At 38.3% G+C, this 121,931-nt stretch overlaps 3 protein-coding genes across 4 annotated transcripts in view; 1 reads left to right on the top strand and 2 right to left on the bottom strand.

The window, feature by feature from the left end:
- The first annotated feature begins 1,780 nt into the window (after nucleotides 1-1,780).
- Nucleotides 1,781-39,499, top strand: rcn3 (reticulocalbin 3, EF-hand calcium binding domain). 2 transcript variants are annotated; one of them, XM_061973801.1, is made up of 8 exons: nucleotides 1,781-1,864; nucleotides 7,144-7,377; nucleotides 19,615-19,808; nucleotides 19,881-20,053; nucleotides 20,124-20,184; nucleotides 20,258-20,349; nucleotides 23,138-23,245; nucleotides 39,236-39,499. In XM_061973801.1, exons 2-8 carry the CDS (start codon nucleotides 7,163-7,165, stop codon nucleotides 39,341-39,343), a joined length of 951 nt encoding a protein of 316 aa, XP_061829785.1. In that variant the 5' UTR covers nucleotides 1,781-1,864; nucleotides 7,144-7,162; the 3' UTR covers nucleotides 39,344-39,499. The 2 variants fall into 2 exon arrangements, with proteins under 2 accessions (XP_061829785.1, XP_061829784.1); XM_061973800.1 differs by lacking the exon at nucleotides 39,236-39,499 and adding an exon at nucleotides 27,611-28,362.
- Nucleotides 39,500-42,787: 3,288 nt separating this feature from the next.
- nosip (nitric oxide synthase interacting protein) lies at nucleotides 42,788-72,862 on the bottom strand. The gene is made up of 9 exons (XM_061973799.2): nucleotides 72,474-72,862; nucleotides 66,880-66,985; nucleotides 65,313-65,394; nucleotides 65,046-65,181; nucleotides 63,204-63,358; nucleotides 52,814-52,930; nucleotides 46,782-46,852; nucleotides 46,597-46,705; nucleotides 42,788-43,646 (listed from the first exon to the last, which is right to left on the bottom strand). Exons 1-9 carry the CDS (start codon nucleotides 72,541-72,543, stop codon nucleotides 43,575-43,577), a joined length of 918 nt encoding a protein of 305 aa, XP_061829783.1. The 5' UTR covers nucleotides 72,544-72,862; the 3' UTR covers nucleotides 42,788-43,574.
- A 26,140-nt stretch (nucleotides 72,863-99,002) lies between these two features.
- The window catches only part of trpm4a (transient receptor potential cation channel, subfamily M, member 4a), a 119,309-nt gene continuing 96,380 nt past the window's right edge, over nucleotides 99,003-121,931 (bottom strand). Inside the window, exons 23-29 of the mRNA XM_061973798.2 lie at nucleotides 118,031-118,205; nucleotides 111,834-111,999; nucleotides 111,555-111,736; nucleotides 108,438-108,570; nucleotides 104,014-104,086; nucleotides 99,479-99,572; nucleotides 99,003-99,389 (exon numbers count right to left, since the gene is read on the bottom strand). Coding sequence (XP_061829782.1) covers nucleotides 99,373-99,389; nucleotides 99,479-99,572; nucleotides 104,014-104,086; nucleotides 108,438-108,570; nucleotides 111,555-111,736; nucleotides 111,834-111,999; nucleotides 118,031-118,205 — 840 coding nt within the window. The 3' untranslated portion in view covers nucleotides 99,003-99,372. The remainder of the gene's footprint in view (nucleotides 99,390-99,478; nucleotides 99,573-104,013; nucleotides 104,087-108,437; nucleotides 108,571-111,554; nucleotides 111,737-111,833; nucleotides 112,000-118,030; nucleotides 118,206-121,931) is intronic.

Genomic DNA, 121,931 nt, shown 5'->3' with positions numbered 1-121,931 from the left:
AACTGTTAAAGGTTAGTACTATTAGTGGACCAATCATGTGTGCTTACGGACTGTATCCCTTGCAGACTGTATTGATATATATTGATATATAATGTAGGAACCAGAATATTAATAACAGAAAGAAACAACCCTTTTGCGTGAATGCGTGTAAATGGGGGAGGTTTTTTTTTTGGGTTGGTGCACTAATTGTAAGTGTTTTTTATATTGATTTAATAAAAAAAATAAAAATAAAAAAAACGATACTGATAATAAAAAAAACGATACAGATAATTTCCTATATTACATTTTAACGCATTTATCGGCCGATATCAGGCCCGGCCCTAACCAATCTGGCGCCCTAGGCAAGATTTTAGGTGGCGCCCCCCCCACATCGGCAGTGAAGTGTATATACTCACAAGAAACCGAATAGCTTTGTCTTTGACCTTTTTTTTTACTTAAAGAAAGCAAATTAACAATCAGAATAGTTAACAAGATAAAAAAAATATGAATAAATAAATGAATGCAAAAAATAAAAAATGAATATATGAAATACAATATTTTTTACATACATATTGCTTAATTTACATTAATGATGTGCACTTTAACAACTAGGCTTACAACTATACCTAATATATAAAGGGGTGGAAAAGTGACTATTACCTGCAGGGCAAACATTAGCTAACCAGAAGGCAATAACAATGTAAACAAAAAACACCTGCTTAAAAGATCTAATACAAATGTCCCTGAGGAATGTAAGGTGGGAGTACTGTAATTACCTAACGTTACATTATTATTTTCCATAACAATTTAGCCCCCTCCACAATATTAACCCGACGTTAAAACAGAACTAGCTATTTATTGATTAGCAATTGCCGAATCATGTAACATTAGCTTAATGCTAAAAAGCCAGGTTACTATCACATTCTGTAACAGACAAATAATTTCATGTAGGCTAACGTTACCTACCTGCTACCTCTTGTCTTTTTCTCGTTTCTCCTCCTCTTCTTTTCTCTTATTTCTTCCCTGGGCACCTGACAGTTTTGGCCGTTTTGACATCTTGTGTTGATTTTTTGATGTGGTGACGTCCAAAAAGAGTCATGATACGGGAAGGGAGGGGGCGGGGGAGGGGGGGGGGGGGCGTAATGTTGTAACAAATAATATTTCTATTATATAGGCTTTACTTTGCATTTTAATTAACGTGGGATTATTTTTTGTATTTAGAAATAATAGTACCAACTTTTTTTTTTTTTTTCTCCAACATTTGTGGCACTGGCGTGGCGCCCCCTGATGGACGGTGCCCTTAGCATTTGCCTATACGGCCTATGCCACGGGCCGGCCCTGGCCGATATTATAATAATAACATCTCTAATCCCGGGGGGCCATAGATGATTAATTAGCGGGCTGGATCTGGCCCTCGGGCCGAGACTTTAACACCCCTGCTTTATACACTCTGATTGCTTTTAAAAAAAAGCATTGAAATACTGAATAAAAGCACCACAAACCACATAAAAAAATCATTACAGAATTATGAAATTATACTCATTAAAGAAAAGGTTATTTTTGTACATGTTGGGACGCTTCCACCGCCTTTTCCGTTTATTTCATATTTTTTCTCCAGTGTTTCGTCATTTTTCTACCACTTTTTCAATTGCGAGGCAGTTTGCCTTTTGCGTGACAACGTGGCGCCTCACAGCCAATGAGAATAATCGGAAGGAGGGCGCGAATGTGATTGGATGCAAGCATTCTGGAGGCGAACCTGATTGGTCAGTCAAACAAACCCCTCCTCCTCTTTAACAGCGGCGTTAGGGACCGAGTGCCAACGCGGACTTTTCTTCAGGAACCAGACCACTAACGGAGGAGGCGTGAAGAAAGTTACAAGAAAGTGGTGAGTTTTTAATTATTACCGACTACTTTTTTGCTTGATAAAACCGCGGAAAGGGGATTTTTATGTGACTGAAGACTCGTGTACTTCGCTTTTTTTTTAGCGCATTGCGAAGTAACGTGAAGCTGGTTTGTGACGACTAAAGTAGAGTCCAGAGATGATGGGAATGACAAACAATGTCTTTTATATTATTTAAATCTATATAAACTCTCTTAAGGTGCAATGCAAAAAAATTAACAATGTATGAATAATGCTGACCAAGGATTAGTTCCATATATAGTTAAACAGTTATTTTATATTTACGTCATCATTATTATTATTATTGTATGTGTGTACAAAGTTGACTTTGCACTGCAAAATGTGAGCAGATCCTTTAAACATGTCCTGCTTATTTTCAAATAGATGAACAAAGGGTGTGTCCTTCTTCCCAAACGTTTCATTCTTGTAACAAACTCAGCAGCAAATGTTCAATTTTTAAGCCATTTTTTAATATTTGATATCTCTCACTATTTTGAAATATGGCAATACCAAGGGCTGAGTGATCCATCGATATATTGTACTTCAGGGGTTCTTAGCCTGTTTGACCTCGGGGCCCCCAACTTTTCCACTACTGAGGGGCTCGGGGCCCCACTCAAATAACACTGAAATATTGATGAATTAATTTTGATACAATTATATCTAACCTACTTACAGTTTAACAGTCAAATTATATTATAAGCATATATTTATCTAGGTTTAGGTCACACTGCAAAAAGTCAGTGTTCAAAAACAATAAAAAAATTAGGGGTATTTTATTTGAACTAAGCAAAATTATCTGCCGATAGAACAAGAAAATTTGGCTTGTCAAGACTTTCCAAAACAAGAAAAATTAGCTAACCTCAATGAACCCAAAAATACCTTAAAATAAGTATATTCTCACTAACAACAAGTGCACTTTTCTTGGTAGAAAAAAAGTTAAAGTACCAATGATTGTCACACACACACTAGGTGTGGTGAAATTTGTCCTCTGCATTTGACCCATCCCCTTGTTCACCCCCTGGGAGGTGAGGGGAGCAGTGGGCAGCAGCAGTGGCCGTGCCCGGGAATCATTTTTGGTGATTTAACCCCCAATTCCAACCCTTGATGCTGAGTGCCAAGCAGGGAGGTAATGGGTCCCATTTTTATAGTCTTTGGTATGACTCGGCCGGGGTTTGAACTCACAACCTACCCATCTCAGGGCGGACACTCTAATAATAATAATAATAATAATAATAATAATAATAGATTTTATTTCTAAAAAGCACTTTACATTGAGTAAACAACCTCAAAGTGCTACAGTGTATTAAAAAAATAAAATAAAAAGATAATAAAAAATTTAAAAAAAATTAAAACTAGAACAGCCAAATAGCTACAACTAGTATGCATATATCTAAAAAAAAAAAAGAGGCTTTTTTAAAAAGAAGGGTTTTTAAGCCTTTTTTAAAAGCATCCACAGTCTGTTGTGCCCTCAGGTGGTCAGGGAGAGCGTTCCACAGACTGGGAGCGGCGGAGCAAAAAGCCCGGTCTCTAACCAATAGGCCACTGAAAAAGAGACCTTTTTGCTCAATATGTTGAAAAATATTCTTAAATTAAGTAAATTCTAGTGCCATTATCTTGACATAATGATATGCGCTCGGCATCATGATTTTTTTTTTTTTCATGCTTGAAGTAAGAAATGATTACTTTAAAAAAGTAGTTTTATACTTGTGAGTGTTGATGACACAGCTTTGCAACACTTGATATTCTAGTTTCAAGCATGTTTTACTCAATATAGGTCATCTAATCTCAGCAGCAAGCTGTAATATCTTACTGAGATCATTTAGGAGCAACACCCGTAAAACAAGTAAAACACTCTAATATTAAAATCTGCTTAGTGAGAAGAATTATCTTATCAGACAGAAAATAAGCAAATATCACCCTCATTTGAGATATTTAATCTTACTTAGATTTCAGTTTCTGCAGTGCAGGCTCATTACAAAATAAATATACTGCACTACCTCGCCATACCTGCTACCTCCGTGCCCAGTGAAAGGGTATTTTCCACAGCTGGAGACATTTTAACTGCAAGCAGGTCTGCTCTTTCTGCAGACAATGTGGATAAACTGAAGAAAAAAACATGAAAATTGAGTGAAAGTCACCAGGGTTAAAGGCTGGGCGGAAAAAAGAAAAGTTAATCTGAGGCTGAGTTGACTTGAAACTGTTTAATGTTGCACTTTTTGTATGTAGAAGAAAAGTTTTGTCATTTTATTTAATCTGAGCAACAACTTGAAGCAGTTTAATGTTGCACTTTATATGTGGAAATGTTGCACTTTATATGTAGAAATGTTTTGTTAAGAAACCAATTCTGAGCCTCATCTTATTTAGTATTTATTTTATATATGTTGACCGCATGAACCCTGGCAATGGACCCTGTGTGTATATCAGGGGTGCTCACACTTTTTCTGCAGGTGAGCTACTTTTCAATTGATCAAGTCGTGGGGATCTACCTCATTCATATATATAATTTACATTTACTTATTTATGAAATATATGTTTTTGTTAACAAGTTACAGGTGTTTAATGATGATGCAAGCATGTTTAATACATATAGTTAATATTGTTAAAAAATTAAAGGTGTTTAATGATAATACAAGTATGTTTAATACATATAGTTAATATTGTTAACAAGTAAAAGGTGTTTAAAGATAATGCAAGCATGTTTAACACATAGTTAATATTGTTAAAAAATTAAAGGTGTTTAATGATAATACAAGTATGTTTAATACATATAGTTAATATTGTTAACAAGTTAAAGGTGTTTAATGATAATACAAGCATGTTTAACACATAGTTAATGTTGTTAAAAAATTAAAGGTGTTTAATGATAATACAAGAATGTTTAATACATATAGTTAATATTGTTAACAACTTAAAGGTGTTTAAAGATAATACAAGCATGTTTAACACATATAGTTAATATTGTTAACAAGTTAAAGGTGTTTGAAGATAATACAAGCATGTTTAACACATATAGTTAATATTGTTAATAAGTTAAAGGTGTTTAAAGATAATACAAGCATGTTTAACACATGTAGATTCATTTCTTTCATGAAGACAAGAATATAAGTTGGTGTATTACCTGATTCTGATGACTTGCATTGATAGGAATCAGACAGTGGTGCTGATAATGTCCGCATTTTCGAATGGAGGAGAAAAAAAGTCCTCCTTTCTGTCCAATACCACATGAAAGTGGTTGGTTTTTGGCATCTTATTTGTCCAGCTTCCGTACTCCTTTGTATACACTTTACAAGAAATACATTGTCGGCAAACTCCGTAGTTTGCTAGCTTGTGCACGCCAGCTTTCTGAGACTCTTATTTTGTTAGCGCAACTGTGCAAATGTGCAGTCGGTCTTTGGAGTTTTGACGACAGTCTGTTGAAATAAAGTGTTTCTCGCCTTCCAGTCGGTAATTTTAATGAGCTGGCAGCAGCCAGCGTCATCTCAGAAGACCCTCGGGTGCCGTGAATGTCAATCAAGTGACGTCATAGTGAAGATTTATGATCTCTCATTTTTAGGACTATTTTTTTAATGCCTGGCTGGTGATCGACTGACACACCCTCCGAGATCGACCGGTAGCTCGCGATCGACGTAATGAGCACCCCTGGTGTATATGTATGTTATTGATTTGCTTAGCATTCATGACTGCCTGCTGTTGCACTGATCAGCCTAGTGGTGGCTCACATCCATCACACACAGCTATTTTAAAGCAATGTTAAAAGGATAAAGCCATTGTTTACAAATGTTGGTAAATAAATAACCAGAAAATGTATATTTTGTTGTTTTCTTACTGTACCGAAAATGAATCGAACCGTGACCTCTAAACCGAGGTACGTACAGAACCGAAATTTGTGTGTACCGTTACACCCTTAGGCTAACGCTTTTATTTTGAAGCTTACTTTGCCCCGAACAGGAAGTTGCAGAAGTTTCACGCTGCATAGAGATAATAATGTCATTACAAATACGACAACACTTGTCAACATAAACCGACCAATCTTTCATACCGTATTTTCCGCACCATAAGGCGCCCTGGGTTAAAAGCCGCGCCTTCAATGAACGGCATATTTCAAAACTTTGTCCACCTATAAGCCGCCCCGTGTTATAAGCCGCATCTAACTGCGCTAAAGGAATGTCAAAAAAATAGTCAGATAGGTCAGTCAAACTTTAATAATATATTAAAAACCAGCGTGATGTGGGCGCGCATGGAGTCGTATATCAACATGGATGGAGCTGCGTGAAAAAAGCCACCCGGCCTCTTCGCGTAAACTTCCCTTAACCACTCGCTCATCTTTTCTTCATCCATCATCCCTTCGAGTTAGCTTTTATGATGACGCCGGCTGGAAAGGTCTCTTTTGGCAAGGTCTTCCTTTTGAATATCACCATGGGTGGAAGTTTCTGGCCATTAGAATGGCAAGCTAGAACCACAGTGAAGGATGACTTCTCATTCCCTGTGGTGCGAATATTCACCGTACGTGCTCCCGTTGTATCCACAGTGCGGTTCACAGGAATATCAAAAGTCAGTGGAACCTCGTCCATGTTGATAATGTTCTCTGGCCGGATCTTTTCTCCAGCTATCTTGTTTTTACAATATGCACGGAAAGTAGCCAGCTTTTCTTGAAAGTCTTTAGGCAGTTGCTGTGAAATAGTAGTCCGTGTGCGGATGGAGAGATTGCGTCTTTTCATGAACCGGATCCCTGTCGCTTAGTAGGAGCCATTTTGTGGTCTTTACAGATGTAAACACACAAAGGAAATGAAACGTACTATCCGCGCGCTTCTTCTTCTTCTACGCGGGCGGGTGGTTGCTTACAGTAGAAGAAGAAGCGCTTCCTGTTCTATGGGGGCGGGTGCTTACCTTGGCGGTTGCTTGCGTAGAAGAAGAAGCACTTCCTCTTCTACGGGGAAAAAAGATGGCGGCTGTTTACCGTAGTTGCGAGACCGAAACTTTATGAAAATGAATCTTAATATTAAATCCATATATAAAGCGCACCGGGTTATAAGCCGCACTGTCAGCTTTTGAGTAAATTTGTGGTTTTTAGGTGCGGCTAATAGTGCGGAAAATACGGTAAATATCACTCCTTTGGGTTTCTAATTCTATTTGGAGTTGAGGTCAACTTAAGCGGACTTGGTAAACTGTCGACATAATCAACAATTGGCAATTTTAGCATCGAAAGAGCTGTCGTTGTCTTTTGGAAAGTCAACATGCTTTCATATTTGTATCTCCTCCTTCAGCTGTTGACAGGCAATCGCAATGCTCCCGAGGTCACTCGCATCGCTTTGCCTCCTGGCCGCTGTCGCCTTCGCCGTCCCGGCTCAGGAGAAACGTGTCCATCACCAAGCCGATCTCAGCGACCACGACCACGACGACAAACACGGCTTCCAGTACGACCACGAAGCCTTCCTGGGGAAGGAGGAGGCAAAGACCTTCGACCAGCTCACTCCAGAGGAGAGCAAAGACAGACTGGCGTAGGTTTTATTCGATGCAAAAAAATATAAATGACTGCCAGTAATCTGCGTAAAGCATGTAGAGCAGTTATATCGTATAAAACCTTGTCTCTGAGTTTAAGTAAGAAACGTGTCACAAATATAGTGTTCTACACCAAACAATCATCTACAGCAGTGTTTTTCAACCACTGTGAGATACAGTCTGGTGTGCCGTGGGAGATTATCTAAATCAGGCCCGACCCTAACCAATCTGGCGCCCTAGGCAAGATTTTAGGTGGCGCCCCCCCACATCGGCAGTGAAGTGTATATACTCACAAGAAACCGAATAGCTTTGTCTTTGACCTTTTTTTTACTTAAAGAAAGCAAATTAACGATCAGAATAGTTAACAAGATTAAAAAAAAATATGAATAAATAAATGAATGCAAAAATAAAAAATGAATATATGAAATACAATATTTTTTACATACATATTGCTTAATTAACATTAATGATGTGCACTTTAACAACTAGGCTTACAACTATACCTAATATATAAAGGGGTGGAAAAGTGACTATTACCTGCAGGGCAAACATTAGCTAACCAGAAGGCAATAACAATGTAAACAAAAAACACCTGCTTAAAAGATCTAATACAAATGTCCCTGAGGAATGTAAGGTGGGAGTACTGTAATTACCTAACGTTACATTATTATTTTCCATAACAATTTAGCCCCCTCCCCAATATTAACCCGACGTTAAAACAGAACTAGCTATTTATTGATTAGCAATTGCCGAATCATGTAACATTAGCTTAATGCTAAAAAGCCAGGTTACTATCACATTCTGTAACATACAAATAATTTCATGTAGGCTAACGTTACCTACCTGCTACCTCTGTCTTTTTCTCGTTTCTCCTCTTCTTTTCTCTTTTTTCTTCCCTGGGCACCTGACAGTTTTGGCCGTTTTGACATCTTGTGTTGATTTTTTGATGTGGTGACGTCCAAAAAGTCATGATACGGGAAGGGAGGGGGCGCACCGTGCGGGGGGGGGGGGCGTAATGTTGTAACAAATAATATTTCTATTATATAGGCTTTACTTTGCATTTTAATTAACGTGGGATTATTTTTTGTATTTAGAAATAATAGTACCAACTTTTTTTTTTTTCTCCAACATTTGTGGCACTGGCGTGGCGCCCCCTGATGGACGGCGCCCTTAGCATTTGCCTATACGGCCTATGCCACGGGCCGGCCCTGATCTAAATTCACCTATTTGGGTTAAAAATATTTTTTGCTAACCAGTAATTATAGTCTGCAAATTATGTGTTGTTGTTGAGTGTCGGTGCTGTCTAGAGCGTGGCAGAGTAACCGTGTAATACTCTTCCATATCAGTAGGTGGCAGCCGGTAGCTAATTGCTTTGTAGATGTCGGAAACAGCGGGAGGCAGTGTGCAGGTAAAAAGGTGTCTAATGCTTAAACCAAAAAATAAACAAAAGGTGAGTGCCCCTCGGAAAAGGCATTGAAGCTTAGGGAAGGCTATGCAGAACGAAACTAAAACTGAACTGGCTACAAAGTAAACAAAAACAGAATGCTGGACGAAAGCAAAGACTTACTGCGGAGCAAAGACGGCGTCCACAATGTACAGTTATGTTCATAATAATAGCAGTGTGTTTAAAAAGGTGAGTAAACCTCAAAATTATTCAAATACAATAAGTGGTAGAAAATGGATGGATGGATGGATGTAATTTAATGAACACAAATGCATTGGGGACACTGCACATTCTATTTCAAAGCCAGAAAATTGTAAAAAAAAAAAAGTAATTTAATTTGACAATATTTTACAGAAAGTCAAGAAATATAATTCTTCATCGAAGACCTCGATGAAGAACACAAACCAAGGACCCAGATTTCCCTCGCCCGGACGCGGGTCACCGGGGCCCCCCCTCTGGAGCCAGGCCCGGAGGCGGGGCACGATGGCGAGCGCCTGGTGGCCGGGCCTGTCCCCATGGGGCCCGGCCGGGCACAGCCCGAAGAGGCAACGTGGGTCCCCCCTCCAATGGGCTCACCACCCATAGCAGGGGCCATAGAGGTCGGGTGCAGTGTGAGCTGGGCGGCAGCCGAGGGCAGGGCACTTGGCGGTCCGATCCTCGGCTACATAAGCTGGCTCTTGGGACGTGGAACGTCACTTCGCGAGCGGCCGAAATGAGTTTCCTCCGCCGAGTGGCGGGGCTCTCCCTTAGAGATAGGGTGAGAAGCTCTGTCATCCGGGGGGAGCTCAAAGTAAAGCCGCTGCTCCTCCACATCGAGAGGAGCCAGATGAGGTGGTTCGGGCATCTGGTCAGGATGCCACCCGAACGCCTCCCTAGGGAGGTGTTTCGGGCACGTCCGACCGGTAGGAGGCCACGGGGAAGACCCAGGACACGTTGGGAAGACTATCTCTCCCGGCTGGCCTGGGAACGCCTCGCGATCCCCCGGGAGGAGCTGGACGAAGTGGCTGGGGAGAGGGAAGTCTGGGCTTCCCTGCTTAAGCTGCTGCCCCCGCGACCCGACCTCGGATAAGCGGAAGAAGATGGATGGATGGAAGAAATATAAAACAAAAAATAGCAGTGTTGACATATTTCTTTAGAAAACTGAAATGTACTGCATAAACGAAGAAAGGCTTGCAGATTCAACTTTCCTTAGAATTATTAACTATAATTTAGTTGCATAACCACGGTTTCTGATAACTGCTTCACATCTGTGGCACAGGGGGTCCACCAACTTCTGGCACCGGTCAACAGGTATTGCAGCCCAGAACAATTGTACTACGTTCCACGATTCCTCTGCATCTTTTGGTTTTGTCTCATGAACAGCATTTTTTATGAGTTTTCAATGGGATTGAGGTCCGCCGATTGTGCTTGTCACTCCATTACTTGAGTTCTGTTTGTCTGGAACCATGATTTTACTCGCTTGCTGGCAGAGGTGGGTAGAGTAGCCAGAAATTGTACTCAAGTAAGAGTACTGTTACTTTAGAGATTTATTACTCAAGTAAAAGTAAGGAGTAGTCACCCAAATATTTACTTGAGTAAAAGTAACAAGTATGTTGTGAAAAAACTACTCAAGTACTGAGTAACTGATGAGTAACATACACACACACACATATATATATGTATATATACATATACATTGATATATACAGTATATAATTTATATGCATTTATTTTGCTGTTTTTGTTTACATGTTAAAGATGTTTTAATGAATATACATGCATGTTTAACATATAGATTCCTTTCTTTCATGAAGACTAGAATATAAGTTGGTGTATTACCTGATTCTGATGACTTGCGTTGATTGTAATCAGACAGTAGTGATGTTAACGTCCACGTTTTCAAATGGAGGAGAAGAAAAGTTCCTCCTTTCTGTCTAATACCACATGAAAGTGGTGGGTTTTTGGCATCTTATTTGTACAGCTTCAATATTCGTTTTTATACACTTTACAAGAAATATATTGGCGTCAAACTCCTTAGCTTGCTAGCTTGTTTGCGCTGGCTTTCGGAGACTCTTATTTTGAAAGCGCAGGCGCGATGGAGCGGCACTTTTATTGTGAAGACAGGAACTGTGCAGTCAGTCTTTAGGCTTTTGACGGGATGTACGGTTGAAATAAAAACGTATCTTTTTTCCTTCACACTTTTGATTGATTGATTGGAACTTGTATTAGTAGATTGCACAGTACAGTACATATTCCGTACAATTGACCACTAAATGGTAACACCCCAATAAGTTTTTCAACTTGTTTAAGTCAGGTCATGTGACCGTCTGGCTCTGTCTGTAAGGCAGGCACTATGAAGGTCTGTCTGACAGACCAAAACAAACAAAGCGTGCATTAACAGATGGATAAAAATTAGTAGCGAGCTGAATGTAGATAAAAGTAGCGGAGTAAAAGTAGCGTTCCTTCTCTATAAATATACTTAAGTAAAAGTAAAAGTATGTTGCATTAAAACTACTCTTAGAAGTACAATTTATCCCAAAAGTTACTCAAGTAGATGTAACGGAGTAAATGTAGCGCGTTACTACCCACCTCTGCTTGCTGGTGTGTTTGGGGTCATTGTCTTGTTGAAACACACATTTCAAGGGCATTTCCTCTTCAGCATAAGGCAACATGACTTCTTTCAGTATTCTGATGTACTCAAACTGATCCACGATCCCTGGTACGCGATGAATAGGACCAACACTATAGTACGAGAAACATCCCCATATCATGATGCTTGCACCACCATGCTTCACCGTCTTCGATGTGTACTGGGGCTTGAATTCAGTGTTTGCAAGATGTCTGACAAACTGTCTGTGGCCCTTAGACCCAAAAAGAACAATCTTACTCTCATCAGTCCCCAAATATTACGCCATTTCTTTTTAGGCCAGTCAATGTGTTCTTTGGCAAATTGTAACCGCTTCAGCACACGTCTTTTTTTTTTAACAATGGGACTTTGCGGGGGCTTCTTGCTGGTACCTTGGCTTCACGTAGACGTGGTCTGATTGTTACAGTACTCACAGGCCATCTTCATACCTGCCAACTACTCCGGTTTTCCCGTAATTAGTACGGTTTTCATCAACCTATTCCGGGTTACGGTTGCAGTGATAAAAAATAAGTTTTTTCATTAATTAAAAAAAATAATTTTTTTTTAAGTTTTATTCACAAAATCGCGTAACAACAATGACAATCGACACTGCTTCCCGTAACTTCCTACCTATCAAGCCATTCCGAATGCCATGCGCGAGGCTATTTATAGCACCGCTGCCAAGCACGAGGCACCAGTTGCCATTGTTTCCAAACGAGCGAACGATCATGGAATCAGCCGGAGAAAAATCGCAAACGAGTCTTAAACCGAAAAGAAAACTGCAGTCATTCCGTGAAGAATATTCAAAAGCCTATCCGGGAATAATTATCCGTTCCAAAAAGGGTGAAAACTACGCGAATTGCACCTTGTGCAGACAAGATTTTTCGATCGGACACGGAGGAATTAGCGATGTAAAAGACCACGTTGGGACAAAAAAACACAAGTCTAATGCCGTTGCTAGCGATACAAGTGGAAAACTTTCAACGTTTTTCGGATTTTAGCCACAAAAAGGTAATGACACCAATGTTATCTATTGGAATTGTTTAGTACTGTTATACTGTTAAAAGTGTTTATACTATTTATGCTTTCAAGTCCAAGTTGAAGAAATCTTGTTAAATGTTGACAGCATAACTACCAAAATACAGAAGTATGTCCTTAATATTTTTGCAGTGCTATTTCTGTTGAAAAGTTAAAATGATTACATTAGAGATGTGATGTGCCACTTTTCAAGTGTCTGATGGCTTACATTAATTTTCATTAATTGTTCATATTTTGAATTCTTTTGAAAGGCTTACAAAAAAACTACATTTGAATTGTAATTCCATGCTATTGACAGGACTATTAATTTTTAATGAAGTTAGCTTACCATGTTTACAGTATGATAATTGTGATAGAAATGTGAATTTTAGGCACAGAATATTTTTTACAATTGAACAAGGCAGTAGATTATACAAGCTTGGACAGAAAGTTAATAATGACACCAATTTTTTTTTTAATGGAATTGTTTAGTACTGTTTTACCATTTGTTTACTGTAAAAAGTGTTTATACTGTTTATACTTTCAATTAACAAATTTAAGTCTTGTGAAAGGTTGACAGGATAACTGGTATTAACTGTCAAAATAATTTCAAACTATTGAAGTTAGCTTACAGAATAAACATGTCAATCAACCCATATGATTTTTGCTGTAATATTTTTGTTTTGAAAAGTCACTGTGACTGATAGAAAAGTGATGGTTTTAGCAACATTTTAACCTGTCTGAATGCTAATAATCATTTTGCGTCAGGGGGCGAACCTGAACCCCCCACCAGGACTTTGTCCTGGACCTACCGGGGCCTGCGGCCCCTGGACCCTGGCTACTAGGTTTTTCTGATTTCAAAAGTTGGCAGGTATGCATCTTAGATCTTCTTTCATCCTCCTGGAGCTGATCATTTGCTGGGCCTTTGCCATTTTGGTTATTCTCCCATCCATTCCAATAGTCGTTTTTCCTTCTTCTTCCTCGCCTTTTTGGTTTTGGCTGCCATTTTAAAGCGTTTGATACAATTTTAGCTGAACAGCCTATCATTTTCTGCACTTCTTTATAGGTTTTACCCTCTTTTATTAAATTCTTAATCAAAGAACGCTCTTCTACTGAACAGTGTCTTCAACGACCCATTTTACTCCAAGGACAAATGCACAGCCAGTTGCCTTGATCCTTAAATAAGAGCCACTTGTTTAACACCTTTTTACCCACATAATCAATGACCTCACTAATTGAACTACGCACTGCTATTTTTTTTGAACACGCCCCTTTCAGTAAATGATTCAGTTTCACAGAATCAGCAGCATGCACGTCATGCCTGTTGGTTTTCTAAACCTTTACTCAACCTTCTAGAAACGAACTTGCAGTGTAAAAGTTGAAATTCTAACTAAAACAGTGATTTATCTTGCTAGTGATGTGGGACTGCTATTATTTTGAACACAACTGTACATCCGAACATGACATGACAATCAACAATGTCCCGACAAAGAAGGATAAAAACAACTGAAATATTCTTGATTGCTAAAACAAAGTAGATGCGGCAAATATCGCTCAAAGGAAGACATGAAACTGCTAAAGGAAAATACAAAAAAAAAGAGAAAATGCCACCAAAATAGGAGCGCAAGACAAGAACTAAAACACTACACACAGGAAACCGGCAATAAACTCCAAATAAGTCAGGGTGTGATGTGACAGGTGGTGACAGTACACCTACTTTGAGACAAGAGCTATAGTGATGCATGCTTGGTTATGGTTTAAAGTCATATCCAACAATTGCGACAACAACTTTTTACTGTCAACTGAGTTTCGTTTATTAGTGATTTCTGCTGGTGGTGTGCCTCCGCATTTTTTCAACGCAAAAAATGTGCCTTCGCTGAAAAAAGGTTGAAAAACACCGCTATACAGCATTTGTTGTTCCACTTCTTATTCCACCAAAGTTTGCCGGCTTCCACAGCCCACAGTTTTCATCCCATCGGAACCGTTCGAGTGTCAAAACATTCGGCTCGACCAAGAATCGTGAGCCCACGAAAAAAAAAACTGTGAAAAATATCCCAGATTACCGGGACATTTTTCCCCTTGAAAATGAATGGGCCATTTTTCAAATGTTCACAATTCCTACTTTTCTCACCCAATAGGACCTGTTCTACTTTCAACACCTTCCACTCACCCTGGACAATCAAACTACCATGTTAAAAGAAATTCCAGGAATTACCAGATTTCCAAAGCCTTATTTTCATCTTTTGTTCTAAAGTTTTTCACAGTCTACATTTTTCAACAGTTCCACCATCAAAACATTCCTCTTAGTTGGGACATAAACACTTTTTTTCCCCGTACAAATTCCCTTTTTCCCCCAAAATATCAGGAATTTGAAAATACCATTTCTCAATTCAAAGCGTTACTACTAGGGATGTCCGATAATGGCTTTTTGCCGATATCCAATATTGTCCAACTCTTTAATTACCGATACCGATATCAACCGATATATACAGTCGTGGAATTAACACATTATTATGCCTAATTTGGACAACCAAGTATGGTGAAGATAAGGTACTTTAAAAAAAAATAAAAATAAAAAAATAAGATAAATAAATTAAAAACATTTTCTTGAATAAAAAAGAAAGTAAAACAATATAAAAACAGTTACATTGAAACTAGTAATTAATGAAAATGAGTAAAATTAACTGTTAAAGGTTAGTACTATTAGTGGACCAGCAGCACGCACAATCATGTGTGCTTACGGACTGTATCCCTTGCAGACTGTATTGATATATATTGATATATAATGTAGGAACCACAATATTAATAACAGAAAGAAACAACCCTTTTGTGTGAATGAGTGTAAATGGGGGAGGGAGGTTTTTTGGGTTGGTGTAGTAATTGTAAGTGTATCTTGTGTTTTTTTATGTTGATTTAATTAAAAAAAACAAAAAAAAACATACAGATAATAACAAAAACCGATACTGATCATTTCCGATATTACATTTTAACGCATTTATCGGCTGATAATATCGGCATGCCGATATTATCGGACATCTCTAGTTACTACGTCAACATTTCTCAACCCATTAAAAAAATTCCCATATCAACCCATTCATATTATCGGGGACAATTGTGCTATTATCTACAGTTTGGTGGTAGCGGGGGTGTATATTGTAGCGTCCCAGAAGAGTTAGTGCTGCAAGGGGTTCTGGGTAGGGATGTCCCGATCCAGGTTTTTGCACTTCCGATCCGATACCGATATTGTTTTTGCACTTCCGATCCGATACAGATACTGACCGATACCGATACTGATCGATACTGGCCTATCCGAGCATGTATTAAAGTTTAAAGTTATTTAGCCTACTTAGTTGTTAGAATCATGTTGAAAAGGGTTTTAATTCTCTTGATAACAACTAGCCAGCTGAATTAGGTGAGTTTGAATAATACACAATGGTTGGTAACAAGAAACTGACCTGTTTATTCAAGGATAAACACAAAATAGACAAAATTATACATGACAAACAGAAATGGCATCATTGAACTAGGGCTGGGCGATATGGCCTTTTTTTAATATTGCGATATTTTAAGGCCATATCGCGATACACAATATATATGTGGATATTTTGCCTTAGCCTTGAATGAACACTTGATGCATATAATCACAGCAGTATGATGATTCTATGTGTCTACATTAAAACATTCTTCTTCATACTGCATTAATATATGCTACTTTTAAACTTTCATGCAGAGAGGGAAATCACAACTAAAAAAAAATCACTATTTTTTTCATACGGTGTTGATCTGGAAATGTTTGCCTCAGCATTTTGATGGTGTGGACGTGTGGCACCGAATGGAGATAAGCGTCTCGACAGACGTTACAATATTTGAACAATGATGACGAAAACTGTTTTCTCTGTCGTGTCCGTGTGTCGAAAATTGTTATGCGCTTATTTTTTTATTTGATTTTGTGCGTGGCATAGATTTGCCGTGCGCTAGCATCACAGCTAACGTTAGCCATGCTGCTACCTCTCTGCTCAAGGAGGACGTATACGTATGTGACGTATGACGTGACAGTATGTGACGTGTGTAAGAAGGTGCCCTTGCTGTCTGTGAGAGGGAGACACAGGAAAGAGTGAGAAGAGCCTGTCGTGTAATGCCAGCAGCTAAAAGCAACTGCGTGAGAATCCACAGACCTGTGGATGTGTTGAAGGTGTGCTGGAAAATGCGGAACGGAAAATAGGGAGCAGCAGAAAAGTGGAATGTATTATTTAAATAGGTGCGTTGGAAAACACGGACCGGAGTTTTTTTTTTAAAACTGGATCTGGATCGGCATTTTCCCATGCCTTGCCGATACGCATTTTTTGGCAAATATCATCCCTAGTTCTGGGTATTTGTTCTGTTGTGTTTATGTTGTGTTACGGTGCGGATGTTCTCCCGAAATGTGTTTGTCATTCTTGTTTGGTGTGGGTTCACAGTGTGGCGCATATTTGTAACAGTGTTAAAGTTGTTTATACGGCCACCCTCAGTGTGACAGGTATGGCTGTTGATCAAGTATGCCTTGCATTCACTTATGTGTGTGAAAAAGCCGCATATACTATGTGACTGGGCGCTGTCATACCTGCCAACTTTTGAAATCAGAAAAACCTAGTAGCCAGGGTCCAGGGGCCGCAGGCCCCGGTAGGTCCAGGACAAAGTCCTGGTGGGGGGTTCAGCTTCGCCCCCCGACGCAAAATGATTATTAGCATTCAGACAGGTTAAAATGTTGCTAAAACCATCACTTTTCTATCAGTCACAGTGACTTTTCAAAACAAAAATATTACAGCAAAAATCATATGGGTTGATTGACATGTTTATTCTGTAAGCTAACTTCAATAGTTCGAAATTATTTTGACAGTTAATGCCAGTTATCCTGTCAACCTTTCACAAGACTTCAATTTGTTAATTGAAAGTATAAACAGTATAAACACTTTTTACAGTAAACAAATGGTAAAACAGTACTAAACAATTCCATTTAAAAAAAAATTGGTGTCATTATTAACTTTCTGTCCAAGCTTGTATAATCTACTGCCTTGTTCAATTGTAAAAAATATTCTGTGCCTAAAATTCACATTTCTATCACAATTATCATACTGTAAACATGGTAAGCTAACTTCATTAAAATTAATAGTCCTGTCAATAGCATGGAATTACAATTCAAATGTAGTTTTTTTGTAAGCCTTTCAAAAAAATTCAAAATATAAAAATTTAATGAAAATTAATGTAAGCCATCAGACACTTGAAAAGTGGCACATCACATCTCTAATGTAATCATTTTAACTTTTCAACAGAAATAGCACTGCAAAAATATTAAGGACATACTTCTGTATTTTGGTAGTTATGCTGTCAACATTTAACAATATTTCTTCAACTTGGACTTGAAAGCATAAATAGTATAAACACTTTTAACAGTATAACAGTACTAAACAATTCCAATAGATAACATTGGTGTCATTACCTTTTTGTGGCTAAAATCCGAAAAACGTTGAAAGTTTTCCACTTGTATCGCTAGCAACGGCATTAGACTTGTGTTTTTTTGTCCCAACGTGGTCTTTTACATCGCTAATTCCTCCGTGTCCGATCGAAAAATCTTGTCTGCACAAGGTGCAATTCGCGTAGTTTTCACCCTTTTTGGAACGGATAATTATTCCCGGATAGGCTTTTGAATATTCTTCACGGAATGACTGCAGTTTTCTTTTCGGTTTAAGACTCGTTTGCGATTTTCCTCCGGCTGATTCCATGATCGTTCGCTCGTTTGGAAACAATGGCAACTGGTGCCTCGTGCTTGGCAGCGGTGCTATAAATAGCCTCGCGCATGGCATTCGGAATGGCTCGATAGGAAGTTACGGGAAGCAGTGTCGATTGTCATTGTTGTTACGCGATTTCGTGAATAAAACTTTCCCAATACTTTTGTCTACTTTTAGTCTGAAGTGTCCCAAGAATTTTGTCTGCATTGTGTGGGCACGTTGGTGCTTCCTGCTTTTAAGCAGCCATCTTAAAAAAACAGCAGCGCAGCAGCATCAGCGCAGCGGGTCTTTGAAGGGTCATAAAATCAAAACCGGAGCAGTTAGAAAAAAAGCGCTTCTGTCATTGTAATCACAAGGGTTCAATCTCTCTCCTGTGTTAGTTTGAAGGCGAAACGACAAACGCGCTCAGAGGAGATCGTTTTTGAAGGAAGGTGACCGGTTTTTACAAAAAATTTGTTTTGAAGGGGGAATAGCAAACTTCCTGTTGATTTTTGCTGGGGATTGTCAATTTATGGAATGTAGGTCTAAGTGAGACCTACATAGAGGTTTTTGTTTCATGTCTCTCAGACCTTCCCAGTGGGAGTTACAGGCAGTTATGTCATTTTTTTTCTTCAGAGGAGCAGTTTTTTCTGCGTTTTATTCAAAAATCGTGGTAGAGCGCAATTTTTAGATTTGGGGTTAGGTTTTTTCATTAGATCACAGTTATAGCCAGTCCTGATGTGTGTGTTCAGTTTGGTGAGTTTTGAAGCATGTTAAGGGGGTCAAATTACAGCTCAAAGAGGCAAAAGTGACTGTTTTTAGTACTTTTTTGTCTTGAAGGGGGAATTGCCAACTTCCTGTTGATTTTTGCCCGAGCATATACAATTATGAAAGGTAGGTGTAAGTCAGACCTACATAGAGGTTTTTGTTTCATGTCTCTCCGACCTTCCTAGTGGGAGTTACAGGCAGTCTAGTTTTTTTTTTTCCTAGGGGGCGCTAGAGCGCAATTTTGAGTTTTTTGGTTCGGTTTTTTTTTAAAAAAAGGCAATTTTCACAGGTCCTGATGTGTGGGTAAAATATGGTGAGTTTTGAAGCATGTTAAGTGGGTCAAATTACAGTTTATTGTGGGTGCGGAAGAATAATAAAGAATATAATAAAACCTTACAAATACAATAGGTCCTTATGACCCATTGCATAAGGACTCCCTTCGGGAGTCCTTTTGCAATGGGCCATGCGGGCCCTAATTATTTTTGCCATAATCGTCCAGCCCCTTTAAGCGATTGTCAATATCCAACCACCTGATTTTAACCTCACAGTCAGACCAGTTCTGTGCCATGGTTTATCTGCACCCCACTCTTGACAAAGTCTTTCTCGTTGGCGAACTGGACTCTCCAACCTGACCCCAGCGTCCACTTCCTCCCCACAGGAAGATCGTGGACCGCATCGATACAAACAAAGATGGCTTCGTCAACCACGCGGAGCTGCATTATTGGATCAAACACCGCCAGAGGAGTTACATCAATGACAACGTCAACAAACACTGGAAGGACTACGACAAGAACCAGGATGACAAGATCGCCTGGGAGGAGTACAAAAACACCACCTATGGCTACTATCTTGGTCTGTCCGCCTCTCACTCCGTCTTCTGTCAATCAACGCTCAAATATTCCCTTTCTTTTTTGTCCCACTCAGGCGAGGAGTTTGACGACGTGGACGACAAAGCCACCTACAAGTCTATGCTCACCCGAGACGAAAGGCGCTTCAGGATGGCCGACAGGGACGGGGACGGGATCGCCACGCGTGAGGAGTTCACCGCCTTCCTGCATCCGGAGGAGTTTGATTACATGAGAGACTTGGTTGTTCAGGTACTTTTCCATCCCCAGCAGAAAGACTCTCTGAAGCTCAATTCCATTCATTCGTTCATTCAATCGTTAGGAAACAATCGAGGACATCGATAAGAACGGCGACGGCAAGATCGATTTATACGAATACATCGGTAGGTGTCTTCTCACGGGTTAACCCCTTCCTGTCCTAGTGTGGGAGCTAAGTGTGTGTGTGTGTGTGTGTAGGGGACATGTACACACCAGAGGATGGAGAGAGTGAACCTGAGTGGGTCCAGACTGAGAAGAAACATTTCACCGAGATGAGAGACGCCAACAAGGTACAGTAGGGATGGGCGACACGGCCTGAAATCTATATCATGATATATTAAAGGGGAACATTATCACCAGACCTATGTAAGCGTCAATATATACCTTGATGTTGCAGAAAAAAGACCATATATTTTTTTAACCGATTTCCGAACTCTAAATGGGTGAATTTTGGCGAATTAAACGTGACGTCACATCGGGAAGCAATCCGCCGAGTCAAATCAGCTCTGTTATTTTCCGTTTTTTCGACTGTTTTCCGTACCTTGGAGACATCATGCCTCGTCGGTGTGTTGTCGGAGGGTGTAACAACACGAACAGGGACGGATTCAAGTTGCACCAGTGGCCCAAAGATGCCAAAGTGGCAAGAAATTGGACGTTTGTTCCGCACACTTTACCGACGAAAGCTATGCTACGACAGAGATGGCAAGAATGTGTGGATATCCTGCGACACTCAAAGCAGATGCATTTCCAACGATAAAGTCAAAGAAATCTGCCGCCAGACCCCCATTGAATCTGCCGGAGTGTGTGAGCTATTCAGGGACAAAGGACCTCGGTAGCACGGCAAGCAATGGCGGCAGTTTGTTCCCGCAGACGAGCGAGCTAAACCCCCTGGATGTCTTGGCTCACACCGTCCCTTATGCCACCGAAGATGATCAAGAGAAGAATATCGACCCTAGCTTCCCTGGCCTGCTGACATCAACTCCAAAACTGGACAGATCAGCTTTCAGGAAAAGAGCGCGGATGAGGGTATGTCTACAGAATATATTAATTGATGAAAATTGGGCTGTCTGCACTCTCAAAGTGCATGTTGTTGCCAAATGTATTTCATATGCTGTAAACCTAGTTCATAGTTGTTAGTTTCCTTTAATGCCAAACAAACACAAACCAATCGTTGGTTAGAAGGCGATCGCCGAATTCGTCCTCGCTTTCTCCCGTGTCGCTGGCTGTCGTGTCGTTTTCGTCGGTTTCGCTTGCATACGGTTCAAACCGATATGGCTCAATAGCTTCAGTTTCTTCTTCAATTTCGTTTTCGCTACCTGCCTCCACACTACAACCATCCGTTTCAATACATGCGTAATCTGTTGAATCGCTTAAGCCGCTGAAATCCGAGTTTGAATCCGAGCTAATGTCGCTATAGCTTGCTGTTCTATGCGCCATGTTTGTTTGTGTTGGCTTCACTATGTGACGTCACAGGAAAATGGACGGGTGTATATAACGATGGTTAAAATCAGGCACTTAGAAGCTTTTTTTTTAGGGATATTGCGTGATGGGTAAAATTTTGAAAAAAACTTAGAAAAATAAAATAAGCCAATGGGAACTGATTTTTAATTGAAATTGTGATAATGTTCCCCTTTAAGGGTGTAACGGTACGTGTATTTGCATTGAACCGTTTCGGTACGGGGGGTTCGGTTCGGAACGGAGGTGCACCGAACGAGTTTCCACACGGACATATTAAGTAGCGCACTACAAAATGCAAAAAGCCAGAGCTGGGAGACCCTCCTGCCTCGTTAAGATCTCCCGTTTGGGAACATTTGGGCTTCCCGGTGCGATACAACAATGGATAACATCGCTTCAACGAAGATAAAGACAAGCGTCGTGCAAACACCGCATTCAAGCAGCCTCTCCTCGGCGAGTCAGGCAGGGCTAAAGCAATAACAAATGTTTTTATAGCAGCAGATTTAAGACCATATTGCATTAAAAACTAGATTTTGACCCACTTCTATGGTTGAAGAACAATGAGCCCATATATCCTCTTACTGCCAAGTTAGCCAGGCACTACCTCGCCATACCTGCTACCTCCGTGCCCAGTGAAAGGGTATTTTCCACAGCTGGAGACATTTCAACTGCAAGCAGGTCTGCTCTTTCTGCAGACAATGTGGATAAACTGATTTTTCTGGCAAAAAGCATGAAAATTGAGTGAAAGTCACCAGGGTTAAAGGCTGGGAAAGAAAAGAAAAGTTAATCTGAGGGTGAGTTGACTTGAAACTGTTTAATGTTGCACTTTTTGTATGTAGAAGAAAAGTTTTGTCATTTTATTTAATCTAAGCAACAACTTGAAGCAGTTTAATGTTGCACTTTATATGTGGAAATGTTGCACTTTATATGTCGAAAGGTTTTGTTAAGAAACCAATTCTGAGCCTCATCTTATTTAGTTTTTATTTTATATATGTTGACCGCATTAACCCTGGCAATGGACCCTGTGTGTATATGTATGTTATTGTTATGCTTAGCATTCATGACTGCCTGCTGTTGCACTGATCAGCCTTGCACTTTCTGTTTGGAAATGACATGAATGTTTGTGCCACTGCTTAATAACTGTTTAATAAATACACTTTTACTAAATTGACTTAGTTGTGATTTCCCTCTGCATGAAAGTTTAAAAGTAGCATATATTAATGCAGTATGAAGAAGAATATTTTAATGTAGACACATAGAATCATCATATTGCTGTGATTATATGCATCAAGTGTTCATTCAAGGCTAAGGCAAAATATCGCGATATATATCGTGAAATGGCCTGAAAATATCGAGATTCTTAATAAAAGGCCATATCGCCTAGCCCTAATGTGTTATCAACATTATTACAGTATTACGATAAAACGAATGTATTCAAAGCGCTGTCGTCCGCCAAATTGATATTGTATACCAAATATATCACTCTAGGTCAAAGTTCACAATTGATCCTTCCTGATTCTTTTTCGCATTACTTCTGTCTTGTTTTATGTTCGTGTAGTGGTTCATTAGTGCAATGGCCTGTTCACAATGGCTTCCCATGTAACATAGCCATGTGTCACACAGGATGGTCACATGGACTCCAGTGAAGTGGCCCACTGGATTTTGCCAGGAGAAGTGGACCACGCTGACAACGAAGCCAAACACCTGATCCACGAGACGGACAACAACCAGGTAACCATGACGCTGCTCGGGCCCCGAATAGTAAACATGTCAACACACATTTTGTTGGCCTTTTATTGTCTTTATTTGGATTTAGAAGAACTGAAACTAGCTCGCTAGCGGGAAAATGACTCAAGTCTCGAAGTACCGTATTTTTCGGACTATAAGTTTTTTTCATAGTTTGGCCGGGGGGTGCGACTTATACTCAGGAGCGACTTATGTGTGAAATTATTAACACATTAGCGTAAAATATCAAATATTATTATTTAGCTCATTCACGTAAGAGACTAGACGTATAAGATTTCATGGGATTTAGCGATTAGGAGTGACAGATTGTTTGGTAAACGTATAGCATGTTCTATATGTTATAGTTATTTGAATGACTCTTACCATAATATGTTACGTTAACATACCAGTTGGTTATTTATGCCTCATATAACGTACACTTATTCAGCCTGTTGTTCACTAATCTTTATTTATTTTAAATTGCCTTTCAAATGTCTATTCTTGGTGTTGGCTTTTTTTAAATAAATTTCCCCCAAAAATGCGACTTATACTCCAGTGCGACTTTTATATGTTTTTTTCCTTCTTTATTATGCATTTTCGGCCGGTGCGACTTATACTCTGAAAAATACGGTAGTTGGTATATTAAAGGGACTGTTTGTTTCCATTAAGCTTTATATCCCGCCGTCTTTCGGCGTTGAACACGTAAACTACACCCCACGTAACACACACACATTACTTTGTATTGTTGTCAGCTAGTAATATAGTTTCAATGTTTATTTATATAGCCCTAAATCACAAGTGTCTCAAAGGGCTGCACAAGCCACAACGACATCCTCGGTACAGAGCCCACATAAGGGCAAGGAAAAACTCAGTCATTTTCAAAGTTTAGCTACGAACGTTAGCTATCATTGAATATATATATATATATTTTTTTTTTTTTTTTTTTTTTTAAAGTATTTATTTCAAACCTGCACAATACAACAACTCACTTTTTATTTTTTTATTTTTGTACATTTATGCAAGGCTTGAAAAGGGGTTGGATGAAGCAATTGCTTATAATATCCCAACCCCTCTCACTCACTCCACATTTAACATAAACAATATAATACAAGAACAATACTATACAAACAAAAACAAGAAAAACTCCTATACACTAACAATACAATAGTACCACTGTTACTATGGAACAAGACAAGACAAAACAAAAAACGCACGCACGCACGCACGCACGCACGCACGCACGCACGCACGCACGCACGCACGCACGCACGCACGCACGCACGCACGCACGCACGCACGCACGCACGCACGCACGCACGCACGCACACGCACACACACACACACACACACACACACACACACACACACACACACACTTTTGAATGATAACTGCAAATTGTTAGTTTAACTTTAACTTGGACTGCTTTTGTGCGATTTTTTATTTCAATAAATGTATTTATCATTCAATATATTTAATGTATTTTCCGGATTATAAGGCGCACCCACTAAATTTTTTAGCCGCACAAGACTTTAAGCCGTAGATATACATTATACCGGTAAATTGTGAAATTGGTTATTTATATAAAAAATGGTGTAAATGTTTATTTACATACATTAATTGTTACCAAACAGTGTCTGTAACACGGCTGATCAAACAAAACAGGAACGTTTTTAACGTCTTTATATATTCTTTATGAGATTAAGAAGATTTTATCCTTTTTTAATAAGGATCAAGATATTTATCAGGATTCTTCTTCCTTGCACTTTGTGAACACTTTGGGTTTGAACAGTTTCTTAAAGTGGATCATTTTAGTACATGGTTTGATTCCTTTGCTTAATCCATTCCATAATTTAGCCATTGGTGAAGAAAAATCCACATATAAACCGCACCTTTGTATAAGCCGCAGGGTTCAAAGTGTAGGAAAAAAGTAGCAGCTTATAGTCCGGAAAGTAGAGTAGTAATTGTGAAAATTATAGACATTTCAAAAATATTAGTTCTCTTTAACCTAACCTAAGATTGTATTTTTTGGTAGAAAAAGGTACCTTTGAGCAATTTGCAAACAGCTCCTTTTAAGACACTAAATGATCACTAAAATGTACTTAGGTATAGGAAGTAAACATTCAAGTACATTTTTTAAGCTATTTTTCTTTATAGATGTCCAAAAAAATACATAATAAACATAAAAAGTGCTCAAAAAGTGCTTTCAGTTAGCGTAAATCAACTTCTCTTAAGTATTTTGCTGTTGTCCTTAAATAATGTGTGATGCTAGAAAAAAACAGCAAGCCAGGCTGTGATTGGTGGAGGTTCCCATTTTAAAGTTAAAGTTAAAGTTAAAGTACCAATGATTGTCACACACACACTAGGTGTGGCGAAATTATTCTCTGCATTTGACCCATCACCCTTGATCACCCCCTGGGAGGTGAGGGGAGCAGTGGGCAGCAGCGGTGGCCGCGCCCGGGAATCATTTTGTGGTGATTTAACCCCCAATTGCAACCCTTGATGCTGAGTGCCAAGCAGGGAGGTAATGGGTCCCATTTTTATAGTCTTTGGTATGACTCGGCCGGGGTTTGAACTCACAACCTACCGATCTCAGGGCGGACACTCTAACCACTAGGCCACTGAGTAGGTTTTGCATGAAGAGGCCCATGTAAAATGAATGACAGGGCGCGTCTGATTAAATTTTACCACAAACTTATTCTTAGACCCTTCCTGCTCCGTCACTAATTAGAATATAACGGCAAATTTCCGCAGGTGTTCACAAAGCCCCCCCACGAGTCACTGTTTGTGCTAGGCAAGTAAGCAGAAAAAGTGGGTTTGATACCGGTCGATCACGTGGCCAGGAATATATATAGGCCAATTTTAATATAAATATTCTAAATTAATGTTTTTAAATTGTGTAAAATGTGTTATTTTGCATGAAAAAAAAATTGAATGAATTGGTTTTAGTACATGCATCAAATTAAATTCGAGTTTGGTTTTAAAAGATTATTAAAACAAACATTTTACATGAATAAAGTGTGAAAATATATGAAAGAAAATTATGTTCAGAGCCCCAACTTAGCCAACCAATTGACGTACATTGACTGCAGAAACCAAACGAAAAGTCACGAGTCGCGATGACGCTTGTTGGAAATGTATGAGAGGGAAATCATCTTTTGAAAATATTGCAAAGTCAAACGCGGCACTAAAAGAAATCGTATTAAGAAAGTCGTAATCGAGCATTTAGAATTTAGTATTACAAGACAAGAAGAGTGCGGCTTTTTAAAAGAAATGCAAGTCTGAACGTACATCAATACTTAAAAATGCACGTTTCACAATAAAATGCATCAGAAGTAGGGATATCCGATATTCCAATATTGTCCAACTGTTTAATTACCGATACCGATATCAACCTATATATGCAGTCGTGGAATTAACACATTATTATGCCTAATTTGGACAACCAGGTATGGTGAAGATAAGGTACTTTTTAAATTTTTTTATAAAATAAGATAAATAAATTAAAAACATTTTCTTGAATAAAAAATAAAGTAAAACAATATAAAAACAGTTACATAGAAACTAGTAATTAATGAAAATGAGTAAAATTAACTGTTAAAGGTTAGTACTATTAGTGGACCAGCAGCACGCACAATCATGTGTGCTTACGGACTGTATCCCTTGCAGACTGTATTGATATATAATGTAGGAACCAGAATATTAATAACAGAAAGAAACAACCCTTTTGTGGAGGGAGGATTGTTGGGTTGGTGCACTAATTGTAAGTGTATCTTGTGTTTTTTATGTTGATTTAATTTAAAAAAAAAAAAAAAAAAATTTTTTTTTTTAAACGATACCGATGATAAAAAACCAATACCGATAATTTCCGATATTACATTTTCACGCATTTATCGGCATCTCTACTCAGAAGACATGACTAAACATTATAATAATAGGATAGGCGTTATATATCCCACAATGGGGAAATTAATTGATTGTAGTGCAGATAGAAAAAGTCCACAAAAAATAAGGTAAAAATACATGAAAATAAAAGGTAAATATCAAAAAACACAAAATACATTAAAATAGCAAAGTTTTCACGGATGCCAATACTACATACAGCTACAAAGTAAAACAATGAAAAACTAAAAAGTCAGCTATAATAATACATATAGTGCACAAATAGTGCAGATCAATACAATAACCAGATAGATGGATCAACAGATGCAGCAAAATGTGAATTATTAAACATGATGGGATTAATTCTCTGTAATTGTGATGTAATTCATCCTTAATTACTCTTCTCTCTCTTACTCTTCTCTTGCCTTTCATGTCTAATTTCCCCGCATCTCCCCCTGTCAATCAAACCAATGCGGCGAATGGATGGTCAGGACGAGAAGATGAGCAAGAAGGAAATCCTGGCCAACTGGAACATGTTTGTGGGCAGCCAGGCCACCAATTACGGAGAGGATTTAACTAAGAGACACGACGAACTCTGATGAGCCGTTGTGTTCCAGGAGGAGCTCATCTGACGTTTGCTCACGGGGGTTGGGGGGAGGGGGGTTTGGGTAGGACAGGTCGCCAATTTGGACTCTGATCCAGAGTACGAACTTGTAATCTTGTTCACACTTGCTCATGCTCAGTTACTGTTCAACACACTGTCACATACCGTGTATGTGGATACAGGTGACGCACTCCCACTTTTCATACTAAAACATTTCAATTTGATATTCTCAGGACTTGGATTGTATCGCAGCCGCAGTGTTCAGGCCTATCTAGTCTTTGAGCATGAAACTGACGTCTTCCAAGGCAACCTGAACAGTCCAGTTGTGACCGATCCAATGCCCTGACAATACAATAACCTGGCTGAATGACAATCTTCACAATTTGATGGTACAGTAGTGTGTTTTGAGTTTGAGCTTTAAAAAGTGGTTACTGAAAACCGTCGTGGTGTAACACTCCAACAACCACTTTCACGTTTGTTTATGACATCGTATGTAAGAAACAAAGGCAAGATAGTAGCAGTTTTTGGATACAAAGAACGTACGACTGCGCCCAGTGAGGAGTGAGGTGTGTCGGAAACGTTGGCTACTAAAATATGTTACCAACAAAATAACTGTTACAAATAAAATATTTTACAACATGTGGTGATTTTATCTTTTCATACTAGTCACAGTCGTACTTGCCAACCCTCCCGATTTTACCGGGAGACTCCTGAATTTCAGTTCCCCTCCCGAAAATCTCCCGGGGCAACCATTCTCCTGAATTTCTCCCGATTTCCACCCGAACAACAATATTGAGGGCGTGCCTTTAAGGCACTGCCTTTAGCGTCCTCTACAACCTGTCGTCACGTCCGCTTTTCCTCCATATAAACAGCGTGCCGGACCAGTTACATAATACAGGTAAAAGCCAGTAAATTAGAATATTTTGAAAAACTTGATTTATTTCAGTAATTGCATTCAAAAGGTGTAACTTGTACATTATATTTATTCATTGCACACAGACTGATGCATTCAAATGTTTATTTCATTTCATTTTGATGATTTGAAGTGGCAACAAATGAAAATCCAAAATTCCATGTGTCACAAAATTAGAATATTACTTAAGGCTAATACAAAAAAGGGATTTTTAGAAATGTTGGCCAACTGAAAAGTATGAAAATGAAAAATATGAGCATGTACAATACTCAATACTTGGTTGGAGCTCCTTTTGCCTCAATTACTGCGTTAATGCGGCGTGGCATGGAGTCGATGAGTTTCTGGCACTGCTCAGGTGTTATGAGAGCCCAGGTTGCTCTGATAGTGGCCTTCAACTCTTCTGCGTTTTTGGGTCTGGCATTCTGCATCTTCCTTATCACAATACCCCACAGATTTTCTATGGGGCTAAGGTCAGGGGAGTTGGCGGGCCAATTTAGAACAGAAATACCATGGTCCGTAAACCAGGCACGGGTAGATTTTGCGCTGTGTGCAGGCGCCAAGTCCTGTTGGAACTTGAAATCTCCATCTCCATAGAGCAGGTCAGCAGCAGGAAGCATGAAGTGCTCTAAAACTTGCTGGTAGACGGCTGCGTTGACCCTGGATCTCAGGAAACAGAGTGGACCGACACCAGCAGATGACATGGCACCCCAAACCATCACTGATGGTGGAAACTTTACACTAGACTTCAGGCAACGTGGATCCTGTGCCTCTCCTGTCTTCCTCCAGACTCTGGGACCTCGATTTCCAAAGGAAATGCAAAATTTGCATGGTTGGGTGATGGTTTGGGGTGCCATGTCATCTGCTGGTGTCGGTCCACTCTGTTTCCTGAGATCCAGGGTCAACGCAGCCGTCTACCAGCAAGTTTTAGAGCACTTCATGCTTCCTGCTGCTGACCTGCTCTATGGAGATGGAGATTTCAAGTTCCAACAGGACTTGGCGCCTGCACACAGCGCAAAATCTACCCGTGCCTGGTTTACGGACCATGGTATTTCTGTTTTAAATTAGCCCGCCAACTCCCCTGACCTTAGCCCCATAGAAAATCTGTGGGGTATTGTGAAAAGGAAGATGCAGAATGCCAGACCCAAAAACGCAGAAGAGTTGAAGGCCACTATCAGAGCAACCTGGGCTCTCATAACACCTGAGCAGTGCCAGAAACTCATCGACTCCATGCCACGCCGCATTAACGCAGTAATTGAGGCAAAAGGAGCTCCAACCAAGTATTGAGTATTGTACATGCTCATATTTTTCATTTTCATACTTTTCAGTTGGCCAACATTTCTAAAAATCCCTTTTTTGTATTAGCCTTACACAATATTCTAATTTTGTGACACACGGAATTTTGGATTTTCATTTGTTGCCACTTCAAATCATCAAAATGAAATGAAATAAACATTTGAATGCATCAGTCTGTGTGCAATGAATAAATATAATGTACAAGTTACACCTTTTGAATGCAATTACTGAAATAAATCAAGTTTTTCAAAATATTCTAATTTACTGGCTTTTACCTGTATATGCGACTGGAAATAAAAGCGGTGTAATATTTTTATTCACAATGATGCCTCTTGTATATTTGTTCTACTATCTTCTGGGTCAGTGTCATTCCAAATCAAGAATTAACTTGCTGGTTGAAAACAACTTACTTTAAATTTGTATGAATGGAATTGACCATTTGTATAATTAGAGATGGCCGATAATATCGGATTGCCGATATAATCGGCCGATAAATGCTTTAAAATGTAATATCGGAAATTATCGGTATCGGTTTCAAAAAGTAAAATGTATGACTTTTTAAAATGCCGCTGTACGGAGTGGTAAACGGATGTAGGGAGAAGTACAGAGCGCCAATAAACCTTAAATTTTGATTTCTATTTACTGTTTTAATTGGTTTTACCCTTTAAAATAGTTTTTAATCATATTTATTTTATATTGGTTTTATATGTATTTATTTTTTGTTTTTATTCAGTCATTGGTGGAGCTAAGGATAATATTTGGAAACATTTTTGTTGTTTAAATGTGCTATATAAATAAAGTGGATTGGATTGGATTGGAAAAAGGCACTGCCTTGGCGTGCCGGCCCAATCATATAATATACAGGTCACACTGAGGGTGGCCGTATAAACAACTTTAACACGGTTACAAATATGCGCCACACTGTGAACCCACACCAAACAAGATAGACAAACACATTTCGGGAGAACATCCGCACCGTAACACAACAGAACAAATACCCAGAACCCCCTGCAGCACTAACTCTTCCGGGACGCTACAATATACACCCCCATCTCCCGAATTCGGAGGTCTCAAGGTTGGCAAGTATGGTCACGGTTACTAACTCGTTACTATTACTAACTCAAGGAAATAGCTTGGTTTTTTTTACTGTACCGTAGTTGGAAAGTAATTGTGTCAGTACACTTGAATAAGTACACTGAGTCCTAAATGAACCCAGTATTTATGACCCTCTTCTGTTTGTTTCTCTTCTTTCCGCTGCTCTTCTGCTATGTAGCCAAGATGGCTACATAACAGCATTATTGAACAATAATAAGGCATAGAAAATAACGTCCTGGATCGAGACGGTGATGTGGCTCATCCTACATGTTCCGAGACCAGGCAAGGTCAACAAAGCGCTACAAGAGATCTCAAGGGCATCCATCCAATGTGCACTACCACTGTACAAAATCACCTGAGCCTAAAACTAGTCCTAATAGTCCATTGGCCCAGGCATATATCGGTACCATCAGAGGAAACCTAACTTTAAGGCTACTAAGTTATTGGTAGGGACTATATGATTATTTAAAGTTAAAAAAGTTTAAGTACCACTGATAGTCACATACACACTTGGTGTGGTGAAATTACTCTCTGCTTTTGACCCATCCCCTTGTTCCACACCCTGGGAGGTGAGGGGAGCAGTGAGCAGCAGCGGTGGCCGCGCTCGGGAATCATTTTGGTGATTTAACCCCCAATTCCAACCCTTGATGCTGAGTGCCAAGCAGGTAGGTAATGGGTCCCATTTTTATAGTCTTTGGTATGACTCGGCCGGGGTTTGAACTCACGACCTACTGATCTCAGGGCGGACACTCTAACCACATTTAGTGAATGAAGTGTACTTTTGTAGTAATTTCCTCACAATTACTCAGATATGGTAAATCTAGGGAGCAGTAGAGAATATGGAGTGATTTTTGGTCCAGAACATGTTTGGCTTTATTAATTTATTTTCATAATGAAATGTTTCTTGCTACCTTATATTTTTTTTTAAGTGAGATTTTCAGTTAACTTTATCTACCTATTATTACACCTAAAACCTAAAATGTATTTTATTCTTTCAAAGTTATTTCTATTTGAGTTTGGACTTTCTCTTTTGCTGTTACCAAATATCATTTTAGTTTTACTGAAACTCAAGGATAGTCTGTTTTTGTCAAACCATTTCTTCTAATAATAATAATAATAATGGATTAGATTTTATATCGCGCTTTTCTATTATTAGATACTCAAAGCGCTCACAGAGAAGTGGGAACCTATCATTCATTCACACCTGGTGGTGGTAAGCTACATTTGTAGCCATAGCTGCCCTGGGGTAGACTGACGGAAGCGAGGCTGCCAGTTTGCGCCTCCGGCCCCTTCGACCACCACCTATCATTCATTCATCATTCATTCACCAGTATGAGCGGTGAAGTGTCCTGCCCAAGGACACAACGGCAGCGATTTGGATGTCAAGAAGCGGGGAGCGAACCTGCAACCCTCAGGTTTCTGGCACGGCCGCTCTACCCACTACGCCATACCGCCCATGTTCTTCTGTTATTTGTATCAACTTCTATGTGTTTTCTCCTGAACAAAACCGAATAAAACTAAGTGTTTTGGAACTTTACAATTATACGTAGAGATTGAACAATTTTGAACCCAGTATTGATCCCTGGGGTATGCCACAAGATATATTTACAGTTCTAAATGTGTGTTCGACTCGCTCCACGTATTGCTTCCTAAAGGCCTACTGAAATGCGATTTTCTTATTTAAACGGGGATAGCAGGTCCATTCTATGTGTCATACTTGATCATTTCGCGATATTGCCATATTTTTGCTGAAAGGATTTAGTAGAGAACATCGACTTTTGGTCGCTGATAAAAAAGCCTTGCCTGTACCGGAAGTAGCAGACGAGTAGCGTGATGTCACAGGTTGTGGAGCTCCTCACATCTGCACATTGTTTACAATCATGGCCACCAGCAGCGAGAGCGATTCGGACCGAGAAAGCGACGATTTCCCCATCAATTTGAGCGAGGATGAAAGATTTGTGGATGAGGAAAGTGAGAGTGAAGGACTAGAGGACAGTGGGAGCGATTCAGATAGGGAAGATGCTGTGAGAGGCGGGTGGGACCTGATATTCAGCTGGGAATGACTAAAACAGTAAATAAACACAAGACATATATATACTCCAATAGCCACAACACAACCAGGCGTATATTTAATATGCCACAAATTAATCCCGCATAACAAACACCTCCCCCCTCCCGTCCATATAACCCGCCAATACAACTGCACAACACACTCAATCCCACAGCCCAAAGTACCGTTCACCTCCCCAAAGTTCATACAGCACATATATTTCCCCAAAGTTCCCAAAGTTACGTACGTGACATGCACATAGCGGCACGCACGTACGGGCAAGCGATCGAATGTTTGGAAGCGTACTCACGGTACCGTGTCTGCGTATCCAACTCAAAGTCCTCCTGGTAAGAGTCTCTGTTGTCCCAGTTCTCCACAGGCCAATGGTAAAGATTGACTGTCATCTATCGGGAATGTAAACAATGAAACACCGGCCGTGTTTGTGTTGCTGAAGTCGGCTGCAATACACCGCTTCCCACCTACAGCTTTCTTCTTTGCTGTCTCCATTGTTCATTGAACAAATTGCAAAATATTCACCAACACAGATGTCCAGAATACTGTGGAATTTTGCGATGGAACAGACGACTTAATAGCTGGCCACCATGCTGTCTCAAAATGTCCTCTACAATCCGCGACGTCACGCGCTGACGTCATCATACCGAGACGTTTTCAGCAGGATATGTCGCGCGAAATTTAAAATTGCACTTTAGTAAATTAACCCGGCCGTATTGGCATGTGTTGCAATGTTAAGATTTCATCATTGATATAGAAACTATCAGACTGCGTGGTCGGTAGAAGTGGGTTTCAGTAGGCCTTTAAGAAGCTTACCCAGTTTAAAACCAGCCCTCTGATGCCATACCGTTCTAACTTGTTTATTAAATCGCTAATTGAGATGTTATGGTTAGTATTCCAGCCAACTTGTTCATCCAGGTTCTGAAAGAGTATTTGCAGAGGTAAGGAGGAGGTACTAGATTCTGAGAGGAAGAGAATATATGAAAACGTCACCACAAGGGGCATGGAATACCAGATGGCCGCACTACCCCCTGCACGTCTCTGTCAAGCCACCCTTCTAGTGTACTGGGGTGACGACTTCAGCCCCAACAACATCAAAGTGGGCCGACAAACAAAGAGTGCATGACAACAAGCTGTGGGCATCTTCACTTACTGGAGAGCATCAACACTGACGTCTTTCTAATGGGACTGCGCCGCTTCATCACTTCCTGTGACTCAGTGGCCTAGTGGTTAGAGTGTCCGCCCTGAGATCGGTAGGTTGTGAGTTCAAACCCCGGCCGAGTCATACCAAAGACTATAAAAAAATGGGACCCATTACCTCCCTGCTTGGCACTCAGCATCAAGGGTTGGAATTGGGGGTTAAATCACCAAAATGATTCCCGGGCGCGGCCACCGCTGCTGCCCACTGCTCCCCTCACCTCCCAGGGGGTGATCAAGGGTGATGGGTCAAATGCAGAGAATAATCTCGCCACACCTAGTGTGTGTGTGACAATCATTGGTACTTTAACTTTTTAACTTTTGACAGGCCAGTCGAGATTCTGGCTGACAGAGGAACTAATTTTCGAGAAGGCGCTGCTGAGCTGCAGGCAAACCTTCTGACCTTGAAGGCTACTCTTCAAGAACAACTGGCAGGACCAAAGATAGAGTTTTGCTTCGACTCTCCGTGGTCCCCACATTTCGGAGGAGCATGGGGTCTAGAAATTAAGCCAATCAAGCCAGCTCTTCCAAGTGGTACTGCAGGATCAGACAGTGTCAGAACCTGTACTGCAGACCGTGCTACTTGGAGTGGAAGGGATACTAAATGCAAAGCCCCTTGGGTACATTTCCTCAGATCCTGCTGATCCAGACCTGGTCACAGACCATCTATGCATCCAGTGATCGACTGAGCAGAGGGTGATGGCAACACAGCCAGGTCCTGACTGACCTTTTTTGCTACAACTTCTTCCGGACCTACAGAAGTGGCTCAGGTGGTATAAGGACACGGACAATCCAAAAAGTGGACAAGTGGTGATGTTGGTTGATCGGCAACTCCCCAGGTCGCAGTGGCCAATCGGCAGACTAGTCAAGAAATGTCTTGGTGGAGTCAGGGCAGCTGAAGTGAAAGTCAAGGGACAGATTTACCCGGTCGTACGGCCTGTGCGGCTGCCGGCATAGGAAGATGAGAAATACACAAACTGAGGATAAACTTTCCTTTAAAATTAAAATTTACAGCAAAATTTGGAGGCGGTCGGGTAGGAAAGTTTTTTTTTTACCTTGTTCTGCAATGGTTTATGTTGTTAGGTTTTCTGTGTCCTTTTTTGGACACAGCGTGTGACGACACATTTTTCTGTTCATCACATTCTCTGCTTAGTATTGAATGGTGATTGTGACTAGCAATGTGTACCTTCCTGAAAAAAATACCACCTATACACAAATATTTTTCCAAACTTCAATAAATAATCTGTGCCTTAAAAGGGAACTGCACTTTTTTGGAATTTAACCTACAATGTTTTTTTCCCCGCTTTCTAACATATAAAAATTGTCTCGTTGTAGGTGGCTAGCAATGCAGCCAACTGGAGCATTCAATTCTACCACTAAATCACTTTAAAAATGCATACCTGCCAACTTTTGAAATCAGAAAAACCTAGTAGCCAGGGTCCAGGGGCCGCAGGCCCCGGTAGGTCCAGGACAAAGTCCTGGTGTGGGGTTCAGGTTCGTCCCCCGACGCAAAATGATTATTAGCATTCAGACAGGTTAAAATGTTGCTAAAACCATCACTTTTCTATCAGTCACAGTGACTTTTCAAAACAAAAATATTACAGCAAAAATCATATGGGTTGATTGACATGTTTATTCTGTAAGCTAACTTCAATAGTTTGAAATTATTTTGACAGTTAATGCCAGTTATCCTGTCAACCTTTCACAAGACTTCAATTCGTTAATTGAAAGTATAAACAGTATAAACACTTTTTACAGTAAACAAATGGTAAAACAGTACTAAACAATTCCATAAAAAAAAAAATTGGTGTCATTAACTTTCTGTCCAAGCTTGTATAATCGACTGCCTTGTTCAATTGTAAAAAATATTCTGTGCCTAAAATTCACATTTCTATCACAATTATCATACTGTAAACATGGTAAGCTAACTTCATTAAAATTAATAGTCCTGTCAATAGCATGGAATTACAATTCAAATGTAGTTTTTTTGTAAGCCTTTCAAAAGAATTCAAAATATGAAAAATTAATGAAAATTAATTTAAGCCATCAGACACTTGAAAAGTGGCACATCACATCTCTAATGTAATCATTTTAACTTTTCAACAGAAATAGCACTGCAAAAATATTAAGGACATACTTCTGTATTTTGGTAGTTATGCTGTCAACATTTAACAGGATTTCTTCAACTTGGACTTGAAAGCATAAATAGTACAAACACTTTTAACAGTATAACAGTACTAAACAATTCCAATAGATAACATTAGTGTCATTACCTTTTTGTGGCTAAAATCCGAAAAACGTTGAAAGTTGTCCACTTGTATCGCTAGCAACGGCATTAGACTTGTGTTTTTTTTGTCCCAACGTGGTCTTTTACATCGCTAATTCCTCCGTGTCCGATCGAAAAATCTTGTCTGCACAAGGTGCAATTCGCGTAGTTTTCACCCTTTTTGGAACGGATAATTATTCCCGGATAGGCTTTTGAATATTCTTCACGAAATGACTGCAGTTTTCTTTTCGGTTTAAGACTCGTTTGCGATTTTTCTCCGGCTGATTCCATGATCGTTCGCTCGTTTGGAAACAATGGCAACAGGTGCCTCGTGCTTGGCAGCGGTGCTATAAATAGCCTCGCGCATGGCATTCGGAATGGCTCGATAGGAAGTTACGGGAAGCAGTGTCGATTGTCATTGTTACGCGATTTCGTGAATAAAACTTTAAAAAAAATATTTTTTTTTAATTAATGAAAAAACGTATTTTTTATCACTGCAACCGTAACCCGGAATAGGTTGATGAAAACCGTACTAATTACGGGAAAACCGGAGTAGTTGGCAGGTATGAAAATGCATAACAAAACGTCAACAATACTTCATTTACGTTTCGTAACCTGTATAATAACCAAGCTGTAGCGACATTGTTATTGTAAGATCAAACACTAAAGAACTCTTCGTCTCGTAACACTTTGGCGTGCTACGGTATTAGCTGTAAAAGCTAACTACAGCAAAAGATAAGCTAGCTTCTACAACAACACGAAACACGTTTGAGTTTGTAATGCACAACACTGCGATAAGACACCAATCTGTACTGACTGAAAAACATGAACAATCATATTACAGTATCTGTAAAGTATTAGCCCACATTTCATGTTTTGTTTGTACACAACTAGCCAGACAGTGTATGTACTGTAGTTGTAATAACACACATGACGTGCTGCGTGTATCATGATCAATATTAAAGTGACTCACTCGATGGACAGTTGTCTGTTTGGTCCAGCTGGCCGGGGAAGTTTCATGTTGATTTTTGGGTAAGCAATCCATTTATGTCGAAAAAGCTTGTCTCCAAGTTCCATATTTATGGCGTCAAATTTGCTTTTTATTCCCCTCTCCCGGCTACCATCTGCTCCAACTCTTTTTTTGTGCTCACTTCTATAAGCAGCAATATATTTAGCTTCAAAAGTATAGGGTTGTAAATCCAAATTTGTCCAAAAATAGTCGTTTTTGTTGTCTGTTACCAAGTCTGCCATGTTTAGAAAACACTCTCGTGTTTGATTCCGGAAGTAGGAACACACATGTTGCCAGAAGTCAGACGTGTGCTGCTATGCAATCAGAAATCAATGTGCAAAATAAATAAGTCCCGGAAATGAATACAGTGCCTCGTTAAAATCCAGCCGCTGTTGCTTAGGAGGTGAAGTGTGTCTCTCTTTACTAGATTCATCGAAGCATGTTGCTTTTGTAGCTGTTTCAGCAGATTTGAATTGCTAGGATAGGATCTTTGATCCAAGACACAACTTACATTTAGCTAAAATGTTCTTTTCTTTGGGGTCGACAATAGAAAAGTAGTGAGAATATCTCCATGTTAAGAAACTCGCCTTCTGGCTCCGCCATGATGTAAACACAGACACGCCCCCTCCCACACATACACATACACACACTTCTCCGTCGCCTTTTCTGCAGCGCTCCAATAAAGTTAAAGTTAAAGTTAAAGTACCAATGATTGTCACACACACACTAGGTGTGGCGAAATGATTCTCTGCATTTGACCCATCACCCTTGATCACCCCCTGGGAGGTGAGGGGAGCAGTGGGCAGCAGCGGTGGCCGCGCCCGGGAATCATTTTTGGTGATTTAACCCCCAATTCCAACCCTTGATGCTGAGTGCCAAGCAGGGAGGTAATGGGTCCCATTTTTATAGGCCTTGGTATGACTCGGCCTGGGTTTGAACTCACAACCTACCGATCTCAGGGCGGACACTCCAACCACTCAGATCTTCTCAGTTTCTAGCCGATATTACATAAAAAATAACGTAAAATAACGCAGTAACGCATCATGTAGTAACGGTAACTGAGTTACTGAATATAAAAAATAACGCGTTAGATTACTATTTACCGCCGGAAGTAACGGCGTTACAGTAACGCGTTACTTTGTAACGCGTTAGTCCCAACACTGCTCCCATTAGCCGCATCTTTTAAGCGTTTTTAATCATGGTCTTTTTGTACATATTGTTTTTCATATCACCTGACATGTATACTGTGTATATGTACATAACTTATCCATTTTTTAAACGTAATTTGTTATATACATGTTACAGGTTATATATCTTTTATTATTGAATGTATCAAATGTGATGAATATTTAATGGACCACAATGGAAACAAGCCTTTTGGCTTTTTGTGCCATCCATTTGCCTTTTTAAAGTATTACATGGATTCAATTCTTTAAGATGTCAATGAACTTCTCAATCAATCAAGCATCTTTAAAATCGTTAAAAAAAAAATGTTTTAAAAGACACTCATAATGATTGTGAATGATCGGCAAGATTCCAAAAACAGCGCAGTTCCCCTTTAAAGTCTCTCTGTGCCCTATTCCCTCTTGTCCTAAGAAATTGTCAGACCATCTGTGCAACCTCCCCGCCCCCCACCCTATCTTTTAGTGTTTCACGTCCCTGTTGTGTGTCCATCAGGATGGACTTCTAACACTGTCCGAGATGCTTGACAAACTCGACGACATCAAGATCAGCACCATCACAGACTACGGCGCCATGAAGGTCGAAGAGCATGATGAACTGTGAATATTTATAGCCTACGAAATTAGGATGTTTCATGTGTTTTGCAAATAATACAATAAATACTAAAAGGGGTCTCATGTATTAAGAGTTTCGTGGATTTCCTACAAAAACAATTGGCGTACGTTCAAATCCAGAAAACCTTGTACCACTGTGTTACATGGCCTTTCTTTTTAAGCTTTGGGAACTGAGGAGACACATTTTTTAAGCTTCTCAGGTGGAATTCTTTCCCATTCTTGCTTGATGTACAGCTTAAGTTGTTCAACAGTCCGGGGGTCTCCGTTGTGGTATTTTAGGCTTCATAATGCGCCACACATTTTCAATGGGAGACAGGTCTGGACTACAGGCAGGCCAGTCTAGTACTCGCACTCTTTTACTATGAAGCCACGTTGATGTAACACGTGGCTTGGCATTGTCTTGCTGAAATAAGCAGGGGCGTCCATGGTAACGTTGCTTGGATGGCAACATATGTTGCTCCAAAACCTGTATGTACCTTTCAGCATTAATGGCGCCTTAACAGATGTGTAAGTTACCCATGTCTTGGGCACTAATACACCCCCATACCATCACAGATGCTGGCTTTTCAATTTTGCGCCTATAACAATCCGGATGGTTCTTTTCCTCTTTGGTCCGGAGGACACGACGTCCACAGTTTCCAAAAACAATTTGAAATGTGGACTCGTCAGACCACAGAACACTTTTCCACTTTGTATCAGTCCATAGATGAGCTCGGGCCCAGCGAAGCCGACGGCGTTTCTGGGTGTTGTTGATAAACGGTTTTCGCCTTGCATAGGAGAGTTTTAACTTGCACTTACAGATGTAGCGACCAACTGTAATTACTGACAGTGGGTTTCTGAAGTGTTCCTGAGCCCATGTGGTGATATCCTTTACACACGGATGTCGCTTGTTGATGCAGTACATCCTGAGGGATCGAAGGTCATGGGCTTAGCTGCTTACGTGCAGTGATTTCTCCAGAATCTCTGAACCCTTTGATGATATTACGGACCGTAGATGGTGAAATCCCTAAATTCCTTGCAATAGCTGGTTGAGAAAGGTTTTTCTTAAACTGTTCAACAATTTGCTCACGCATTTGTTGACAAAGTGGTGACCCTCGCCCCATCCTTGTTTGTGAATGACTGAGCATTTCATGGAATCTCCTTTTATACCCAATCATGGCACCCACCTGTTTCCAATTTGCCTGTTCACCTGTGGGATGTTCCAAATAAGTGTTTGATGAGCATTCCTCAACATTATCAGTATTTATTGCCACCTTTCCCAACTTCTTTGTCACGTGTTGCTGGCATCAAATTCTAAAGTTAATGATTATTTGCAACAAAAAAAAATGTTTATCAGTTTGAACATCAAATATGTTGTCTTTGTAGCATATTCAACTGAATATGGGTTGAAAAGGATTTGCAAATCATTGTATTCCGTTTATATTTACATCCAACACAATTTCCCAACTCATATGGAAACGGGATTTGTACATTGTTGAAATCAAATGATGGCAAACCCCAACGACCACGTGTGTGTCCAAAAATGTGTCCACATCCTGTAGAAATGTGCGTACGTGAAGTATAAAGCATTTCCAAGTCTAGTTCAGTTTTGATACATCTCATCTTTGTCATGAAAAAGTACAATAGCCAGGTTTTTGTGCGTAAACATGTTTAATATGTGAGGCCCCAGGTGTTCAACTGATCAAAGGAGGATTTTTACTTCTGCTTAACCCATAAGAAAATTGTGTGAGATATACCACAGACCATAATGTTTTTTCTAAAGTCCTACTAATTAATGTCAAAGTTGAGTGATGTTACATTGCCCGTTCATTAAACAAATTCCTTATTTCCAAATAATTCTACTTGACACTTGTTTTTATTGTACCACAAAATTGAATTAAATTGCTGACCTCGACTGCGGATGTTGTGGATCGGTGGAGGGAATACTTCGAAGACCTCCTCAATCCCACCAACACGTCTTCCTATGAGGAAGCAGTGCCTGGGGAGGCTGTGGTGGGCTCTCCTATTTCTGGGGCTGAGGTTGCTGAGGTAGTTAAAAAGCTCCTCGGTGCTTTACTGTACCATTGGTACAGTAAATAAATGTGTAGAATGAGATCCACCCGGAGTTCCTTAAGGCTCTGGATGCTGTGGGGCTGTCTTGGTTGCGTGGACATCGGGGGCGGTACCACTGGATTGGCAGACCGGGGTGGTGGTTCCTCTCTTTAAAAAGGGGAACCGGAGGGTGTGTTCTAACTATCGTGGGATCACACTCCTCAGCCTTCCCGGTAAGGTCTATTCAGGTGTACTGGAGAGGAGGCTACGCCGGATAGTCGAACCTCGGATTCAGGGGGAACAGTGTGGTTTTCGTCCTGGTCGTGGAACTGTGGACCAGCTCTATACTCTCGGCAGGGTCCTTGAGGGTGCATGGGAGTTTGCCCAACCAGTCTACATGTGCTTTGTGGACTTGGAGAAGGCATTCGACCGTGTCCCTCGGGAAGTCCTGTGGGGAGTGCTCAGAGAGTACGGGGTATCGGACTGTCTGATTGTGGCAGTCCGCTCCCTGTATGATCAGTGCCAGAGCTTGGTCCGCATTGCCGGTAGTAAGTCGGACACGTTTCCAGTGAGGGTTGGACTCCGCCAAGGCTGCCCTTTGTCACCGATTCTGTTCATAACTTTTATGGACAGAATTTCTAGGCGCAGTCAAGGCGTTGAGGGGATCTGGTTTGGTGGCTGCAGGATTAGGTCTCTGCTTTTTGCAGATAATGTGGTCCTGATGGCTTCATCTGGCCAGGATCTTCAGCTCTCACTGGATCGGTTCGCAGCCGAGTGTGAAGCGACTGGGATGAGAATCAGCACCTCCAAGACCGAGTCCATGGTTCTCGCCCGTAAAAGGGTGGAGTGCCATCTCCGGGTTGGGGAGGAGATCTTGCCCCAAGTGGAGGAGTTCAAGTACCTCGGAGTCTTGTTCACGAGTGAGGGAAGAGTGGATGGTGAGATCGACAGGCGGATCGGTGCGGCGTCTTCAGTAATGCGGACGCTGTATCGATCCGTTGTGGTGAAGAAGGAGCTGAGCCGGAAGGCAAAGCTCTCAATTTACCGGTCGATCTAAGTTCCCATCCTCACCTATGGTCATGAGCTTTGGGTTATGACCGAAAGGACAAGATCACGGGTACAAGCGGCCGAAATGAGTTTCCTCCTCCGGGTGGCGGGGCTCTCCCTTAGAGATAGGGTGAGAAGCTCTGTCATCCGGGGGGAGCTCAAAGTAAAGCCGCTGCTCCTCCACATGGAGAGGAGCCAGATGAGGTGGTTCGGGCATCTGGTCTGGATGCCACTCGAACGCCTCCCTAGGGAGGTGTTTAGGGCACGTCCGACCGGTAGGAGGCCACGGGGAAGACCCAGGACACGTTGGGAAGACTATGTCTCCCGGCTGGCCTGGGAACGCCTCGGGGTCCCACAGGAACAGCTGGACGAAGTGGCTGGGGAGAGGGAAGTCTGGGCTTCCCTGCTTAGGCTGCTGCCCCCGCGACCCGACCTCGGATAAGCGGAAGAAGATGGATGGATGGATGGATGGATTTAAAAATATTGGAAACAGGTACATTTATTGAGTGCCTTACTATTTTTTGCTATCGTCACAGGATTTCCATAGCAATTTTAAAGCTAACAGCAGATAGCCCTAGCTTTGCATTGATTCAAAAGTATAACAAGAATCGGTGAATAGTAATATTTGAGACACTATTAAAGCGTTAGAATTGTTAAATGTGTTTAAAATGACATTTAATGGCAACAATATGCTACAAACACACTACTATTTTATATCCTATCCTGGGATAGTCACATGACATCAACTTCAAATTGTTTCTTATGAACCAATTACGGCTTTAAGTCAAGAACAATTCTACTCGGGGTCATTAAAGGACAATACAAGTGTCGCTGACTAATAATATAAATAAAATACCATTGGTACAGTAAACTATTACTTTTAATAACAATGCTATATTAATAAATGTGTAGAAGGACAAAACTGAGCAAGACCCTTTTTTTTTTTTTATTCCACGATACAAAAAGACAAAAACCCTTCCATTATAACTACTGTAGTGAGTATGTTCAAGGTGTCATGCTGTGCTATGAAAACACATTATTTTCGGTCTGGCCTTAATTCACGAAAAAAGGAGAAATCTTAACACTAATTTACACATCAGAGTTGTTGAGAATATTGGTGGTGTGTGCATAAAAAGTACCCGTCACACTTGCATCACTGGACGAGCCTCTTTGGCCTTGAGATCCACACCAGATGCAGCAAAGCCGGTTCCTCCCTGCGAGGACAAAAGACGGTCATCTTAAAACTAGAAGTTATAAGTAAAACAGATTCCTGGTTTTGCATATTAGTCAAGTAAACAAAGACCGATATTGATAGACATATTTCAAGCTCATTGAGTGAATTTGTTTTTCATTTGTGGATCATGATTTGTCACACAGGATTTTAGGGAAACAAAACATAATATGCATCAACAAACTTACAGTATGTGTGAACAGTTTAACAATACAGTGGCACCTCAGTTTCGTACACCTCCCATTTTAACACGGTTCTTGTCTACTGTCCAGTTATTACTGTACGGAAATGTGAACAAACCAACCCGTTGGCTTGCGTATCATCAATCGAGAGCCAAAGCAGAGACTCCCATGTGTTGGTGACTTAGTCTCTGTTCTTTTTGTTATTGAGTACAACTGCAAAATAAGCAACCATGGGACCAAATAATGTTGCGAGAGCCAGCATTTTGATAAAGACAGAAAAACACTATTGAATTTAAAGACAGAACACTCAGCAAAGACTTCTTCCTTCCCCTCCTACCTCTCCGCTCATCGCCATCTTCACCAAGGAGAGTCTTTAATGAAGGTAAAAGTTAAATGTTCATGTATCCATGTAATACATCATTCATGTGTATTTGGATTTGTTTTTTGCATGTTTAGCATATTTTTGGAGTTCTGAAATTGTATTTAGAACAAAGTAATTACATTTTTATACGACTCGGTTTTCATCTAACATTTTGGAACAAACTACTAATTAAAACCGAACTACAATATTACTATGCAGTAGGGGTGTAACGGTACGTGTATTTGTATTGAACCGTTTCGATACGGGGGGTTCGGTTCGGTTCGGAGGTGTACCGAACGAGTTTCCACACGGACATATTAAGTAGCGTACCGCACGTTGTGTAAACAATGCACACCGAGGCACAACACACGGCATGCTAGCAGCGACCGGGCTAGGACAACATGTAAAAGCCAGAGCTGGAAGACCCTCCTGTCTCGTTAAGATCTCCCGTTTGGGAACACTTTGGCTGCGCGATACAACAATGGAGGACGGAGGTTTGCCGACATTGTTCAGCAGCTGCTTCTGACAACACGTCAAACATGCTAACCCATTTGAAGCGTCACCATCGCATTCAAGCAACCTCTCCTCGGCGAGTCAGGCAGGGCTAAAGCAATAACAAATGTTTTCATAGCAGCAGATTTAAGACCATATTGCATTAGAAACTAGATTTTGACCCACTTCTATGGTGGAAGAACAATAAGCCCATATATCCTCTTACTGCCAATTTAGCCAGGCTGGGGGGGGAAGAAAAGTTAATCTGAGGCTGAGTTGACTTGAAACTGTTTAATGTTGCACTTTTTATATGTAGAAGAAAAGTTTTGTCATTTTATTTAATCTGAGCAACAACTTGAGGCAGTTTAATGTTGATTAACGTGGACCCCGACTTAAACAAGTTGAAAAACTTACTCGGGTGTTACCATTTAGTGGTCAATTGTACGGAATATGTACTGTACTGTGGAATCTACTAATAAAAGTCTCAATCAATCAATCAAAAAAAGCACTTTATATGTAGAAAGGTTTTGTTAAGAAACCATTCTGAGCCTTATCTTATTTAGTTTTTATTTTATATATGTTGACCACCTTAACCCTGGCAATGGACCCTGTGTGTATATGTATGTTATGCCATTGTTTACAAATTTGGTAAATAAATAACCAAAAAATTTATATTTTGTTGTTTTCTTACTGTACCGAAAATGACCTCTAACCGTGACCTCTAAACCAAGGTACGTACCGAACCAAAATTTTTGTGTACCGTTACACCCTTACTATTCAGGTATAAATTTAACAGTCAAGGGTAGGAGTAACATCAAAAACACATTGGAACTAGAGATGTCCGATATTGTCGGCCGATAAATGCGTTAAAATGTAATATCGGAAATTATCGGTATCATTTTTTTAATTATCGGTATCGGGGTTTTTTTGTTTATTTTTTATTAAATCAACATAAAAAACACAAGATACACTTACAATTAGTGCACTAACCCAAAAAACCTCGCTCCCCCATGTACACTCATTCACACAAAAGGGTTGTTTCTTTCTGTTATTAATATTCTGGTTCCTACATTATATATCAATACAGTCTGCAAGGGATACAGTCCGTAAGGACACATTATTGTGCGTGCTGCTGGTCCACTAATAGTACTAACCTTTAACAGTTCATTTTACTAATTTTCATTAATTACTAGTTTCTATGTAACTGTTTTTATATTGTTTTACTTTCTTTTTTATTCAAGAAAATGTTTTTAATTTATTTATCTTATTTTATTTTATTAATTTAAAAAAAAAAAGTACCTTATCTTCACCATACCTGGTTGTCCAAATTAGGCATAATAATGTGTTAATTCCACGACTGTATATATCGGTTGATATCGGTATCGGTTGATATCGGTAATTAAAGAGTTGGACAATATCGGAATATCGGATATCGGCAAAAAGCCATTATCGGACATCCCTAATTGGAACTAAAATATGTCAATCGCAAATAGGCTGGTATTGATTTGATAATGCTTTTGGTATCGATCTCATCCATAATGGGATCGATCCACCTACCCCCTAACCACCTGCATTTACACTTTCAACATTGAATTACTAGAAAAATTTAAAAAAGTAATTGCCACATTGATTCATAAAAGGAAAATAAGGATGTTTCCTGATGAGTTGTCCTGCATTTTCAAAAATATTTTATTGCTCCATGCAATGCAATTTGACTCCCACACTTAACATGAGTATGGCTCCCTATCTGACAATTTTTGCTGTCAGGTGTAAAAATAAGTTGAGCAACGATAAGTCTTAACTTTAATGATGAATAAGGTGATATGTGAAAGATAACTGATATTTCACAATTAATAGGGAAGTCAGTTTGTCAAGTCCACCATGACGTGTGCACGTACCCTCTGCAAAGGTATGATGTCTTTGTCAGAGAGCTTGTCTCCACTCACAGGATCCATCATGTCCATCCTGATGAGTTTCTCCACACACTCCTGCGTCACCACACAACCCCTAATCACAGGATGGAATCAGTCTTTTCGGGTTCAATTGTAAGTGAAAGCATAGACGAGATGGCGTGGTGACTCACGAAGGTCGCAGGACAGCGCAGGGAATGCTGTTGCCCAGCACGTCTTTGGTTACTGCACAGACGTACCTGTCCTGAGAGGAGGAGGAAGCAACAATTGAGATATTTTAAAACAACAGTTGTGTCGACGGCCCTCCCTCTGGCAGGCTGTTGATGTAATCAAGACCAAAAACAACCACTGCTTACATTTTTTGTGATTTTGCCAGCCGTGATAAAGAAACTGCAGAATTTCGCTAACATCTTTTTCCATCATTTTGTTCATATTTTTTTTAATTTTATACTATAAAAATAAAGACAGTGTTTCCCATACATCAATTTATTTGTTTGTATCACGACAAATAAGATTTGGTGCTACAAGAACCCACAGAGAAAAACTGCCTTTGCTCAAACGGCTTTGCCTACGAAAGCAACAAAAGACAACAATAAGCTTCCCACAGACCTGAAAAATCTAACAAATTACAACTATTTAGGTTTTTTTTGCAAAAGATTGGTTATTGAGCAACCAGTGCTGCCAACATTGACTGATTAGTAGTTTTAACATGACAACCCGTATGGAGCGTTTAGGGCAGGGGTGCTCATTACGTCGATCGCGAGCTACCGGTCGATCTCGGAGGGTGTGTCAGTCGATCACCAGCCAGCCATTAAAAAAATAGTCCTAAAAATGAGCGATCATAAATCTTCACTATGACGTCACTTTCGTCACTTGATTGACATTCACGGCACCCGAGGGTCTTCTGAGATGACGCTGGCTGCTGCCAGCTCATTAAAATGACCGACTGGAAGGCGAGAAACACTTTATTTCAACAGACTCTGGCGCCGTACCTGTCGTCAAAACTCCAAAGACCGACTGCACAGTTGCACAATAAAAGCGCTACTTCATCCTGCATGCGCTACCAAAATAAGAGTCTCAGAAAGCTGGCGTGCACAAGCTAGCAAGCTACGGAGTTTGCCGACAATGTATTTCTTGTAAAGTGTATACAAAGGAGTACGGAAGCTGGATAAATAAAACGCCAAAAACCAACCACTTTCATGTGGTATTGGACAGAAAGGAGGACTTTTTTTCTCCTCCATTCGAAAATGCGGACCTTATCAGCACTACTGTCTGATTCCAATCAATGCAAGTCATCACAATCAGGTAATACACCAACTTATATTCTTGTCTTCATGAAAGAAAGGAATCTACCGGTATATGTGTTAAACATGCTTGTATTATCTCTAAAAACTTTTAACTTATTAACAATATTAACTATATGTGTTAAACATGCTTGTATTATCTTTAAACACCTTTAACTTATTAACAATATTAACTATATGTGTTAAACATGCTTGTATTATCTTTAAACACCTTTAACTTATTACCAATATTAACTAAGTGTTAAACATGCTTGTATTATCTTTAAACACCTTTAACTTGTTAAAAATATTAACTATGTGTTAAACATTCTTGTATTATCATTAAACACCTTTAATTTATTAACAATATTAACTATATGTGTTAAACATGCTTGCATTATCACTAAACATCTTTAACTTGTTAACAATATTAACTATATGTGTTAAACATGTTTGCATTATCTTTAAACACCTTTAACTTAACAATATTAACTATATGTGTTAAACATGCTTGTATTATCATTAATCACCTTTAACTTGTTAACAATATTAACTATATGTATTAAACAAACTTGTATTTTCATTAAACACCTTTAATTTATTAACAATATTAACTATATGTGTTAAACATGCTTGTATTATCATTAAACACCTTTAACTTGTTAACAAAAACATATGTTTCATAAATAAGTAAATATAAATTATATATATGAATGAGGTAGATCCCCACGACTTGATCAATTGAAAAGTAGCTCGCCTGCAGAAAAAGTGTGAGCACCCCTGGTTTAGGGTGTAACGGTACGTGTATTTGTATTGAACCGTTTCGGTACGGGGGTTCCGGTTCGGTTCGGAGGTGTACCGAACGAGTTTCCACACGGACATATTAAGTAGCGTAACGCACGTTGTGTAAACAATGCACACCGAGCCACAGCACACGGCATGCTAGCAGCTAACGGGTTACAATACACTGACCATACGTCCTCTTTTCACCGGACATGTCCAAATTTTGCGGAGATGTCAGGGCTGAGATTCTTAAATGCCTCAAATGTCTGGCATTTTGAGTTAGGGTTGCATGTATTTTCAATGTACGTTCAGGGTTAAGAAGGGGTTGAAAACAAAACAAATTGTGCACGCAGCAGCATTGGTGAGGGAGGGGCAGAGACAGAGAGAGCGAGAGAGTTATGATAAACGCGCATGCGTCGCCAGGCTCTGCTTTTTATCCATAGATTTATCAGATTTAATTTTTTATTATCTATAGCAGGGGTGTCAAAAGTGTGCCCCGGAGGCCATTTGCGGCCCACAGCTAATGTTTTAAAGGCTCACGGCACATTCTAAAAATACTATTAAAATAAACAAAAACATAACTAAAGTGAAATAAAAAAGCTTAAAAGTTAAATGTAATTTAGAAAAAGTTGCAATGTTGACTAATAAAACAAAGCTCTTTTTTTTCTTTCAAACTGTCATTGCTCAAAACATACCGTATTTTTCGGAGTATAAGTCGCACCGGAGTATAAGTCGCACCTGCCGAAAATGCATAATAAAAAAGGAAAAAAACATATAAGTCGCACTGGAGCCCGGCCAAACTATGAAAAAAACTGCGACTTATAGTCGGAAAAATACGGTAATATTGAATCAAAATCAATGTTATTATGAATTATTGCCCTAACCAAGGTTCCGATTACTTCACATCAAATATTCCACTAAGAAAAATATTTTTGGTGGAAGATTTTGCAAATTTGGTTAATAAATAACCCCAAAATTTATATTTTGTTGTTTTCTTACTGTACCGAAAATTAACCGAACCGTAACCTCTAAATCGAGGTACGTACCGAACCAAAATGTTTGTGTACCGTTACACCACTAGTAGCGTGGCTTGCTTGGCGATGGAACACTGTAGTAATTTGCCCGTGTAATATTGTAGCGTTTTTAGCATAGCTTTCAAATGTATGCATTCATTTACTCACTGTATACATTACAGGTTTTGAGCATGTGTTTTATGTATTTTATATTGTTGCAAGTTTTAAAGTATGAGGTTTTTTTTATCTATGCGTTGTGTCCTTGGGCATTTTATGAATTGTAGGCCTCTTTAAACAGGTACTTTATGAATTATAATTTCCAGGGTATGCATTTTATTAAAGAACAGTTCTATAATTCTCCTTTTGAATGCCGGGGGTTTATAAGAGTACCGGTAGGTGCCTAGATACGTTAGAATATGTTGCTGTTGCGTCTTTTCTATAAGTTGTCCTTGTGTTTTGGTGGTTGTGTTATTTGTTTTTGTATGTTAGATGGTCTACAGATGACAATTAAATCTGGTGAAACCATTGAATCCTTGTGAATAATGTATCGTGCACACTGTTCATAAAATAAATACAAAACTAAAACATTTAAAAAAAGATGTTCGCCTTGACTCACAAACACATTATAGTGCGATGGTCTGCGAATGTAGTTTGTCGTTACAACTCCATACAGTAAGTCTGCTTCTTCACCTCACTTCATTTAGTTTACCACATCGAGTACATTAATATTCACATATTGGTGATGAAAAGCATCATTCTGCACTTGTATCCTGCACTGACAGGAGCTCTTGTTGGTTGACACCTAGGGTGGTCTTAAAAAAACAGTTTGCTTTCTTCTCGCCTTCTCCACTCCACTTGGGCAACCCCGCTTTATCTTTATAAAAATAGTTCATAACCGCGCCAACAGGCTTGTTTTGGTCTGCCTTTTGGAATCAAGTCAGCACATGTGCAGTAGCATGGAATAGGAATAAGCTGGTGGAGCTGTCAAAAACGATCATGATTGATTAGGCAATTTAATGTATTTTGAAAATCAAGACAAAAAAATAAAAATAACTTTATTAATGACTTCTTTGCATACTTGCCAACCTTGAGACCTCCGATTTCGGGAGGTGGGGGAGGGGCGTGGTTGGGGGCGTGGCTAAGAGGGGAGGAGTATATTTACAGCTAGAATTCACCAAGTCAAGTATTTCATATATATATATATATAAGAAATACTTGACTTTCAGTGAATTCTAGCTATAAATATATATTTATTTTATTGTATATATATATATATATATATATATATATATATATATATATATATATATATATATATATATATATATATATATATATATATAAAATAAATACTTGAATTTCAGTGTTCATTTATGTACACATATACTTGTTGAGTTAAGGGTTGAATTGTCCATCCTTGTTCTATTCTCTGTCACTATTTTTCTAACCATGCTGAACACCCTCTCTGATGATGCATTGCTGTGTGGCACGCACAAAAGTGCTTTCATCAAATGCACCAGATGGCAGTATTGTCCTGTTTAAGAGTGTCACAACATTGCTGTTTACGGCAGACCAAAACGTGACTGCTGTTGTTGTGTGTTGTTACCGCGCTGGGAGGACGTTAATGAAACTGCCTAACAATAAACCCACATAAGGAACCAAGAACTCGCCCTCGAACATTCTACAGTTATAACGTCATTGGGCAGGCACACCGTTTATATTGTGGGAAATGCGGACCTGAGTCCGCCTGAATTTCGGGAGATTTTCGGGAGATAATTTGTCCCGGGAGGTTTTCGGGAGAGGCGCTGAATTTCGGGAGTCTCCCGGAAAATCCGGGAGGGTTGGCAAGTATGCTTCTTTGTGAGGCGTTTTGAGGGCTGTGTGAATCTTTAAAAATTCAATGTCCAACGACTACGAGGTTGATAGTTGATTCAGACTCTTCTTAATCGAATTGTCAAATAGTAGACTATTCGAAGGCACCCCTAAAATTGTTGTCTGTTTTTTGGGGGGGAGAAATGACATGAATGTATTTTGATTGTGACATAAAAAAAAGTGAAAAAAGAAATTTACCGTATTTTTTGGACTATAAGTCGCAGTTTTTTTTCATAGTTTGGCCGGGGGTGCGACTTATACTCAGGGGCGACTTATGTGTGAAATTATTAACACATTACCGTAAAATATCAAATAATATTATTTATCTCATTCACGTAAGAGACTAGACGTATAAGATTTCATGGGATTTAGCGATTAGGAGTGACAGATTGTTTGGTAAACGTATAGCATGTTCTATATGTTATAGTTATTTGAATGACTCTTACCATAATATGTCAGTTGGTTATTTATGCGTCAAATAACGTTCACTTATTCAGCCTGTTGTTCACTATTCTTTATTTATTTTAAATTGCCTTTCAAATGTCCATTCTTGGTGTTGAGTTTTATCAAATAAATTTCCCAAAATAATGCGACTTATACTCCAGTGCGACTTATATATGTTTTTTTCCTTCGTTATTATGCATTTTCGGCCGGTGCGACTTATACTCCGGAGCGACTTATACTCCGGAAAATACGGTACATTTCGAAACAGTTCTTTGGTTTTTCATGTTTTTTACTCACTTTTTGTCTCATTTTATTCCTGCTTCCACTACAGTGATCAAGGGTGATGCGTCAAATGCAGAGAATAATTTCGCCTCACCTAGTGTGTGTGACAATCATTGGCACTTTAACTTTAACTTTAACTTAATTACATTACATTCACATACATCATGGCAAGTGACATTTATGTTATGTTATATATATTTATGACTTAAATGGGTTTCACTGTATTTTCTGAATCGCTGGGGATTGATTTAAGACTGCATTGAACCAGAACACAAAAGCTACAGGCAGCTGTGATCCCCGAGGCATTGCTTGGTTCAGTTGTGACCTGATTGTCTCTACTCATGTGGGCTTCCATTACTTATTAGAGTGGAGAAACAATAATAGTCACATGACATCTTACAATTGAGGCTCATAAAATGTCCATTTCTTGCTGTGACAAGAGATGGAGTCTTCGAAACACTAACTAGTATAAATGATGAGCTTTTGCCATGTAGCTTTTGGCTGACATTATTGTTGATACAAACTGACCTGGCGGTTGATCAGGGCCACTCTGTTCAGGCTCGGGTCGATTGGGTTAAAGCGCACTGTAATCAGCTCATTCATCTTTATAGGTTGTCCTGACATCGGACACAGCACAGTCTTGCTCTGTCAAACGTAGGGAAAGAAGCAATGAGTGGAAACAGTTTAATAATAATATTAATAATACATTTTATTTGTAGAGCGTTTTTTTTTTTACATTTCAGACGCTGGGTAAAAAAACAAATAAGACAGGAAAAACAAGACAAGAAACACAGCAAATCAAGATTAAATGGGTTGTTTTCAGCCTTTACGCATGGCCCTAACTTTGCATTGTATTTTAAAGTATTATATCCGGCCCTCTTACAGCTTTCAGCACATAATAATGTAGCTATGCCCGTACATAACACGTGCTCGCGCATTAGCTTTGTGTGTTGTTAGCTAATTATATAAATTTAGATGGCTAACCTTATCTATTAATGAATGCATATTCATTCAAATTGTTATTTGCTTCTCTGGGTCTGCTTTTGTTTGCATGCACAAGCTGGGTGTGTGTTTGTGTGGCATGACAGTAGTGAGTGACTAGCATGAAAGCCAAACAAATTCCTTGGACCGAGGAGTAATTTTTAGTCAATTGAATTAGTAAATATAGAAAAACAGACTATTTTTAAAAAGTATAGGTTTTGTTAAACCACTTATGGTAAACCGTAAGCTGTGATGGTGTTCATGTTATTTTCTTTTGTTTTGAAAAATCGAACTGAGCAAGTTGCAAAAAGCCCCTTTAAAAGATTAAAATGTTATTTTATACGAAAAGTGACAGTTTTTCCAGCAGTGTCACATATGTGTGTGAGTAGTGAGTTCCACAGGGAGGGGGCGGCAACAGAAAAGTCTATGTCCTCCACCCCAGGCCCGGTTCTTGGTCAGAAGGACAGTCAGGAGGTGTGCGTCTGAGGAGTGGAGGGTACAGGAAGAAGTCTAGGGTTGGAGCCAGTCTTTAAAGGGGAACTGCACTTTATTTTTTTTATTTTGCCTATCGTTCAATATATATATATATATATATTAGGGCTGCAACTAACAACTAATTTGATAATCGATTAATCTGTCGATTATTACTTCGATTAATAATCGGATAAAAGAGACAAACTACATTTCTATCCTTTCCAGTATTTTATTGAAAAAAACAGCACACTGGCACCATACTTATTTTTGATTATTGTTTCTCAGCTGTTTGTAATTGTTGCAGTTTATATATAAAGGTTTATAAATATATATATATATAAAAATAAATATAAAATAAAAAAAGTAATCTCTGCGCATGCGCATAGCATAGATCCAATGAATCGATGACTAAATTAATCGGCAACTATTTTTATAATCGATTTTAATCGATTTACAAACCCCGTTTCCATATGAGTTGGGAAATTGTGTTAGATGTAAATATAAATGGAATACAAAGATTTGCAAATCATTTTCAACCCATATTCAGTTGAATATGCTACAAAGACAACATATTTGATGTTCAAACTGATAAACTTTTTTTTTTTTTGCAAATAATCATTAACTTTAGAATTTGATGCCAGCAACACGTGACAAAGAAGTTGGGAAAGGTGGCAATAAATACTAATAAAGTTGAGGAATGCTCATCAAACACTTATTTGCAATATCCAACAGGTGAACAGGCAAATTGGGAACAGGTGGGTGCCATGATTGGGTATAAAAGTAGATTCCATGAAATGCTCAGTCATTCACAAACAAGGATGGGGCGAGGGTCACCACTTTGTCAACAAATGCGTGAGCAAATTGTTGAACAGTTTAAGAAAACCTTTCTCAACCAGCTATTGCAAGGAATTTAGAGATTTCACCATCTACGGTTCGTAATGTCATCAAAGGGTTCAGAGAATCTGGAGAAATCACTGCACGTAAGCAGCTAAGCCCGTGACCTTCGATCCCTCAGGCTGTACTGCATTAACAAGCGACATCAGTGTGTAAAGGATATCACCACATGGGCTCAGGAACACTTCAGAAACCCACTGTCAGTAACTACAGTTGGTCGCTACATCTGTAAGTGCAAGTTACAACTCTCCTATGCAAGGCGAAACCCGTTTTATCAACAACACCCAGAAACGCTGTCGGCTTCTCTGGGCCTGAGCTCATCTAAGATGGACTGATGCAAAGTGAAAAAGTGTTCTGTGGTCTGACGAGTCCACATTTCAAATTGTTTTTGGAAACTGTGGACGTCGTGTCCTTCGGACCAAAGAGGAAAAGAACCATCCGGATTGTTATAGACGCAAAGTTGAAAAGCCAGCATCTGTGATGGTATGGGGGTGTATTAGTGCCCAAGGCATGGGTAACTTACACATCTGTGAAGGCACCATTAATGCTGAAAGGTACATACAGGTTTTGGAGCAACATATGTTGCAATCTAAGCAACGTTACCATAGACGCCCCTGCTTATTTCAGCAAGACAATGCCAAGCCACGTGTTACATCAACGTGGCTTCATAGTAAAAGAGTGTGGGTACTAGACTGGCCTGCCTGTAGTCCAGACCTGTCTCCCCATTGAAAATGTGTGGAGCATTATGAAGCCTAAAATACCACAACGGAGACCCCCGGACTGTTGAACAACTTAAGCTGTACATCAAGCAAGAATGGGAAAGAATTCCACTTCAAAAATGCGTCTCCTCAGTTCCCAAACGTTTACTGAGTGTTGTTAAAAGGAAAGGCCATGTAACACAGTGGTGAACATGCCCTTTCCCAACTACTTTGGCACGTGTTGCAGCCATGCAATTCTAAGTTAATTATTATTTGCAAAAAATAAATAAAGTAATGAGTTTGAACATCAAATATCTTGCCTTTGTAGTGCATTCAATTGAATATGGGTTGAAAATGATTTGCAAATAATTGTATTCCGTTTATATTTACATCCAACACAATTTCTCAACTCTTATGGAAACGGGGTTTGTAATCGATTAGTTGTTGCAGGTGAGTAGGAGGATTTTGAGTTGGATGTGGTAGGGGATAGGGAGCCAATGGAGGTTTTGAAAGACAAGTAGAACCGGTGAGGAGGCAGGCAGCAGACCTCTGAATATGTGGGAGTATGTAGAGGAGATTGGTGGTTGTGCCAAAGAGAATGCTTTACGGTAGTCTATGCATAATGTTATGAAGGCATCAGGCGGTAATGTTCAAGGCTGTGGTGAAAAGCTGTTTTAGTGACTAATGTGTAAAGTGAGTAAACTGTCAAAGATGACTCCAAGGGATGACTCCGGAAGTGGGGTGATGGTGAGAGGGTAGAGTTATCAAAGAACTTTGGATGTAGAGGTGAGGGAGTTTGGATCTATGATGGTGATGTTGGATTGATACAGTTAAAGGAAAATTGTTTGTATCCAGAAGCTGATAATAGAAAGAAACTTTGAGAGGGTAGAATGGGTCTGAGGGTTGATGGATTTTGTAGGTATATAAAGTTGGATATCATTGGCTCAACAGTGGAATTGGAGAACATGGCGGTGGATAATCTGGGGGGAGGTTGAGGATGAAGAGGAGAGGGCCAGGCATTGAACCCTGCAGGACGCCTTGAAACAGGGAGGCAGTCGAGGAGGAGCAGTTAAGTATTTTAAAAAAAACTGTTTCCGGTCTGTGAGATAACTTAATGGCGTTGTCTGTGATGTGAAGAAAAGATTTTGGGCGGTTGATAAAAGTTAATAAATGGACATTATTTTAACAGTCGGTGTTTAAAGTGGAGACCCGTGGGTGGTTTTGATCTTTGGACTCAGAGATCAATTTGGCTTCATCAAACATGCATAAACAAACAAAGGTCTTCATGACATTAAATCTGAAGTGGGGCTGGGGTAGTCCGGCAAAAATCTAACCCTCAACGTTCAACTTTTTTAGTCAACATAATCCTTATTGTAGCCAAAGTGTGTCCAAACAACTGACACAGCATTCTTTTAGGTACAAGCTGCTGGGGCTGTATTGTCGGTGTTTAGATTTTGCTCCATGACGGTGCTGTGTAGCAGACTGGATTGCAAAGTGATATATTCTTCTACTTCTACTGGCAGCCTTGACGCTTTGCGACACAGCTTTGGCTGCATGTCATTTAAATACACCAGTCGTGTTACTTAAGGGAATGAGAGAAGAAGAGAGAGAAGGCAATTTTTACGTCAGAAGCTCTAAATGTCGGTTTTGGTATATATATATTTTTTTATTCATCGCTCAGCCCTATTTTTCAAGGCAAACGCATTTACAAAAGTGAAAATGAACAAAAGTTATCACACACAATAAAGAGGGTGAATCGTGTCAGTAAAGTATCAGCAAGAAAAACATTTTGTTTTTGAACAGCAAGGGAATGGGCATGATTAAAAGGAATTTTTATCATGCTGTAAATACATACATTGTGAATAGCCTGACATTTGTTTCAGCAGTGTGGTTACTGCATTTGGAAGTAGTGGTACCATCATGTTTTCCTTACTTGGCAGCAACAGCTGAGGGTGCAAGTAATTCAGGCTAAATTAGTGGGCTGCAGGAGAAATGCAAACAAGATGCAAAAATAAATGTCCTTTAGTGTCCAACAACACTAAGTAATGACAGTGATAGCTATTTGGTGCTAGAAGTCATTTCCATCCATCCATCCATCCATTTTCTACCGCTTGTCCCTTTTGGGGTCGCTGGAATCTATCTCAGCTGCACTCAGGCAGAAAGCGGTGTACACCCTGGACAAGTTGCCGCCTCATCGCAGGGCCAACACAGATAGACAGACAACATTCACACTCACGTTCACACACTAGGGCCAATTTAGTGTTGCCAATCAACCTATCCCCAGCTGCAAGTCTTTGAAATAATTACATTTGTTTAACGTATTTTTGTATTTGGCTTCGGTGTGTTGAAATGGGTGTTAGCTGCTGGACAGTCACTGAAATGCCACACTCAATCAGTCTGGTCAAATGTCATTGTCAACAAATTAAAGTAGTGCTGTGGTACAAAAGCTCTAACAGTAAAGTGTACATTTACTACACTTCTATTGTATACAGAGGAGTTACATTACTTTAAATCAAAGAGTACTCAAAAGACAGGAAGAAAGGGCAGTTATGTCATACTACATACACCACATAGCAGTTATGTCGTTTTTTTAAGTACAGTCAGCAGGGGCGTCACTAGCTTTTAAGGACAGGGGGGGCTTAGCCCCCAGGAGATGCACAGGACGCAAGCGAACGTAGCGCACGAGCACAAAACTTCACAAACGGCTAACAAAGACTTAGAAATGATTCATTGTTATTAGTATTATTTAAAAAACGCACGGGACGAAATGAAATGCTCCCCGGGACGATGGCTTTTAACCATTTTTTTTCTTTTTCTTTTAATGCATTTATTAATTTGACATTTTATATTAAATGTCTTGGTTTTTCCTCCCTCTGAAAATCCTATGAAATGTTTAACAAGCCATTCTATAACAATACAACAGCTATTAATGTAACAATACAATAAAACAAATATATTTAATGTTTTTTTCATTGTTTTAACATTAGACTAATGTATATTACTTTATATAGATTCTACAAGAGTGATGTGGGCATTTTCTATATGAACAAGTCCAAGGACCGCGGGCAAGGTCGCAGAGAAAATGCGGACTGGATTTTGAGTGATGTGGGCATTTTCTATATGAACAAGTGGAATGGATTGGATACCGACACACTAAAGGGGCTCTCTCCCTTAAAGTACCAATGATTGTCACACACATACACTAGGTGTGGTGAAATGTGTCCTCTGCATTTGACCCATCCCCTTGTTCACCCCCTGGGAGGTGAGGGGAGCAGTGGGCAGCAGCTATGATTTACGCTATGAAGTGAGGGGAAACTGAGTGAATAATGACAGGTTATATGATTAATTTATTTAAACTCATATTCGGGCCACTTTATAATAAATAGGTCGGCATGTATTTGTTAAAAAAAAATAAAAAAATTATATACCGTATATATATATATATATATATATATATATATATATATATATATATATATATATATACACACACACACACACACACAGGTAAAAGCCAGTAAATTAGAATATTTTGAAAAACTTGATTTATTTCAGTAATTGCATTCAAAAGGTGTAACTTGTACATTATATTTATTCATTGCACACAGACTGATGCATTCAAATGTTTATTTCATTTAATTTTGATGATTTGAAGTGGCAACAAATGAAAATCCAAAATTCCGTGTGTCACAAAATTAGAATATTGTGTAAGGCTAATACAAAAAAAGGGATGCGTTGACCCTGGATCTCAGGAAACAGAGTGGACCGACACCAGCAGATGACATGGCACCCCAAACCATCACTGATGGTGGAAACTTTACACTAGACTTCAGGCAACGTGGATCCTGTGCCTCTCCTGTCTTCCTCCAGACTCTGGGACCTCGATTTCCAAAGGAAATGCAAAATTTGCTTTCGTCAGAAAACATTACTTTGGACCACTCAGCAGCAGTCCAGCTGGTGTCGGTCCACTCTGTTTCCTGAGATCCAGGGTCAACGCAGCCGTCTACCAGCAAGTTTTAGAGCACTTCATGCTTCCTGCTGCTGACCTGCTCTATGGAGATGGAGATTTCAAGTTCCAACAGGACTTGGCGCCTGCACACAGCGCAAAATCTACCCGTGCCTGGTTTACGGACCATGGTATTTCTGTTCTAAATTGGCCCGCCAACTCCCCTGACCTTGGCCCCATAGAAAATCTGTGGGGTATTGTGAAAAGGAAGATGCAGAATGCCAGACCCAAAAACGCAGAAGAGTTGAAGGCCACTATCAGAGCAACCTGGGCTCTCATAACACCTGAGCAGTGCCAGAAACTCATCGACTCCATGCCACGCCGCATTAACGCAGTAATTGAGGCAAAAGGAGCTCCAACCAAGTATTGAGTATTGTACATGCTCATATTTTTCATTTTCATACTTTTCAGTTGGCCAACATTTCTAAAAATCCCTTTTTTGTATTAGCCTTACACAATATTCTAATTTTGTGACACACGAAATTTTGGATTTTCATTTGTTGCCACTTCAAATCATCAAAATTAAATGAAATAAACATTTGAATGCATCAGTCTGTGTGCAATGAATAAATATAATGTACAAGTTACACCTTTTGAATGCAATTACTGAAATAAATCAAGTTTTTCAAAATATTCTAATTTACTGGCTTTTACCTGTATATATATATATATATATATATGTAACACCAAATTATTTAGGTGGGTTTAAGAACATTTTAGGGGGGCTTGAGCCCCCTTAAAATAGGCCTAACAACGCCAATGACAGTCAGTGAAGGCATTCCACGCTGCTAGCCTGGCATCAAGGCTTTCTTTGTGTCCACTGATGTTTCTTTAAACAAGTCATGAACACTTGTTGGAATAAAAGTGAATTGTAAAAAGAAACCAAAAACATTATGCAGTGATTTGCAACCGTAGTGCCACAACACATTAGGGTGCAATGAGACATATTAAGGTATGCTGCAGGAAATTATGCATACATTTTAATTATTTGGTTCGAAAATATTATTTAATTTCTACAAATAATGTATCTTGATTCATCTATGGATCATTTACCATCTATCAATGCCAGCAACGTATAATAACAAGCTGAACAATTCAACGCTCTTCCACTAGATGGCAGAAGTTACCACTCTACATTCATGTTTGGTGTTGTGCCATGAGATTTCTAAGGTAACATTTTGTCTTGCCTATATAAGGGTTGGGAAACACTGCTTTAAATCATGACAGTTTCCTATTAATTAATTTATTTGTCATGGATAAAATTTGGACCACCAAACATAGATTTGGTTGTACCTCTTAAGAATTTGCCATGTTTATGCAGATTAATACAGACTTATATTTTGAAACATTTTACTTTAAAAGTGTCACTTCCGCTTTTGGAGGATTTAAAGCGTTAAAGGCTTCTCCTAAGTGTGAGATGTGTGATTGATGTTCTTATATCTGATATCAGATGACAGTCAGTTGACTTAATTAAATGAAACACATTATTGTACTAGGGCAGGGGTCGGCAACCTTTACCAGTCAAAGAGCCATTTTGACCAGTTTCACAAATTACAGAAAACAATGGGAGGCGCAAATTTTTTTTGAAATTTTAAATGAAATAACACCGCATACGAAGTTTTTTTTTTGCTTTGTGCTATGTACAACCAGGGGTCTCAGACACGCTGCCCACACTTTTATGTGGAATTTGAAAGCTGGTGCGGCACGCGGGTTTAAATTGAATGGCGCTTGACAGCGTCATGCGTGCCGTGATGGTACAGCATATAGCACCCACTATGGTCAGCGTGCCTGATCAGCCTCACGTTGTATGGGGCTTCCGCTTGCTCACGTAGGTGACAGCAAGGCATGCTTGGTCAACAGCGACACAGGTTACACTGACGGTGGCGGTATAAAAAAAACTTTAACACTCTTACTAATAATGCGCCACACTGTGAACCCACACCAAACAAGAATGACAAACACATTTCGGGAGAACATCTGCACCGTAACACAACATAAACACAACAGGACAAATACCCAGAATCCCATGCAGCCCTAACTCTTCCGGAATACATTATACACCCCCGCTACCAAACCGACGCACAGAGAGGGTTGGGGTGGGGGCGGGGTTTGGTGGTAGCAGGGGTGTATAATGTAGCCCGGAAGAGTCAGGGCTGCATGGGATTCTGGGTGTTTGTTCTGTTGTGTTTATGTTGTGTTAAGGTGCAGATGTTCTCCCAAAATGTGTTTGTCATTCTTGTTTGATTTTGGTTCAAAGTGTGGCGCATTATTAGTAAGAGTGTTAAAGTTCTTTTATATAACCACCGTCAGTGTAACCTGTGTGGCTGTTGACTAAGTATGCCTTGCTGTCAAGTACGTGTGCAAGCAGAAGATGAATATTGTATAACAAGTGTTGGGCTGGCACTCTGTTAATACAGATTGTAGAGGGCGCCAAATGTTGTACCATCATGGCACGCCGTAAGGGTGAAAGTCGGTGAATATTAATCCCGGGAGTTTTCTGCGAGAGGCACTGAAATCCGGAAGTCTCACGGGAAAATTGGGGGGTTCAGCAAGTAAGCTGCTGAGCCGCATCAGAGTGATCAAAGAGCCGCATGCGGCTCCGGAGCCGCGGGTTGCCGACCCCTGTACTAGGGTATTTCCAGATACTAAAGTAATACACTGTGTACACTTCAAAGTCGACAATCTAAGTTGAGTCAATCTGATGGCATTGTGTTCTCTCACCGGAACCCCAGAATGGTCAATAATTCCATACACCAGTCTTAAGAATTTTAGCTGGGTGAATTCCCCACGTTTTGCATTTGCTATACGTCCATGGCAAATTATGCTAATTAGATGGTGATGTCATCTAGCCCAGCGTTTAACCATTGGGCCGGAGCCCATTGTCGCCATCGTGCCCCACCTCCGAGCCTGGCTCCAGAGAGGGGCCCCGGTGACCCGCGTCCGGGCGAGGGAAATCTGGGTCCTTTGTTTGTATTTTTCCTAGAGGTATTCGAGCTGCTCTTTGTCTGATCCCTCACCTAGGACCAGTTTGTCTTGGGAGACCCTACCATGGGGCATAAAGCCCCCGGACAACATACCGGTAGCTCCTAGGATCATTGGGACACGCAAACTCCTCTACCACGATAAGGTGGCAGCTCAAGAATTAATTTTTCTTATCAGCCTGACCTAAACCTTGATTATAATCTTTGTGATTAACACATACATTTGACAAGGTTTATCCTGTTCAACTTTAGGTAGGTTAGATATAATTATTGAATACGATAAAATCAAGAGTAAGGTTACTTATTCAGTTTTAATACTTGAGTGGGCCCTGGGCCCTTCGGTAGTGGAAAAGTTGGGCCCGGATGTCAAAAGGGTTAATAACCTCTGATCTAGCCAACCAACAAAAAATATTATTAAGGCGTAGGTCAGGCTGATTACAAAAAAATACTAATATACTGCAAAAGAAGGGACTCATAAATGACCTATGAAAAATTAATTTATATACGATTCTGCAGTGCTAAAATAGAAAAAAGCAAACTAAAGTAATAGATCAAATATGTTCTAATAAACTTTGATCAAATTAAAGTGCAAATGGAAATACAGTTTCACCATTTTAGTCAAATTTTTTGCGCTTAAATAGTTCATTGACTTTTTCTCCAGACTTCTTCTGTTTGATATTGTCGTTAATGCCAAAAGTGGTGGAAAGGTGTATTACAACAAAGTACCGCTGCGGCCCACACGGACCACAGCTAAGAATCACATATTTTTGTCGGCCCTTTAGTGGGCCCAACAATGGGCCCCTATAGTTAAGAAAAACTGTGAGAGATGAGAGCACCTTCCCTCACAAATGCAAACGCAATTTTCCTCCCTGGCAGTCACTCACTGGTTTCTTGATTAGCGCAGGCTTGGCTTCAGGTGTCAGAGAGGGAATCCAGAAGCTGGGCAGACTTTGGCTAGAGGAGGCCACTGAGGACGACGACGCTGCTGCTGCTCCTGCTGATGAGCTGCTGCTGCCCTTGTCACTTCCTCTGTTCTGTCCTACAGTGGAATGACAGTTTACACTTGTCTAATGCATTTCTCAATTCATAGATCAACAATAACACTAATGACAACATGAAGCGCTGTTCTAATCTACAAACCCCGTTTCCATATGAGTTTGGAAATTGTGTTAGATGTAAATATAAATGGAATACAATGATTTGCAAATCCTTTTTAACCCATATTCAATTGAATGCACTACAAAGACAACATATTTGATGTTCAAACTCAAACTTTATTTTTTTTTTGCAAATAATAATTAACTTAGAATTTCATGGCTGCAACACGTGCCAAAGTAGTTGGGAAAGGGCATGTTCACCACTGTGCTACATGGCCTTTCCTTTTAACAACACTCAGTAAACGTTTGGGAACTGAGGAGACACATTTTTGAAGCTTCCCATTCTTGCTTGATGTACAGCTTAAGTTGTTCAACAGTCCGGGGGTCTCCGTTGTGGTATTTTAGGCTTCATAATGCGCCACACATTTTCAATGGGAGACAGGTCTGGACTACAGGCAGGCCAGTCTAGTACCCGCACTCTTTTACTATGAAGCCACGTTGATGTAACACGTGGCTTGGCATTGTCTTGCTGAAATAAGCAGGGGCGTCCATGGTAATGTTGCTTGGATGGCAACATATGTTGCACCAAAACCTGTATGTACCTTTCAGCATTAATGGCACCTTCACAGATGTGTAAGTTACCCATGTCTTGGGCACTAATACACCCCCATACCATCACAGATGCTGGCTTTTCAACTTTGCGCCTATAACAATCTGGATGGTTCTTTTCCTCTTTGGTCTGGAGGAAACGACGTCCACAGTTTCCAAAAACAATTAGAAATGTGGACTCGTCAGACCACAGAACACTTTTCCACTTTGTATCAGTCCATCTTAGATGAGCTCAGGCCCAGCGAAGCCGACTGCGTTTCTGGGTGTTGTTGATAAATGGTTTTCGCCTTGCATAGGAGAGTTTTAACTTGCATTTACAGATGTAGCGACCAACTGTAGTTACTGACAGTGGGTTTCTGAAGTGTTCCTGAGCCCATGTGGTGATATCCTTTACACACTGATGTCACTTGTTGATGCAGTACAGTCTGAGGGATCGAAGGTCACGGGTTTAGCTGCTTACGTGCAGTGATTTCTCCAGATTCTCTGAACCCTTTGATGATATTACGGACCGTAGATGGTGAAATCCCTAAATTCCTTGCAATAGCTGGTTGAGAAAGGTTTTTCTTAAACTGTTCAGCAATTTGCTCACGCATTTGTTGACAAAGTGGTGACCCTCGCCCCATCCTTGTTTGTGAATGACTGAGCATTTCATGGAATCTACTTTTATACCCAATCATGGCACCCACCTGTCCCCAATTAGCCTGCACACCTGTGGGATGTTCCAAATAAGTGTTTGATGAGCATTCCTCAACTTTATCAGTATTTATTGCCACCTTTCCCAACTTCTTTGTCACGTGTTGCTGGCATCAAATTCTAAAGTTAATGATTATTTGCAAAAAAAAAAATGTTTATCAGTTTGAACATCAAATATGTTGTCTTTGTAGCATATTCAACTGAATATGGGTTGAAAATGATTTGCAAATCATTGTATTCCGTTTATATTTACATCTAACACAATTTCCCAGCTCATATGGAAACGGGGTTTGTACACCAGCATGTGCAGGTGCTCATCACACGTACCAGAAGTGAACGGGTTGATGGGTTTGGAGACGATGCTGTTCTCTCTGGTTTTAAATTTCTCCACTTTCTCCCTTTCTTCTGATTTGGACTCCAGCTTACTGTCATTCTTCATAGCTTGTTTTTGCTTCTCATACAACTAGAAACAATAGATCCAGGAAAATACAGCTTAAATACTAAATAACATCCTAATTAATTCATAATTTGAGAGAACAATGAAGAGGAAAAACCGTATGCAAAAAAAGAACATGCACAACATTAAGGACTTACCTTCATTTTCTTGGCAATTTCTGTCTTCTGATGCAGAATGTATTCAAGAATGGCCTGTTTTTCATACAAATATCCATCTGGACTGAGAAGAACACAAATACATATGGGTCTTGGGGGGGGCAATCCCATGCAACCCTAACTCTTCCGGGCTAGAATATACACCCCCGCTACCACCAAACACAGCCCCTTCCAACTCTGCCCCCCCACACATCAACCACCCCTCCATGCGTCGGTTGAGGTGGGCGGGGTTGGGGGTTTGGTGGTAGCTGGTGTGTATATTCTAGCCCGGAAGAGTTAGGGCTGCATGGGATTCTGGGTATTTGTTCTGTTGTGTTTATGTTGTGTTACGGTGCAGATGTTCTCCCGAAATGTGTTTGTCATTCTTGTTTGGTGTGGGTTCACAGTGTGGCGTATATTTGTAACAGTGATAAAGTTGTCTATACGGCAACCTTCAGTGTGACCTGTATGGCTGTTGACCAAGTATGTCTTGCAGTCACTTCCGTGTGTCTACAGAAGCCTCATACAACATGTGACTTGGCCAGCACGCTGTTTGTATGGTGAAAAAGCGGACGCGACGACAGGTTATAGACGATGTTAAAGGCAGTGCCATCACGGCATGCCCTTAATATTGTTGTCCGGGTTAAAATCGGGACAAATTCGGGAGAATGGTTGCCCCGGGAGCACGGTGGAAGAGGGGTTAGTGCGTCTGCCTCACAATACGAAGGTCCTGAGCAGTCCTGGGTTCAATCCCGGGCTCGGGATCTTTCTGTGTGGAGTTTGCATGTTCTCCCCGTGACTGCGTGGGTTCCCTCCGGGTACTCCGGCTTCCTCCCATCTCCAAAAACATGCACCTGGGGATAGGTTGATTGGCAACACTAAATTGGCCCTAGTGTGTGAATGTGAGTGTGAATGTTGTCTGTCTATCTGTGTTGGCCCTGTGATGAGTTGGCGACTTGTCCAGGATGCACCCCGCCTTCCGCCCGATTGTAGCTGAGATAGGCTCCAGCGCCCCCCGCGACCCCAAAAGGGAATAAGCGGTAGAAAATGGATGGATGGATGGATGGTTGCCCCGGGAGATTGTCGGAGGGGCACTGAAATTCGGGAGTCTCCCAGAAAAATCGGGAGGGTTGGCAAGTATGTTGCTAGGGCGGGATAGCCATTCAAAGAAGGTGAATTCGTTAAAAAGTGCATGTTAGATTTTTTAAAGAAATATTTTCTTGCGGCCCATCCTCACCCAGTTTCTGCATCCAGTGGCCCCCATTTAAATTGAGTTTGAGACCCCTGATTTAGAGGCAACTTGTTTTCCCGTTATGCTGGTACTTTAACTCACATTCTACTTGGTGATCAAATACTTACTTACTTCATATAATTTAACATAGAACCTTTACTGTATGTTATTTTTTTTAAATATCTATTTCTGTTGAAATAAACCTACCATCAAAATTGTGGACTGTTATTGCCTTTGTAAGATGGTACTAAACATGATCTCTACTCCAGTTCAGATGAGTTTTCAGATGATAGTACATGTGATAAATATGTTAATATGTTGTGTGTTTGACAAACATACGTCACCACCGGATTCTGGCAGGGCTGCAAGGACAAACAGCAGCAGTCAAAATCTTTAATGGCATCTTTCCCCAGGCGAATGCTCTGTGTGCCATAACCAGACGCCGCTAGATAGGAGCACAAACACAGACTTACATTTTCAGTATTGATTGTATACTAGTATGCATATGCTGTGAAATATATTATGACTACATGTCTACAGCATTATAGCTAGGGTGTCTTGACGCTAAAGCACAAAGAGAAGGTGACTTACAGTCGTGGTCAACAGTTTACATACACTTGTAAAGAACATAATGTCATGGCTGGACTGAGTTTCCAATCATTTCTACAACTCTTATTTTTTTGTGATAGAGTGATTGGAGCACATACTTGTTGGTCTCAACAAACATTCATGAAGTTTGGTTCTTTAATGAATTTATTATGAATCTACTGAAAATGTGAGCAAATGTGCTGGGTCAAAAGTATACATACAGCAATGTTAATATTTGCTTACATGTCCCTTGGCAAGTTTCACTGCAATAAGGCGCTTTTGGTAGCCATCCACAAGCTTCTGCTTGGATTTTTGACCACTCCTCTTGAGAAAATTGGTGCAGTTCAGCTAAGTTTTCTGACATGGACTTGTTTCTTCAGCATTGTCAGGGCTTTGGGAAGGCCATTCTAAAACCTTGATTCTAGCCTGGTTTAGCCATTTCTTTACCACTTTTGACATGTGTTTGGGGTAGGGATGTCCCGATCCGATATTTGGATCGGCTGCCGATATTTGCCAAAAAATGCGTATCGGCAAGGCATGGGAAAATGCCGATCCAGATCCAGTTAAAAAAAAAAACTACGGTCCGTGTTTTCTAACGCACCGATTTAAATAATACATTCCACTTTTCTGCTGCTCCCTAATTTCCGTTCAGCATTTTCCAGCACACCTTCAACACATCCACAGGTCTGTGGATTCTCACGCAGTTGCTTTTAGCTGCTGGCATTACACGACAGGCTCTTCTCATTATTTCTGGTGTCTCCCTCTCACAGACAGCAAGCGCACCTTCTTACACACGTCACATACTGTCACGTCATACGTCACATACTGTCACGTCATACGTCACATACGTATACGCCCTCCCCGAGCAGAGAGGTAGCAGCATGGCTAACGTTAGCTGTGATGCTAGCGCAGCCGTGCGAGCAACGCTCCCTCTAAGGTGCTCGCCTGTGCAATTGCGCACTGTTTAAGCGTCCTCTGCGCATAGCAAATCTATGCCAGGCACAAAATCAAATAAAAAAATAAGCGCATAACAATTTTCGACACACGGACACGACAGAGAAAACAGTTTTCGTCATCATTGTTCAAATATTGTGACGTCTGTCGAGACGCTTATCTAAATTCGGTGCCACACGTCCACACCATCAAAATGCCGAGGCAAAAATTTCCACATCAACACCGTATGAAAAAATTAGTGATTTTTTTTAGTTGTGATTTCCTTCTCTGCATGAAAGTTTAAAAGTAGCATATATTAATGCAGTATGAAGAAGAATGTCTTAATGTAGACATGCAAGCCTTGAAAGAAAATGTTGAAAATCAAGACTACATTTCCTGCAAATGGGTGCATTTCTACCCTATATTCTAACTTTAGATTTATTCTCATATCAAACTCTTTTGGCTGTCTTTTTGACACTTACATCTGGATTATAAATAATGTAAATAATTCAATGTGATTATCTTGTGTGATGACTGTATTAGGATGATAGTATATATCTGATAGTATATATCTGTATCTGTAAACAAGTTGAAAAACTTATTCGGGTGTTACCATTTAGTGGTCAATTGTACGGAATATGTACTTCACTGTGCAACCTACTAATAAAAGTCCCAATCAATCAATCAAAACACATACTGCTGTGATTATATGCATCAAGTGTTCATTCAAGGCTAAGGCAAAATATCCACATATATATTGTGTATCGCAATATGGCCTTAAAATATCGCAATATTAAAAAAAGGCCATATCGCCATAGCCCTAGTTTCAATAATGCCATTTATGTTTGTCATGTATAATTTTGTCTATTTTGTGTTTATCCTTGAATAAACAGGTCAGTTTCTTGTTACCAACCATTGTGTATTATTCAAACTCCCCTAATTCAGCTGGCTAGTTGTTATCAAGAGTACTAAAACCCTTTTCAACATGATTCTGACAACTAAGTAAGCTAAATAACTTTAAACTTTAATACATGCTCGGATAGGCCAGTATCGGTATCGGTCAGTATCGGTATCGGATCGGAAGTGCAAAAACAATATCGGTATCGGATCGGAAGTGCAAAAACCTGGATCGGTACATCCCTAGTTTGGGGTCATTGTCCTGTTGGAACACCCAACTGCGCCCAAGACCCAACCTCCGGGCTGATTATTTTAGCTTGTCCTGAAGAATTTGGAGGTAATCCTCCTTTGTCATTGTCCCGTTTACTCTCTGTAAAGCACCAGTTCCATTGGCAGTAAAACAGGCCCAGAGCATAATACTACCACCACCATGCTTGACGGTAGCCCTGGTGTTCCTGGGATTAAAGGCCTCACCTTTTCTCCTCCAAACATATTGCTGGGTATTGTGGCCAAACAGCTCCATTTTTGTTTCATCTGACCACAGAACTTTCCTCCAGAAGGTCTTATCTTTGTCCATGTGATGTCAGATGAAACAAACTTCATGAATGTTTTTTGTGACCAACAAGTAGTGATGGGTCCGGCAACACCGATGCATCGGCGCATGCGTCGATCTCATAGAGCGAAACCCTGTGTCGGTGCGCGTACCGCTTTTAGAAAGTCACGTGACCGATCATGAGCTGTTTTGGTCACGTGACCGATACGCGAACTGTGTCGCACTGACGCGTCCTCTGTGCCCTGTGAGCGGGTCTTTTCTACAGCCGGAGAAATAATAACTAAGAAGAGAAAGCGTCTAAAATTGAATACGTTGGAAAAACTGTTTTTTTTTTAAAATAAAAATGTGTAAAAAAAAAAATAATAATAATTTCCAGGTCCACAAGCATCCTCATTCACAACACGTTCTCTTAGATTTCCATGTTATGATACATGTTCACATTTATTGACTGTATCTAAAAAAGACAAAAAATATATTTTTATTTAAATGAAGTTATGAAATAATCCTAAATGAAATACAATGACTTGGTTTATATTATTGTATATACTAGGTCAGTGGTTCTCAACCTTTTTTCAGCAATGTACCCCCTGTGATTTTTAAATTCAAGTACCCCCTAATCAGAGCAAAGCATTTTTGGTTGAAAAAAAAAAGATAAAGAAGTAAAATACAGCACTATGTCATCAGTTTCTGATTTATTAAATTGTATAATAGTGCAAAATATTGCTCATTTGTAGTGGTCTTTCTTGAACTATTTGGAAAAAAAGATATAAAAATAACTAAAAACTTGTTGAAAAATAAACAAGTGATTCAATTATAAATAAAGATTTCTACACCTAGAAGTAATCATCAACTTAAAGTGCCCTCTTTGGGGAATGTAATAGAGATCCATCTGGATTCATGAACTTAATTCTAAACATTTCTTCACACAAAAAAAAAATCTTTAACATCAATATTTATGGAACATGTCCACAAAAAATCTAGCTGTCAACACTGAATATTGCATTGTTGCATTTCTTTTTGACAGACATTTTAGTGACAAACCTGAGCTTGTGCTTCACTGAGTTTATGAACTTACATTCATATTTTGTTGAAGTATTATTCAATAAATATATTTATAAAGGATTTTTGAATTGTTGCTATTTTTAGAATATTTTTTTAAAATCTCACGTACCCCTTGGCATACCTTCAAGTACCCCCAGGGGTACGTGTACCCCCATTTGAGAACCACTGTACTAGGTCATAAAATCAGTGTCAGTTGAGTCGGTCCATAGGTTGCCTGAAGGGATTTTTAATGTCCAGCAGATGTCAGTATTTAGTGACACAGTATCGACACAGTATCAATAGAGTTTTGCAATGTGTCGAAACGCTTCATGACGCCTCATCAACCCATCACTACCAACAAGTATGTGCTCCAATCACTCTATCACAAAAAAATAAAGAGTTGTAGAAATGATTGTAAACTCAAGACAGCCATGACATTATGTTTTTTACAAGTGTATGTAAAGTTTTGACCACGACTGTATAATAACCAGAGGTGGGTAGTAACGCGCTACATTTACTCCGTTACATCTACTTGAGTAACTTTTGGGATAAATTGTACTTCTAAGAGTAGTTTTAATGCAACATACTTTTACTTTTACTTAAGTATATTTATAGAGAAGGAACGCTACTTTTACTCCGCTACTTTTATCTACATTCAGCTCGCTACTCGCTACTAATTTTTATCGATCTGTTAATGCACGCTTTGTTTGTTTTGGTCTGTCAGACAGACCTTCAAAGCGCCTGCCTTACTGGTGACGTTTCACTTCGTTCCACCAATCAGATGCAGTCACTGGTGACGTTGGACCAATCAAACAGAGCCAGGTGGTCACATGACCTGACTTAAACAAGTTGAAAAACTTATTGGGGTGTTACCATTTAGTGGTCAATTGTACGGAATATGTACTGTACTGTGCAATCTAATAATAAAAGTTCAAATCAATCAATCAAAAGTGTGAAGGAAAAAAGATACTTGTTTTATTTCAACCGTACCGTCAAGACTGACCGCACATGAGGACGTTCCTGTCTTCACAATAAAAGTGCCGCGCCATCGCGCCTGCGCTTTCAAAACAAGAGTCTCCGAAAGCCAGCGTAAACAAGCTAGCAAGCTATGGAGTTTGACACCAATATATTTCTTGTAAAGTGTATAAAAACGAATATGGAAGCTGGACAAATAGGATGCCAAAAACCCACCACTTTCATGTGGTATTAGACAGAAAGGAGGAACTTTTCTTCTCCTGCATTTGAAAACGTGGACGTTATCATCACGACTGTCTGATTACAATCAACGCAAGTCATCAGAATCAGGTAATACACCAACTTATATTCTAGTCTTCATTAAAGAAAGGAATCTATATGTTAAACATGCATGTATATTCATTAAAACACCTTTAACATGTAAACAAAAACAGCAAAATAAATACGTATAAATTATATACTGTATATATCAATGTATATGTATGTATGTATATATATATATATATATATATATATATATATATATATATATATATATATATATAAATATATATGATATGAGTGTGTATGTTACTCATCAGTTACTCAGTACTTGAGTAGTTTTTTCACAACATACTTTTTACTTTTACTCAAGTAAATATTTGGGTGACTACTCCTTACTTTTACTTGAGTAATAAATCTCTAAAGTAACAGTACTCTTACTTGAGTACAATTTCTGGCTACTCTACCCACCTCTGATAATAACACAATACATAATCATTCATCTGGTCAAGTATGACACAAAACAATGCACTTCTGGTTCCACATTCAGTATGGAAAACATCTTTTTACACAAATAGGTGTTCATTTTCAAGTATACATACTTCCTGTGGTTGAGGGACTTATTTAGCTACAATGTTAAGCGACATGAAGAGCAGCCATTATGTTAACTCTACTCAATTCTTACCTGTATCTTTCCTTTTCTCGTGGTACGTGTAGACTGCCCCGGCCGTGCAATTCTTCCCGTGGCGTGTCATTTATACTCTTGTGAGATGTAGGCAGCTTAAGTTGTAAAAAGTGGGGTTAATGGTGATGTTTGCACTGAAAGTCAGTTTTGTTATTCGGAAAATGCTAGTAGCATTTAGCTCGCAGCTGTGTCTAAACACGGAAGGTTATTTTAGATACGAGGGCAAAAATACACGAAGTGTGTATAATTGACGTGTCGGAACTAAATTATCGCTGGAATTGACTAAATGGTAATTATTAATGTTAGCAAGAATTAAATGTCTAACAATATCGCTTGTGTTATTTTTTTTGTACCACTTCCGCTGCGTTCTCTTCTTCGGTCAAAATGGTGGATTCAGCGTGACTTAAAGGTGCATACCGCCACCTACTGTACAGGAGTGTGCAGCATTGGAGTTTGAGTTTATTTGGAACAGGGGTCGGCAACCCAAAATGTTGAAAGAGCCATATTGGACCAAAAATACAAAAACAAATCTGTCTGGAGCCGCAAAAAATTAAAAGCCATATTACATACAGATAGTGTGTCATGAGATATAAATTGAATTAAGAGGACTTAAATGACCTCAAATATAGCTACAAATGAGGCAAATTTACAATTAAATTAGGATTTTTCTTGACAAACAAGTCCTGTTTTTCCCTAAAAGTTAGGAAACGCTTGATTCTGACTAGAGATGCCGATAAATGCTTTAAAATGTAATATCGGAAATTATCGGTATCGGTGTACACGGACGTAGGGAGAAGTACAGAGCGCCAATAAACCTTAAAGGCACTGCCTTTGCGTCACATAATATCTACAGCTTTTGACACACTCACAAGTGAATGCAAACGCATACTTGATCAACAGCCATACAGGTCACACTGAGGGTGGCCGTATAAACGACTTCAACACTGTTACAAATATGCGCCACACTGTGAACCCACACCAAACAAGAATGACAAACACATTTCGGGAGAACATCCGCACCGTGACACAACAATTGGGACGGTATAGCTCGGTTGGTAGAGCGGCCGTGCCAGCAACTTGAGGGTTGCAGGTTCGATCCCCGCTTCCGCCATCCTAGTCACTTCCGTTGTGTCCTTGGGCAAGACACTTTACCCACCTGATCCCAGTGCCACCCACACTGGTTTAAATGTAACTTAGATATTGGGTTTCACTATGTAAAGCGCTTTGAGTCACTTGAGAAAAAGCGCTATATAAATGTAATTCACTTCACTTCACTTCACAACAGAACAAATACCCAGAATCCCTTGCAGCACTAACTCTTCCAGGAGGCTACAATATACACCCCCCGCTACCAAACCTCAACCCCGCCTCCCCAACCCCGCCCACCTCGACCTCCTCATGCTCTCTCAGGGAGAGCACGTCCCAAATTCCAAGCTGCTGTTTTGAGGCATGTTAAAAAAAAAAAATGCACATAGTGCCATGTTGGCATTTTTTTTTTCCATAACTTGAGTTGATTTATTTTGGAAAACCTTGTTACATTGTTTAATGCAGGGGTCGGCAACCCAAAATGTTGAAAGAGCCATATTGGACCAAAAATACAAAAAACAAATCTGTCTGGAGCCGCAAAAAATTAAAAGCCATATTACATACAGATAGTGTGTCATGAGACATAAATTGAATTAAGAGGACTTAAAGGAAACTAAATGAGCTCAAATATAGCTACAAATGAGGCATAATGATGCAATATGTACATATAGCTAGCCTAAATAGCATGTTAGCATCGATTAGCTTGCAGTCATGCAGTGACCAAATATGTCTGATTAGCACTCCAACAAGTCAATAACATCAACAAAACTCACCTTTCATGCACAACGTTAAAAGTTTGGTGGACAAAATGAGACAGAAAAAGAAGTGGCATAAAACACGTCCTAGAAAGTCGGAGAAAGTTATACATGTAAACAAACTCAGGTGAGTTCAAGGACCGCCAAAATTAGTAGGACAAAACGGCGCTCGGCAAATACTCGAATCAGTGAAGCATGTTTAATATAAACAGTGTGCTTTATAACAATTAGGGAGGTTTGTGTCATTTTTGTCCTCCTACAGAAACCATATTAAAACAAAAAATAGATTGTTTTCCCCCTCATCTTTTTCCATTTTTCATACATTTCTGAAAAAGCTCCAGAGAGCCACTAGGGCGGCGCTAAAGAGCCGCATGCGGCTCTAGAGCCGCGGGTTGCCGACCCCTGATTTGGAACATGCAAGCATGCAACATGATTAGGGATGTCCGATATTGGCTTTTTGCCGATATCCGATATTCCGATATTGTCCAACTCTATTACCGATACCAATATCAACCGATACATACAGTCGTGGAATTAACACATTATTATGCCTAATCAGGACAACCAGGTATGATGAAGATAAGGTACTTTAAAAAAAAATTAATACAATAAAATAAGATAAATACATTTAAAATATTTTCTTGAATAAAAAAAGAAAGTAAAACAATATAAAAACAGTAAACTAGTAATTAATGAAAATGAGTAAAATTAACTGTTAACGGTTAGTACTATTATAATAGTACTAACCTTTAACAGTTACACATGATTGGCAAGCTAGGTAATGTTTGCTGTGGTCTGGAACAACATGGCGCACAAACAACTATCAGAAATGCAGCCAAAATTACATACAAATAATGTGTCACGAGACATGCAAAACTAAATTATATACAAAGAGGATTAGGGATGTCCGATAATATCGGCCTGCCGATATTATCGACCGATAAATGCGTTAATATGTAATATCGGTAATTATCGGTATCGTTTTTTTTAATTATCGGTATAGTTTTTTTATGTTTAAAAAAAATAATAATTTATTAAATCAACATAAAAAACACAAGATACACGCTTCTTTCTGTTATTAATATTGTGGTTCCTACATTATATATCAATATATATCAATACAGTCTGCAAGGGATACAGTCCGTAAGCACACATGATTGTGCGTGCTGCTGGTCCACTAATAGTACTAACCTTTAACACTTAATTTTACTAATTTTCATTCATTACTAGTTTCTATGTAACTGTTTTTATATTGTTTTACTTTCTTTTTTATTCAAGAAAATGTTTTTAATTTATTTATCTTATCTTATTTTATTCATTTTTTTAAAAAGTACCTTATCTTCACCATACCTGGTTGTCCAAATTAGGCATAATAATGTGTTAATTCCACGACTGCATATATCAGTTGATATCGGTATGGGTAATTAAAGAGTTGGACAATATCGGATATCAGCAAAAAGCCATTATCGGACATCCCTATTAGAAACCATTAGTAAATCAGAAGCTACTTAGAAGGTGAGATAACTCCTGGAAATGACTGGCTTCTAATGGCCAAAGGTATAGATGTGTGTGTCCAAGTTCAAGGAAACGTCAGGCTGTCTTCTTTTATTAGATTAATTACAATCTTTGGCAAGCTAGGTAATGTTTGCTGTGGTCTGGAACAACACGGCGCACAAACAACTATCAGAAATGCAGACAAAATTACATACAGATAATGTGTCACGAGACATCCATCCCATCCATTTTTACCGCTTATTCCCTTCGGAGTCGCGGGGGGGCGCTGGAGCCTATCTCAGCTACAATCGGGCGGAAGGCGGGGTACACCCTGGACAAGTCGCCATGTCACGAGACATGCAAAACTGAAAAATGAGCTCAATTATACCTACAAATTAGGCATAATGATGCTTCAATGCCTTTTCTTAAGGGCACTCACCTTTTGTTTATTTTTGGTTTAAGCATTAGACACCTTTTTACCTGCACACTGCCTCCCGCTGTTTCCGACATCTACAAAGCAATTAGCTACCGGCTGCCACCTACTGATATGGAAGAGTATTACACGGTTACTCTGCCGAGCTCTAGACAGCACCGACACTCAACCATACTTGCCAACCCTCCCGGATTTTCCGGGAGACTCCCGAAATTCAGCGCCTCTCCTGAAAACCTCCCGGGACAAATTTTCTCCCGAAAATCTCCCGAAATTCAGGCGGACTCAGGTCCATAATAACAAATATTTTATTTGAGTATTAACCCACAATTTAAACAGCATACCTGCCCAATCACGTTATAACTGTAGAATGATGGAGGGCGAGTTCTTGGTTTCTTATGTGGGTTTATTGTTAGGCAGTTTCATTAATGTCCTCCAAGCGCGACAACAACAGCAGTCACGTTTTTCGTCTACCGTAAAGCAGTTCGTCTGCCGTAAACAGCAATGTTGTGACACTCTTAAACAGGACAATATTGCCATCGAGTGCATTTGATAAAAGCACTTTTGTGCGTGCCACACAGCAATGCATCATCAGAGAGGGTGTTCAGCATGGTTAGAAAAATAGTGACAGAGAGTAGAACAAGGATGGACAATTCAACCCTTAACTCAACAATGAGTAGATGAGTGTTATGTGTGTGTATATGTGTAAATAAATGAACACTGAAATTCAAGTATTTATTTTATATATATATATATATATATATATATATATATATATATATATATATATATATATATATATATATATATTAGAGATGCGCGGTTTGCGGGCACAACCGCGGAGTCCGCGGATTATCCGCGGATCGGGCGGATGAAATTTAAAAAAATTAGATTTTATCCGCGGGTCGGGTCGGGTCGGGTGGTTAAAAAATGTTTTGAATTTAAATAGATTCAGGCGGGTGGCAGTTAAACCAATTCGGAAATATATATACATAGTTAAATGTTGTTACCCACATACGAAAAACGAGCAGGCACCTGCAGCATATGCCACAACAGAAGAAAAAAAAGAAAAAGAGATGGACACTTTTACGGAGCGGAGAAGTGACGCCTCGCCGGGGTCCGGGACCGAGGCCCCTTCCCCCGAGAGGGCCCCACCGGGAGCCGTAGCTGAGGCGATCCGCGAGAAGGGCCCGACGCACGTCCAGGGTCACCACCGCGCCCACCGCACCGACACCCCGCCTCGTCCGCCTTCGCCGCGGCCGGCGTCACGCGCAGCAGGTAAGCAGCTTACCTGCCCGCCACCCCTGTGGCCGGGGGCTCGTAACAGGGGTCACTCCGCGCGCAGTGCGCTCACGAAAGGGGTGGGGCTCACACTGGTTGATATAGACAGCAGCTAGGACGGTGGCCATGGAAGTCGGAACCCGCTAAGGAGTGTGTAACAACCCACCTGCCGAATCAACTAGCCCTGAAAATGGATGGCGCTGGAGCGTCGGGCCCATACCCGGCCGTCGCCTGCAGCGAGACGCGCTTGGAGGTGCGCTCAGCGCGGCTCCCATATGATTGCGCACTGGTGTGCGTCTAGGTCGTGACAGCGTGGCACGCGAATGTCTGTGCTGCATTGGATCAGTCTCCTTTCTTTAACAGGCAAAAGCTTTATAACCTCACTAATGCCTTGCATCGTCTATATTAGATATATAACAACGGGCGGGTGCGGGCGGATGGCGGGCGGGTGCGGTTCTGATCAAATGTTAGATCGGGTGGATTGCGGATGGTTGACGACTTTCTGATGCGGTTGCGGATGAAATAATTGCCTATCCGCGCATCTCTAATATATATATATATATATATATATATATATATATATATATATATATATATATATATATTATCTATATATATATATATATATATATACATATTATCTATATATATATATATATATGAAATACTTGACTTGGTGAATTCTAGCTGTAAATATACTCCTCCCCTTTTAGCCACGCCCCCAACCACGCCCCCGTCCCACCCCGACCACGCCCACCCCTCCCCCTCCCCCCACCCCCCGAAATCGGAGGTCTCAAGGTTGGCAAGTATGCTCAACAACAACACATCATTTGCAGACTATAATTACTGCTTTGCAAAATAAATTTTTAACCCAAATAGGTGAAATTAGATAATCTCACGCGGCACACTAGTGGTTGAAAAGCACCGCTGTAGGACACTTTGCTTCATTCTTTTGTATTTCACAGTTACATTTATCTTTGGGGGATGCCAATAACAAGCTGTACACTGACTACTTTAGATTGTTTCTCAAAAAGTCATTTTTTTCAGCTTTGTGCCATGGAAATATTGAGTAAAATGCTGAATTGGAGAAAAGTGAGTGGTGTAGCCACGATTGTGAGAAACAGGAGCGTGGTTGTAGACCTGCTCTGCGTGTAAAGTGCTTTGATATCATTTCCGTTACATAAATAAAATGGACGGGACCAGATGGCTTGTTTATTTGCCCGTCTTTCAACAGCAGCATTTCCTGCCTATGTGACCGCCAGTTTCCTGTGAGCACAGCCCCCACACCCACAGCAAAGACCTACGTTTAACCCGACCTAGACAGAAATTGGATGAAAATGGCTCCTTCTTGGGAATGGTGAGAGAAAGGTGTCTTTTTTTTTTTCTGCCGTTAAACATAATATAAGCACAACAAGGACCGCTCAGCATGCAAGTTGGAGAGTCAGGTTGCCGTGGCGACACAGTAAATGCATTGTGAGCGGTAAAGGATGCAATGGATGATAAGAGCGACTAAAGCTCCTTTATAAACAACAATCCCCCACGGAGAGCCCGCCCTGCAGTTATCGGGCGCGTTTAACTCGTCTTTATCGCCGCTATTTGAGCTTGTCTCGCTGTATCGCTCCATCAGCTCATTTGGAGTCCTTTCCCATCCTGCCGCTCATTTGTCCCAACACACCCTTCAGTCAATTGCCTTTTTGCATTTCAAATATAAATCCAGACTTCAGAGAACCTTTTATTTCAGGAAAATATCATATTGTCCATCTATGATGGCCTGGAAATGATTGATCACTTTTGGAGAGTCCAGTATTTACTTGGTTATTCATTCACGGAGCCTCGTCATTGATGAGAACTTGTCTTTTAAATCTCACATGGAACAACTTGTGGCTAAACTTACAATTAAATTAGGCTTTTTCTTGACAAACAAGTCCTGTTTTTCCCTAAAAGTTAGGAAACGCTTGATTCTGACTAGAGATGCCGATAAATGCTTTAAAATGTAATATCGGAAATTATCGGTATCGGTTTCAAAATTATCGGTATCGGTTTCAAAAAGTGAAACGTATGACTTTTTAAAACGCCGCTTTGTACTCGGACGTAGAGAGAAGTACAGAGCGCCAATAACCCTTAAAGGTACTGCCTTTGCGTCACATAATATCTACAGCTTTTGACACACTCAAGTGAATGCAATGCGTACTTGATCAACAGCCAAACAGGTCACACTGAGGGTGACCATATAAACAACTTTAACACTGTTACAAATATGCGCCACACTGTGAACCCACACCAAACAAGAATGACAAACACATTTCGGGAGAACATCCGCACCGTAACACAACAATTGGGACGGTATAGCTCGGTTGGTAGAGCGGCCGTGCCAGCAACTTGAGGGTTGCAGGTTCGATCCCCGCTTCCGCCATCCTAGTCACTGCCGTTGTGTCCTTGGGCAAGACACTTTACCCACCTGCTCCCAGTGCCACCCACACTGGTTTAAATGTAACTTAGATATTGGGTTTCACTATGTAAAGCGCTTTGAGTCACTTGAGAAAAAGCGCTATATAAATGTAATTCACTTCACTTCACTTCACAACAGAACAAATACCCAGAATCCCTTGCAGCACTAACTCTTCCAGGACGCTACAATATACACCCCCCCGCTACCAAACCTCAACCCCGCCCACCTCAACCTCCTCATGCTCTCTCAGGGAGAGCACGTCCCAAATTCCAAGCTGCTGTTTTGAGGCATGTTAAAAAAAAATAATGCACATAGTGCCATGTTGGCATTTTTTTTCCCCCATAACTTGAGTTGATTTATTTTGGAAAACCTTGTTACATTGTTTAATGCAAGGGTCGGCAACCCAAAATGTTGAAAGAGCCATATTGGACCAAAAATACAAAAAACAAATCTGTCTGGAGCCGCAAAAAATTAAAAGCCATATTACATACAGATAGTGTGTCATGAGATATAAATTGAATTAAGAGGACTTAAAGGAAACTAAATGAGCTCAAATATAGCTACAAATGAGGCATAATGATGCAATATGTACATATAGCTAGCCTAAATAGCATGTTAGCATCGATTAGCTTGCAGTCATGCAGTGACCAAATATGCCCGATTAGCACTCCACACAAGTCATTAACATCAACAAAACTCACCTTTGTGGATTCACGCACAACGTTAAAAGTGTGGTGGACAAAATGAGACAGAAAAAGAAGTGGCATAAAACACGTCCTAGAAAGTCGGAGAAAGTTATACATGTAAACAAACTAGGGTGAGTTCAAGGACCGCCAAAATTAGTAGGACAAAACGGCGCTCGCCAAATACTCGAATCAGTGAAGCATGTTTAATATAAACAGTGTGCTTTATAACAATTAGGGAGGTTTGTGTCATGTTTGTCCTCCTACAGAAACAATACTAAGACAAAAAACATATTTTTTCCCCCTCATCTTTTTCTATTTTTCATACATTTTTGAAAAAGCTCCAGAGAGCCACTAGGGCGGCGCTAAAAGCGGCTCTAGAGCCGCGGGTTGCCGACCCCTGGTTTAATGCATCCAGCGGGGCATCACAACAAAATTAGGCATAATGATGTGTTAATTCCACGAATGTATCGGTTGATATCGGAATCGGTAATTAAGAGTTGGACAATATCGGGATATCGGATATCGGCCTTAAAGCCAATATCGGACATCTCTAATTCTGACCACTTTTATGCCTTATTTGCTAGATTACGGAGACTTGCTTTTTATGAATGCACCCGACACTTATTTGAAAAGACTGGATACTGTTCTGGAAAGGGAGTGTGATCAGCGCGCTTGCAGGAGCAAAGGTCACCGCCTTTGTCCACGGTGCTGAAAACAGAGCGCCATCAGACGGGGGCGCGGCATGTGTTGACGGCGAGACACAGCTGGCATGTGTTACGACGGGGGGGGTCGCAGCTTGCTGCGAGGTTTGTTCCCCCGGGATACAAACGGATCACTCCGGAAAGGACTTGCAGGTAGGAACATGATTTAATCTTGTACAAAACTCAAAAAGGTACGAAAAACGGGAAACAAGGCTAAGGAACAAGGTGCCGATCGCACTTGAACCTAAATACTTAGCATGGACTAGAAGACAAAAGACATGAATGGAGCATGAAGCAAATACTTAGCATAAACTATGGCCTGGACTGGACTCTCACACTATTATGTTAGATCCACTATGGACTGGACTCTCACTATTATGTTAGATCCACTATGGACTGGACTCTTACACTATTATGTTAGATCCACTATGGACTGGACTCTCACTATTATGTTAGATCCACTATGGACTGGACTCTTACACTATTATGTTAGATCCACTATGGACTGGACTCTCACACTATTATGTTAGATCCACTATGGACTGGACTCTCACTATTATGTTAGATCCACTATGGACTGGACTCTCTCACTATTATGTTAGATCCACTATGGACTGGACTCTCTCACTATTATGTTAAATCCACTATGGACTGGACTCTCACACGATTATGTTAGATCCACTATGGACTGGACTCTCACACGATTATGTTAGATCCACTATGGACTGGACTCTCTCACTATTATGTTAGATCCACTATGGACTGGACTCTCACACTATTATGTTAGATCCACTATGGACTGGACTCTCACACTATTATGTTAGATCCACTATGGACTGGACTCTCACACTATTATGTTAGATCCACTATGGACTGGACTCTCACACTATTATGTTAGAGCCACTATGGACTGGACTCTCACACTATTATGTTAGATCCACTATGGACTGGACTCTCACACTATTATGTTAGAGCCACTATGGACTGGACTCTCTCACTATTATGTTAGATCCACTATGGACTGGACTCTCACACTATTATGTTAGATCCACTATGGACTGGACTCTCACACTATTATGTTAGATCCACTATGGACTGGACTCTCACACTATTATGTTAGAGCCACTATGGACTGGACTCTCTCACTATTATGTTAGATCCACTATGGACTGGACTCTCACACTATTATGTTAGATCCACTATGGACTGGACTCTCACACTATTATGTTAGATCCACTATGGACTGGACTCTCACACTATTATGTTAGATCCACTATGGACTGGACTCTCACACTAATATGTTAGATCCACTATGGACTGGACTCTCACACTATTATGTTAGATCCACTATGGACTGGACTCTCACTATTATGTTAGATCCACTATGGACTGGACTCTCTCACTATTATGTTAGATCCACTATGGACTGGACTCACACTATTATGTTAGATCCACTATGGACTGGACTCACACTATTATGTTAGATCCACTATGGACTGAACTCTCACACTATTATGTTAGATCCACTATGGACTGCACTCTCACTATTATGTTAGATCCACTATGGACTGGACTCTCACTATTATGTTAGATCCACTATGGACTGGACTCTCACACTATTATGTTAGATCCACTATGGACTTGACTCTCACACGATTATGTTAGATCCACTATGGACTGGACTCTCACACGATTATGTTAGATCCACTATGGACTGGACTCTCACTATTATGTTAGATCCACTATGGACTGGACTCTCACTATTATGTTCGATCCACTATGGACTGGACTCTCACACTATTATGTTAGATCCACTATGGACTGGACTCTCACACTATTATGTTAGATCCACTATGGACTGGACTCTCACACTATTATGTTAGATCCACTATGGACTGGACTCTCACACTATTATGTTAGATCCACTATGGACTGGACTCTCACTATTATGTTGGATCCACTATGGACTGGACTCTCACACTATTATGTTAGATCCACTATGGACTGGACTCTCACACTATTATGTTAGATCCACTATGGACTGGACTCTCACACTATTATGTTAGATCCACTATGGACTGGACTCTCACACTATTATGTTAGATCCACTATGGACTGGACTCTCACTATTATGTTAGATCCACTATGGACTGGACTCTCACTATTATGTTAGATCCACTATGGACTGGACTCTCACACTATTATGTTAGATCCACTATGGACTGAACTCTCACACTATTATGTTAGATCCACTATGGACTGGACTCTCACTATTATGTTAGATCAACTATGGACTGGACTCTCACACTATTATGTTAGATCCACTATGGACTGGACCCTTACACTATTATGCTAGCTCCACTCGACGTCCATTGCACCGGTCGAGGGGGGGTCCCCACATCTGCGGTCCCCTCCAAGGTTTCTCTTTGTATCCCATTGGCTTGAGTTTTTTCTTGCCCTGATGTGGGATCTGAGCCGAGGATGTCGTTGTGGCTTGTGCAGCCCTTTGAGACACTTTGATTGATTGATTGATTGATTTCCATTTCAGCACATAATAAGATAAAGCCCCTTAATTTGACATTCGCAGGTGGATTGGATCACTTCTCGTAGGAAAGAGGCCCTAATTGGGACTTCGGAATGCAAAAGTGATAGCACTATCCTTGAGAAGAGACGACAAGTCCAGCTCAACGTCAACATTTAAGTTATGACTAAAGGCAGTTGTTTTCCAGACACACAAACATCTCCTTTCATGGTCAGGGTGTACTGTGCTGACTTAGCACACACCCAGAGACAGGAAGGAGGAACATAAAACTGATGGTTTGGCTTCTCCAAGAGAGGCTGGACACAATTTTTGACTTGACCTCCTCCAGGTACTGCAGATTTCGGGAGGTGGGGGGTGGGGGCGTGGTCGGGGGTGGGGCGGGGCGTGGTTGGGGGCGTGGTTAAGAGGGGAGGAGTATATTGACAGCTAGAATTCACCAAGTCAAGTATTTCATACACACATATATATATATATATATATATATATATATATATATATATATATATATATATATATATATATATATATATATATATACATCCTGAAAATATGCAAATAAACTGTGTTTAGATAATTGATACTTCAAACTTGCATAAATAAATATTAAGGAATATAACAACTTGGCTTCTGAGAGTTTCAAAATGTAATGAATAAAATGCTAAAGTTGTTGATAAACAAGCAATTATTTTAATAATTAAATATGGTCATTTTAAATGAATTATTATGATAATTTAAAAATCAATTATTTCAAATATGTTTTTTTTTAATGTATAATTCTATGGCTGGATGTAATAAGGAGTCACGAAAAAATACAAATAAAAATACAATTAATTTTGATGTTTTTAGCAAAATATAGTAAACATGTATTTAGTTTTTGTTTTTTTTTTAATTAATAAATATATTTATTTTTAGGTAAGATAAACATAATAATACAATTTATCTCTAGTCTGGATGATTTAGTTCTTGTCCTCCCGTCATGAAAAAAGGCTGTCCTCACTCAGGTCCGCATGGAGCTGGAGGGGGCGTGGCTTCCAGCTCCGGCTGAAAATCGGGAGATTTTCGGGAGAATATTTGTCCCGGGAGGTTTTCGGGAGAGGCGCTGAATTTCGGGAGTCTCCCGGAAAATTCGGGAGGGTTGGCAAGTATGGGAAAAGGAGGGTTTTTTTATACCTTGAATACTGGAAAATATTTAATTATTTACAATCCGGGGAGAAAAAAAAAAGAAAAAAAAAAAAAAAGAAAAAAAAAAAAAAAAAAAAAAAAAAAAGAATACTGGAAAATAGCATTTGTTGCCTGCCTTGCTTGCTAAAATTAGACTTCACCATACAACATAAAATCATGACCAAATATCTTATTTTACTCCTTATCCCAAAATATACTTATGATGATGTTCCTTAAAAAATACGATTTAGGTATAAGTTGAATCCTTTTAGGGTTAGGGTTAGGGTTAACCCTAACCCTAATGAATTGAGTTGCTTCCTTTTGCCTTTCTGTCACTTGCATGTTATATCCTGCACAGCACTTGGTGGTTATTTAGAAATACATGTCCTAAATACCCAGCCCGACCCGGAGACATCAAATATCTGCATCTCTTTATCTCCATCGCTCATTACCTTCACCCCCCGCCGCCGCCCCCGTCCTCATCTCTGGTGTTTGTTGTGAGCTTCCTGTCACAGAGGAAGTGCCTCGCCCGGCAGCCTCGCTCCCTATTGGCTGCAGCGCTGATCAACATTGATTCTGACCCACTGAGGGGGCGGGGGGGTCCATGAAGATAAAAAAAGGGTCAGAGGCAGAAGACGGTTCAGAGAGGACGAGGCTGCGGGCAAGGAGGTAAGAAGACAACCCTGGTGACTTAGAAACACCGAAAACCTTTTTTGTGATATTCATAGTTTTGCTTATGTTATTGCACAGTTAACTTTAGTTGGGGGTTTACTGAAGTGAATTCTATTTATATAGCGCTTCCCTCCAGAGACTCGAAGCGCTTTGCATAGTGAAACTCGTAATCTGCATCTTTGAGCTACATTCAAACCCACAGGTGGGTAAAGTGTCTTGCCCAAGGACACAACGGATGCGGGGATCGAACCTGGAACCCTCGAGTTGCTGGCACGGGGCCGCGCTGCCAACCCGAGCCACGCCGCCACATTGTACCATTTTCTCTTATTACATAATATACGTAACACACCTTCTCATTCAATGCAATGTTTTCTTTATTTTCATGACTATTTACATTGTAGATTGTCACTGAAGGCATCAAAACTATGAATAAACATGTGGAGTTATGTACTTAACAAAAAAAAAAGGTGAAGTAACTGAAAATATGTTTTGTATTCTAGTTTCTTCAAAATAGCCACCCTTTGCTCTGATTACTTTTTCGCACACTCATGGCATTCTCTCCGTGAGCTTCAAGCACACCTGTGAAGTGTGCAAAGCAGTAATCAGAGCAAAGGGTGGCTATTTTGAAGAAACTCGAATATAAAACATCCATCCATCCATTTTATACCGCTTGTCCCTTTTTGGGGTGGTGGTGGGGTGCTGGAGCCTATCTCAGCTGCATTCGTATTTTCAGTTATTTCACCTTTTTTTGTTAAGTACATACTTCCACATGCGTTCATTCATAGTTTTGATGTGACAACCTATAATAGTCATGAAAATAACAAAAAACACATTGAATGAGAAGGTGTGTCCAAACTTTTAGCCTCTACTGTATATATATATTTTTTACCTTTTATATTGTTTTAATGTCGTTTATTTGGCTTTCAGCGACTTTTATTTCCAAGGAAACACTTGTTTTCTTTACCGTGCACATGATTAAGATCCGATAAAACATGCCGCACTAGAAAAATTGTACCGCTTTGCTGCGTAAAGTACTGTCACAAATACTACTAAAAAACCACAGCTTTTATCTAATTGCCTATCTGTTTTATCCAGTGCTTAAATGCTTTTATTTCAATTTTTGTCTATGTTTCTGTTTTATCTAATGTTTATCTAGTTTGTGTCATGATTTCATTTCTATTTAATTTTTTTAATTATATATTCTAACTTTCTATTTTTTTTTTTTTTTTAATTAATTAATTAATTTATATATATATATATATATATATATATATATATATATATATATATATATATATATATATATATATATATATATTTATTATATTTTTTCTTTATACTTTGTAGCACTTTGAGATTTTAACAAATGTAAAGTGCGTTACAAATTCATTATTATTATTATCATTATTAATATTACAGTGGTACCTCAGTTTTTGCATGCCCCACTTTTTGTATATTTCGGTTTTTTGTAAAAGTTTTTGCCAACTTAATCCAACATTTATATCTATTTTACATAGGTTTTTTTTTTAGATGTCAAACTATATTTTATTCTTATTTATTAATTTTTTTTGTCCAGAACAGATTCATTTTATTTCAATGATTTCTTGTAGTAATTAATTGCTGCATTTTTTATATTTTTGTCAGGAACAGATTCATCTTATTTTAATTCATTCTTATTGTAATTAATTGCTGCATTTTTGTATATTTTTGTCAGAAACAGATTAATTTTATTTTAATTATTTCTTATAGTAATTAATTGCTGCATTTTTGTATATTTTTGTCAGGAACAGATTAATCTCATTTTAATTCATTCTTATAGTAATTAATTGCTGCATTTTTGTATATTTTTGTCAGGAACAGATTAATTTTATTTCAATTATTTCTTATAGTAATTAATTGCTGCATTGTTTTTATATTTTTTGTCTGGAACAGATTAATTTTATTTCAATTATTTCTTATAGCAATTAATTGCTGCATTTTTGTATATTTTTGTCAGAAACAGATTAATTTTATTTTAATTATTTCTTATAGTAATTAATTGCTGCATTTTTGTATATTTTTGTCAAGAACAGATTAATCTTATTTTAATTCATTCTTATAGTAATTAATTGCTGCATTGTTTTTATATTTTTTGTCTGGAACAGATTAATTTTATTTCAATTATTTCTTATAGCAATTAATTGCTGCATTTTTGTATATTTTTGTCAGGAACAGATTAATCTTATTTTAATTCATTCTTATTGTAATTAATTGCTGCATTTTTGTATATTTTTGTCAGAAACAGATTAATTTTATTTTAATTATTTCTTATAGTAATTAATTGCTGCATTTTTGTATATTTTTGTCAGGAACAGATTAATTTTATTTCAATTATTTCTTATAGTAATTAATTGCTGCATTTTTTAAATATATTTTTTGTCAGGAACCGATTAATCTTATTTTAATTCATTCTTATAGTGATTAATTGCTGCATTTCTTATTTTATTTTTTGTCAGGAACAGATTAATTGTATTTTATTTATTTCTTATAGTAATTGATTGCTGCATTTTTGTATATTATTGTCAGGAACAGATTAATTTTATTTTAATTATTTCTTATAGTAATTAATTGCTGCATTTTTGTATATTTTTGTCAAGAACAGATTAATCTTATTTTAATGCATTCTTATAGTAATTAATTGCTGAATTTTTGTATATTTTTGTCAGAAACAGATTAATCTTATTTTAATTAATTCTTATAGTAATTAATTGCTGCATTTTTGTATATTTTTGTCAGGAACAGATTAATTGTATTTAAATTATTTCTTATAGTAATTAATTTCTGCATTGTTTTTATATTTTTTGTCTGGAACAGATTAATTTTATTTCAATTATTTCTTATAGTAATTAATTGCTGCAATTTTTGTATATTTTTGTCAAGAACAGATTAAACTTATTTTAATTAATTCTTATAGTAATTAATTGCTGCATTTTTATATATTTTTGTCAGAAACAGATTAATCTTATTTTAATTAATTCTTATAGTAATTAATTGCTGCATTTTTGTACATTTTTGTCAGGAACAGATTAATTGTATTTAAATTATTTCTTATAGTAATTAATTTCTGCATTGTTTTTATATTTTTTGTCTGGAACAGATTAATTTTATTTCAATTATTTCTTATAGTAATTATTTGCTGCATTTTTGTATATTTTTGTCAAGAACAGATTAATCTTATTTTAATTAATTCTTATAGTAATTAATTGCTGCATTTTTGTATATTTTTGTCAGGAACAGATTAATCTTATTTTAATTCATTCTTATAGTAATTAATTGCTGCATTTTTGTATATTTTTGTCAGGAACAGATTAATTTTATTTCAATTATTTCTTATAGTAATTAATTGCTGCATTGTTTTTATATTTTTTGTCTGGAACAGATTAATTTTATTTCAATTATTTCTTATAGTAATTAATTGCTGCATTTTTGTATATTTTTGTCAGGAACAGATTAATCTTATTTGAATTAATTCTTATAGTAATTAATTGCTGCATTTTTGTCAAGAACAGATTAATCTTATTTTAATTATTTCTTATAGTAATTAATTGCTGCATTTTTGTATATTTTTGTCAGAAACAGATTAATTTTATTTCAATTATTTCTTATAGTAGATAATTGCTGCATTTTTGTATATTTTTGTCAGGAACAGATTAATCTTATTTTAATTCATTCTTATAGTAATTAATTGCTGCATTTTTGTATATTATTGTCAGGAACAGATTAATTTTATTTCAATTATTTCTTATAGTAATTAATTGCTGCATTTTTGTATATTTTTGTCAAGAACAGATTAATCTTATTTTAATTAATTCTTATAGTAATTAATTGCTGCATTTTTGTATATTTTTGTCAGAAACAGATTAATTTTATTTCAATTATTTCTTATAGTAATTAATTGCTGCATTTTTGTATATTTTTGTCAGGAACAGATTAATCTTATTTTAATTCATTCTTATAGTAATTAATTGCTGCATTTTTGTATATTTTTGTCAGGAACAGACTAATTTTATTTCAATTATTTCTTATAGTAATTAATTGCTGCATTTTTGTATATTATTGTCAGGAACAGATTAATCTGATTTTAATTCATTCTTATAGTACTTAATTGCTGCATTTTTTATTTTATTTTTTGTCAGGAACAGATTAATTTTATTTTAATTATTTCTTATAGTAATTAATTGCTGCATTTTTGTATATTATTGTCAGGAACAGATTAATTTTATTTCAATTATTTCTTATAGTAATTAATTGCTGCATTTTTGTATATTTTTGTCAGGAACAGATTAATTTTATTTAAATTATTTCTTATAGTAATTAATTGCTGCATTGTTTTTATATTTTTTGTTTGGAACAGATTAATTTTATTTCAATTATTTCTTATAGTAATTAATTGCTGCATTTTTGTATATTTTTGTCAGGAACAGATTAATCTTATTTTAATTCATTCTTATCGTAATTAATTGCTGCATTTTTGTATATTTTTGTCAGGAACAGATTACTTTTATTTTAATTATTTCTTATAGTAATTAATTGCTGCATTTTTGTATATTTTTGTCAGGAACAGATTAATCTTATTTTAATTCATTCTTATCGTAATTAATTGCTGCATTTTTGTATATTTTTGTCAGGAACAGATTACTTTTATTTTAATTATTTCTTATAGTAATTAATTGCTGCATTTTTGTATATTTTTGTCAGGAACAGATTCATCTTATTTTAATGAATTCTTATAGTAATTAATTGCTTCATTTTTGTATATTTTTGTCAGAAACAGATTAATTTTATTTCAATTATTTCTTATAGTAATTAATTGCTGCATTTTTGTATATTTTTGTCAGGAACAGATTAATCTTATTTTAATTCATTCTTATAGTACTTAATTGCTGCATTTTTTATTTTATTTTTTGTCAGGAACAGATTAATTTTATTTTAATTATTTCTTATAGTAATTAATTGCTGCATTTTTGTATATTATTGTCAGGAACAGATTAATTTTATTTTAATTATTTCTTATAGTAATTAATTGCTGCATTTTTTTAAAATATATTTTTTGTCAGGAACAGATTAATCTTATTTTAATTCATTCTTATAGTACTTGATTGCTGCATTTTTTTATTTTATTTTTTGTCAGGAACAGATTAATTTTATTTTAATTATTTCTTATAGTAATTAATTGCTGCATTTTTGTATATTTTTGTCAGGAACAGATTAATTTTATTTTAATTATTTCTTATAGTAATTCATTGCTGCAGGTTTCGCCTGACTTTTTTTTTTGACAACTAAGGTACCATTGTACTAATATGTATATAATAATAATAATAATAATGTTTGTGTTATAATAATACAATAATATAATAATACAATAATACAATAATATATGTGTGTTATTTATTTGAATTAGGACAGTACATATTAGTCAATGTGTAAGCAAAAACAGCTTCAACATAAATATGCTGGAATTAGCACAAAAGCCAAATTGCATCCATTGTGCTAAGGCAGGTGGACAAACACAATATGGACACAAACGACCAAGAGAGAGTCCAAGGAGAGGTTCATCTATGACTGTATTATTATTGCATTGACCGACTATTGTAACTGTAATCTAATCCCTGAGACCGACTATTGTAACTGTAACTGTAATCCCTGACCTGCTGTGTTCTTGCAGGCTGACCACGTCTTGGTGCGGTTACTCCCAATCCTTGTACCAGTGTCTTGGTTCCATGCTGACGCTGGACTGGTTTGGGGGGAGCAGTGCCAAGTACTAACTGCTGGTGAGAAGTGCGGCAATTAAACCAGTGATTTGTTGACAATCTGAGACAACGGAACGAGAAGGTTCACAAGGTCAGAATGTGAGCAAAGCAAAAATGGCGGACTGTAAATTGTCATGTCGAAAAAGAGCCTGCTCGAACTTGTGCTTATTTTGTTACATTTTTCACACACAACTTTATTCATGCAAAAATAAATACAGTTTTGCCTAAAGTCCTTGTCCTCTTATTCTGGTTATGTTCATGTTTGACTGATTAAAGGCACAATTAAAAGAATATTCAATGTGTTCTGTGTAAAAGTACCCGTGTTGGTATCGATAATACTGACCCTGTGTTTATCTACATGGTGTTGGATTGATGCCAAAATGTGCCGTATCGCCCCATTCATGATAAATGCCCTGAAAAGCGTATATAATTTATAATATTTAATGATAAGACATTGTTTGTATGCACATCGTTATGTACAATATGTGACAAGAACACATTTGATGGCCAACATATAAATTACAAGTGAAAACATATATAATATTTTTCCTTTTGGTTTGGCCTGTGTTCAATGCAGTGAATGTTGATGTTTATTTGTGTATTCTAGTCACAGTTTGGTATAATATTCAAAGTTAGAACCGTTTACTTACTGAGAGATATTACTCAATATTATTTACTGTGGAAGGCTTTTGGCATATATATGTACATATATACTGTATACACATATATACTATATATATATATATATATATATATATATATATATATATATATATATATATATATATATATATATATATATATATATATATATATACATACATACATACATACATATACACTGTATATAAATATACATACATATATATTGTATATATATATATATTGTATATATATATATACATATATATTGTATATATATACATACATATATACTGTATATATACATATACACTGTATATAAATATACATACATATATATTGTATATATACATATTTACTGTATATAAATATACATACATATATACTGTATATATATACATACATACATAGATACTGTATATATACATACATATATACTGTATATATAAACATACATATACACTATATACATACATATATACTGTATATATACATATATATATACATATGTACTGTATATAAATATACATACATATATACTGTATATATACATATATAATGTATATATACATACATATTGTATATATACATACATACATATGTACATATATATTGTATATATACATACATATATACATATATATTGTATGTATACATATTTACTGTATATAAATATACATACATACTGTATATATAAACATACATATACACTGTATATACATGCATATACACTGTATATATACATATATACTGTATATAAATATACATACATATATACTGTATATATACATATATACTGTATATAAATATACATACATATATACTGTATATATACATACATACTGTATATACTGTATATATATACATACATATATACTGTATATATACATACATACTGTATATACTGTATATATATACATACATATATACTGTATATATACATACATATATATTGTATGTATACATACATATATTGTATGTATACATACATATATACATATTGTATATATACATATTTACTGTATATAAATATACATACATATATACTGTATATATACATACATATATATTGTATGTATACATACATATATTGTATGTATACATACATATATACATATTGTATATATACATATTTACTGTATATAAATATACATACATATATACTGTATATATACATACATACAGTACATATATACTGTATATATACATACATATATACGGTGTATATATATACATACATACATATGCAGTGTATATACATACATATATATTGTATATATACATATATACTGTATATATACATATATACTGTATATAAATATACATACATATATACTGTATGTATATATATATGCATACATATATACTGTATATATACATACATATATTGTATATATACATACACATATACTGTATATATATACTGTATGTTTATATATATACCGATATATATTGTTTATATATATATATATATATATATATATATATATATATATATATATAAATGACAACAATACAGATGTCCATGCATTAAAAAATGATGCAGTTTGTACATTTTGTTTTATTTAAATTAAAAAAAAATTAATTTTAAGCTAACACATTTTCCCAAGTAAGTAACAAAAAAGTAGAGTATCTGAATTCTTCCGTATGTCTTTGTAGTTTTTGCTCTTGTTGACTTTATTTGTGCATTATTGACTGCACGACGCTTTGTATGTAATTATAAGGAATAATTTCATCATTTTGTCAATGTGACATTATATTGTTTTCATGTATTGATTAATTATTTAAAAAATACCCTCATATGCCCTGTGTTTTGTTTGATTATAATCATGACCAATAAATTAAGAAAACTACAGGTAAAAAGTTTCGGTATCAGTATTGGCAACACTGGCACTGTATTTGTTTTGGTATCGTATCAATACCAAAATGTGCCGTATCACCCAGCTGTCATTTTAATGTCTGTGTTCAGGCATTCAGTAGCAAATAGAACGTGGATCCAGTAACTCATTGGTTAATGATGCTTTCGGGTATTTCCTAAGTTATCTCAACTGTATGATAGAGTTGTGTTGACACCTGCATTTTGTATTTTTGCTTTTGTGCAACTCTCCTTATTCTTGCAAGTAAAAAAAAAAACCCCAACAAAGAATAAACTTGGTGTTTTACACGGTTTATTTAAAATCATCTCTCACAACATTCTCTCAGAAGTGTTCTCACCAAGAACATCAGTGTTATCGGCGAAGGCTATGATTGGTTTGGGTTTGGACCCCGGGATGCAGAGACTGAGGCAGCATGTGCAAAAATGACATTCTTTGGCTGACGAGCTAAGCAGAGCAAATGAAATCATTCAAAATATGGCATTCACCATACTGAAGAAGAATGAGTCTAAGAGATAATACCTTTATCCATGAAAATACGGAAATGTTGCTGATGGTGTGTTTGACGGAGAAAGTAGATACTGTAGAAGTTTCCTCCTCAAGGTAAATGCTGTACATTATTATTATTATTATATTACTTAAAAAAATAATGTAATTATTTCCATATTTGTTATCTTTGTTTGCCTTCTTAAAAGGCATGCTGCGTGTTAAAATTGCGCTATTTTGGGGGGAAACAATTTAATTTAATTTAATTTCATGGTTAATTTGAAATGCAAGCGTTTTGAGTTAAGAGGTCCGTCACAGAACCAATGAACAAGTTTGTCAGTTGAGGCGTCTGATGAGGAAACAAAAGACGGACAGGAAATGCAGGCGGAAACAGGAAAAAATAACAAGGAAACAAAACAATGGACACAATTAGGGCAATACAATTTCAACTCGCACATTTTATACTGAAGACATTGTTTCATGTCAACATCAACCCAACCTAAAGAGCAATTTAAAGCATACTTGAGTCCGAGTACACTGTGTGTGTGTGTGTGTGTGTGTGTGTGTGTGTGTGTGTGTGTGTGTGTGTGTGTGTGTGTGTGTGTGTGTGTGTGTGTGTTCTTGTATTTCCACCCTTCTTGAGACATCAACAAGGAAAAGTAGCTTCCATATGAGGAGATGTGAACAAGTTAGGACCGAAATCATGGTCCCAATACGGAAAAACCATCATAGAGAATGTCTCATTTGCACCCCTGGTGGTGAAATCTATCAAAATGAGGGTGGTCCCACACAAAGGAGGGATTTTTCAAATTGACTGTTTTTAAAAGTGCTCCCTCCCCCTCTGGGCAACATATGAAATAACAAGTGTGTGGAAAAATTTGAAGTGCTCCCCCTCTGGCCAACATATGTAATAACAAGTGTGTGACAGAAATTGAAATGCGCCCCCTTTTGGCCAAAATTGATTAAAACACAAAAAAATAAATATGTATATAGCGACATACTGTAATAACTTGAAGTAAATAATGAAGATTAAAAACCAATTACAAAAAAAAAAAAAAAAAAATTCAACTAAAAGCTTATGTTTTTATATTTGCATAGTATGTATACATGATTAATATTGTAAATAAAAATCTTGATATATCTATAAAGGGTGGGCCTTAAGAGATAAGCATTTTTCGGAGGTCTCAAGAAGGTAACACATACAAGAATGTATGTGTGTGTGTTCTTGTATTTCCAACGTTCTTGAGACAACAAGGAAAAGTAGCTTCCATATGAGGAGATGTGAACAAGTTAGGACCGAAATCATGGTCCCAATACGGAAAACCATCATAGAGAATGTCTCATTTGCACCCCCTGGTGGTGAAATCTATCAAAATGAGGGTGGTCCCACACAAAGAAGGGATTTTTCAAATTGAGTGTTTTTAAAAGTGCTCCCTCCCCCTCTGGGCAACATATGAAATAACAAGTGTGTGGAAAAATTTGAAGTGCTCCCCCTCTGGCCAACATATGTAATAACAAGTGTGTGACAGAAATTGAAATGCGCCCCCTTTTGGCCAAAATTGATTAAAACACAAAAAAATAAATATGTATATAGCGACATACTGTAATAACTTGAAGTAAATAATGAAGATTAAAAACCAATTACAAAAAAAAAAAAAAAAAAATTCAACTAAAAGCTTATGTTTTTATATTTGCATAGTATGTATACATGATTAATATTGTAAATAAAAATCTTGATATATCTATAAAGGGTGGGCCTTAAGAGATAAGCATTTTTCGGAGGTCTCAAGAAGGTAACACATACAAGAATGTATGTGTGTGTGTTCTTGTATTTCCAACGTTCTTGAGACAACAAGGAAAAGTAGCTTCCATATGAGGAGATGTGAACAAGTGAGGACCGAAATAATGGTCCCAATACGGAAAGCCATCATAGAGAATGTCTCATTTGCACCCCTGGTGGTGAAATCTATCAAAATGAGGGTGGTCCCACACAAAGAAGGGATTTTTCAAATTGACTGTTTTTAAAAGTGCTCCCTCCTACTCTGGGCAACATATGAAATAACAAGTGTGTGTCAGAAATTGAAATGCGCCCCTTTTGGCCAAAATTGATTAAAACACAAAAAAAAAAATATGTATATAGCGACATACTGTAATAACTTGAAGTAAATAATGAAGATTAAAAACCAATTACAAACCAAAAAAAACAAAAATTCAACTAAAAGCTTATGATTTTATATTTGTAAAGTATGTATACATTATTAATATTGTAAATACAAATCTTGATATATCTATAAAGGGTGGGCCTTAAGAGATAAGCATTTTTCGGAAATCTCAAGAAGGTAACAAATACAAGAATGTGTGTGTGTGTGTGTGTGTATTACCAACGTTCTTGAGACACCAACAAGGAAAAGTAGCTTCCATATGAGGAGATGTGAACAACTTAGGACCGAAATCATGGTCCCAATACGGAAAAACCATCATAGAGAATGTCTCATTTGCACCCCTGGTGGTGAAATCTATCAAAATGAGGGTGGTCCCACACAAAGAAGGGATTTTTCAAATTGACTGTTTTTAAAAGTGCTCCCTCCCCCTCTGGGCAACATATGAAATAACAAGTGTGTGGAAAAATCTGAAGTGCTCCCCCTCTGGCCAACATATGTAATAACAAGTGTGTGTCAGAAATTGAAATGCGCCCCCTTTGGCCAACATTGATTTAAAAAAATTTAATAAATATGTATATAGAAACATACTGTAATAACTTGAAGTAAATAATGAAGATTAAAAAACAATTACAAACAAAAAAAAAAGAAAAGAAAAATTCAACTAAAAGCTTACCTTTTTATATTTGCATAGTATGTATACGTTATTAATATTGTAAATAAAAATTTTGATATATCTATAAAGGGTGGGCCTTAAGAGATAAGCATTTTTCGGAGGTCTCAAGAAGGTAACAAATACAAGAATGTGTGTGTGTGTGTGTGTGTGTGTTCTTGTATTTTCACCCTTCTTGAGACATCAACAAGGAAAAGTAGCTTCCATATGAGGAGATGTGAACAAGTTAGGACCGAAATCATGGTCCCAATACGGAAAACCATCATAGAGAATGTCTCATTTGCACCCCTGGTGGTGAAATCTATCAAAATGAGGGTGGTCCCACACAAAGAAGGGATTTTTCAAATTGACTGTTTTTAAAAGTGCTCCCTCCCCCTCTGGGCAACATATGAAATAACAAGTGTGTGGAAAAATTTGAAGTGCTCCCCCTCTGGCCAACATATGTAATAACAAGTGTGTGTAAGAAATTGAAATGCGCCCCCTTTTGGCCAAAATTGATTAAAACACAAAAAAATAAATATGTATATAGCGACATACTGTAATAACTTGAAGTAAATAATGAAGATTAAAAACCAATTACAAGCAAAAAAATAATAAAAAATTCAACTAAAAGCTTACGTTTTTATATTTGCATAGCATGTATACATTATTAATATTGTAAATAAAAATCTTGATATATCTATAAAGGGTGGTCCTTAAGATATAAGCATTTTTCGGAGGTCTCAAGAAGGTAACAAATACAAGAATGTGTGTGTGTGTTCTTGTATTTCCACCCTTCTTGAGACATCAACAAGGAAAAGTAGCTTCCATATGAGGAGATGTGAACAAGTTAGGACCGAAATCATGGTCCCAATACGGAAAAACCATCATAGAGAATGTCTCATTTGCACCCCTGGTGGTGAAATCTATCAAAATGAGGGTGGTCCCACACAAAGAAGGGATTTTTCAAATTGACTGTTTTTAAAAGTGCACCCTCCCCCTCTGGTCAACATATGAAATAACAAGTGTGTGGAAAAATTTGAAGTGCTCCCCCTCTGGCCAACATATGTAATAACAAGTGTGTGTCAGAAATTGAAATGCGCCCCCTTTTGGCCAGAATTGATTAAAACACAAAAAAATAAATATGTATATAGCGACATACTGTAATAACTTGAAGTAAATAATGAAGATTAAAAACCAATTACAAGCAAAAAAAAAATAAAAAATTCAACTAAAAGCTTACGTTTTTATATTTGCATAGCATGTATATATTATTAGTAATGTAAATAAAAATCTTGATATATCTAGAAAGGGTGGTCCTTAAGAGATAAGCATTTTTCGGAGGTCTCAAGAAGGTAACAAATACAAGAATGTGTGTGTATGTGTGTGTTCTTGTATTACCAACGTTCTTGAGACATCGACAAGGAAAAGCACCTTCCATATGAGGACCGGTGAACAAGTTAGGACCAAAATCATGGTCCCAATACGGAAAACCATCATAGAGAATGTCTCATTTGCACCCCTGGTGGGGAAATCTATCAAAATGAGGGTGGTCCCACACAAAGGAGGGATTTTTCAAAATTGAGTGTTTTTAAAAGTGCTCCCTCCCCCTCTGAGCAACAAATGAAATAACAAGTGTGTGGAAAAATTTGAGGTGCTCCCTCTCTGGCCAACATATGTAATAACAAGTGTGTGTCAGAAATAGAAATGCGCCCCCTTTTGGCCAAAATTGATAAAAAAAAAAAAAATGTATATAGAGACATACTGTAATAACTTGAAGTAAATAATGAAGATTAAAAACCAATAAAAAAAAATTAAAAAAATTCAACTAAAAGCTTATGTTTTTATATTTGCATAGTATGTATACATTATTAATATTGTAAATAAAAATCTTGATATATCTATAAAGGGTGGTCCATTTTTCAGAGGTCTCAAGAGGGTAACAAATACAAGATTGTGTATGTGTGTGTGTGTGTGTGTGTGTGTGTGTGTGTGTGTGTGTGTGCTCGCACATATCTCTGTGAGGAGAGTTTAGGAAGTTCAGCTTGGAGACAGGTCTACACAAGAGAGGGAACAATGAAGCGGTAAGTATGCGTTCCCATAAAAAGGTGGACGTACACCTGACAAGGTGTGAAGGATCTTTTACCTCTTAAGACCGGAGGGGAGCGGTTGGCTTTGATGAGGTTACTCTGAGACATGGCCTCCATCATCCAGGAGAGAGAGTTGCAGCAGTACTCCATCTAGGAGAGAGGTGATAGAAACAATTAAAAATACATTTTTGTAAAAAATAAAGTACCTGCTTTAGAGTTAGGTACTTTTTTGCAGGATGAATAATTTTTTCCAAGCCCCGAGTCTTTTAGATACAGACACAGATATTTAACACTTCAGTCATTTGACTTAGGCAAGGGAAATTGTTCCACACAGTAGCTCAGTTTCAAACGATGGAAAGGGTAAGGATGGAAAGGATAATGCAGGAATAAGTAGACTAAACATGTAATATAACATATAAGTAATATTTACATAGTATATATATATATATACTGATATATTATATTCTATTATATTTTTATGTATCATATACAATATATAACAAATCCCAATTGCCATGTACAATAATATTACAGTATATGTAACAGTAATGAATATCCTGCAAGTGGCTTGTAAAAAGACCATGGCCAGGAGAGCCTAACTTTGAAGCTATGAATGAAAATCACAATGGACAAGAGAACAGCTTTTATTAATTATAAATTGGAGAAATGTACTTCATACTGGGAAAACTGGGTCAGTTATGTCACGCCCCCATCCATCCATCCATCCATCCATCTTCCTCCGCTTATCCGAGGTCGGGTCACGGGGGCAGCAGCCTAAGCAGGGAAGCCCGGACTTACCTCCCCCCAGCCACTTCGTCCAGCTCCTCCCGGGGGATCCCGAGGCGTTCCCAGGCCAGCCAGGAGAGATAGTCTTCCCAACGTGTCCTGGGTCTTCCCCGTGGCCTCCTACCGGTCGGACGTGCCCAAAACACCTCCCTAGGGAGGCGTTCGGGTGGCATCCTGACCAGATGCCCAAACCTCCTCATCTGGCTCCTCTCCATGTGGAGGAGCAGCGGATTTACTTTGAGCTCCCTCCGGATGACAGAGCTTCTCACCCTATCTCTAAGGGAGAGGAAACTCAGTTGGGCCGCTTGTACCCGTGATCTTGTTCTTTCGGTCATAACCCAAAGCTCATGACCATAGGTGAGGATGGGAACGTAGATCGACCGGCTCAGCTCCTTCTTCACCACAACGGATCGATTCAGCGTCCGCATTACTGAAGACTCCGCAACGATCCGCCTGTCGATCTCACGATCCACTCTTCCCTCACTCGTGAACAAGACTCCAAGGTACTTGAAAACCTCCACTTGGGGCAAGATCTCCTCCCCAACCCGGAGATGGCACTCCACCCTTTTCCGGGCGAGAACCATGGACTCGGACTTGGAGGTGCTGATTCCAATCCCAGTCGCTTCACACTCGGCTGCGAACCGATCCAGTGAGAGCTGAAGATCCTGGCCAGATGAAGCCATCAGGACCACATCATCTGCAAAAAGCAGAGACCTAATCCTGCAGCCATCAAACCAGATCCCCTCAACGCCTTGACTGCACCTACAAATTCTGTCCATAAAAGTTATGAACAGAATCGGTGACAAAGGGGAGCCTTGGCGGAGTCCAACCCTCACTGTAAACGGGTCCGACTTACTGCCGGCAATGCGGACCAAGCTCTGACACTGATCATACAGGGAGCGGACCGCCACAATCAGACAGTCCGATACCCCATACTCTCTGAGCACTCCCCACAGGACTTCCCAAGGGACACGGGCATGGGAAGCCCAGACTTCCCTCTCCCCAGCCACTTCGTCCAGCTCTTCCCGGGGGATCCAGAAGCGTTCCCAGGCCAGCCGGGAGACATAGTCTTCCCAACGTGTCCTGGGTCTTCCCCGTGGCCTCCTACCGGTCGGACGTGCCCTAAACACCTCCCTAGACAAAGGGCAGCTTTGGCGGAGTCCAACCCTCACTGGAAACGGGTCCGACTTGCCGCCGGCAATGCGGACCAAGCTCTGACACTGATCATACAGGGAGCGGACCGCCACAATCAGACAGTCCGATACCCCATACTCTCTGAGCACTCCCCACAGGACTTCCCGAGGGACACGGTCGAATGCCTTCTCCAAGTCCACAAAGCACATGTAGACTGGTTGGGCAAACTCCCATGCACCCTCAAGGACCCTGCCGAGAGTATAGAGCTGGTCCACAGTTCCACGACCAGGACGCCCCATAAGCCTGATTTTAATTTTCTCAAAGTAGTGACTGTTTAAAAAAAGATTACTCCCTATACGTTTATAGTTTTTTTTCCTATTTATTTATTCACTATCTGTTTGTTGTTGTTGTTGTTGTTATTATTACTATACATATTTATATATTTATTTATTTGTTAATATTATTACTTTGGTTTGTTTTTTATTTTTTGCTGTTTTTCTCTTTTTGGGGGGGTTTGGGGGGTGGCATCTTTGGGATATAAACAAAACTGATATTTTGACATTTAGGGCAGACAATAGATGTATGATGTATGCAAACATGACGTAATGGTGCTGGATGTCAATAAAAAAATGTTCAACATCATTGCAAAACAGGCCAGGTTGGGGAGCATTATATCATGAATGTGGAGGGAAATAAGTGTTTCCCTGGGCACATTATGCAAGTAGTATACACAAAAACCTCATTTAAATAGGGCGGTCTGCACCACTTTTTCACTTGTAATCAGTTGTAAACGCAGTCATAGTCAGTGTTGGGACTAACGCGTTACTAAATAGTAATCTAACGCGTTATTTTTTATATTCAGTAACTCAGTTACCGTTACTACATGATGCGTTACTGCGGTATTTTACGTTATTTTTTATGTAGTATTGGCTAGCAACTGAGAAGATCTGAGTGTGTTTTATTGCAGCGCTGCAGACGAGGCAACAAGGAAGAGGCGCGCTGTGTATGTGTGTATGTGACTGTGTGTGGGAGGGGGCGTGTCTGTGTTTACTAACAAGACATGGCGAAGCCCGAAGCCGAGTTTCTTAACATGGAGATATTCTCACTACTTTTCTTTTGTCGACCACAAAGAAAAGAACATTTTAGTTAAATGTAAGTTGTGTCTTGGATCAAAGATTGCATCCTAGCAATTCAAATCTGCTGAAACAGCTACAAAAGCAACATGCTGCGACGTAGCTAGTAAAGAGGGACACACTTCACCTCCTAAGCAACAGCGGCTGGATTTTAACGAGGCACTGCGCACTGAAGGTACACACACTCTGTCAATTCGCTTATATACTATTGCTCTTTCATTCTAGACTTCTAGAGTGTTTGATTATCACATCACTCTAAATTAGAGATGTCGATAAATGCTTTAAAATATAATATCGGGAATTATCGGTATCGGTTTTTTTGTGTGTTTTTTTTTAAATCAACATAAAAAACACAAGATGCACTTACAATTAGTGCACCAACCCAAAAAAAAACTCCCTCCCCCATTTACACTCATTCACACAAAAGGGTTGTTTCTTTCTGTTATTAATATTCTGGTTCCTACATTATATATCAATATATATCAATACAGTCTGCAAGGGATACAGTCCGTAAGCACACATGATTGTGCGTGCTGCTGGTCCACTAATAGTACTAACCTTTAACACTTAATTTTACTCATTTTCATTAATTACTAGTTTTTATGTAACTGTTTTTATATTGTTTTACTTTCTTTTTTTTTTCAAGAAAATGTTTTTAAAAAGGACCTTATCTTCACCATACTTGGTTGTCCAAATTAGGCATAATAATGTGTTAATTCCACGACTGTATATATCGGTATCGGTTGATATCGGTATCGGTTGATATAGCCATTATCGGACATCCCTACTCTAAATGTATAGACTATAAAGTTCACAAACATAAAGAGGGATGCTAGTGGGCCAGGCCAATCTTTCCTTATCTCTAAACTAAAACTGGGGAAATGTGTAGAGTGTTCTGGGCTTCAGACATGATTTTATTTCACAATTCCTTGAGAGAAAAAAACGCCTGGTTAGGCTTTGTGTATGTAGTGTGTGCCTTCCTTGGTTTACAGCTATGTTGTTATTATGCTGTTTGTTACTTATGTATGTTATGTTGCAGCTATTTCAAATAGTTTTGTCAATTTGTTCTGGCCTGAAACAAATTGGCCCTTTGAAACATATCTTTGTCTTTGTGTGTTGTATGTAGACCACATTGCTTAGCAGAGTTCAGTCAAGTTGATCAACAGATTGTATTATTCTCCAGTGCAATAACAGTACTGAAATGAAGGCTAAAAGGGCATTAAAGGGGGCCTTAAAAAAAATCAACAAAAAAAAATATATATAAGTAACTAAATAGTTACTTTTCACAGTAACGCATTACTTTTTGGTCTAAGTAACTGAGTTAGTAACTGAGTTAGTAACTGAGTTACTTTTGAAATAAAGTAACTAGTAACTGTAACTAGTTACTGGTTTTCAGTAACTAACCCAACACTGGTCATAGTAGATCCTAGTCCCACTTATACTAAACGCAACTTTATTTATTTACACATGCTGTTTAGCGTGCGGTATTTGGTTCCTAGTCTGAAGTGAATAAGTAAAAGAATTGATGCAGTACGGACCTCTGTCTCCAGTATCTGCAAACGCTGGTCCTGGTCACGATGTGCGACCATTTGCTTCAGCACACTGTCCACCCTGCAAACAAACACATCAAATTAATATTTGTCAAAAGTGTGAAACACAACATGAAACACTCTAAAACCAACAGTATATTTTATGCTAATATTTAGCATAAATGAATAGGGAAGGGCGATTCGGCATACTTGGTATCAATCCATGGTGTCAATCTAGTATCAACTAAATACAGGCCCAGTTTTGCCGATACCAATATCGCACTGCAAAAACTGAAATCTAAGCATACTTGCCAACCCTCCCGGATTTTCCGGGAGACTCCCGAAATTCAGCGCCTCTCCCGAAAACCTCCCGGGACAAATTTTCTCCCGAAAATCTCCCGAAATTCAGGCGGAGCTGGAAGCCACGCCCCCTCCAGCTCCATGCGGACTTGAGTGACGTCAGGTGCGCAACACCACGTAAATCGTTGGCCAACCAAAAAGTAACCCCAGTACGCTATAGCCAACATTCACCAGGAGATGGCAACAGACAAACATAGATAACTCTATTACATTCCTCCCCTTTTAGAAATGTATAGAAGTTACTCAAAATAAATAAACAACCCAACCAAAAAATGCAGCAGCTCAATTAAAAAACTGTACTTAAGGCACATTCTTTTTTTTTTTTTTTTTTAGTACTGAACTCTTAACCCTCATTTGTAAAAAAATAACATGCTTATTATACAAACAGTATTTGTACACCTTTAACACAGATTTTTATACTGTCTTCAGAGATTCAGTTTTTTTGATGGTACTCGAAACCTTTCTGGGTACCTGCGAAAGGGTGTTCAGCATGGTTGGAAAAATAGTGACAGAGAATAGAACAAGGATGGACAATTCAACCCTTAACTCAACAATGAGTAGATGAGTGTTATGTGTGTGTATATGTGTAAATAAATGAACACTGAAATTCAAGTATTTCTTTTATTTATATATATATATATATATATATATATATATATATATATATATATATATATATAATAAAATAAATATATATACAGCTAGAATTCACTGAAAGTCAAGTATTTCTTATGTATATATATATATATGTAATACTTGACTTGGTGAATTCTAGCTGTAAATATACTCCTTCCCTCTTAGCCCCGCCCCCAACCACACCCCCGCCCCCCACCTCCCGAAATCGGAGGTCTCAAGGTTGGCAAGTATGAATCTAAGTAAGATGAAATATCTCAAATAAGGGTGATATTTGCTTATTTTCTGTCTGATAAGATCATTCTTCTCACTAAGCAGATTTTATGTTAGAGTGTTTTACTTGTTTTAAGGGTTTTGCTCCTAAATGATCTCAGTAAGATATTACAGCTTGTTGCTGAGATTTGATGACCTATATTGAGTAAAACATGCTTGAAACTAGAATATCAACTGTTGCAAAGCTGTGTCATCAACACTCACAAGTATAAAACTACTTTTTTAAAGTAATCATTTCTTATTTCAAGCATGAAATTAAAAAAAATCATGACTTTGACACAATTGTGTCTCATAATTAAAACAGATTACAGCCAAATAAACTTTGCTGTTTTATTTTCAATGAAACAATAGAAAATAGGTACTCATATAGTAGTACAGTTGGCACAGTACAGTAAACTGACAGTTAATATTTAAACATTTGACATTTCTAACAATTTTGAACAGAAATAGTTCATGCACATTCAGATAAATTCTTCCAAATTACAATTAAAAAAATGTTTGGCCGGGGGCCGGGCTGTATATATGCGCACTAATTGACTGAAAGAGCACGCACTTGGCGCGATGATGTCATGTTATCGATGGAAAAATGCATTTTTAGACAATATGATTTGCCTGAGCGGCTAGGAGACCCCGAGAGTAACAAGCGGTTGCCTTGTTGCCTTTCCATTAAGAACAATAAATTAGTTTTTAGTATAAGTTTGCTGGTTTCAAGAAATGCAATGCCGAGCGCATATCATTATGTCAAGATAATGGCACTAGCATTTACTTCATTTAAGAATATTTTTCAACATATTGAGCAAAAAGGTCTCTTTTTTTTCTACCAAGAAAAGTGAATTATTAATGAGAATATATTTATTGTAAGGTATTTTGGGGTTCATTGAAGTGAGCTAATTTTACTTGTTTTAGAAAGTCTTGACAAGCCAAATTTTCTTGTTCTATTGGCAGATAATTTTGCTTAGTTCAAATAAAATACCCCTCATTTTTGTATTTTTTTTCTTGTTTTTGAACACTGACTGAATATTTGTTCTTGCAATTTTTTCAAGATCGTTGAATGATTTTGTGGTTTTGCCTCTAACTTTTTGATCGTGATCGCAATCAAGATAATGAAACATGACGAAGATTTTTTTAAATATGTTTTTGTGAACAAACGAACAAAGTATGCTGTAAATACAGCGATATAAGACAATGTGACGATAACAACAAAATAATACAGTTATAGTGGTCCCCCCGCTTTCTGTATGATTTGGCCTGACAAAAACTTTCGCTTTGTTTGAATTGAGCATGACTGCAAAAAAAAAAAAGCCACCACGGGGCCAAAGAAAGTTGAAAGTGCCAGCACTTTTAAAAAGAAAGTGACAAACACTGTTTAATACAAGAAAGAACTCGCAGCAATGTACGACCCTCCACTTTTCTACATAGCTCATAGCGTTTCCCACTGATTGCCAAGCTACACTATATTGCCAAAAGTATTTGGCCACCCATCCAAATGATGAGAATCAGGTGTTCTAATCACTTGGCCCGGTGTATCAAATCAAGCACTTAGGCATGGAGACTGTTTCGACAAATATTTGTGAAAGAATGGGCCGCTCTCAGTGATTTCCAGCGTGCAACTGTCATAGGATGCTCCCTGTGCAACAAATCCAGTCGTGAAATTTCCTCACTCCTAAATATTCCAAAGTCAACTTTATAATAAGAAAAGTGACGAGTTTGGGAACAACAGCAACTCATCCACCAAGTGGTAGGCCACGTAAACTGACAGAGAGGGGTCAGCGCATGCTAGTGCAAAGACTTTCTGCACAGTCAGTTGCTACAGAGCTCCAAACGTCATGTGACCTTCCAATTAGCCCACGTACAGTACGCAGAGAGCTTCATGGAATGGGTTTCCATGAATGGGAGAAGTACAGAGCGCCAATAAACCTTAAAGGCACTGCAATTGCGTGCCGGCCCAGTCACATAATATCTACGGCTTTTCACACACACACAAGTAAATGCAAGCATACTTGGTCAACAGCCATACAGGTCACACTGAGGGTGGCCGTATAAACAACTTTAACACTGTTACAAATACGCTGTATCGATCCGTTGTGGTGAAGAAGGAGCTGAGCCGGAAGGCAAAGCTCTCAATTTACCGGTCGATCTACATTCCCATCCTCACCTATGGTCACGAGCTTTGGGTTATGACCGAAAGGACAAGATCACGGGTACAAGCGGCCGAAATGAGTTTTTTCCGCCGGGTGGCGGGGCTCTCCCTTAAAGATAGGGTGAGAAGCTCTGTCATCCGGGGGGAACTCAAAGTAAAGCCCTGCTCCTCCACATCGAGAGGAGCCAGATGATGTGGTTCAGGCATCTGGTCAGGATGTCACCCGAACGCCTCCCCAGGAAGGTGTTTCGGGCACGTCCGACCGGTAGGAGGCCACTGGGAAGACCCAGGACACGTTGGGAAGACTATATATCCCGGCTAGCCTGGGAACGCCTCGGGATCCCCCGGGAAGAGCTGGAAGAAGTGGCTGGGGAGAGGGAAGTCTGGGCTTCCCTGCTTAGGCTGCTGCCCCCGCGGCCCGACCTCGGATAAGCGGAAGAAGATGGATGGATGGATGGATGGATGGACAAATACGCGCCACACTGTGAACCCACACCAAAGAAGAATGACAAACACATTTCTGGAGAACATCCGCACCGTAACGCAACATAAACACAACAGAACAAATACCCAGAAGCCCTTGCAGCACTAACTCTTCCGGGATGCCGTAAGAACCTTATTATGCCTAAATTAAATTAATTTAGGCATAATAATGTGTTAATTCCACGACTGTATGTATCGGAATCGGTAATTAAGAGTTGGACAATATCGGCAAAAAAGCCATTATCAGACATCTCGAGTTATACTAAATAAATATCAGGAGAAAATACGCTATCTCTCTCCCTATGTGCCTCCAGGCCTATTAGATAACGAGCTGGTCAATTACAGACTGATTTATCTAAAAACATATCTTCATCAAATCGGAAATATCTCAGACTTTTTTCCTGTCTTTTGTCGCTTTCCATGTTGAAAGGTTGCCACACACACGTCTTGACCCCTATCCACGAGGTTGCCACAAATAATGACATCTATGTTTATTGAATAGGATATTGGATGATATCAATAAATCAAAAACAAGAGTACTCACTTGAAAGATGTACGCTTGAGGCGTTCCGTGTCACTATCCCTATGCCGCTTGTTCTCAGCCGAGAGGAGGTTTTCTTTCTGGATGGCCTCCCACATGTTGATCTGGCTGGCTTTGATGTCCGGCAGCTCCAAAACTGACAACAGAGACAACAGTCATTGAAGCATCTAACATTGTTCTTTTTGAGGTGCCATGTCTTACACTGCAAAAAGTCAGTGTTCAAAAAAAAGAAAAAAAAAATTACAAAAAATGAGGGGTATTTTATTTGAACTAAGCAAAATTATCTGCCAATAGAACAAGAAAATTTGGCTTGTCAAGACTTTCCAAAACAAGTCAAATTAGCTAACCTCAATGAACCCCAAAATACCTTAAAATAAGTATTTTCTCACTAATAACAAGTGCACTTTTCGTGGTAGAAAAAACATCTTTTTTCTCAATATGTTGAAAAATATTCTTAAAAAATATTCTTAAATTAAGTAGCGCTCGGCATTAAATTTCTTGCATTTTCCCATCGAAAACATGACATCATCGCGCCAAGTGCGTGCTCTTTCAGTCAATTAGTGCGCAAGGAATAAAATATATATATATATATATATATATATATATATATATATATACATATATATATATATATATATATATATATATATATATATTGTGGGGGGGCGTGGCCTGCAGACCTGCAGCGGAGCGGGGTGTGCCAGGGCCGGCTTCGAGATTAGCAACAGATGCGTAGATGGCACACCTGGGCCGGTTTATCTAATCACCGGTCGCTCTGTTAAAGAGCAGCAGCCGGGAAGGAGAGGCGTTGTCGATGATGGAGAACGAGTACGAGCACGAGCATGAGAGAGAGCAAGGACTGACACGTAACACAATGACTGAAAAGGAACATTAATTGAAAAATAAATTATTGTTCAGAACTATGAATGAAGCTGTCATGTATTCCACAAATATATATATATATATATATATATATATATATATATACAAACCCCGTTTCCATATAGATGTAAATATAAACGGAATACAATGATTTGCAAATCATTTTCAACCCATATTCAGTTGAATATGCTACAAAGACAACATATTTGATGTTCAAACTCATAAACATTTTTTTTTTTCTGCAAATAATCATTAACTTTAGAATTTGATGCCAGCAACACGTGACAAAGAAGTTGGGAAAGGTGGCAATAAATACTGATAAAGTTGAGGAATGCTCATCAAACACTTATTTGGAACATCCCACAGGTGAACAGGCAAATTGGGAACAGGTGGGTGCCATGATTGGGTATAAAAGTAGATTCCATGAAATGCTCAGTCATTCACAAACAAGGATGGGGCGAGGGTCACCACTTTGTCAACAAATGCGTGAGCAAATTGTTGAACAGTTTAAGAAAAACCTTTCTCAACCAGCTATTGCAAGGAATTCAGGGATTTCACCATCTACGGTCCGTAATATCATCAAAGGGCTCAGAGAATCTGGATAAATCACTGCATGTAAGCAGCTAAGCTCATGACCTTCGATTCCTCAGGCTGTACTGCATCAACAAGCGACATCAGTGTGTAAAAGATATCACCACATGGGCTCAGGAACACTTCAGAAACCCACTGTCAGTAACTACAGTTGGTCGCTACATCTGTAAGTGCAAGTTAAAACTCTCCTATGCAAGGTGAAAACCGTTTATCAACAACACCCAGAAACGCCGTCGGCTTCGCTGGGCCTGAGCACATCTAAGATGGACTGATACAAAGTGGAAAAGTGTTCTGTGGTCTGACGAGTCCACATTTCAAATTGTTTTTGGAAACTGTGGACGTCGTGTCCTCCGGACCAAAGAGGAAAAGAACCATCCGGATTGTTATAGGCGCAAAGCTGAAAAGCCAGCATCTGTGATGGTATGGGGGTGTATTAGTGCCCAAGACATGGGTAACTTACACATCTGTGAAGGCACCATTAATGCTGAAAGGTACATACAGGTTTTGGAGCAACATATGTTGCCATCCAAGCAACGTTACCATGGACGCCCCTGCTTATTTCAGCAAGACAATGCCAAGCCACGTGTTACATCAACGTGGCTTTATAGTAAAAGAGTGCGGGTACTAGACTGGCCTGCCTGTAGTCCAGACCTGTCTCCCATTGAAAATGTGTGGCCCATTATGAAGCCTAAAATAGCACAACAGAGACCCCCGGACTGTTGAACAACTTAAGCTGTACATCAAGCAAGAATGGGAAAGAATTCCACCTGAGAAGCTTAAAAAATGTGTCTCCTCAGTTCCCAAACGTTTACTGAGTGTTGTTAAAAGGAAAGGCCATGTAACACAGTGGTGAACATGCCCTTTCCCAACTACTTTGTCACGTGTTGCAGCCATGAAATTCTAAGTTAATTATTATTTGCAAAAAAATAATTAAGTTTATGAGTTTGAACATCAAATATCTTGTCTTTGTAGTGCATTCAACTGAATATGGGTTGAAAAGGATTTGCAAATCATTGTATTCCGTTTATATTTACATCTAACACAATTTCCCAACTCATATGGAAACGGGGTTTTTATATATATATATATATATATATATATATATATATATATATATTTACAGCCTGGGCCCCGACCAAATTTGTTTGATTGTAATTTTGAAGAATTTATCTGAATGTGCATGAACTATTTCTGTTCAAAATTGTTAGAAATGTTAAATGTTTAAATATTAACTGTCAGTTTACTGTACTGTGCCAACTGTACTACTATATGAGTATTTATGTTCTATTGTTTCATTGAAAATAAAACAGCAAAGTCCATTCGGCTGTCATCTGTTTTAACTATGAGACACAATTGTGTCAAAGTCAGGATTTTTTATTTCAAGCTTGAAGTAAGAAATGATTACTTTAAAAAAGTAGTTTTATACTTGTGAGTGTTGATGACACAGCTTTGCAACAGTTGATATTCTAGTTTTAAGCATGTTTTACTCAAAATAGGTCATCAATTCTCAGCAACAAGCTGTAATATCTTACTGAGATCATTTAGGACCAAAACACTTAAAACAAGTAAAACAACGACTACGACTGGTTGTCAGGTTCCGTTGTATTAACTACTCATTTTTGTTTTGGTGAGTAGTGCTGCTCTCACCAAAGTGTTTTGTCTTTTCCGAGGGTATATGGCGGACGCATCTCTTGATAAAAAGAATAATATGTGAAATGATGATGAATGGCGGCGCCATGGAAGGCCTGGAGTGGTATTCCACGATCAGGTTGTAGCGTTGGAATTTCCAGTAGATGTCACTGCGCTCCTGAACTTCGTTGAAGGTGAAACTGCGGGCGGGAAGCACAAAATCCTAATTTTTTTTGGTTTCTCGTGTCAGCGGGATTCACTCACAAAGGCAGCTGAAAGGAATGATTTTGAGCACACCTGAACATGGCGATGAGGAGATTGATTAGCAGTATGTTGGTAACCAGCAGGTAGATGACCAGAAGGACGATAACCAGCCAGTTGACATCGGCGTTTGTGCAAGGCTCCTGTCCCGCTTCGATTAGCGTCACATTGTTGGTACAGCTCTTGTCCCCAATCAAATCAGCTGCATGGAAAAGTGAAGTGAAGCGAATTATATTTATATAGCGCTTTTCTCTTGTGACTCAAAGCGCTTTTACATCGTGAAACCCAATATCTAAGTTATGATTAAACCACGCTGCAAAAACTGAAATCTAAGTAAGATTAAAGGCCTACTGAAACCCACTACTACCGACCACGCAGTCTGATAGTTTATATATCAATGATGAAATCTTAACATTGCAACACATGCCAATACGGCCGGGTTAGCTTACTAAAGTGCAATTTTAAATTTTGCGCGGAATATCCTGCTGAAAACGTCTCGGTATGATGACGTCAGCCCGTGACGTCACGGATTGTAGAGGACATTTTGGGACAGCATGGTGGCCAGTAGAGATGCGCGGATAGGCAATTATTTCATCCGCAACCGCATCAGAAAGTCGTCAACCATCCGCCATCCACCCGATCTAACATTTGATCAGAACCGCACCCGCCCGCCATCCGCCCGCACCCGCCCGTTGTTTTATATCTAATATAGACGATGCAAGGCATTAGTGAGGTTATAAAGCTTTTGCCTGTTAAAGAAAGGAGATTGATCCAATGCAGTGCAGACATTCGCGTGCCACGCTGTCACGACCCAGACGCACACCAGTGCGCAATCATATGGGAGCCGCGCTGAGCGCACCTCCAAGCGCGTCTCGCTGCCGGCGACGGCCGGGTATGGGCCCAACGCTCCAGCGCCATCCATTTTCAGGGCTAGTTGATTCGGCAGGTGGGTTGTTACACACTCCTTAGCGGGTTCCGACGTCCATGGCCACCGTCCTGCTGTCTATATCAACCAGGGTGAGCCCCACCCCTTTCGTGAGCGCACTGCGCGCGGAGTGACCCCTGTTACGCGCCCCCGGCAACAGGGGTGGCGGGCAGGTAAGCTGCGCGGGCGGAGCGCGCGGAGTGACCCCTGTTACGAGCCCCCGGCCACGGGGTTGGCGGGCAGGTAAGCTGCTTACCTGCTGCGCGTGACGCCGGCCGCGGCGAAGGCGGACGAGGCGGGGTGTCGGTGCGGTGGGCGCGGTGGTGACCCTGGACGTGCGTCGGGCCCTTCTCGCGGATCGCCTCAGCTACGGCTCCCGGTGGGGCCCTCTCGGGGGAAGGGGCCTCGGTCCCGGACCCCGGCGAGGCGTCGGGGGCCTTCTCCGCTCCGTAAAAGTGTCCATCTCTTTTTTTTTTTTTCTTCTGTTGTGGCATATGCTGCAGGTGCCTGCTCGTTTTTCGTATGTGGGTAACAACATTTAACTATGTATATATATTTCCGAATTGGTTTAACTGCCACCCGCCTGAATCTATTTAAAATCTAATTTTTTTTTATTTCAACCGCCCGACCCGACCCGACCCGCGGATAAAATCTAATTTTTTTAAATTTCATCCGCCCGATCCGCGGATAATCCGCGGACTCCGCGGTTGTGCCCGCAAACCGCGCATCTCTAGTGGCCAGCTATTAAGTTGTCTGTTTTCATCGCAAAATTCCACAGTATTCTGGACATCTGTGTTGGTGAATCTTTTGCAATTTGTTCAATGAACAATGGAGACAGCAAAGAAGAAAGCTGTAGGTGGGAAGCGGTGTATTGCGGCCGACTGCAGCCACACAAACACAGCCGGTGTTTCATTGTTTACATTCCCGGCAAGATGACAGTCAAGCTTTACCATTGGCCTGTGGAGAACTGGGACCACAGAGACTCTTACCAGGAGGACTTTGAGTTGGATACGCAGACGCGGTACCGTGAGTACGCATGCAGCTGCGGCTTCAAAACATTTGATCGCTTGCCCGTACGTGCGTGCCGCTATGTGCATGTCACGTACGTAACTTTGGGGACTTTGGGGAAATATATGTGCTGTATGAACTTTGGGGAGGTGAACGGTACTTTGGGCTGTGGGATTGAGTGTGTTGTGCAGGTGTTTGAGTTGTATTGGCGGGTTATATGGACGGGAGGGGGGAGGTGTTTGTTATGCGGGATTAATTTGTGGCATATTAAATATAAGCCTGGTTGTGTTGTGGCTAATAGAGTATATATATGTCTTGTGTTTATTTCCTGTTTTAGTCATTCCCAGCTGAATATCAGGTCCCACCCGCCTCTCACAGCATCTTCCCTATCCGAATCGCTCCCACTGCCCTCTAGTCCTTCACTCTCACTTTCCTCATCCACAAATCTTTCATCCTCGCTCAAATTAATGGGGAAATCGTCGCTTTCTCGGTCCGAATCGCTCTCGCTGCTGGTGGCCATGATTGTAAACAATGTGCAGATGTGAGGAGCTCCACAACCTGTGACGTCACGCTACTCGTCTGCTACTTCCGGTACAGGCAAGGCTTTTTTATCAGCGACCAAAAGTTGCGAACTTTATCGTCGATGTTCTCTACTAAATCCTTTCAGCAAAAATATGGCAATATCACGAAATGATCAAGTATGACACATGGAATGGACCTGCTATCCCCGTTTAAATAAGAAAATCGCATTTCAGTAGGCCTTTAAATATCTCAAATAAGGGTGATATTTGCTTATTTTCTGTCTGATAAGATCATCCTTCTCACTACGCAGATTTCAGCACCATGGACAGAGGCGGTGACCTTTGCTCCTGCAGGCGCGCTGATCACACTCTCTCTCCACAAATGCGTATTATTATTAGTAGAGATGTCCGATAATATCGGCCGATAAATGCGTTAAAATGTAATATCAGAAATGATCGGTATCGTTTTTTTTATTATCGGTATCAGGTTTTTTTTAGGTTTTTTTATTTATTTATTTAATTTTTTAGTTTTTTAATTAAATCAACATAAAAAACACAATATACACTTACAATTAGTGCACCAACCCAAAAAAACCTCCCTCCCCCATTTACACTCATTCACACAAAAGGGTTGTTTCTTTCTGTTATTAATATTCTGCTTCCTACATTATATATCAATATATATCAATACAGTCTGCAAGGGATACAGTCCGTAAGCACACATAAGCTGGTTCACTAATAGTACTAACCTTTAACAGTTAATTTTACTCATTTTCATTCATTACTAGTTTCTATGTAACTGTTTTTATATTGTTTTACTTTCTTTTTTATTCAAGAAAATGTTTTTAATTTATTTATCTTATTTTATTTTATAACATTTTTTTAAAAGTACCTTATCTTCACCATACCTGGTTGTCCAAATTAGGCATAATAATGTGTTAATTCCACGACTGTATATATCAGTTGATATGGGTATCGGTTGATATCGGTATCGGTAATTAAAGAGTTGGACAATATCGGAATATCTGCAAAAAGCCATTATCAGACATCCCTAATTATTAGGGCTGCAACAACTAATCGATTAAATCGATTAAAATCGATTATAAAAATAGTTGGCGATTAATTTAGGCATCGATTCGTTGGATCTATGCTATGCGCATGCGCAGAGGCTACTTTTATTTTTTTTAAATTTCTTTATTTAAAAATTATTTTTTTTATAAACCTTTATTTATAAACTGCAACATTTACAAACAGCTGAGAAACAATAATCAAAATAAGTACGGTGCCAGTATGCTGGGTTTTTTCCCAATAAAATACTGGAAAGGATAGAAATGTAGTTTGTCTCTTTTATCCGATTATTAATCGATTAATCGAAGTAATAATCGACAGATTAATCGATTATCAAATGACTTGTTAGTTGCAGCCCTAATTATTATATCATATTAGTATTCATTTTAGGCCTTTTTGCACATTTTATGCAATGCCAATAGTCAAAAGGTCACAGCTGGACCATGTCAACACTGTTTATAGAATTCCATAGCAATATTGAGTTATTGTAAGTTATAATCTGAGCAAATTGAACCCAGATAAATGTGATAAAATGTAGTTCAGAGGAAACTGGATGTTATTAGTTAAAGTTTAACTATGGAAAAGTAGTGGAATTCAAAAAGTGTTTACTTCTTTCCATTACCTTTTTGAGATATGTTTACTAAATTGTATTTTCTTAATTTAATGTTATTGCCTTTATTTCGTGAAATAACAATAATATTGCCATTAAGCACAATATTGTTTCCTGGAGCTATGTATGTACTAGGGATGTCCGATAATGGCTTTTTGCCGATATCCGATATTCCGATATTGTCCAACTCTTTAATTACCGATACCTATATCAACCGATACCGATATCAACCGATATATGCAGTTGTGGAATTAACACATTATTATGCCTAATTTGGACAACCAGGTATGGTGAAGATAAGGTACTTTTAAAAAAAAATTATAAAATAAAATAAGATAAATAAATTAAAAAAAAATTATTGAATAAAAAAAGAAAGTAAAACAATATAAAAACAGTTCCATAGAAACTAGTAATGAATGAAAATGAGTCAAATTAAGTGTTAAAGGTTAGTACTATTAGTGGACCAGCAGCACGCACAATCATGTGTGCTTAAGGACTGTATCCCTTGCAGACTGTATTGATATATATTGATATATAATGTAGGAACCAGAATATTAATAACAGAAAGAAACAACCCTTTTGTGTGAATGAGTGTAAATGGGGGAGGGAGGTTTTTTGGGTTGGTGCACTAATTGTAAGTGTATCTTGTGTTTTTTATGTTGATTTAATTAAAAAAATTAAAAAAACATAAAAAATAAAAATAAAAAAACCATACCGATAATAAAAAAAACGATACTGATAATTTCCGATATTACATTTTAACGCATTTATCGGCCGGTAATATCGGCAGGCCGATATTATCGGACATCTCTAGTATGTACAGTATATTATCTACTACATGTATAATATGGAACTGACTATAAAATTGCATCAAGGGTTGGAATTGGGGGTTAAATCACCAAAAATGATTCCCGGGCGCAGCCACCGCTACTGCTCAGTGCTCCCCCTCACCTCCCAGGGGGTGATCAAGGGTGATGGGTCAAATGCAGAGAATAATTTTGCCACACCTAGTGTGTGTGTGACAATCATTGGTACTTTAACTTTTTAACTTTAAAACACTCAATAAAATGAACTGAATGTGATTCCCTACCTCTCAGATTATTGTGCCATAGGAAAAAGAAATGATTTAACCACAGTGTGTCGCTACTACAATTTGGGTAAATATACGATTTTTAGATGCTTCGCAACGTCAATAATCGATAAAGGATTTATTTATTGTAAATAAAGTAATGCAGGGCAGTGTAATGTATTACTTATGTTCCAGTTTTGCACTGTTAGAATAATTGTTTCTAAATTATCACAAAAACTTTGTGTTACATTGAGGGTCTGGTGAGAAGACAAAAGCTGTCTTTGAAACCTACCAAGAGTAAGGCTCGTAAAACTCCACTGTGTAAGGGGAAAAACAAGATGAAGGTGTTCCTGTTTTCTTTCTTGTATGGTAATCAACAGAAAGATATTGTTCTAACCCAAGGACTTCAAAGCGGAGAGAAGACAGGATCTGCCCAATTTCCAGACGACCTCTTTTTGAACCTCCTTTTTGAACTGTTTTACGAACGTCTTTTTGAACTATTTTATGGACCTCTTTTGGAACTATTTTACAACCTCTTTTGGAACTATTTTACAACCTCTTTTTGAATTGTGAATTGTTTACGACCTTTTCTGTGAACTTTTTGCGACCTTTGTCCTTTAGAAACAGGGTCCAAAATAAAATATGGAGGCGTGCAATCTTTTGGCAGAGCGTGCTGAGATACTGTACAAGGGTACAGTGTACAGACAACTCTCCTCAATATTGAGTCCTAACTGAATTCTGTCTTTGTTTAATTCTTTGCCTCTTGTCTTGTTTAATAGATGTCATCAGTGTTTGAACCTGACATGCACACATTTCCATTAATGTAATAAATGTGATTGGAATCAAGTTAATTGTATCTTTTTACAAATGCCCCATTTTTAAAAGTATGCAAGTGATAGACGATTACTTAGTGAAACGAAAAGAAATGTAAAACTGCATCAACATACATAAATTAAAGATGCATTAATAATTTATTTTTAATCAAATCGTAGCTCCTTAATCGTAATTGCGATCGAATCGTGAGTCACTCACCATCCACTTCTTGTACGTCAATGAGTCCGAATATATATAGGTAGGGTCTGTAGAAGACCCGACGAAATATCCAGTTGGGACGTGGATCGTATGAGTAGAGGAGCGCCTGGTTGGCCACTCCGTAGGCGATGACCCACACAGTCAGGAAAAAGAGGAAGAAGAAAATGTCTTTCATCTGAAGGAAGCAAACAAATTATTGTTTGGATTTGCTCTGGTGTCAAATTTAAACTCATTTTGTAAGTGTCTGTCTTAGTTAAATTAGCCTACTATCAAAATGACTTTAAAAGTCTTATATAGGTGTTATAATGAAGACAACACATGATGTAAGTGTCTATATTACTTCTATTAGCCTACTATCAAAATGACTTTAAAAGTCTTATATAGGTGTTATAATGAAGACAACACATGATGTAAGTGTCTATATTACTTATATTAGCCTACTATCAAAATGACTTTAAAAGTCTTATATAAGTGTTATAATGAAGGCAACACATGATGTAAATGTCTATATTAGCCTACTAACACAATTACTTTAAAAGTCTTATATAGGTGTTATAATGAAGACAACACATGATGTAAGTGTCTATGTTAGTTATATTAGCTTATTATCAAAATGACTTTGAAAGTCTAATATAAGTGTTATAATGAAGACAACACATGATGTAAGTGTCTATATTAGCCTACTATCAAAATGACTTTAAAAGTCTTATATAGGTGTTATAATGAAAACAACACATGATGTAAGTGTCTATATTAGTTATATTAGCCTACTATCAAAATTACTTTAAAATTCTATATACGTGTTATAATGAAGGCAACACATGATGTAAGTGTCTATGTTGTATTAGCCTACTATCAAAATGACTTTAATAGTCTTATATAGGTGTTGTAATGAAGACAACACATGATGTTAGTGTCTATATCAGCTATATTAGCCTACTATCAAAATTACTTTAAGTCTTATATAAGTGTTATAATGAAGACAACACATTATGTAAGTGTCTATATTACCCTACTATCAAAATGACTTTAAAAGTCTTATATAGGTGTTATAATGAAGACAACACATGATGTAAGTGTCTATATTAGTTATATTAGCTTATTATCAAAATGACTTTGAAAGTCTAATATAAGTGTTATAATGAAGACAACACATGATGTAAGTGTCTATATTAGCCTACTATCAAAATGACTTTAAAAGTCTTATATAGGTGTTATAATGAAGACAACACATGATATAAGTGTCTATATTAGTTATATTAGTCTAATATCAAAATGACTTTAAAAGTCTTATTACTCTTATATAAGTGTTATAATGAAGACAACACATGATGTAAGTGTCTATATTAGCTATATTAGCCTACTAACAAAATGACTTTAAAAGTCTAATATAAGTGTTATAATGAAGACAACACATTATGTAAGTGTCTATATTAGCCTACTATCAAAATGACTTTAAAAGTCTTAAATATGTGTTATAATGAAGACAACACATGATGTAAGTGTCTGTTATATTAGCCTACTATCAAAATGACTTTAAAAGTCTTATATAGGTGTTATAATGAAGACAACACATGATGTAAGTGTCTATATTAGTTATAGTAGCCTACTATCAAAATGACTTTAAAAGTCTTATATAGGTCTTATAATGAAGACAACACATGATGTAAGTGTCTATATTAGCCTACTATCAAAATGACTTTAAAAGTCTTAAATATGTGTTATAATGAAGACAACACATGATGTAAGTGTCTATATTAGCTATATTAGCCTACTATCAAAATTACTTTAAAAGTCTAATATAAGTGTTATAATGAAGACAACACATTATGTAAGTGTCTATATTAGCCTACTATCAAAATGACTTTAAAAGTCTTAAATATGTGTTATAATGAAGACAACACATGATGTAAGTGTCTGTTATATTAGCCTACTATCAAAATGACTTTAAAAGTCTTATATAGGTGTTATAATGAAGACAACACATGATGTAAGTGTCTATATTAGTTATAGTAGCCTACTATCAAAATGACTTTAAAAGTCTTATATAGGTGTTATAATGAAGACAACACATGATGTAAGTGTCTATATTAGCCTACTATCAAAATGACTTTAAAAGTCTTAAATATGTGTTATAATGAAGACAACATATGATGTAAGTGTCTATATTAGCTATATTCGCCTACTATCAAAATGACTTTAAAAGTCTTATATAAGTGTTATAATGAAGACAACACATGATGTAAGTGTCTATATTAGTTATAGTAGCCTACTATCAAAATGACTTTAAAAGTCTTATATAGGTGTAGTAATGAAGACAACACATGATGTTAGTGTCTATATCAGCCTACTATCAAAATGACTTTAAAAGTCTTATATAGGTGTTATAATGAAGACAACACATGATGTAAGTGTCTATATTAGTTATATTAGCTTATTATCAAAATGACTTTGAAAGTCTAATATAAGTGTTATAATGAAGACAACACATTATGTAAGTGTCTATATTAGCCTACTATCACAATTACTCTAAAAGTCTTATATAGGTGTTATAATGAAGACAACACATGATGTAAGTCTCTATATTAATTATATTAGCCTACTATCAAAAGGACTTTAAAAGTCTTATATAAGTGTTATAATGAAGACAACACATTATGTAAGTGTCTATATTAGCCTACTATCAAAATTACTTTAAAAGTCTTATATAAGTGTTATAATGAAGACAACACATGATATAAGTGTCTATATTAGTTATATTAGCCTACTATCAAAATGACTTTAAAAGTCTTATTACTCTTATATAGGTGTTATAATGAAGACAACACATGATGTAAGTGTCTATATTAATTATATTAGCCTACTATCAAAATGACTTTAAAAGTCTTATATAAGTGTTATAATGAAGACAACACATTATGTAAGTGTCTATATTAGCCTACTATCAAAATTACTTTAAAAGTCTTATATAAGTGTAATAATGAAGGCAACACATGATGTAAGTGTCTATATTAGTTATATTAGCCTACTATCAAAATGACTTTAAAAGTCTAATATAGGTGTTATAATGAAGACAACACATTATGTAAGTGTCTATATTAGCCTACTATCACAATTACTCTAAAAGTCTTATATAGGTGTTATAATGAAGACAACACATGATGTAAGTCTCTATATTAATTATATTAGCCTACTATCAAAAGGACTTTAAAAGTCTTATATAAGTGTTATAATGAAGGCAACACATGATGTAAGTGTCTATGTTATATTAGCCTACTATCAAAATGACTTTAAAAGTATTATATAAGTGTTGTAATGAAGACAACACATGATGTTAGTGTCTCTATTAGTTGTATTAGCCTACTATCAAAATGACTTTAAAAGTCTAATATAGGTGTTATAATGAAGACAACACATTATGTAAGTGTCTATATTAGCCTACTATCACAATTACTTTAAAAGTCTTATATAAGTGTTATAATGAAGACAACACATGATATAAGTGTCTATATTAGTTATATTAGCCTACTATCAAAATGATGTTAAAAGTCTTATTACTCTTATATAAGTGTTATAATGAAGACAACACATGATGTAAGTGTCTATATTAGTTATATTAGCTTATTATTAAAATGACTTTGAAAGTCTAATATAAGTGTTATAATGAAGACAACACATGATGTAAGTGTCTATATAAACCTACTATCAAAATTACTTTAAAAGTCTTATATAGGTGTTATAATGAAAACAACACATGATGTAAGTGTCTGTTATATTAGCCTACTATCAAAATGACTTTAAAAGTCTTATATAGGTGTTATAATGAAGACAACACATGATGTAAGTGTCTATATTAGTTATAGTAGCCTACTATCAAAATGACTTTAAAAGTCTTATATAG

This window comes from Nerophis lumbriciformis, linkage group LG22, assembly GCF_033978685.3.
Source record: "Nerophis lumbriciformis linkage group LG22, RoL_Nlum_v2.1, whole genome shotgun sequence".
NCBI lineage: Eukaryota > Metazoa > Chordata > Actinopteri > Syngnathiformes > Syngnathidae > Nerophis > Nerophis lumbriciformis.
This window is presented reverse-complemented; position numbering and strand designations above follow the sequence as displayed.

Excerpts from the sequence above, each read along its gene's own strand:
- rcn3 (XM_061973801.1), top strand. The coding sequence starts at position 7,163 with ATGCTCCCGAGGTCACTCGCATCGCTTTGCCTCCTGGCCGCTGTCGCC. Across the intron at positions 7,378-19,614 it reads GAGAGCAAAGACAGACTGGC|GAAGATCGTGGACCGCATCG; the intron begins GTAGGTTTTATT and ends TCCTCCCCACAG. Across the intron at positions 20,350-23,137 it reads AGATGAGAGACGCCAACAAG|GATGGTCACATGGACTCCAG; the intron begins GTACAGTAGGGA and ends TGTGTCACACAG.
- nosip (XM_061973799.2), bottom strand. The coding sequence starts at position 72,543 with ATGACACGCCACGGGAAGAATTGCACGGCCGGGGCAGTCTACACGTAC. Across the intron at positions 46,853-52,813 it reads TGGCCCTGATCAACCGCCAG|GACAGGTACGTCTGTGCAGT; the intron begins GTCAGTTTGTAT and ends TCCTCCTCTCAG. Across the intron at positions 46,706-46,781 it reads TGCGCTGTCCTGCGACCTTC|GGGTTGTGTGGTGACGCAGG; the intron begins GTGAGTCACCAC and ends TCCTGTGATTAG.